We start from the raw sequence: 118611 nt of genomic DNA, 5'->3' as shown, positions 1-118611 counted from the left end.
TACTCTTTTTCAGGACTTACGGCATTTGGATTTTTAGTTGTAATTATATTTAAATTTAGATTACATTTTGCACTTAAGTACTAGTCACTGATACTCTTTTTCATTGATAACTTTTCCCATTCTTGAGAACTTATTTTAAATCATCATCCCATTGCCTGAGATGCAATATTTAGTAATTTGTATATGAGGCATAGAATTGTGTATTTAACATTATATTGCTGTTGTTTTCATATATAAATGACAATTTGACTGGGTGAAGCACTTTCTAGCCGCAGACCTTTTTTATTCTCAAAACTCTATAGATACATTTTTTTACTCCTTCCTTTTTTTTTTAATTATACTTTAAGTTCTAGGGTACATGTATACAACGTGCAGGTTTGTTACATAGGTATACATGTGCCATGTTGGTTTGCTGCACCCATCAACTCATCATTTACATTAGGTATTTCCTTATTTTTAATGATGTAAATTGACTGAGGATGATCTAGTATTTCTTCTTTTAATAAAACTGTTTTTTGCAGTATAGAGGGAGGGACCAGGGGGCTCAGTGCTCTTGAATGCTCATAAGTTGGGTTTTTTAAATAAAATAATAATTATTATTAATTACTAATAATAAATTATCATAATTATATAATTAACATGTAATCAATAACGTTTTATAATTAACAGTTATTGGCTATAATTATCATATAATTGATTAGATTAATTATAATAATTATTATTTAACATTATATATGTATGAGCCCTGCTTATTTAATTTTTCTGGGACTACTGCAAGGCATTTTAACTTTGCAAATTTATCTTCACATCAGAAAATCTTTCTTCCAATACATCTTAGATCATTTTCTTGTTCTCCTTTTGCTATATCTTCTTCATGACTCCTAATGTTGTATATATATATTGATGCCCTTTGCCATATATATATATAATCTCTTTTCATATTATTTTTACCTCTCTCAAATTTATATTCCACATCATTTCTGAAATTTTATTTGGTATAGGTTTTTCTTTATTCATGTGTATGTTATTTTTAAGTTATAATTAGTGCACCTTCCTTAACTACAGTCATCTTCCTTTTTATTTTATTGTCATTGGTATGAATTCTTTTTCAATCTTTTTTATTAGAGTTAATATTATATTCAGTTTTACAGTTTTATTGATTGCACAGAACAGGATCTATTTATTCTAGATTTTTTAGTTTTGTTTAGTTTTGCTGGGTGGTTGGTTGGCTTGTTGTAAAACCTTTCCAGAAGAACATATATGCACACTGAAGCTTTCCCCTTTTTCATTATAGTAATTTTTGAGAGACAATAAACTCCATGCTATACATTCCTTGCACTCATTCTTGCACAAAAACTCTAGGTAGGCCTTGCATTCATGGGAAAACTATGTAGATGGATTCTCTTCAGTCATACTCACTCTCCTCCTAAATGCTGCCAGGATTTTCTTGAAGCTTATGTGTGAGAGTTTGCCACTATAGCACAAAGTAGCCATACGACGGATTAAGCACCCTGTAGGAAGCGGGGTGTGTGTAGGGAGACAATGAAAGAACTTGTTTTTTATGCTTTCTCCTCTGCATATGATAAAGCTGTAGCCAAGAGGAAGTTTTCCCATCTCATTTACCCTAGTCCAGTTTCAGCTAAGGGAACAGCTTGAAGCTAAGCTCCCCCTTCCTCCCGGCTCTATTTCCTTTTTGCTTGGCTGAACTTCAGATGCCTACATGCATTTTCTTTTCTTTAATTTTTAATTTTTATGGGTACATAGTAGGTGTATACATGGGATAAATGAGATTTTTAAAGCAGGCATACAATGTGTAATAACACATCAAGGTAAATGGGGTATCCATCATTTTTAAATAACTAAAATAGTATATTTGGAATGTTTGTAACACAAAGAAATGATAAATGCTTGAGGTAATGGATACTCTATTTACCCTGATGTGATTATTACCTGCATTTTCTTCAAGTGACATTTCCTAACCCTGAGAGAACAAATACAGATGCTTCGGAACAATCAAAGAACTTTTCCGTAAAAGTGTTCCAGTAGCTCATTTGACTCACGAATCACCTTGGTCCTTAGACCTCACTCTGAAAAATGGAAAATGTTAATATGTGTTTGCTTAATTTATTCTACTTAAATCTGTGTCATTATCCAACATGCTTTCATAGAAAATAAATGTACCAAAATCATCTGTCATCCTTATATTTAATAAAGTAGTGCATTGTGAAGAGTGGAAGCCTCCTTTCAGAATTTCTCTTAGACATGGATATGTACTCTTTTGTAATAAAATGGAGCCCATGGTCAAATTATGAAGTATCAGGCTGGAGGCAGAATGCTTTATTTGAACCCAGGGGCAAATTTACAATAGGTATTTTGGTAGGTGTTAAATAGAAAAGCTTCAGCATGACGGCTGTCTGCTGTCACGGAACAGAGTCTAGTAGGAAATAAAGATAAATAACTAATTAATTAAAGTTCTATGTGATAAATGGTAAGGTAGGGAAAGTTTATTCAGTTATACTATTTAAAAGTTCCTGCTGTCTAAGGCTCAACATAGGTAGTGATAGATATCTTAATTAATTTGATTGTGGTAATCATTTAACCATTTATGTGTATATAACATCACTATATTGTACACCTTGAATAGATACAATCTTGTAAAAGTTTTTCTTTACATTTTTAACATAAGTAAATATTTTTTAAATGTAGGAAAAGTTTATAGTGCAATGACAGCATAGCATAGAAGTGTTAGAGAACATAGTATTCTGTGTGTTAGAGTGTAAGAGAACATAGAGCAGTTTATAGTGCATAGAGAATATATCATGTAATTCAGATTTGTGACATCAAAAGCAGTTTCACAATTTCAGATCTGATGAGTCAAAGGTAGTCAAGTTGAGTGGAGTAAAGGTGTTTTAGGATGTGACAAACAGGCCTTGCAAGGTCTTACCACAAGGTTCTGAGATTCTTTGTAGTAATTATCCCTTCATATGCAAATGTTGGACATAATAACATATTCTTATGAGTCTTGGGCCATTCCACCACAAGAGAAAATGTATGAAGCTCCTAAATTTTTTTTCCTTATATATATCTTTTTTATTATACTTTAAGTTCTAGGGTACATGTGCACAACGCGCAGGTTTGTTACATAAGTATACATGTGCCATTTTGGTGTGCTGCACCCAGTAACTTGTCATTTACATTAGGTATATCTCCTAATGCTATCCCTCCCCACTTCCCCCACCCCACAACAGGCCCCGGTGTGTGATGTTCACCTTCCTATGTCCAAGTGTTTTCATTGTTTAATTCCCACCTATGAGTGAGAACATGCGGTGTTTGGTTTTGTGTCCTTGTGATAGTTTGTTGAGAATGATGGTTTCCAGCTTCATCCATATCCCTACAAAGGACATGAACTCATCCTATTTTATGGCTGCATAGTATTCCATGGTGTATATGTGCCACATTTTCTTAATCCAGTCTATCATTGTTGGACATTTAGGTTGGTTCCAAGTCTTTGCTATTGTGAATAGTACCACAATAAACATACGTGTGCGTGTGTCTTTATAGCAGCATGATTTATAATCCTTTGGGTATATACCCAGTAATGGGATGGCTGGGTCAAATGGTATTTCTAGTTCTAGACCCCTGAAGAATCACCACACTGACTTCCACAATGGTTGAACTAGTTTACAGTCCCACCAACAGTGTGAAAGTGTTAGTATTTCTCCACATCCTCTCCAGCACCTGTTGTTTCCTGACTTTTTAATGGTCACCATTCTAACTGGTGTGAGATGGTATCTCATTGTGGTTTTGATTTGCATTTCTCTGATGGTCAGTGATGATGAGCATTTTTTCATGTGTCTTTTGGCTGCATAAATGTCTTCTTTTGAGAAGTGTCTGTTCATATCCTTTGCCCACTTGTTGATGGGGTTGTTTTTATCTTGTAAATTTGTTTGAGTTCTTTGTAGATTCTGGATATTAGCCCTTTGTCAGATGAGTAGGTTACAAAAATTTTCTCCCATTCTGTAGGTTGCCTGTTCACTCTGATGATAGTTTCTTTTGCTGTGCAGAAGCTCTTTAGTTTCATTAGATCCCGTTTGTCAATTTTGGCTTTTGTTGCCATTGCTTTTGGTGTTTTAGACATGAAGTCCTTGCCCATGCCTGTGTCCTGAATGGTATTGCCTAGGTTTTCTTCTAGGGTTTTTATTGTTTTAGGTCTAACATTTGAGTCTTTAATCCATCTTGAATTAATTTTTGTATAAGGTGTAAGGAAGGGATCCAGTTTCAGCTCTCTACATATGGCTAGCCAGTTTTCCCAGCACCATTTGTTAAATAGGGAATCCTTTCCCCATTGCTTGTTTTTGTCAGGTTTGTCAAAGTCAGATAGTTGTAGATGTGTGGTATTATTTCTGAGGGCTCTGTTCTGTTCCATTGGTCTGTATCTCTGTTTTGGTACCAGTACCATGCTGTTTTGGTTACTGTAGCCTTCTAGTATAGTTTGAAGTCAGGTAGCGTGATGCCTCCAGCTTTGTTCTTTTGGCTTAGGATTGACTTGGCGATGCGGGCTCTTTTTTGGTTCCATATGAACTTTAGTTTTTTCCAATTCTGTGAAGAAAGTCATTGGTAGCTTGATGGGGATGGCATTGAATCTATAAATTACCTTGGGCAGTCTGGCCATTTTCACGATATTGATTCTTCCTATCCATGAGCATGGAATGTTCTTCCATTTGTTTGTATCCTGTTTTATTTCGTTGAGCAGTGGTTTGTAGTTCTCCTTGAAGAGATCCTTCACATCCCTTATAAGTTGGATTCCTAGGTATTTTATTTTCTTTGAAGCAGTTGTGAATGGGAGTTCACTCATGATTTGGCTCTGTTTGTCTGTTATTGGTGTATAAGAATTCTTGTGATTTTTGCACATTGATTTTGTATCCTGAGACTTTGCTGAAGTTGCTTATCAGCTTAAGGAGATTTTGGGCTGAGATGATGGGGTTTTCTAGATATACAATCATGTCATCTGCAAACAGGGACAATTTGACTTCTTCTTTTCCTAATTGAATACCCTTTATTTCTTTCTCTTGCCAGATTGCCCTGGCCAGAACTTCCAACACTATGTTGAATAGGAGTGGTGAGAGAGGGCATCCCTGTCTTGTGCCAGTTTTCAAAGGGAATGCTTCCAGTTTTTGCCCATTCAGTATGATATTGGCTGTGGGTTTGTCATAAATAGCTCTTATTATTTTGAGATACGTCCCATCAATACCTAGTTTATTGAGAGTTTTTAGCATGAAGGGCTGTTGAATTTTGTCAAAGGCCTTTTCTGCATTTATTGAGATAATCATGTGGTTTTAGTCTTTGGTTCTGTTTTATATGCTGGATTATGTTTATTGATTTTCGTATGTTGAACCAGCCTTGCATCCCAGGGATGAAGCCCACTTGATCATGGTGGATAAGCGTTTTTGATGTGGTGCTGGATTCAGTTTGCCAGTATTTTATTGAGGATTTTTGCATCGATGTTCATCAAGGATATTGGTCTAAAATTCTGTTTTTTGTTGTGTCTCTGCCAGGCCTTGGTATCAGGATGATGTTGGCCTTGTAAAATGAGTTAGGGAAGATTCCCTCTTTTTCTATTGATTGAAATAGTTTCAGAAGGAATGATACCAGCTCCTCCTTGTACCTCTGGTAGAATTCAGCTGTGAATCCTTCTGGTCCTGGACTTTTTTTGGTTAGTAAGCTATTAGTTATTGCCTGAATTTCAGAGCCTGTTATTGGTCTATTCAGAGATTCAACTTCTTCCTGGTTTAGTCTTGGGAGGGTGTATCTGTCGAGGAATTTATCATTTCTTCTAGATTTTCTAGTTTATTTACGTAGAGGTGCTTATAGTATTCTGTGATGGTAGTTTGTATTTCTGTGGGATTGGTGGTGATCTCCCCTTTATCATTTTTTTATTGCATCTATTTGATTCTTCTCTCTTTTCTTCTTTATTAGTCTTGCTAGCGGTCTATCAATTTTGTTGATCGTTTCAAAAAACCAGCTCCTGGATTCATTGATTTTTTGAAGGGTTTTTTGTGTCTCTATCTCCTTCAGTTCTGCCCTGATCTTAGTTATTTCTTGCCTTCTGCTAGCTTTTGAATGTGTTTGCTCTTGCTTCTGTAGTTCTTTTAATTGTGATGTTAGGGTGTCAATTTTAGATCTTTCTGCTTTCTCTTGTGGGCATTTAGTGCTATAAATTTCCCTCTACACATTGCTTTAAATGTGTCCCAGAGATTCAGGTACGTTGTGTCTTTGTTCCTGTTGGTTTCAAAGAACATCTTTATTTCTGCCTTCATTTCGTTATGTACCCAGTAGTCATTCAGGAGCAGGTTGTTCAGTTTCCATGTAGTTGAGCAGTTTTGAGTGAGTTTCTTAATCCTGAGTTCTAGTTTGATTGCACTGTGGTCTGAGAGACAGTTTGTTATAATTTCTGTTCTTTTACATTTGCTGAGGAGTGCTTTACTTCCAACTATGTGGTCAGTTTTGGAATAAGTGTGATGTGGTGCTGAGAAGAATGTATATTCTGTTCATTTGGAGTGGAGAGTTCCGTAGATGTTTATTAGGTCTGCTTGGTGCAGAGCTGAGTTCAATTCCTGGATATCCTTGTTAACTTTTTGTCTCGTTCATCTGTCTAATTTTGACAGTGGGGTGTTAAAGTCTCCCATTATTATTATGTGGGAGTCTAAGTCTCTTTGTAGGTCTCTAAGGACTTACTTTATGAATCTGGGTGCTCCTGTATTGGGTGCATATATATTTAGGATAGTTAGCTCTTCTTGTTGAATTGATCCCTTTACCATTATGTAATGGCCTTCTTTGTCTCTTTTGATCTTTGTTGGTTTAAAGTCTGTTTTATCAGAGACTAGGATTGCAATCCCTGCCTTTTTTTGTTTTCCATTTGCTTGGTAGATCATCCTCCATTCCTTTATTTTGAGCCTATGTGTGTCTCTGCACATGAGATGGGTTTCCTGAATACAGCACACTGATGGGTCTTGAATCTTTATCCAGTTTGCCAGTCTTTGTCTTTTAATTGGGGCATTTAGGCATTTACATTTAAGGTTAATATTGTTATGTGTGAATTTGATCCTGTCATTACGATGTTAGCTGGTTATTTTAGTCGTTAGTTGATGCAGTTTTTCCTAGCATCGATGGTCTTTGCAATTTGGCATGTTTCTGCAGTGGCTGGTACCGGTTATTCCTTTCCATGTTTAGTGCTTCCTTCAGGAGCTCTTTTAGGGCAGGCCTGGTGGTGACAAAATCTCTCAGCATTTGTTTGTCTGTAAAGGATTTTATTTCTCCTTCACTTATGAAGCTTAATTTGGCTGGATATGAAATTCTGGGTTGAAAATTCTTTTCTTTAAGATTGTTGAATATTGGCCCCCACTGTCTTCTGGCTTGTAGAGTTTCTGCCGAGAGATCAGCTGTTAGTCTGATGGGCTTTCCTTTGTGGGGAATCCAACCTTTCTCTCTGGCCGCCCTTAACATTTTTTCCTTCATTTCAACTTTCGTGAATCTGACAGTTATGTGTCTTGGAGTTGCTCTTCTCGAGGAGTATCTTTGTGGCGTTTCCTATATTTCCTGGATTTGAATGTTGGCCTGCCTTGGTAGGTTGGGGAAGTTCTCCTGGATAATATCCTGCAGAGTGTTTTCCAGCTGGGTTCCATTCTCCCTGCCACTTTCAGGTACACCAATCAGACATAGATTTGGTCTTTTCACATAGTCCCATATTTCTTGGAGGCTTTGTTCGTTTCTTTTTATTCTTTTTTCTCTAAACTTCTCTTCTCACTTCATTTCATTCATTTGATCTTCAATCACTGATACCCTTTCTTCCAGATGATCGAATTGGCTACTGAAGCTTATACATTCATCACCTAGTTCTTGTGCCATGGTTTTCAGCTCCATCAGTTCATTTAAGGCCTTCTCTACATTGGTTATTCTAGTTAGCCATTTGTCTAATCTTTTTTCAAGGTTTTTAACTTCTTTGCCATGGGTTTGAACTTCCTCCTTTAGCTTGGAGAAGTTTGATCATCTGAAGCCTTCTTCTCTCAACTCGTTAAAGTAATTCTCCATCCAGCTTTGTTCTGTTGCTGGTGAGGAGCTGCGTTCCTTTGGAGGAGGAAAGGTGCTCTGATTTTTAGAATTTTCAGTTTTTCTGCTCTGTTTTTTCCCCATCTGTGTGGTTTTATCTACCTTTGGTCTTTGATGATGGTGACGTACAGATGGGATTTTGGTGTGGATGTCCTTTCTGTTTGTTGTTTCCTTCTAACAGTCAGGACCCTCAGCTGCAGGTCCCTTGGAGTTTGCTGGAGGTCCACTCCAGACCCTGTTTGCCTGGGTATCAGCAGCGGAGGCTGCGGAACAGCGAATATTGCTGAGCTGCAAATGTTACTGTCTAATCGTTCCTCTGAAAGTTTCGTCTCAGAGGGGTACCTGGCCATATGAGGTGTCAGTCTGCCCCTACTGGGGGGTGCCTGCCAGTTAGGCTACTTGAGGGTCAGGGACCCACTTGAGGAGGCAGTCTGTCTGTTCTCAGATCTCAAACTCCATGCTGGGAGAACCACTAGTCTCTTCAAAGCTGTCAGACAAGGACATTTAAGTCTGCAGAGGTTTCTGCTGCCTTTTTTTTGGCTATGCCCTGCCCCTAGAGGTGGAGTCTACAGAGGCAGGCAGGCCTCCTTAAGCTGCGGTGGACTCCACCCAGTTCGATCTTCCTGGCTGCTTTGTTTATCTACTCAAGCCTCTGCAATGGTGGGTGCCCCTCCCCCAGCCTCGCTGCCACCTTGGAGTTGGATCTCAAACTGCTGTGCTAGCAATGAGCGAGGCTCCATGGGCATGGGACCCTCTGAGCCAGGCGCGGGATATAATCTCCTGATGTGCCATTTGCTAAGACCATTGGAAAAGTGCAGTATTAGGGTGGGAGTGACCCGATTTTCCAGGTGTCATCTGCCACCACTTTGCTTGGCTAGGAAAGGGAATTCCCTGACCCCTTGCACTTTCTGGGTTAGGTGATGCCTCGCCCTGCTTTGGCTCATGCTCGGTGCGCTGCACCCACTGTCCTGCATCCACTGTCTGACAAGCCCCAGTGAGATGAACCCAGTACCTCAGTTGGAAATGCAGAAATCACCCGTCGTCCGTGTCACTCACACTGGGAGCTGTAGACTGGAGCTGTTCCTATTTGGCCATCTTGGAATCCAACTGAAGCTCTTAAATTTTTATTATTTTTTTCTCTTCTGGAACTTCCATTAAATTCTTTTTTTATGTGATTCAGGTATCTGATGAAATACTAAACTGGGTCATATAATTTCTTAGACATGCTAATTATGGTTATTTTAAAATCAATCAAAGTCTTCTGTGGATATGTTTCTATTTTCTCTTGGTTTTTTTCCCATTGTTCTTTTCTCCTGGCATGCCGGGTAATTTTCCAGTAAATGCTGAGCACTATAAATTTCAGAAAATTACAGAGATAATTTAAGCTGTGGGTGAGATCATCTTTGCTAGAGAAGATGTGTTTTGTTTCTATCAGGCAGTTAGCTAGTGGCAGGTAATCTTAATCCAGTCTGGGATTGAGCTGATTTAAGGCTTGGTTTCATTCTTGATGGGTGCTAGTCTATTTCTAGTTTATCTACATTCCTATGGATTCCCCTTTGTTTGCCTCAGCTGAAAGCCTGTGCTGTTTTCTATGGTTTCTTCTAGTTGGCCTTCCCAAAACTCCAATTTTTGCTTTCTCTGCTCTGTGAGATTGCCAACAGTTACTGCTCAGTGTCTTAGTGTCTAGATTACCACTTATAAATTGGCATATATTATAAAGGGAAAAACGTAGGTGAATATCAAGTTTAACTTAACACATGCTTTAAGCACTTTCAAACATGCAGATTGTAATATTCTCTATCCAACTTTTCTAGTGGGTTTTAGCAGTAGTGTAACTGGTGAAGGAAAAGTCACAGTCTCTTCCCCTTATGGTTTTTCAGTTAACATTGATTCAATTATGTATTAACTTATTGTTCTTTTTATATGGGGCATTGCATAGTGGAAGTCCAGGATCCCCTCATTCTGTTCACTTGAACTGTTGGTTTGGATTCTACTATGTCCTCATCCCCATATTCCTGATTAACACTATGAGCTATAATGCCAAAGAGTGAATAGATGGAGATATCCCTGTCTTAAATTTATTCTAGTATTTTGAGCTCAAATTGGGAGGGATGTACTACAGCATCACCCTGCTACTTTCTCTGCCTATATGAAGTGAGAACTGAACTCTTCAAAAATAATTTAAACTATCAGAAAATTTAAAAGTTTCAGGTGATTATGCACATATCCATTAAATGATATAGATTTTACTAAGTCTGTTTTTTCCACTGTGGTTTCCCCAGCATCTAGATACAGAAATCTATCAATAAGGAGGTGTTGAATGAATAAATGAGTAATAACAAAGCATAATAACCTATTGCTATAGTCATGTTGAATTAGTTACTGTGCTCATAAAGTATTCATTAGTTATTGTTTATAATGTTAGCTAACCCTACAGCGGAAAAGTGTGTCACTTTAAGAACTTTCCAGTTGGGTACACTATCAAAATAGGAATGCCTTTAAAACTCAGTTTGGTACACTCAAGCAGGGGCTTTATGTAAAACTTGCTCCACATTAAAGTGCTGATCATTTCTTAGCCTACCATGAATTCCTGTATTCAATTCCACAGGTAACGTCTTCTTCCTCTTGGAATTCTTCTTTATCAAGTGTCAAGTAATGGATGGTTCACTGGACAGGGAGTCAGGGGAGCTGGGTTTGACTCTTGGCTCTGCCACTTACAAGGCTGTGTGTCACAGGAGAACCTCACATAATTCTCTAAGCCTCTTTTGTTACTTCCACTCTGAACATCATAGAACAACAGGACTGATTCAAGAATTTTTGTCTCTTTTCCTCCTAGTGTGCGTCATGTTGTAGGCACTCATTAAACATTAGTTCCCTTTTTTAGTGCAAGTAACGGAATATTTTACTTTATTTTTCTTTATATGGCTTGAGCAAATTTATGTTAGGCTATGAAGAAAGTAAAGCTCTATAAATGTAAACAGGGATAGGCAGCTTTTATTATATTCATAATGAAAAAAGCATGTACTACCCAGTTCTTTAAGTACCAAGAAATGTGCTTGCCCTGTTGACAATATATTTTTATTGTAAATAGCTTACTTCTCATTCTCCCAATACAGACTGTTCTCTTATTTGTTCCAGAAATTCCATGATGTTGCCAGCATCAATAGACATGTCCCTATACCCTGTAACAGGTGTAAACTGCTCCCTACACCAAAACTAAAGATATTCATGAAAAGAAATAACTTGCAGCTACACATTATTGTTAGGTCCTGAGATAAGCAGTTGTTCTCAGACATCTCTGGACATTAAAGTAGATATAAATATTCCCAGCTCTAGAAAGGGCAGGAACATAGCCAATGGTACCTCCCTTCAGCAATCTGCAGGATCACCATTTCCATCTCCCTAATCTGCCCTATTGTCTACCTTGCTCTTTTTTTCTCTCTCTTTTTTTTTTTTTTTTTTTTTGAGGCGGAGTCTCACTGTGTCACCCAGGCTGGAGTGCAGTGGCCTCATCTCAGCTCACTGCAACCGCCTGCTGGGTTTAAGCGATTCTCCTGCCTCAGCCTCCTGAGTAGCTTGGATTACAGGTGTCTGCCAACACACCAGGCTAATTTTTGTATTTTTAGTAGAGATGGGGTTCTACCATGTTGGCCAGGATGGTCTTGAACTCCTGACCTCAAGTGATCTGCCTGCCTCAGCCTCCCAAAATGCTGGGATTTCAAGCGTGAGCCACCATGCCTGGCCTACCTTGTTCTTTTAAAGCAATGACTCTGCATCCAAAAATGAAGCATGGGAGGGTTTTTTTACTTTATCAATGTCTTTATTAAGTTGCACTAGGTTTTGAATAGCTTTCCCTTTATACCACACATCTTTTCTCTCTAATATTTACAAATCCTTGAATTGTTCATTCATATGTGTGGAACCTTGAAAAGGGATCTTGCTGGTATAATATTGACTGGTCAGGAGTGTTGGGATGAGTGTTTTGGGACAGTCTCCAGACTCTAAATGTGTGTTGATTTACAGCAGGTTATCAGGATATCAGGGTCATGGGGTACTAGCACCAAAACCAAGAACTACAAGGAGCTTCCCCTGTCAGGCATAAATTATTCGCTATTGAAAGTCAGGAAACATTTTAGATTACAAGGAAATTATTCTTAATATTTTTTGGCAAGGATTCCTTTGAAATTCTGAGGATATATGTGACTCCTTTCACAAAGAAAACATGCATATTCAATATTTCGTACTCCAAATCAAGAAGTAGAATTCTTGATCTGAGACATTTAAAGGGCCATGATTCCCGGGACAAAGGCTGTGGCAGACTTTTAATTGCCACCTCATAACTTTATTTTTGAAAATTTGGTGGACTGAGCACTGGCCTTGGAGTCAAACAGGCAAGTGTTTCATTTCTAGAACAGTAAGTTTTCAGTTGAGTGACTTACCTTAATCATTTTTACAAATGGGAAAACTAGACTGAAAGAATTTAAGTAATGTGTCAGAGTTTGTGAAGAGTAAATTATGAACCCATATCTGTCAGGCTGCAAATTTATATTCTTTCTAGTATGTTGTATTGATCAGCAAAACAGGAAAGCTAAAAATGACATTTTTTTCTTATTAGCTCTAAACCCATAAGTCTGTCATTTGCAAGCTTATGGCAGATGGAGAACATTGAGGCCAGGGGAAGCATTTAGAAGACTGCTTGATATTCAAGTAGAGTGAGTTCCGGACTCTGGCATAAGAAGCACCAGAAGTTTGGAACAAGTAATTCTTAAGCAGAAGAAAGAACATTAGGCTTACATTAAGTAGTGCTTGATGGGAATAAGTATTGTGATATTATTTCTTCAAATTTGTCTGTAGTAATACTGGTTGAGTATCCCTTATTTGAAATTTTTGGCACTAGAAGTGTTTTGAACTTTGGATTTTTTTTTTTTTTCAGATTTGGGGATATCTGCATTATATTCAGCAGCCCTAATCTGAAAATCCAAAATTGAAAATGCTCAAAACTCTGAAACCTTCTGATATGATGCTCAAAGAAAATGCTTATTTAAGCATTTCAGATTTTGGATTTTCCGATGAGGGATACTCAACCTATTCAAATCACTTTATTTTATATTAATGTTGATACATAGCTGTTTCAGCAATGCAGTCTGCCTTTAAAAAGTTATCTTAAAATGATCTAATAAAAAATAGGCAAGTGTATTTCTTATGTATAGACTACTACTTTAAAATGACCAAAGAAAAAATAGGTTTCTGTGTTTCTGAAGAATAATTGCTGGATTTATAATAACTGAGCTTAGCTCCTAGCTCTCTCAATTATTAGTTAGATGACCTTAGGCGTGTAACTGAACTGTGGTTCAACTTCCTTACATATCAAATAGAGATGATAATATTTCCCACACATAATGCTTATTTGGCAATTAGGTGAAATAATGTAGAAGGATTACTGATGAATTAGAACATGAAAATTATGCTAGAGGTTTCAACGTATAATAGAGGTTGATTCAGAATGTCAACTTGGAGCCCATTTTCTATGTCTTTGTAAAACAGCTTTTCTATCTTGATGTGCACAGTTCTGGACAGGGTATACCAATTTGCATTTGGAGCCCAGGGTCCTCCTGGAAGGGAAGAAACTGAGACACTAAGATTAAACTTAGGAAAAATGTATTGAGGCAGAACAGGGTGATGCTAACCAATGCTAAGCAGCAGGTAAGGACAACAGAGTCCCTGAACTAAAATTTTACTTGGTATCAGAAAATACTGTCTTGTAGACTGGCTTAGCACTAAATCTGAGAAGAGGCAGGAGTATCAGAAATAGAGAGGAAAAAGAGAGCCCACCCAACCCAGCTGTCTTGAAACAGGCTTCATTTTGGGGAGGTGGCCGTGTGAGTAACATACGAGCATTATCCTCCAGAGATCAGCCAACTTGGCATGGAATCTTCTCTGCTATGGAGTGGACCATCCTATCTCTGGAAGTTCCTGCAGCAGAGCAGGAACGTGCACTAGCACTTATGGAGAGGAAAAGCAGGAGCTCAGGTTCAAACATATGGCCTTGAGTATGACCCTGATCCTGGGGAACAATGCTTCCTTGCTTCCTCTTGGTAGGAGGAGCTCTGCCACAGAGATAATTATGCAGGCAACACTTTTCCATTGCAGAGAAAAGTTCCTCTCTGAGACCTCAGAAGATGATTTATAGATGTATAGCCTTTAAGGAAACCCAGGTAGCTTCAATCACAACAACAATCAATTGCAGCAGACCCAGGTAGCTTCAATCACAACAATCAATTGCAGCAGGAACATTTGTTGAGCACAGCATGCTGTGTTCATATTATCTTATTTAATCTTTAAAACAACCTTATGAAGCTGGCACTATCTTCCCATTTTACATATAAGAACACTGAGACTCAGCAAGGTTAAAAAATGTGCCTGGCTAATAAACAGTAGATCCTAGATCAGAAATCAGGTCTGTTTGATTCTAAGCCTCACACTAAACTCATATTCTACTTCCTTGAAATCACTTCTTGACACAGTTTTTGACTTTCTGACAGGCCAATATTTGCACTGCAGCTATTCTTGTGGAATAGTTCTGCAAGAAAAAACTGTTTACAACTGGCTATTGCAGAACTCGCATCCCTGGAGGCTTCAGCTTCAAATTATATTCCAGGTTTTCAAAGTCTATTAGGTTTAAAAACAGCCTGGGCTTTTTCTCCCATCCATGTTTAGGATAGCATACATTAACTGAATATTCTAACACATTTGCAAATGCAATCACCCAGGCGGTATATTACTGGAGCAGGATACCCAGACAGCTATGCAAATGAAAAATACCTCTACTTTTAAATGACCAGTAGACCTCTAATGACTTACTGTCAAATAAGCACTGTTGGTTTGTGGGCTTCTCTAAAAGGATCCCAGCACTCTAAATTTGTGAAACTAAACTTGACGTCTCCAGTGGTAATATGAGTATAGTATGGTGATTACAATTAGTTTAGATTTATTTAACTGCATAGGCACTCAACTTATGAATTTTTCCGCATGCTAAAGAGCAAAATGTGATGCTTCTTACAATGTCATTTTGATTCAACTTGGTTTAGCCCTGTCTTTTCAAGCCTAGCCTTCCCCTTTTCATCGGGGTACATGCTAATAAGTGCAGGCAAACTGTCTAAATATTTGTAACAAACCCTGGGAGCAACTACATTTTTAGTAAGTATGAATTCCACAACATCCATTGAAAGGATGCTGTCTCAATGAACTATACTCAAAAAGCTAAGAGACTTTTCACTTTATTTTAAACACAAGAATAGTAATTTTACTTTATCTGAACTTTACTTAAATTCCTGGAAGGTGATACTTTTTGAATTCTGTAGTTAAGAAGACTATTAAAAATTTTTGCTGACACTGAAAGAAAGTTATTTGCTATTTAAGATATCTGAGTGTAAGTAATGTGACATCTAAAGCTGAGCATATGCAGAAAGGAAACATCTGCAGAAGCAAGAATGAGTGTAGTATTCTGTACTTACTGTATTCACCTATATTCAGGAAGGTAACAACAGAAAGGTAAGAAGGCTGCTCTGGTCACCTTAATGGTATATAACAGGCTACCTTATATATATATGAGAACTTTTGCACCATGGATATGTTTGAATGCAATCATTTTTAACACAGCAGTCATTCTGACTCCATAGGATTCATATTAGCAAACCTAACAGTAGCAGCTTGGCGAGTCTGAAAAAAAATGAAGTAGGTCCATTGAGATGAAAACTTACTTGAGTAGAAACCTAACTTGAATAGAAACCTCTATAAGTAAAATGAAAAGAAAAACAATTCTGAGGTGAATAGAACAAGAGGGCAAGGCATTAAAGATTTCAGAAATCTCACGCAATTATCCCAGGGAATTGGGTATTCTTGCTTTATTGGGATATAAATCATTATATTTTATGTTAAGAGAGAAAAGCATCTTAATTAGTGCTATTTATCATCAATGAGAACATTTGTAATTCCATGGTATCTATGAGAGGCTAAGGTCTCCTTGTAAATTATTATCATTATCATTATTAAACATGTGTTCCTATGTAACCTAAAGAAGCAGAAGGTTTTACTGAGAAAATTGGACAGCATTTTCCTATGTGAGTCAACCATAGTCCTTCAACTTAGAACAGAATTTCTCAGGGAAAAGGCACCGAACTTGCCCATTTTGTATAAATCTCCAGGGTAGATACACTACCCTGGATAAAAGGTATGGTGCAATCTCTTATTTATACCTCTACCTTCTCTCTGTTTTTCTGGGAAGGCAAGGCTTTTAGAGATGAGTAAATTTTCGTATGAGTAAAATAGGAATGGGATAAAGATTGGGATCATTTCTTTTGGGAAATGTAATTTTATTATTACCCATTCTGATGGTTGGTCCATCACCAAATAAACAAGAGTGAAGGAGGGAGACTGGTTGGGAGACTACTGCAGTAGCTTAAGCAACAGATGATAGTGCTTTACACTATGCTTTTAGTAGTGGAGATAGTGAGACATGGTCTGATTTGGGATAGATTTTGTTCCAAGAACTAAGATTTACTGATAGAATGAATATGCACCATTGAATCTTTAGCACCTAGCACAGTATACATGACATAAATAGTCAATGGGTATGAAAGATGGTTCAAAATGAGGAAATCTATCAAGTCAAAGAGTAAAAAAATCCACACAATCATCTTGATCAATAAAACTGACAGTTTGCATATATGAAATGCAAAAGGACTATAAATAATTTAAAAGAGTGAAGCTTGACTAGCAGGTGAGATAAATTTAATTATCACCCATAAACTAGAAAACAACTGTGTTGCTTTTTGGATTTATTATCCAAAATGACAAAATGTTGGCTAGAATGTAGAGAAGTCTCTTCCTTATCTTTTATAAATCTGTCCTTGACCTTAATTTTTTCACAATAAACATATTAAATCTCTTTAATATAAATGAAGTTATTTTGTAAAAGGTGGACAAACAATATTAGTATTGAGATTTTGAAAAGTTACAAATATCTGAATATGTTTGATAAGTTTTTGTTTAAGAGTTTATAGGGATGGACAATCTAAATCAATGAAGTATTTAATGAGGTTATGAGATTCTAAAACACACATGTAATTTCTCCCTGTGTATCATTTTCTCTAATGTTACTACTTTCTTTTACCTTTACAGGTGTATTTCCTTAGAGTTCTTGGGAAACCATATGGCTAAAACCTTGATAAATACTCTGCATACTCGGAAATGTTGAATCTTTCTAACGGGAAAAAAGAGGTTGGGGGGCAGAATTTATAAACATTTCTTCTTCAGATTTATGATATAGTAAATATACAATTTTATTTTTCCTGTTAAAGACACAATTAGAGATCTGGAGTGGGCATCTGGCCAAGTCGTCTGGTTTTAGCTCTTTGTTTCAACTTCTCTCTTACCACATTTATCACCCTCCATGATTCCCCAGTGCAGATAGCATGGGACCTGAGAGGAGAGTGAATATCCCCAACTTCTGCAACGCCTTAGGCTGCTGCACCCACACTTTTGTGAGTAATCACATCACAGCCACAAAACTTCCATCTTCATGTTTACACATTGTTTTGTTTTGTTTCCTTGGAAATCTCCAGCCTTCTGTGAGTAGAACTTTCTCTGATAGGGCTCAAGCTTCAGAGTATTCCAGACTCAGTAAGTCTTACAGTAAACTCTCATATCTGTTATGCACCTTCCCCAGGAAAATGACCTTTAATTTTGAAGCCTCTGTACAAAAGACTTCTCTTATGTCCCAAAGAGAAAATGTGCAAACCCTTTTCAAGTCATTTGGATTGCCTCCTTATGCAACAGTAAAGCAGGAACTTCAACAATGAATGAAGTTACAAATGATACTTAGTGCTTGTGAAATGGTGAGCCCTCCTTAAATAGTTTGTAAGGTGAGTTAGTGAGTAAGTGAGTAAATACACAATGGTATGACCTTCATATACTGTGTATAACAAGATACAGCCATCTCTGTGAAGCACCCCTCAAAGATATTTCTATATGAAACCACAGGTTTAGAGCCTTGGCTCAGGAGGTAATATAAACCTGAGGTTAGATCTCGGCTCTGCTACTGGCCAACAAAATGACCTCAGTCAGTTGCCCAACTTTTCTAAGACTCAGTTCAGAGTCTTTTTGTAAAAGTTCAATAGGATAATATGTTAAACTCAGCATAGTACTACACTAATAGCACATATTCAATAAATTATAATAGTTATTACTGGGTTCACTTAAATCTTTTTTAAATTTTACTTTAAGTTCTGGGGTACATGTGCAGAATGTGCAGGTTTGTTACATAGGTATACACATGCCATGGTGGTTTGCTGCACCCACCGACCCGTCACCTACATTAGGTATTTCTCCTAATGTTATCCCTCTCCTACCTCCCCACCCCCTGACAGACCACCGTGTGTGATGTTCCCCCTCCCTGTGTCCATGTGTTCTCATTGTTCAACTCCCGCTTATGAGTGAGAACATGTGGTGTTTGGTTTTCTGTTCTTGTGATAGTTTGCTGAGAATGATGGTTTCCAGCTTCATCCGTGTCCCTGCAAAGGACATGAAGTCATCCTTTTTTATGGCTGCATAGTATTCCATGGTGTATATGTGCCACATTTTCTTAATCCAGTCTATCATTGTTGGACATTTAGGTTGGTTCCAAGTCTTTGCTATTGTGAATAGTGCCGCTATAAACATATGTGTGCATGTGTCTTTATAGCAGCATGATTTATAATCCTTTGGGTATATACCCAGTAATGGGATGGCGGGGTCAAATGGTATTTCTAGTTCTAGATCCCTGAGAAATCGCCACACTGACTTCCACAATGGTTGAACTAGTTTGCAGTCCCACCAACAGTGTAAGTGTTCCTATTTTTCCACATCCTTTCCAGCACCTCTTGTTTCCTGACTTTTTAATGATCGCCATTCTAACTGCTGTGAGATGGTATCTCATTGTGGTTTTGATTTGCATTTCTCTAATGACCACAGATGATGAGCATTCTTTCATGTGTCTGTTGGCTGCATAAATGTCTTCTTTTGAGAAGTGCCTGTTCATATCCTTTGCCCACTTTTTGATGGGGTGGTTTGGTTTTTTTCTTGTAAATTTGTTTTAAGTTCTTTGTAGATTCTGGATATTAGCCCTTTGTCAGATGAATAGATTGCAAACATTTTCTCCCATTCTGTAGGTTGCCTGTTCACTCTGATGATAATTTCTTTTGCTGTGCAGAAGCTTTTTGGTTTAATTAGATCCCATTTGTCAATTTTGGCTTTTGTTGTCATTGCTTTTGGTGTGTTAGACATGAAGTCTTTGCCCATGCCTGTGTCCTGAATGGTATTGCCCAAGTTTTTTTCTAGGATTTTTATGGTCCTAGGTCTTACATTTAAGTCTTTGATCCACCTTGAGTTGATTTTTGTATAAGGTGTAAGGAAGGGGTCCAGTTTCAGTTTTCTGCATATGGCTAGCCAGTTTTCCCAACAATGTTTATTAAATAGAGAATCTTTTCCCCATTGCTTGTTTGTGTCAGGTTTGTCAAAGATCAGATGATTGTAGATGTGGGTGTGATTTCTGAGGTTTCTGTTCTGTTCCATTGGTCTATATATCCGTTTTGGTACCAGTACCATGCTGTTTTGGTTACTGTAGACTTGTAGTATAGTTTGATTTGAAGTCAGGTAGCATAATGCCTCCAGCTTTGTTCTTCTTGCCCAGGATTGTCTTGGCTGTGCAGGCTCTTTTTCGGTTCCATATGAAGTTTAAAGTAGTTTTTTCCAATTCTGTGAAGGAAGTCAGAGGTAGCTTGATGGGGATGGCATTGAATCTATAAATTACTTTGGGCAGTATGGCCATTTTCATTATATTGATTCTTCCTATACATGAGCATGGAATGTTTTTTCATTTGTTTGTGTCCTCTCTTATTTCCTTGAGCAGTGATTTGTAGTTCTCCTTGAAGAGGTCCTTCACATCCCTCGTAAGTTGTATTCCTAGGTATTTCATTCTCTTAGTAGCAATTGTGAATGGAAGTTCACTCATGATTTGGCTCTCTGTTTGTCTGTTATTGGTATATAGGAATGCTTGTGATTTTTGCACATTGATTTTGTATCCTGAGACTTTGCTGAAGTTGCTTACCAGCTTAAGGAGATATTGGACTGAGATGATGGGGTTTTCTAAATATACAATCATGTCATCTGCAAACAGAGACAATTTGACTTCCTCTCTTCCTATATGAATACCCTTTATTTCTTTCTCTTGACTGATTGCCCTGGCTGGAACTTCCAGTACTATGTTTAATAGAAAAGTTTCTAATGGTGCCTTGATGGCCTATGAGTGATATAATCAATTAAATCAGGAAAAATACAGAATGACCTGAGAAAATTTTTTTTTCATAATTATAACTGTTACCTTTACCTACAGACTCATGGTCCAGAGTCAATATATTTTCTAAACTGCAATAAGATGAATAATGGGTGGGAGTGGATAAAAAGAGTTCATTTGAACTCTATATAGTGATATGCAAATTAGTTATTTTCGCAGGGTAGCTGCACTGAAGCTTCATCTAACTGAAAAATATTATGAAACATGATGTGTAATCATTGTTTTGGCCTCTGCTATAGAGTTGTCATGATTGTAATTAAAGTTAATCACCAGTTATACTGCAAAACAGGAAATATTGTGATGGAGATAGACTGTGATAGAAATGCTGGGATTTAATCACTGGATGCTGAGGCATTGATATGAGGGGATGGAGAAAGCTGGCTTAGAAAAAAAAATGAAAGTGAAGGGCTTGCACATGTCAAGTCCCTAGAAGATAAAGTGTACAATGAATTTTTTTTATTGCATAAGTGGAGATGTCAAGCTGAGAAGTATCAGAGTCACAATTAATGAAAAGTGACATTTCAAAATGGAAAATTTTTTTTTAATGTTCATGGAAATATTCATCTTGAGATTCATTGCACACCAGGATGACTACAGTTAATAATAATGTATTACGTATTTCAGAATAACTAAGAGAATACATTTCAAATATCTCATTATTAAAAATGATAGGTAAGCAGGATGATGGATATGTTAAGCAGCTTGATTTAATCAAACTGTATCATGTATGTATATCAAACCATCACATTTTGCCCCATAAATCCATACAACTATGATTTGTCAATTTAAACAGGTATCATGGTTGTAGGGGAAAATGGGCCATGATCTAAATACCTAAAAATAATGAAATTATTAATGAATTCCAATAAAAGCACATGTCAGAAATTATATAGCCATAGAGTGATGCTTATGGCGACTGTAGTACTATGAGAAAAGAGTCATGTTTAAATACTAAATGAAGAAAATCATTATTGATTTTGAAGATGTTATAATTATATAAATAAACAGTACAAATTTTAAATAAATTTTAAATATTTGGTTATTTTCTTTGAATCAAGACTCAAAATAATATATTTCCTTAACTTGTATCAATTGTTTTTAGTAAGCACATATTGATTTATTCATCACAATCTACAATGGAGAATGCAGGAAATGTTCTACATTGTGAAGTTCAATTGAATATTTCTCTCTAGAGCATCAGATAGAGTTCTTTAGGTGTGAAAGAATAATTTCAACTCAAAAAAGAATTTATAAAAAAGACTAATTTTGGCCACCTGGGTCATGAAAATTGAGTTAAACACTCACATGATATATCTAAAAGTTGTCTTAAATTATTTACAATAATGTTAAAATCTTTTTTAAATGTGCATTTCTGTATTCTTAAAATCATAGAGATTGACTCTAGATATATTTGAGATAAAAGCATGATTCATTGAGTGGGTAGTATTTTATTTGTAAATGAAATCAAATATGGGTAATAGAAAGTGAAACAATATTATCATATGAAAATCTTTAAAAACAACTGTTGAATTTTTATTGGACTCACATGATAACCTTTGACTGTCTTTTCTGTTTCTGAGCATTGTCATAACTCAATCAAATAACTATGCCTATAACCCATGTGATCAAATGGACAATTTAACAGCTGATTTGGTTAGTTTTAAGTGAACTCCACTCGGCTCTCTGCTGAAAAATTACATTTAAAGCAAAATATGAATTTTATGTGGTGTAAGAAGTAGGAAGTTGTTTCTTTTTAGTTAAATTGAAGGGTAAGGGGAACTTGGTGGGTGTATTTAACTATAAATAGTTAGGCTATCACCTAAATTAGCAATATTCCATGTAGGTAAAGCAAAATATGAAGCACCAAAGGACAAGTCTTTGACAACAATAAAGTACTACTACATAGAGAAGGCAACTCTCTTGACTCATTGTTCAGAAATCAAATATCAAGACTAGGTTAAGGTCATATTATATTAAATAAAACAGGGAGGAATCACAGAAAATTAACAATTTTAGTCTTTGGGGCTGATTTGCCTTCAGTGTATTACCAGGCAGTTCAGGTTAAAATGTGTTTCTTTGGGTCACTCCTTTGGTGTGACTTTCCCTAGATAGTTGGTATCCCTGCTAGCTATTCTGACAGACTGCTGAGAATAGTTTAATGAAAGCTGCTTGCACTTGCATGAACAGCCAAACACTTCTCAATCTGGGCTCTACCACTTATAGCCTATGGGACCTTAGACAAATCACATAAATTACTTGAGCCTCAGTTTACCACCTGCAAACTAGTTAAAAGGATCTGTCTCTTATGGAGTTGCTGTGCTAATTAAATCAAATTAAATGTCATGTGGAAAATACTTAGGATAATATCTGGCTACCAGATAGGTATCTGTATCATTATATATTGTTTTGTAATAAATTATGACATATTTCATGACTTATCATACCCCTTATTTATTAACTCATGTTCTTTAGGTGAGAAGTTCAGGGGGACTTACTTGGATTCTCTGCTTAGGGTTTCACAAGACTAAAATAAAAATGTCAGCCAACTACATTTTCATCTGAAGCTTGGAGTCCTTTTCCAGGCTCATTTCTCTTATAGGAGTCAGTTCCTTGTGGTTGTCCAGTTATCTTTTTGACTGTTGGCTGAAGATCACTCTAGGCTCCTAGACCTCCTTGCATGAGGTCTCTCTTCACATGCTTTGATTCTCTCTCACTTTCTCTTCTTCCACCAGACAGAAAAAGATATATATTATGGTATTAAATGGCTCATGTAATTAGATTAAGCTTGCCCTGATCCTTTTTAATTAACTCAAAGTAAACTGATTTGTAACGTTAATATATTTGCCAAATCCCTTTTGCCATGAAAGGTAGCATAATAACACTTGTGATTTCTCATCATATTCCCTTTTTTGGCACAATGCTTGCTTTTATTAATTTAATTTAATTTAATTTAATTTTTTATTTCCATAGGTTTTCGGGGAACAGGTATTTGGTTACATGAGTAAGTTCTTTTATGGTGATTTGTGAGATTTTGGTGCACCCATCACCTGAGCAGTATACACTGAACCCAATTTGTAGTATTTTATCCATCACCCCCCTCTCACCCTTTCTGCTGAGTCCCCAAAATCCATTGTATCATTCTTATGCCTTTGCATCCTCATAGCTTAGCTCCCACTTATGAGTGAGAACACACAATGTTTGGTTTTCCATTCCTAAGTTACTTCACTTAGAATCATAGTGTTCAATTTCATCCTGGTGGTTGTGAGTGTTACTAACTCGTTCCTTTTTATGACTGAGTAGTATTTTGTCATATATATATACACATGACAATTTTGGGGATAATTGGCAAGCCACTGTGGGAAAATTAAACTGGATCCTGATCTCTCACCTTACACAAATATCAACTTAAGATAGATCAACTTAAGATAGGTTAGATCAAATATCAACTTAAGATAGGTCTAAGACCTGAAATTATAAAAATTCTAGAAGATAACATCAGAAAAACCCTTCTAGACATTGGCTTAGGCAAAGACTTTATGACCAAGAACCCAAAAGCAAATGCAACAAAAACAAAGATAAATAAGTGGGACTTAATTAGGCTAAAGAGCTTCTGCACAACAAAAGGAACAGTCAGCAGAGTAAACAGACAACCTACAGAGTGGGAGAAAATTTTCACAAACTATACATCTGACAAAGGACTAATATCCAAAATCTAGAAGAAACTCAAACAAATTAGCAAGAAAAAAACAACAAACAATCCCATCAAAAAGTGGGCTAAGGACGTGAATAGACAGTTCTCAAAAGAAAATACACAAATGACCAACAAAAATATGAAAAAATGCTCAGCATCACTAATAATCAGGAAAATGAAAATCAAAGCCACCTTACTACTGCAAGAATGTCTATAATCAAAATATCAAAAAATAATAGATGTTGGCATGGATGTGGTGAACAGGCAACACTTCTACACTGCTGGTGGGAATGTAAACTAGTACAACCACTATGAAAAACAGTGTGAAGAGATTCCTTAAAGAAGTAAAAGTAGAACTACCATTGATCCGGCAATCCCACTATTGGGTATCTACCCAGAGGAAAAGAAGCCATTATACGAAAAAAATACTTCTACATGCATGTTTATAGCAGCACAATTCACAGTTGGAAAACTATGAAACCAGCCCAAATGCCCATCAATCAACGAGTGGATAAAGATATTTCCCATCATTTTCACAGTACCGGGTATTAAGTTGGGAAACCTTATAGGAACATTTTAGAACTCTGTCTACCAGACCCTCAATAAATGTTGTTAGTTTATCGTGCTATTTCCAAAAGAAGCTGAGCTTGTTCTGTGCTAATTTTTATGTACATACTACACCTTAATATTATTCATGAAAATATTCACTATCTACACAGTCCATGAAAGATCTGGGAAATCCAGAACTGGCATCTTAAAAGTCCAGGCCTCAAAGCCAACTGATGGATCTGCTAAATCAATAAGGAACACCCACAGAGTGACATCAGAAATTCTGAAAAATACATAAAACACCTGTGTATAGTCACGTCAATTAAATCCAGTAACAGGTGTTCACTTATGAGTTGAGAGCTAAGGATTGCATGAGTCTGGTCTGAGCAAGGAAAACATGAAATACAATGAAAACGAGGAAAAATAACGTAGACACTCCCTATAAACTGCATCCTTATTTCTATCATAGGTAGAATTTATGCTAAAGTAACAATTGTTTTAAAACTAGTTAAAGTGGCCAGGCACGGTGGCTAACACCCGTAATCCTAGAACTTTGGGAGGCCAAGGTGGGCGGATCACGAGGTCAGGAGTTTGAGACCAGCTTGACCAACACAGTGAAATTTGTCTCTACTAAAAAATACAAAAAATTAGCTGAGTGTGGTGGTGGACGCCTGTAATCCCAGCTACTTGGGAGGCTGAAGCAGGAGAATCACTTGAACCCGGGAGGCAGAGGTTGCAGTGAGCTGAGATTGCACCACTGCACTCCAGCCGGGGCAACGGTGCAAGACTCTGTCTCTAAATAAATAAATAAAACTAGTTAAAGTGTCGATTTAAGTGTCAGAGAGAACACTGAGTAGAATTAGAGATCAAATCTTGGGCTCTGGACCTTACTCTTCCACACGTAATTAAGGAGATCAAAAAAATTAGAATGTTCTCAGTAAGTATGAGAGGTCAAGAAAGAGAATAGAAAAACCCTTATCCTCCTCTGATCAAAGAGTCCTAACTTAGTGAGGTCAGAACCACTGACAGCCAACTTTCTGATACAGTTTGGCTGTTTGTCCCCTCCGAATCTCATGTTGGGATATGTTCCTAAATGTTGGAGGTGGGGTCTGGTGGGATGGTGTTTGGGTCAGCAGGGAAGATCGCTCATAAATGGCTTGGTGCCCTCCTCCTGGTAATGAGTGAGTTCCCACTCTGTTGGTTCACATGATACCTGGTTGTTGAAGAGTCTGGCACCTCTCTCTCATGCTTCCTTTCTCATCATGTGACATGCTGGTTCCCCTTGCCTTCCTCTATGAGTAAAAGCTTCCCAAAGCCCTCATCAGAAGCTGAGCAGATGCTGGCACCATGCTTCTTGTACACCCTGCAGATTTGTGAGCCAAATAAATGTCTTTGTTGTTGTTGTTTGTTTGTCATTGTTGTTTTTGAGATGAAGACCCAGGCTGGAGTACAGCAGTGTCATCACAGCTCACTGCAGCCTCAACCACCCAGGCTCAAGTCATTCTCCCACTTCAGCCTGTTGAGTGGATGGGACTACAGGAGCGACCCTCCACATCCAGATAATTTTTTTTCTTTTTTCTTTTTTTGTAGAAAGAGGGTCTACTAACCCAGTCTATTCTTTAACTTCTGTCCTCAAGCGATCCCCCACTAAGACCTCCTGAAGTGCTGAGATTATGAGTGTGACCCACTAAGCCTGGCCAAACCTCTTTATAAATTACTGTGCCTCAGATATTCCTTTATAGCAATGCAAACAGACTAATACTCTTTCCTAGTACATGGAAAAACCTGAAAGAAAAATGTCAAGGCATGCATCACATGTGCCTTCCTTGTTTATGCTATTCCTCTTCAAAATAACCCCTTAAAATCTTACAAATTAGAAAACAGAAGTTTGAGAAATTAAATAGTTATGTAAAATATTACAGTTGGTAAGGTGGCAGAGGCGGTTTTCAAGCCATATCCGTTGCACTATAAATACTTAAAAAATATTATGCCACCTCCTACATTGGTATCATAAAAATGAGTGTTTCTCTTGAATGAAATTTTATTTCTCTGCATATTCACTTACTGAACACACATAAACCTATGTATGTAAGTGTATACCCATCTTGCCCAAACTTAATAGTTGAAAAATGTTTAAACAGATTAGTCTATTTACTCAGTATCTAGAATCATGATAGCAGTCCCAGAATTATTACATGATTGGCAGGAAACTTAATCAACCTTAACTCGAAGTAATTGGCTAAACTTTCAACTCTTGACTTGAGACCAATTACTATTCAGCCAATGGCACTCCAAGTTGGCTCAAGTTTCACGTTTGTCTTGCAAACCAAAGTACTATGAATAAGTTGAATATGAATCGTTAGAGAACTTTATGCCTCTCATCTTGGTATCCATTATGGGCTAGAATTGAGAAAAAAAATCCCCAGTTATGAATTATAGTGATATTTGGTGAGCTAAAAACCAAAAATTGCCAAAAGTATCTCATAATGTTTTAAGAAAGTTTACCAATTTGTGTTATGCCACATTCAAAGCCATCCTGGGCCTCATGCAGCCTGCAGGCAACAGGTTGGATAAGCTTGTTTTAGGGTTTTCTATATATAAAATCATGTCATTAACAAAACAATTTCATTTCTTCCTTTCCTATTAAGGTGTCTTTTCCTGGCCTTAGAAAAATAGCTTTCTACTATTCATCATTAAGTATGATGCTAGCTGTGGGTTTGCCATATAGGGCCTTTATTGTGCTAAGGTATATTCCTTTTATACCTAATCTGAGAGTGTCTATCATGAAAGGATATTGAGTTTTGTCAAATGCTTTTTTGTGTGTTTATTGAGATAATATGGTTTTGTCTTACATTCTGTTAATGTGATATATCACATTTATTGATTTGTGTGTGTTAAAGCACCCTTGCATCCCAGGGATCAATCCTACTTGATTATGGTGAATGATTCTTTAAATATGTTGCTAAATTTGGTTTGCTAGTATTTTTCTGAGGATTGGGCATCAATGTTCATCAGGAATATTGGCCTATAGTTTGTTTGTTTTTCCTTATAGTGTCCTCATCTGGTTTTGGTATTGGGGTAATACTGGCCTCATAAAATATGTATGAAAATATTCCCTCTTTAACTTTTTGGAAGAGTTTGAGAAGAATTGGTATCTACTCTTCTTTAAATGTTGGGTAGAATTCACTTGTGAGTCCATCTAGCCCTGAGCTTTTCCATGATGGGCAAATTTTTATTATGAGTTCAATCTGCTTACTCATATGTGTGTGTGTGTGTGTGTGTGTGTGTATTTATATATATTTATATAACATATATATAATTTTTTTTCCAAATTACCCTTCCTTTCTTGTGTTCTTCTGGGACTCTGATGACATAAAGATTAGACCTTTTGGCATTGTACCACAATACCCTAGGGAGAGCTGTTGTTCATTTTTTCAGTGCTTTTGTCTCTTATTCAAATTGGATAGTTTCTGTTGATCTAGGTTCAAGTTCACTGATTCCTCTTTCAGTCATCTCACTCTCATTCTGCTATTGAGTCCATCAGGTGTTGCAGGCTGAGAGAGAGAGAGTCGTGATCAACTCAGTATACCACTGGAGGCTATATGAGTAAACAGCAAACTGTTCTCATAAAAGCAGGATGTTGGCAAACTGACAAACTGCCTCTGCTGCCCAGAAGGAATGCTGAGGGCAGTCACACCCCAAGCGCAGTGTTGCTTGTGATTAGGCACATCTGAAGCCTATTTGCAATAATGTGAACCTGTGATCAGTTAAGCAGCTGACCAATCATTACCTCCTCCTCCCCGTTCTTTCTACCCAATAAATACAAAGAGCTATAGAAGCTCAGGACTGCTGCCTTTGCTCACTAGAAGCAGGGAGCCCTCTTCTGCTTCCCCTGGCCCCTTCCTTTAAAATGGTTACTTTTGTTTTAAGTTTTCATTTCTCTTTTCCTCTCCCTTCAGTCAGTCCTGTAGTAACTGTGGCAAACTGCAGCAAGTGAAACCCACACAGGGACTACAGGGATAGATAGAGACTAGCAGAGACTAACAGAGACTAGTAGAGACTAGCAGAAACTTGCAGGGACAGATAGGGTCTTTTGGGACTTGAATGAGAAAGGTCTGCTGGAGCAGAGAAACTGAAACTTACCAGATGAATGAGAAACCCCATCACGAGTCTGCCAGCAGCAATATAAAGAGACGATCAAACCGTGTGGGTGCCCTCAAGGTGTGTGCAACCATGGAACAGGAGACTGGAGGGACCCCTGGATCCCAACCATGGGCCTGGATCCCCCCATACGAACCATGAGCCAGTTGAATCTGAATGCAAAGACGGAACAAGAACCAACCAGAATCACACTGACATCAACCCCCATGACATAGGGACAGATCTTATTTAATTAATGCAAAAACAAAAAGGGAGAGATGTTGCAGGCTGAGAGAATGAGAGTCGTAATCAACTCAGTATACTACTGGAGGCTATATGAGTAAACAGCAAACTGTTCTCATAAAAGCAGGATGTTGGCAAATTGACAAACTGCGTCTGCTGCTCAGAAGGAATACTGAGGGCAGTCACGCCCCAAGCGCAGTGTTGCTTGTGATTAGGCACATCTGAAGCCTGTTAGCAATAAGGTGAACCTGTGATCAATTAAGCAGCTGACCAATTGTTACCTCCTCCTCCCTGCTCTTTCTACCCAATAAATATGAAGGGCTGTAGAAGCTTAGGACTTCTGCCTTTGCTCACTAGAAGCAGGGAGCCCTCTTCTTCCCCTGGCCCTTTCCTTTAAAATAGTTACTTTTGTTTTAAGTTTTCATTTCTGCGTTCGTCCCCCTTTGTTCAGTCCCATAGTAACTGTGACAAACTGCGGCAATCAAGTATAATTCAGATTTTGGATATTGTGTTTTGAAGTTCTAAATTTCCATTATTTTCATTTATACCTTTTATTTCCCTGCTAAGATGTTCTGTCTTTCCATTTGTTTTGAGGATATTAGACCTTAGCTTGTAGATCACATTATCATAGCTGATTTGGAAGTCATTGTTTCATAATTTCAATATTTGAATTATCTGGCGATTGGCGTTCATCTTCAGACCATAGTTCCCATGGTCAGAGAGAAGGATTCACCTTCCTGAAAGTTTTAGGTATTTGTTATGCTCACCACACACTACTACTCAGCTGCTGTGAAGCTTCAAAACTGAGACACACCTGGAACCTGGGTAGAACAGAAAAACAAAATGAAACAAAAACCTGAGGATGCTGTCTCTGTCCCATAAAGGTTCCCATTCCTGCTTCTCTGGTGAAAAAAATCGAGAGAGAGAGAGACAGATATTCTTTTGGAGGTATTTCTGTCCATGCTTAGTATATAGTTTTAGGATTTGACTGCACTTGAGTTGAGACTGTATTATATAGAATAAAACAAAACAAAACAAAATGAAAACAGAAAATGTACTACTTGAGTTTTTAGTATTTTCAATTCTAATTTTCTTACCCAATCTACCTGCTACAATTTACTGTTGAGAGTCCTCAGATTGCTGTCTACTGCATTCGATCTAAGCTTCTATTTGTATTTCTTGGGAGAGGAGGGATAATGTGCTTATTCAATCTTATTTAAACCCAAAACTCTACTATTTATTTTTTAAAATTAGTTTGGCCCTTATATTTCCATTTTCAAAATTCTTTACTCTTTTCTAATGATTTATTTGCCATAGCATTCATTTTCCCTTTATGTATGTGATTTAGCTTTGTCTCACTAATGATTTCAATTAGAGGGTTATAGTTTGAGATTTTCAAATATGATATGCCTTGTTCTATTTGCTTTGACTCTTTTTTTGGAAAGCTTTCCTCAAATTTCTGGTTTCTTGATTTTCTACTTCTTATTTACTAAAATTTACTAACCAGGAATTTTGTGTTAGTGGAAAAAATTTCATTATAGGGTAATTAGAAAATGAGTTGATGGTTCATTGAGGGAACTCCAAAATATAAATATGTGAAAATATTTTAAATCTTTCAGTCTTCTTTTCAAGCGTGGAAGTGGAGTGGTGGTAAAATATGCTGATCTTCTGGGAGCTGGGTGGGAGAGTGACTCTCAACACACCAACATTCAGTGTGAAGACATCCTAGACTGTCACAGTCCCCTGGAATTCTCCCATGCATATATCCCCTCTGTTTTCAGACACTGGCCTTTATTCCTGCCTTTTTTTAATGTTGTTTGTCCAGACTTTCTTTAGGTCAGTTTCTCCAGAGAGTAAAAATTTGATCCCCTGCCCAGGAGTGGGACATGGATAAAGAAGAGTTAACAACTTGGCCTTTTAAAGTAAGAGAGAGTTCAGGGACTCTATCTGCTTTATATATTGTTTTCTAGCAATTCTTCTGTTTAATTATTGCCAACTTGAGTACCTTGTGTCTCCAAGTCCTAGGCACAATATCCATAAATGAATTTGCCCACTTGTCAATAGTATTCTTGTCAGGAGGTGCTTCAGGTTGGGCTCTCTTTACTGATAAGTCAGTTATATCTCCCCATGTACCCACTTCTCCCAAATAAAAGTTTTTATGCTGCAATCTTATTTTCTATATTTGTCTATATGTATTTCTATGGTTTGAACATGTCCCCCAAAAGTTCATGTGCTGGAAACTTGATCCCCATTGCAGCAGTGCTGAGAGGTGGGACCTTTGAAAGGCAGAGCCCTCATGAACAGATAAATCCATTCACAAATGAATGGATTAATGAATTAATGGGTTACTAAGGGGGAATGGGTTAATTATCACAAGAGCGAAACTGTTATAAAAGGCCAGTTTTGCCATGTCTTGGGAGTCCCCTCACCATGTGATGCCCTGTCACATGGGGTCTCTGCAGTGTTCCCACCAGCAAGAGGTCCTCACCAGATGTGAACCCAGCATCCAGACTACCCAGCATCCAGAACCATTGGACTACCCAGCATCCAGAACCATAAGAAATACATTTCTTTTCCTCATAAATTATCCTGTCTGTGATATTCTGTTATAGCAACAGAAAAAAGACTAAGATGTGAACTTAAAGCTTTATTGTCATTCCTGTAATAGCATTTAGTGTATTCCTAGGAGAAAGAGGTGAGAAACAAGATTTTTAATTTTTAAAATAGAAGTTTAATGTATTGTTTTACTTAAATAAATTAGAGATCACTAAGAGCTGATTAAAGCCAAAAAATGCCTTGATCCTTAGTGTTAAAATTTACCTTTCCAAGTTGGATCATGCACTTAAGACAATAATAACAAAACAGTGCTGCCACAGTTTTCTAAGTAGGTCCAATAAGTAAATGAGTAAAAGACAAGTCCTTATATCTGATGCATTATTTTGGGTGACATGGTCCTGCAGGGACCTGTTGTAATTGATGAAAAGAAATAAATATGTCTACAGAGAAGATTGCTGAAATTTGCATATCCTTTTTGTTTGAAGGGTACGTCAGTACTCAGCCTGACCCACTGGACTTTATTTGAATAAGAACCTTGGCAGAGGCCCAGCACAAGTAATTTATAGTCTAAGAGTGGTAATTTATATCACATCCAATATCTTCTACCTTATTCCATAAGAAGAATGACCTGGCCGTGAGAGAATCTGAACCAGGACCAAGGATGGAATAAAAAGGGAGAGGGACTGATGTGTAATACTCCAATAGTCATAATATATAAGTGGATTAGGTGAGACTGAAATAGGGCATTATTAATGCATTTAGCTATTTTAGGAAACATATACCACCTCAAGTAATGCAAACAGTATGAGAGACCTTAATGACAACTTCTGGTTAACTGTTCTGCTATTCTGTTAACATGTAAATAGAGTTGTTATGTGACTTGTGGTGGTTTGAAGAAACATTTTACTTTCAGTCACCAAAATGGTACTGTTTGAAAGCTGTTCTCCCAGATTGATGACAATGAAGGTCATGGGCTTCAGCAAGGGAATTAGCAAGTACAGCAATGATTATCTCAGGTTTTCAGAACATTTACCACTGAGATAAAACCTTGGTTTTTATTTTCAAGGATATCCTGCAGTAGGCAAAGGTAATGCAATTATTCTCAGAGGAAGTACACAGTGATAGAACAATGGGAACACTTAAAAGGTGCCCTTAACCGTTTTCACATAAAGGGAAGGCTGAAAAGCCTCTGTTCATTCATTTATGATGTCATTATAAAATGCCTTGGAAACCAAGGTTCATGAATGTAAATTGCTAGGGAAGCAATTGACATAATTAATGGAGGAGAAAATGTTCTTTTAAAAATGTTTTTACAATCAGAGCTTAGATATAGTGGTCTTTGAATCTGTGAATACTGGTATTCAAGTTTGGCTTGGAGATGTTTTTTTCTTTCTTGTGTATCCATTGGGCATAAAGGAGTATTAGACTTTGTACTCATCTTGTTATTTTAAAACAGTGCTATGTGTTTGACATCAGTGGTGCCTGAGCATTTATGAATTTTGATCATCACTTTTCTATGCACATTATATTCCAGACATTCCTTAATATTGTTAAAATAAATTTCCAAGCAAAATGACACAATTTAAGACATGTCAAACTTTTAAAAATAGTTGATTTATTTTATTTTGGACGTGCCCAGGCCTTTCTAATTTCATAGTTTATGGTGATTACAACAAAAATAACCACAGAGAAATACATCAAATTCTGTATGTCAATTCTAGAGAGGCTTGATGGGATTTTATAGCAATGACAATAAAAAATAATCAGTTATAATTTTATTTCTATCTTAAATAATATTGAAAGGCACAATCTTAAAAAGTAGTTTCCCATTGTGATTCAACATATAATTAAAACTAAATAGGCTTTATAATATACTTTCAGTTTTTTTATTTTAAAACATTATAATTGGAAGATGTAATGATAGTCCCTACCTTATAAGGTTGTTACATTTCAATGAATTAGAGTTCATGCAAAACGCTTAAAATTGTGCCTGAAACATAGTAAACATTCAATAAATTATATTTATTACACAATTAACAGAATTTACAGTTTGCCTGACAATTACAATTGAAGTTGAGTACGGTTTTATGCTCCACCATGAATCTTTTTGACAAATGTTCAACTTTCTTATATTTAGATTGAGTTCTTAATATTCATTTAAAACATCTAGGGTTGTGTCTTTCATTTTAGTAAATACTTCCTAAACCTTCACAAATGTAGTGACTAATCTATACCCCAAATATTCTCTATAACGATGATCTGGTAGCTAGGCCCCATAAATAAAACATAAAAATTACAGCAATTCACCAATTAAACATGCCATAACTATATCTTAATAGCAGATGCTTTTTTCAATAAAATGTGTATAGTGAATAATATTTTTAAATGGAGTTTCTCCTTAACATTTAAAAAATATTCCTCCCCAGGTAAATGTTACACCAAAGGCAAATTTTGTTAATGTTCGATCCTCACACAGGAAAGTTTATAACAAATATCAACTGGCACAAAAACTGATTTAATGATTTATTTCCTCAAAAATCCACACACAAAATTGAATGATTTATACTTCTCAGACTTCAGACTCCAAGGTTCTGTACAAGTAACCTATTCAGAGTCCAGGGTTCTGTACAAGTAACCATGTAACCTCAGTTATAAAAAAAAATTTATTTGATGCTGCCAATGGGAAGGAATATAGCTGGCACAATAACAGGGGCTAACAGACATTTGCAAAATTCAGAAACTCTTCTTTCAAGAAGTTACAGATCTAGGAGTCTCTTTGGGAAATAAAGTCCATTAGTATGGGGCAGGACACAAATAAAACTGAGACACATTGGGCCCATTCTCTAGAACGAGGGTTTTGGCATGTTCAATGGGTTGTCAAGTAAAGTTTGAGTCCCTAGCAGAGAATCAGCTGTAAATCAGGAATGGAAGAACCCGTATTTATAAAGACTGAGAATGCATAGAAAACACTATGAATACACGTAAGAGACTCACAGCAGATACACAGGATTTGTTCTTAGGTCAGTGAGCCTAACTCTGAGTTTTGCTAATTCAGCTGACATTATTTCTTTTTCTTTCTTTGCAACCTCCACCTCCCAGCTTCAAGCGATTCTCCTGCCTTGGCCTCCCCAGTAGCTGGGATTACAGGTGCCCACCACCATGTCCAGCTAATTTTTTTGTATTTTTAATAGAGATGGGGTTTCATCATGTTAGCCAGGCTGGTCTCGAACCATCCGCCAGCCTTGGCCTCCCAAACTGCTGGGATTATAGGTGTTATCTACCGCGCCCAGCCTTAGCTGACATTATTTCTACCACTACCTTAAATGAGGTTGGACTCCTAGTACATTACGTGACTCAGGCTCACCCAGTTCCCCAGCTAATCCAGGCCACACTGCAAGTGAAGGTCTCTAATTTTCCAGCTACCTGGGGAAGGGATTGGTGGGTAGTAGTCTTTTAGAAGCAAAGCCTGGCAAAGCCTAAAGATTCGGGAAGATGCCTCACCAGAAAATTTCCAGTTTGGTTCCATGACATTGAATCCAGCATAATCCCATCAAAAGCTTTTGTCTTTTTCTACTGATTCTGCAACAAGGAATTTCAATTAATAACTTCCTTTAAATGACTTCACATTATCTTGTGCTGTGACACTGGACTTTAGAGAACTTGATCTGATTCGCCAAATGGATCATGCTCTTTATAGTATCCTCACTGACTGCATAAGAATGTGACTAGTAGGCCAGGCACAGTGGCTCGTGCCTGTAAACCCAGCACTTTGGGAGGCCAAGTTGGGTGGATCACCTGAGGTCAGGAGTTCGAGACCAGCCTGACCAAGAGACATGGTGAAACCCCATCTCTACTAAAAATACAAAATTAGCTGGGCATGGTGGCAGGCACCTGTAATCCCAGTTACTCGGGAGGCTGAGGCAGGAGAATCGCTTGAACCCGGGAGGCGGAGGTTGCAGTGAGCCAAGATCACACCACTGCACTCCAGCCTGGGCAACAAGAGTGAAACTCCATCTCAAAAAAAAAAAAACGAATGTGACTAGTTCATTCATACGGGTTCAGCAATCTTTGAACTGCACTCTAGCTCCTTCAGAACTTTCATAATTGATTTATATTTAGTGAATGACAAGGTAAAAATATTTGACTGAGTGAGCTTAGGAATGCTCTAGTATAAGTTCACCACATTGGCCAAGCATTAATTTAGTTCCTCTTTCTTTATAGACTGTAGCCCCATCTTTTTTGGGAAAACAAGTTATGCTGCCAAAAGTCCAACTTTCACAGGTCCTAAAAACTCCTTCCTCAGTGTATTTTTCTCAGGAGTTAATGCTTGTTTCACTGTTTCTCTAATGATCAATAAGGTATGCCATAACCAACTGTAAAGATTCAGAAATTATGCATTGATGCCAGAGTCCTAAAATCACCTGACTTTTTTGATGGGTAAATCTGAGGTTACTGATTTTCTACCACATCCTGTGGCAACCTTTTTTTTTTTTTTTTTTTTTTTTAGGATTGCTTTCTATATTCCCGGTCTGGCTGCCTGGTTTATTCTATACTGAGCAGACGGGTCTCTTACCCTTATTCCCATAGAAGCCAACATTTGGACCAAAGGCAGATTTACCTAGAGGCTAATTGGTCTTAAAAACTTAAGTGGCTTCTCACCTAAAAGACCCCTGACAGAGGTGGGAGTTGTCAGGTGTTCTATATGGAGAAGGAACACTTGGCTATAATCAGGAAACATTTCCATGTAATCATGTCCAAAGAGATCTGAAGGGAAAGATCTGAATCTCCAAAGACCCCGTCATTTGTTGTGATTGCTTTCCCTATCTCAGTAAATATTCAAGTTTTTACCTAATTTTGTATTCTTATTCTTAAAGAACCCCCCTACCCCTGCAACCCGCCCCCAATAACAGCTTAAGCTTCAGTCCCTACAAAACTGGATCCATCTCTGCTTTTGGCATTGCCTGTTATTTTTGCAGCCTGCAGTGTTCCTGCCTTGTTAACTCACCAGGAGGTGGCAGGAGGATGCCTTTCTTCACGTTACTCAGTTCACACCTGGGGATACATTAGCTGTGCAAGAACTTGCTCTGGTTGTCCACACTTGACCTCCAATCAGTTTTGTTTGGGACATGCTGCTGCATCTCCTGCTCCTTAATTAGCTCAGTTGTGACTTACATTATCTTGTTGCTCACTTTCCTTTTTTTTTCAGTTTCTTGTCTCAGCTTCCTGGACTGTTTAGGTTTTATCTCTTCCCTATAGAACACTCTTTGATGAGAAATGTTACAAGGGAACCCTGGTGACTCTCTTAATCTGTGAAACAATTAATTGGAATTCTGTGGAGCATTCCCTATAGAAACACCTTTCTATGTAAGAAGCTAGTTAGTTCTCCTGCCTCAACAATGGTCATATCTTTGGAATACAATCTACTTAAATATGCAGAGGCAGTCCCCCTTCTGTGCTCTAGTTCATTCTGAAAACTGAATCCTCTTACTGAATATTCTATAAAAAGACAAAAGCTGTCAAATTAGATTAAAAAAAACAAAATCGAGCAATGTGCTGTTCACAAGAAACTTGCTTCAGACCAAGTGATAAAGAACGGTTGAAAATAAAGGGAAAAGCCAAGAGATACCAGGCAAATGCAAACATTAAGAAAGGTAAAAATGTCAATATTTCATCAGAAAATCTTAGATATAAGCTCAAAAGTAAAAAGCAGTGTAAAGAGAGACTTTTACAATCATAATAGGCACAATTCATGTTGATATAGCAATTATAACACAATATACATCCTAAATATTTGGAAAGAAATTATATTGAACATGTAAGGAGAGGTGAGAAAAATCAAACTATAGTATATAGTTAATAAAATTATTTCAAGATTAAAGGTCAAAATCAGACAAGGAAGGTGAGAAAGTGAATAACAGTAGATAAATTATAATATGCAAATGTATACATGAATATATGCATGTATGTATATATATAATCTCTGACACACACGTACATATATATATAATCAATCTTAGGTCCATTTATGAAAAAATCATACATTTGCTTGAAAGCTGTACATTTAAAAAGTAGAGATTACATGGATCATATACTCTAATATCAAATAAAAAAAGCAACAATATAAATATGTCACCAAAAAGATTAACATCCTTCAATATTTATAGATTAGAGGCAGTCACTATATATATATAAAATACTATATATATATAACTATATATATATATAAGCTACACTAAAAGGAAATGTATAGCTTTAAATACTAAAGAATAAAGACAAAAATATAGAGAAATGCATACCTCATTTTAAGAAGTTAATACAAAGAACAATAAAATAAACCAAAAGAAACCTAGAAGAAAGAATAGATTATGGTAAACATGAAGTAAATGGAAAGGAAAACAACATAGTAGAAATAACAAACTATGAAAGTCTGAAAAGACCAATAAAACAGAAAAGTTACCTTGAGCCTGATTAAGAAGAGAGGTCACTTCGGGAGGCCGAGGTGGGCAGATCACAATGTCAAGAGATGGAGACCATCCTGGCCAACGTGGTGAAACCCTGTCTCTACTAAATATACAAAAATTAGCCAGGCGTGGTGGCACATGCCTGTAGTCCCAGCTACTCTGGAGGCTAAGGCAGGAGAATCGCTTGAACCCGGGAGATGGAGGTTACAGTGAGCTGAGATCGCACCACTGCACTCCAGCCAGCCTGGCAACAGAGCGAGACTGAGACCCCGTCTCAAAAAAAAAAAAAAAAGAAAAAAGAAGAGAGATAAAAAACATACAAGATTAGGATTGAGAAAAGAAATAAAACTATAGATGTAAAAAAATAGTTAATAATAAGAAACATCGCATGCAATATTATGAAAACAAATTTGAAAATGTAGGAAAATTTAGTAAAATTGACCTACGAAGAAATGGAAAAAATATTAATAGATATGTCAAAAATTATGAGATATGAGATTTTTTAGATCTACCCTTTAAAAAGCACCAATACTGAATAAGCTCACAAAACAGATAATACAGAACAGATAATATCATAATATTTAAATTATTCCTGGCCAGAGAGACTAAAAGATCCTTACTTTATTCATGAAGCCAGTGTAATTCTGATGCCAGAACCTTGTAAACCAACCAATAAAAAAAGTAAAACATAGCTACTTTTAAAAAGACACAAAATTGCCTAATAAAATATTAGAAAGTGAACCTAGTAATAATCCAAAATAAAAATATGTAGGGCTTATGTAAGTTTATTCATCATCATAATATGAATCAAGTAAATAGATTAACAAAAATCTTATAATTTATAATTGTATCTATACATGGCTGAATATCATTTTATAAAATTTAGGAGGCATTCCCAATAAAAACTCTAAGTAACATGGTTCGTTCTCTAAAAGAGTTATTTAAACACAATATAGATCATTTTTACCACAAATGTGGTAAGCTACAAAACTATATTTAACAAATTTGGAGCTAGTCAAAGGTACATTCCAGAATTTCATTGCATTCTTTCCTTAGTAGTTTTGGTTTACTACGAAGGTTTACATAGCAGGAATAAGAGACCACAAATGTGCCTATTTCTCATCTCTTTTAAAGATTGTATTTTCTCACTAAAATTCTGAAATCGGTACTTTTACGTAGATTAAACTTCTTTCTCTTTGAGCTTTGAAGTGTGATGTGAAAAATCACTGAAATTCAATTATTCATATTTTTGTTGTTGTTGTTTGTTTGTTTTGAGGAAAGAGATGGGAGAATATCCTGGACTGTCCTTTTTTCCCACTAGCTATTTTTAACAGTTGCTTTACCCATTTCTGTTGGGCCTTCAGAGACCAACTGATTTAGAGGTAGAATTTCCTATCATTCAATTCTGTAATTGTTATCTCAGACCGACACTGTGGCCCTGTGGACAATTCAGTAAATAAATGAAAAGGGCCTAATAGTTGGGTGACACTGTGCCATACTTAACACAATCTTACAGAAATAAGTCTGGTACAGGCAACATTTCATGAGGAATCTGCTTACTTCTCTGGCCAAAAAATTTTTGCCCACATAGTTAAGTGTGATCCTTCGAATTCATTTTTCTTTGACAAAACTCCATGGAAGAATTTTTAGGATATCACACTTTATGGAGAATGTGAATCACTACATAATTATGATGTACTTAATAAGCATAATTAAAAACAACCTGCAAAAGACATATTAATTCTCACATGAAACATAAATTATTTGTCTTTAAGTTGGCAGTGAGGAGTTGGAGTTAGGGGTGGCTTTGAGAATGCTGGTCTTCAGCTTTGGCCTGAATTCCCTGCTTGTGTTTCCTCAATTCTGCTGATCCTCTCTGGGGCCCCTCATTGTTACTGCTGCACACCAGTCTGTGCCAGAAGGTCAATTTTGTGTCAGGTCCCTTATAACAAAGGTCCCCAGTGGGGTGGTGTGGCTCACACCTGTAATCCCAGCACTTTAGGAGGCTGAGGCCAGCAGATCACTTGAGGCCAGGAGTTCGAGACCAGCCTGAGCAACATGGTAAAATCCTGTCTGTACTAAAAAGTTAGCCAGGCATGGTGGTGCACAACCTGTAATCCCAGCTACTTGGGAGGCTGAGGCACAAGAATTGCTTGAACCCGGGAGGTGGAGGTTTCAGTGAGCCGAGATCGTGCCACTGCACTCCAGTCTGGGTGACAGAGTGAGACCCTGTCTCAAAACAAAAAAAAAAGTCCCCAACTCCTGGACCATGAACCAGTACTGGTCCATGGCCTGTTAGGAAGTGGGCTGCACAGCAGGAGGAGAGGTGAGCAGTGGCAGGCAGGTGAGTGAGCAGTACTGCCTGAGCTCCGCCTCCTGTCAGATCAAGAGCAGCATTAGATTCTCATAGGATCAGGAACCCTATGGTGAGCTGTGTATGCAACGGATCTAGGTTGTACACTCCTTATGAGAACCTAATGCCTGTCTCCCATCATCCCCAGATGGGACGGTCTAGTTGCAAGAAAACAAACTCAGGGCTCCCACTGAATCTACATTATTGTGAGTTGTATCATTATTTTATTATATATTACAATATAATAATAATAGAAATAAAGTGCACAATTAATGTTATGTGCTTGAATCATCCCAAAACTATCCCATCCCACTCCCAATCCCTGGTCCCTTGTGCCCAAAAGGTTGGGAACCATGCTCCTTAAGATATTTAAAAATTTTTCAGTCTTGACAATCTATAATTACTATGATAATATTTCTTTTCTTTTTTCTTTCTTTCTTTCTTTTTTGAGACAGTCTCACTCTGCCATCCAGGCTGGAGTACAGTGGTGTCATCACACCTCACTGCACCTCCACCTCCCGGGTTTAAGAGATTCTCATGCCTCAGCGACTTGAGTAGTTGGGAATACTGGCGTGTGCCACTATCCCTGGCTAATTTTTGTATCTTTGGTAGAGACGGGGTTTCACCATGTTGGCTAGGCTGGTCTCAAACTCCTGGTCTCAAGTGATCCTCCAGCTTCAGATTCCCAAAGTACAGGCCTGAACCACTGTGCCTGCCAAGATCTTACAGATACTATCTCTAAGGAGTATCTCCTCACCACCAAGTAGGTGCTGTAAATGCCACTTTCTAATTAATTAGTATTTGCTCCAATAATTCCTCATTGTTACCTGTTTCATTTGGACTTTGGCTAGCTGTAGCACCTCTGTTTTCTACTTTCTTCATTCTGCTTCTCTGTGTGTGCTGAGATGATTGCACATTGCCTGGTTGCATGCAGAAATTAATTGAAAATAAATTTCTCTTGAGGCAGAAACATGGGCATCATATATGATTTTGCTAGGAAAAAAAATTCTGACCTAGCTTCTGAGGATATAGCCTGTTAAACAGCTAGATGCTCAGACCCTTGTGATCCTTCTGGCCATTTCTCAGGTTACAAAGCTGTCTCTGGTGTTCTACTTTTGGTGAGGCCTAATGGCAAGGAGCACTGCATGCTGTCACTAAAGGTAAACACATAAGTGTAGTTAGGATTGCCTCTTTCAGCACCTTTAGACCTGGAAGATGGAGTAGAGGGGATATCTCTTTCAGTGGCTATCTCTCTGTAACCTTGCCCATGTGATAGATTTGGGGGCACACGAAAGAAAGCAAAGGATGGAAGGAATTTGTCATGGCATCTCATAGGTTCCCTAAAGTGCACCTCATTCTTCTCTAGGAGAGGAGAGGCTGCAATTTCTGTCACAGGACAGCACTCTAACAAAATATTCCCAATAGGAAGCATAGTTTTATGAAACCAACCATACGATATGCCCAGTTGGCTCACTCTATACTATATCTCAAACAAGCACAAAATCCGAATGTTAACCAACAGCTACATCACCATGGAAAGACTGTTTACAGTAGTAATTATAAAGGCTTCTACAGTTTAAATCAATAATCTGGTAACTATCTGGAGTGTAGTCCATAAAAGCCAACTAAAATCAGATCCTTGAAGATATTTCCAGGACATCCTGTGGTTACAGTCCTATTAGAGGATTAAATTCACCATAAAAAGAGCCAATGCAAAGTCATAATTCAAGGCTGCAGACAAGCAGGGGGAATTCCAACTTCTTCTTACCAGCTCACTGTCCATGGGATTTAATCCTTCAGAGGTGCATGTTGGTACTTGCATTAGGGGAGTTGAGAGGCCCCTGACAAGCCACCTAACAATCATACCATGGTATTGGACACTGCCATTGTGCCCTAACCTGGGCCACTGTGGGATATTCTCAGCCCTAACCTTCCTCACATCCATACCCAGACCTCCACAGTGGGTGAAGGCTGTTGGCGGAATGTGAGCCTCTTCTCACTAATGTGACCTGGAACAGCTACTGATGGAGGCTGGCAACAAACTGGGACAGAAATAAAAAAGGGAGGACGAGTAGACCCTGGGGCACCAGGGATGGGTGGCAGGTGGCCGATAATCACACATGGAAAGAACATGTGTGAGCTGACACTCCAAGCCCTCCCTTTCCACATGCTCCATTGTCCCATTGGACTTACAAAACACAGATTCAAAGATGAAATTATTATAAATTTCAAGACAGCAACCACAGAGCATTAGACCCTAAGCATGAGGTCCTTCTTAGCATGAAGCCCTGTGTAACTGTGCAGGTGGAACATCCTGACTGTAAAACAGAGAAGGTTCTCATGATATGGGAGGCATTGCTGTGTAGATAAAACAGCCTTGCACTGGAATTAGGAGGCTTTTGGTCTACTATTGATTTGACCACTGACCGTGATGTCACTATACCTCTTTGAACTTCAGTTTCCTCATCTATAAAATGAAAAAATTTTCAAGTTCTTTTGCACTGAGTTGGAATCTCTAGGAGTGGGGTTTCAGAATCTGTGAAAACCTACTTAGGTCTCTAGGTTTTTGCTACCCAAAGTATGATGCATAAACAAGCAGCATGAATATCACGTGGGAGTGTCTTAAAAATGCAGAATCCCAGGCCCCACACCCAGACCTACTGAGTCAGCATCTTCATTTTAACAAGATTGCCAGGTTATTTGAATGCACACTAAAGTTTGAGAATCACTGCCGTAGATGACTTTGATGATCCATGAAACCATCAATATAGAATATTTCTATAAACGTTTTAATCTTGTGCAATAGCTAAACGCCAATGGCAGTTAATGGTTAATGCCTACATTGGATTATTAGGTAAATTCGTCAAGGAGGGTCTTTGCTTTAAGTTATGTTTTGAGCCCTAAATGTGTATTTGTTTAAATTGTTTCATTCTCTTTTCATTACAGTCCTTAGTGACTCCTTGCTCATAAAAATTGATTTAATTTTTCACTGTTATTAGGAAAAAGAGGAAGGGATCTTACATCAATATTTTCACCAACTGTTCATGGCAATTTAAACATCGGTCTTCCCTTAAACTTAAATAGGTGCATTTATTAAAACAATGATGACTATAATGACCTATGACAATTTTTTTCCAACTACAGACTTTAGTTTCTCTTCAGTCTTTAGCTTTGATACATATATTATGTTCCTAAAAGCAAAGTGATTGCATTAGATAAAATTTATTCTGAAATTTTAGCCGATATCACCTTAGGTAAATATGGTAATTTCTCAGAACTAGTGATGAGTTTCAGACCTATTTTCCGCATTATAAATTTTTTACTCAGAACCAGTTCAGACTGCCAATGAAGACTGACTATAGAAACCTCTGTTCTCTATATGTTCTTCCTGGCAGAGCCTATGTTATGTATGTTTTCAGCACAAAAAATATCAGGAAGCCATTTAATTTTTTCCTTTCATCCAATTTATGTCCCTTTAAAGAAAAAAAACACATTTTGTAAGTAACATTGGCAAAAGGTATGAGATGATGTGTTTTCAGGCAGTGAGGTCTTGGAGTCTTAATTCTTAATTCTTCAATTTTGACACTGATTGGAGCCTGAGATATTTCTCAAGATGGATGTAAGAGGAAGGACATGGAACAATTTGGTAAGTAGCATCACTCTGCATGAATTTTTGGCTGATTCCAGGGAGTATGTTGGCAGGCTGGCTTACAATGGAATGGGCTTTTTTCTTTTTCCCTGGCTCATTTCTAAGCATCTGCTGGGAGGATTTTTAGATCTGCCATGTAGCAAACACAGCTCGGAATTCTTCAAAAATTTTAGAGTAAATTTCGTGGGTTGAACTGACACTTTTTTTTAAACTGCTCTCTCTCTCTCCCTTTACCTCAAATGTAGCTTACCATGTGTAGACCCAAAATAAGGGAAGGGTTAAAGAGAGGGTGAAAAAGTCCCTCAACTACCGCCTTCCATGTGAAGCAAGAGGACATTGACGTGAGTAGGTAATTATCGATTATTGCACAGGTGTGGCAGCTGTTCCTCTCCAGGGACTCTGCCCCTCCCTGAGCCTTCTCTGGCTGTGCCCACTCTTCATGGAATGAGGAACCCACAAGACAAAGTGGACATGGTCCATACAGAGTCCAAATCCCAGGTCCTCTTCTAGATCAGACTTTGGATACCTAGGAACCTAAAATTCCCACCCAGACTATCCCAAGCCCACCTCCAGAGTCTGTGTTTACCTGTGTTTTAAGGTAGACTGTGATGTTGGTGTGTGTATCTCTAGGCAAGAGGGAGGCCAGGGGGCACTGGGGAGAGGTTGGATGGAGTACGGCTTTGTGGACTGCAGTGTCTACCCAGTTATGTGTAAGACTCCTCAGGGTGCAAGACAGAGGCAGGGGTGAGAAGAGAATCTATGTGTGTGCCCTAAGATGCACAAATGTTAAAACTAGACTGATGATGAGACATGTCAGCAAGCAGGCACGTATTCTCATAAGCCAGGCTTAAGTAGTGGCTTGTAGCAGAGGGAAAATGGAAGCATGAAACTGGTGGTTGAATCTCAGCTCTGCAACTTATTAGCTGAATGACGTCTTTCCTGTTCTTTAATCTCTCTGAATCTAGTTTACTCATTTCTAAAATGAGAATAATACCTACCACAACAGTTTTGTTTTAAGTAAGGATTAAATCAATAAAAGGTTTTTATATACATATATACAGGATATTATGTGATGGAATCTATCTATCTATCTATCTATCTATCTATCTATCATCTATCTATCGAGATAGGGAGAGGGAGAGAGAGAAGAGATCCTGAAGAATAAGCTGTAGATAATATTAGGCATATTTTTTGAGTCAGCAGCTAATCTTTTCCTTTAAGAATTTTCTTGTGGAGTTTATCTACCCAGAGGCACAAAGATTTTCCTGACTAAATGCATATTAATTATTTGTTAAATTTCAGCTTTAGAACATTAAGTAATCCTCCCATTTTAGTAACCCACGAAAATCTATCTTTCCTCTCTCAAGCATGAGAATGTTCTGCTATAAATTTTCCATCCCAGTTTACCTGCTTATCACTGCTTCATTTACAGAGATATTCCAAATAAAATTTACACAGATTGTCACACTCTTAACTTCAATCATAACATTTTTTTCTTCAGTACAAATAGAAAATCATAGATTGCTCATAAATATATTGAACCATCAACTAACAATTGTACTAGACACTTTCCATCACATGGTAGAGCATGACTTTTAATTATTCACATTATTTACCTGCGTTCACCCTCCTTTCTCTTTATTACGCAAAGTACCTATATTTTCAGAAGCTTGATTTGAAATACAGCACGTCTTTGAATAACATTGTTTCTTTCAACATTGTTTTGTTATAATGTTGATGAAGAAAATCAGTTTTCTGCTTGGGCCACTGTCTGTGTGGAGTTTGCACATTCACCTCATGTCTGCCTGGGTTTTCTCTGGGTACTCAAGATTCAAGGTTTTTCCACATCCCAAAGATGTGCATGTTGGGTTAATCATCGTGTCTAAGTTGTCCTCATATGAGTGAGTATGGATATGTGAGTAAGCGTGCCCTGCAATGGAATGGTATCCTGTACAGGGTTGGTTCCTGCCTTGTACCTGAGCTGCAGGCATAGACTCTGGACACTTCCCTGAACTGAAATAATTGGGTAAATAATTATCTTACTTATTTTTATCAATATTTCTTAAATGTATACATCACTCATGTTTATATCAACATTTAATATTAAAGTGATTTGATCATTACGCATTGTATGCTTGCATCAAAATATCACATGACCCCCATAAATATGTATAATTATGATGTATTCATAAGAAATAATTGTTTTAAAAAAATTAAATGGTGCTAATTTAAAGTGGAAAAAACAAAGAAGTGTTTTGGTCTTTACTTAGAAGGCTGGTGATACTTTCATGACCAGAAATATGCTGTGGGAACTTAACCTTTGTTTATATCAATTAGCCTATGGTAAATTTGGTCTGCTTCTATGTAGTTTTGCTTAAAGTTAGTTTCCAAGAACCTATCAACAATGTTAAGTGATGACATACTGTGCTGCGTATAGCCCACCTATTTCTATTGCACACACTTAAAAAACTAAACAAATTCTATTCCCCCTTCCTCCTCAGTTACCCATTTGAATCATTGGTCTTAAGATGCATGCATCCCTCTATCCCTCCATTATTTCATAGACTTCATTCTGTTCACCCTTTGGATTAGCTGTGGTGGATTGTGCTGTGTCAACTTAGTAACTAACCCTGAGAACTGCATTTTCGGAGCCTCTCAGTGCATGGTTTGGTCAGAATTAGCCCAGTGAGGAACCTGTCTGAGATTTAGAAGGTGGGATGGATATGTTAATTGAATATAAGAAAGATGATTCAATATCTTTCATGATTTATTCTTATTACTACTGATACAGATATTTATACTTTATATACTTTATTGCAAGTACTTTACAAATATTTTACTACTTATACGGATACTTAACATATGATTATTTTTAAGAATTAACAAAGATATAAATGATACTAGCATAAGAGCTTTACTATATAGGATACTCAAAAAACATGGGTTTTCAATTTTTTCTATGGAACCTCGTGGTTTACATAACCATAATCTATTTAATTTTCTAGATGATCCAGTGGACTTAATAGGGTAGTTAATTATACCTACAATATCTACATTTTATGTAAAAGGAAATCAGGGTTTTTGGTGTATATTATTTTTCTAGTCATATGTTTGACAAGTAGCACTTCCTGGTTATTGTACAGTCTCTACTAGCCAGGATTATATAGAAAGGGGTAGCATATTAAGGATCCACTTAGGGAAATAGTAGAAAAGATTGATGTAGAACATATACTGAAGTCAGTTATAGAATTTCTTCTATAAGAACAAATGGTGATCCAGTGAAAGGCAGATAATAGAGATTTTGGTATAGGTTTATGCCTCTAAGATATGGGTTGAAATTATAAAGATTATCATGAATACTTAAACAATTATAGTTGAGAGAGTTACCAACTATTTTAATGCTAATTAAAGTAAAATCAAAGAACTTCATAGGAAATTAAATTTACTGAGTATCAATGTGATCTTTGCCTGACCTGAGTCCCACTGTTTACATAGATGAAAATGAGGACACTTCCATATTAAAGTCTGGTTATTAAAACAACCTGTTAAAATAATAAAACTTTCCACATTAATAAATACCATCATTTTATGCTATAAACATACAATTGTCTGTAGAGACCCCAATAGCAAATTAATTAAATCTCTTTTCCATTATGGTGTCAGCTAATTTGGAAGCTCATTATTTATTTGGCACTAATTTAGCCTGGCAAATTAATTAGAAAGGGCATGGGAAAATAAATGATTCAACATGAAAGTCTAAATCAAGACAAAGAGGTAAAATTAAAGAACTTATTTAGAGGAGAACTTATTTAGGGCTTCCTGAAGACAGACAAAACAGTGCAGAGAAGCTGACCAGAAGTTGAATTAGAAAACCAGAATTAGTAATTGTCTTTAAGAAAAACAATTCCTCCTATACAAGGTTGTCTACAGAGGACCGCAACCCACAATGTGTCCACGCAGCTCTTCCTGACTTCATTCTTCTCCATAATGCAGTCCTTGGACCCATGGTAAAATTGGTCACTGGTCAGTAATCTCTACCCCCAGCCATGTTAGGGTATTCGAAATTTGGCTTCCGCAAGGATTTGAAAAGAAAGAACCCGTTTGTGCCTGGGGGGACATTAATCTTCTGGATACAAAAAAAAAGTGGTTCAGAGTAGCTGGTGGCTACCTAGATTTTCAGGTGATAAGTGACAAAAATAGTGCTTCAGGCAACGACTTTTTCTGTTTTTGTCTAGGGTTCAGAGAAATCCAGGAAAATGAACATGAAAAAATTTTCAATTCATCCCTTTGGTCCATGTTCCTGGTAGCAGTATCTGCTGAAAATATAGTATCTACTGAAATTTGGAAAGTTTTCTTTATTTAAAATTTGCCAATTCTTATCTTGTTTATGGACCTTCATTAGAAAAATAAGTTAAACACTACTAACGTGCACTGTGATCATCTGGAAGTCTATTAATTAGTCTTATTCAATTAACAAGGACATGTTGAGGACTTGCTATGTGTCAGTCATTGAGCTGCATGCGCCTCTCTCTACGTGGGGAATCAAGTAGACGTGTTCATTTTCTTCAAGCAGCTTTCATTACAGTGGAGAAACACATTTAAATGCATGACTAAATATATAATTACAGATTTTGATAAATAATAAAAAAGAATATGTAAGGGTATTATGAAACAGACTAACTTGGGTGACCTAATTTAAATTAGGAGTCAGGGAATCTTTTCTCTCAGGAAATTGCATTTAAGCCTAGACTTGAAGAGCAAATGGGAATTATTCCAGATGTAGAAGATCAAGAGGAGACTTCTAAAAGAGAAAAGGATTGTGCACTTCATGGCTTTGAGGCAGTTTTGAGGACATTTTTTCAAAGGCCAAGGAATGAGATGAGAAATAGAATTTGCACCACGGGCAGTTTGGATCAAGGAAAGTATGCAAGCCATGTTAACATTTTGTATTTATCTTCAGAGGTACAGAAAAGGATCAATGTTTTTAAAGAGGAGAATAACATGGTCAAATTCACTGGCCTAAAAGGTCACACTGGCTGCTGGGTGGAGAAAAATAGAGAAAACACCACAAATGGAAGTTTTCAATTCAATAACCACCTCTGACCACAGGAAATCGTGACCAGCTGCTTTACCCAGGAGCATTTCTGGTGTCAATACTTTACTTTTCCTCATAGTTTAACATTTGTTTTTTTCTTTATTTGAGGTAGATGGTGCTTTAACAAATAATCTCTAAGAACTATTCAACTGTTACAACCTACACTTAGGTCTTCGCAGTTCCATAAGCACCATTTTGATGTGAAGAGGTATTTCAGGGAAGAAGTGTGTGTCTTTTCTCTCTGGGGGCACAAAGACCTATTGACAATATGTTATAAAATCCAACTTCAGAGGAATAAAAGTGTCAAACTACTTGTGAACAACTATGTGTTAAATGAATTAATGATGAATCATTTTTACATTCTGCATGTCAGAGGCTTACTTTTGGGTGGTCTAAAGCTGTTATGTACAAAAATACTTGTCTCTCTTAATTAATACCATCCTTATACTTGAGAATATTCACTTTTTAAAAGAGAGATTTGGACATATTTTCTTCTTTACAAACTTTTCACATGTCTCAAATACTGCAGTATTGAAAACAAAACAGACAGAAACGAAAGGACATCCAGTTTGATTTTCCAGTTTCATGTGCTTCCATTTCCCTCATGCCCTGTAAATGTCAGCCCTGAGAATGCCATGAACTTCTTTTTAACCTCCATTTCTTTCCTCAGGCTATTAACATCTAGGCATTATGTAACTTTCTCCTTTTCTGCAACAGGGTCTGCTTGTTTGTTTTTCTTAACATTGCAAGTATTGTAGGCTCTACCTGTCCTTCCTCTATAATATAACACTGCAGCAAACACATAAGCCAGATATTAGCATATTGGATTTATGTCAAGAAAATAGCTTTTTTTTTGAAGTTCTTTTTTTTATTATTATACTTTAAGTTCTAGGATACATGTGCAGAACGTGCAGGTTTGTTACATAGTTATACACGTGCCATGGTGGTTTGCTGCACCCATCAACCCATCATCTACATTAGGTATTTCTCCTAATGTTATCCCTCCCCAAGCCTTATCCAATTGAAAAAAATGCATCAAAGAGCTGGAGTCCAAGAAACAATTCCCTATAGTGATGGACTACCTTTTACTAGTCACTGTAATCCTAAGATATACTCAGATACTCAGTTGCTGGTATATGATTGAAGAAATTAATTAGAACTGTTATGGAAAACACAAACTTAATAAACTCAGAATTCTCAAATGAATTTTCTCTCACTAGGAGTTTGATTTTGTTTGTTTGTTTTCCATCTAAAAAATAGATTCGGGTCATAAAAACAAAGAATTTCAACATATTCATTAAATAAAGGAGGGGATAAATTTAATTTCTTTTGTAAGATGACATGTCAACACTTTGAACTGTCTCTCAGCATTTATTGATGCCCTTAATTTTTCATTTACATATGTCCATAACCCCCCATGAAGGGGTCCTTAATGACCTGTAGTTAACAGGAACTTAAGTTCTCATTAAGAATATGCATATAGAAGATAAAATATTATATGTGATTGCAAGTAGTCAAGATTTCCTTTTCCCCTTTTCTGTCCTCATATCTCTCTCATATATGAAGGTAGAAAATATATCTTCATATATATGTATCTTCATATATATATATCTTATATATATATAATTTTTATAGAAATTATAGATTCCTTAGATATTGGCTGGCTTCCCAGAGACCCAGGCCCTTGTGCTTTTTCTTCTGATTAATTTGAGAAATGAATCTGGTGCTAGTACAATTCAGAATTTCTTATTTTTAAGAAGAGAAATGTGACAGAAGAACCAGTGTGATGTGCATTCCATCCTGAATCAGCATGTGGTGATGAAATATAGGGAAGATGAATGACTAAATACCTAATATTAGTGGTCCTGCCAATGCATATTTTCATGTGTCTATTGTCATGTGTTCATTGGGCTGGCTAGTATTTATTTAGTGCTAAAACTGTGGTAGACACATGGGGGAATGCAAAAGGAAATTAGACATAGATTTGCCCTTATGAAGTTTACATTCTAATAGGAAATGTAATCGATGGGCGTTATAAGCCATAATAAGTTGTAGCAAGTAATATTGTACGAATAAAATGGTATGGGAGTACTTCCTGAAGTTACTCTAGGCAAGGCACAGTGGCTCACACCTGTAATCCCAGCACTGTGGGAGGTCAAGGCAGGAGGATCGCTTGAGCCCAGGAATTTGAGACCAGCCTGGGCAACATGGTAAAACTCCATCTCTACCAAAAATACAAAAACTAGCCAAGCATGGGTGACATGCACCTGTAGTCCTCGCTACTTGGAACACTGAGGTAGGAGGATCGTTTGAGCCTGGGAGGTTGTGGCTGCAGTGAGCTGTGATAGTGCCACTGCACTCCAGCCCAGGTGACAGAGTGAGACTCTGTCTCAAATAAATTAATAAATTAATTAGTTAAAGTAACTCTAAAGTGCTACTTAAAAGTAGAAAGATACTTGCTTTGGCTTAGGAAGCTGGGGAACAATAGAAACACATTTATATCAGAAGTGAAATTTGAATCAAATATAGAATTTCAAGATGTAGCTGTTCTGGCACAGTGATTTTTAAGTTTTTGTTGTTGTTCTCAACAATCTTTACACTCTTAAAAATTATTGAGGACCCCGAAAAACATTTGTTGATGTTTAGGCGGTATCTAGTAGTGTTATCTGTATTGGAAATTAAAGCAATTTTTGGATAATACTTATTTACTATTTTATTTGAAAAATAGACCCATTCCATGCTAACATAATGATTTGTATTAAAATGTATTTTCTAAAGCAAAGAATTTCAGCCAAAAATGATATTATTTTACATTTTCTTGCACACCTCTTTAATATCTAACTTGATAGAAGACAGCTGAATTGCCATATATGCTTCTGCATTAAATCTGTTGTGGTATATCGGTTTTGGGTAAAGTAGATGAAAAGAAATCCAGTTTCAAACATACATGTAGTTAGAAAAAGAGGAATATTTTCTAACCTTTTCAGACAATTTTACATAATATTCTTTTTTTTTTTTCTTTTATTATTATTATTATTATTATTATTATACTTTAGGTTTTATGGTACATGTGCGCAATGTGCAGGTAAGTTACATATGTATACATGTGCCATGCTGGTGCGCTGCACCCACGAACTCGTCATCTAGCATTAGGTATATCTCCCAATGCTATCCCTCCCCCCTCCCCCCACCCCACAACAGTCCCCAGAGTGTGATGTTCCCCTTCCTGTGTCCATGTGTTCTCCTTGTTCAATTCCCACCTATGAGTGAGAATATGCCGTGTTTGGTTTTTTGTTCTTGCGATAGTTTACTGAGAATGATGATTTCCAATTTCATCCATGTCCCTACAAAGGACGTGAACTCATCATTTTTTATGGCTGCGTAGTATTCCATGGTGTATATGTGCCACATTTTCTTAATCCAGTCTATCATTGTTGGACATTTGGGTTGGTTCCAAGTCTTTGCTATTGTGAATAATGCCGCAATAAACATACGTGTGCATGTGTCTTTATAGCAGCATGATTTATAGTCCTTTGGGTATATACCCAGTAATGGGATGGCTGGGTCGAATGGAATTTCTAGTTCTAGATCCCTGAGGAATCGCCACACTGACTTCCACAAGGGTTGAACTAGTTTACAGTCCCACCAACAGTGTAAAAGTGTTCCTATTTCTCCACATCCTCTCCAGCACCTGTTGTTTCCTGACTTTTTAATGATTGCCATTCTAACTGGTGTGAGATGGTATCTCATTGTGGTTTTGATTTGCATTTCTCTGATGGCCAGTGATGATGAGCATTTTTTCATGTGTTTTTTGGCTGCATAAATGTCTTCTTTTGAGAAGTGTCTGTTCATGTCCTTCGCCCACTTTTTGATGGGGTTGTTTGTTTTTTTCTTGTAAATTTGTTGGAGTTCATTGTAGATTCTGGATATTAGCCCTTTGTCAGATGAGTAGGTTGCGAAAATTTTCTCCCATTTTGTAGGTTGCCTGTTCACTCTGATGGTAGTTTCTTTTGCTGTGCAGAAGCTCTTGAGTTTAATTAGATCCCATTTGTCAATTTTGGCTTTTGTTGCCATTGCTTTTGGTGTTTTAGACATGAAGTCCTTGCCCATGCCTATGTCCTGAATGGTAATGCCTAGGTTTTCTTCTAGGGTTTTTATGGTTTTAGGTCTAACATTTAAGTCTTTAATCCATCTTGAATTGATTTTTGTATAAGGTGTAAGGAAGGGATCCAGTTTCAGCTTTCTACATATGGCTAGCCAGTTTTCCCAGCACCATTTATTAAATAGGGAATCCTTTCCCCATTTCTTGTTTTTCTCAGGTTTGTCAAAGATCAGATACTTGTAGATATGTGGCATTATTTCTGACGGCTCTGTTCTGTTCCATTGATCTATATCTCTGTTTTGGTACCAGTACCATGCTGTTTTGGTTACTGTAGCCTTGTAGTATAGTTTGAAGTCAGGTAGTGTGATGCCTCCAGCTTTGTTCTTTTGGCTTAGGATTGACTTGGCGATGCGGGCTCTTTTTTGGTTCCATATGAACTTTAAAGTAGTTTTTTCCAATTCTGTGAAGAAAGTCATTGGTAGCTTGATGGGGATGGCATTGAATCTGTAAATTACCTTGGGAAGGATGGCCATTTTCATGATATTGATTCTTCCTACCCATGAGCATGGAATGTTCTTCCATTTGTTTGTATCCTCTTTTATTTCCTTGAGCAGTGGTTTGTAGTTCTCCTTGAAGAGGTCTTTCACATCCCTTGTAAGTTGGATTCCTAGGTATTTTATTCTCTTTGAAGCAATTGTGAATGGGAGTTCACTCATGATTTGGCTCTCTGTTTGTCTGCTATTGATGTATAAGAATGCTTGTGATTTTTGCACATTGATTTTGTATCCTGAGACTTTGCTGAAGTTGCTTATCAGCTTAAGGAGATTTTGGGCTGAGACAATGGGGTTTTCTAGATATACTATCATGTCATCTGCAAACAGGGACAATTTGACTTCCTCTTTTCCTAATTGAATACCCTTGATTTCCTTCTCCTGCCTAATTGCCCTGGCCAGAACTTCCAACACTATGTTGAATAGAAGTGGTGAGAGAGGGCATCCCTGTCTTGTGCCAGTTTTCAAAGGGAATGCTTCCAGTTTTTGCCCATTCAGTATGATATTGGCTGTGGGTTTGTCATAAATAGCTCTTATTATTTTGAGATATGTCCCATCAATTCCTAATTTATTGAGAGTTTTTAGCATGAAGGGTTGTTGAATTTTGTCAAAGGCCTTTTCTGCATCTATTGAGATAATCATGTGGTTTTTGACTTTCGTTCTGTTTATATGCTGGATTACATTTATTGATTTGCGTATATTGAACCAGCCTTGCATCCCAGGGATGAAGCCCACTTGATCATGGTGGATAAGCTTTTTGATGTGCTGCTGGATTCTGTTTGCCAGTATTTTATTGAGGATTTTTGCATCAATGTTCATCAAGGATATTGGTCTAAAATTCTCTTTTTTTGTTGTGTCTCTGCCAGGCTTTGGTATCAGGATGATGCTGGCCTCATAAAATGAGTTAGGGAGGATTCCCTCTTTTTCTATTGATTGGAATAGTTTCAGAAGGAATGGTACCAGCTCCTCCTTGTACCTCTGGTAGAATTCGGCTGTGAATCCATCTGGACCTGGACTTTTTTTGGTTGGTAAGCTATTGATTATTGCCACAATTTCAGCTCCTGTTATTGGTCTATTCAGAGATTCAACTTCTTCCTGGTTTAGTCTTGGGAGGGTGTATGTGTTGAGGAATTTATCCATTTCTTCTAGATTTTCTAGTTTATTTGCATAGAGGTGTTTGTAATATTCTCTGATGGTAGTTTGTATTTCTGTGGGATCGGTGGTGATATCCCCTTTATCATTTTTTATTGCATCTATTTGATTCTTCTCTCTTTTTTTCTTTATTAATCTTGCTAGCGGTCTATCAATTTTGTTGATCCTTTCAAAAAACCAGCTCCTGGATTCATTTATTTTTTGAAGGGTTTTTTGTGTCTCTATTTCCTTCAGTTCTGCTCTGATTTTAGTTATTTCTTGCCTTCTGCTAGCTTTTGAATGTGTTTGCTCTTGCTTTTCTAGTTCTTTTAATCGTGATGTTAGGGTGTCAATTTTGGATCTTTCCTGCTTTCTCTTGTGGGCATTTAGTGCTATAAATTTCCCTCTACACACTGCTTTGAATGCATCCCAGAGATTCTGGTATGTTGTGTCTTGGTTCTCGTTGGTTTCAAAGAACATCTTTATTTCTGCCTTCGTTTCGTTATGTACCCAGTAGTCATTCAGGAGCAGGTTGTTCAGTTTCCATGTAGTTGAGCGGTTTTGAGTGAGATTCTTAATCCTGAGTTCTAGCTTGATTGCACTGTGATCTGAGAGATAGTTTGTTACAATTTCTGTTCTTTTACATTTATTGAGGAGAGCTTTACTTCCAAGTATATGGTCAATTTTGGAATAGGTGTGGTGTGGTGCTGAAAAAAATGTATATTCTGTTGATTTGGGGTGGAGAGTTCTGTAGATGTCTATTAGGTCCGCTTGGTGCAGAGCTGAGTTCAATTCCTGGGTATCCTTGTTGACTTTCTGTCTCGTTGATCTGTCTAATGTTGATAGTGGGGTGTTAAAGTCTCCCATTATTAATGTGTGGGAGTCTAAGTCTCTTTGTAGGTCACTCAGGACTTGCTTTATGAATCTGGGTGCTCCTGTATTGGGTGCATATATATTTAGGATAGTTAGCTCTTCTTGTTGAATTAATCCCTTTACCATTATGTAATGGCCTTCTTTGTCTCTTTTGATCTTTGTTGGTTTAAAGTCTGTTTTATCAGAGACTAGGATTGCAACCCCTGCCTTTTTTGGTTTTCCATTTGCTTGGTAGATCTTCCTCCATCCTTTTATTTTGAGCCTATGTGTGTCTCTGCACGTGAGATGGGTTTCCTGAATACAGCACACTGATGGGTCTTGAGTCTTTATCCAGTTTGCCAGTCTGTGTCTTTTAATTGGAGCATTTAGTCCATTTACATTTAAAGTTAATATTGTTATGTGTGAATTTGATCCTGTCATTATGATGTTAGCTGGATATTTTGCTCGTTAGTTGATGCAGTCTCTTCCTAGTCTCGATGTTCTTTACATTTCGGTATGATTTTGCAGTGGCTGGTACCGGTTGTGCCTTTCCATGTTTAGCGCTTCCTTCAGGAGCTCTTTTAGGGCAGGCCTGGTGGTGATAAAATCTCTCAGCATTTGCTTGTCTGTAAAGTATTTTATTTCTCCTTCACTTATGAAGCTTAGTTTGGCAGGATATGAAATTCTGGGTTGAAAATTCTTTTCTTTAAGAATGTTGAATATTGGCCCCCACTCTCTTCTGGCTTGTAGGGTTTCTGCCGAGAGATCCGCTGTTAGTCTGATGGGCTTCCCTTTGATGGTAACCCGACCTTTCTCTCTGGCTGCCCTTAACATTTTTTCCTTCATTTCAACTTTGGTGAATCTGACAATTATGTGTCTTGGAGTTGCTCTTCTCGAGGAGTATCTTTGTGGCGTTCTCTGTATTTCCTGAATCTGAAAGTTGGCCTGCCTTGCTAGATTGGGGAAGTTCTCCTGGATAATATCCTGCAGAGTGTTTTCCAACTTGTTTCCATTCTCCCCGTCACTTTCAGGTACACCAATCAGACGTAGATTTGGTCTTTTCACATAGTCCCACATTTCTTGGAGGCTTTGCTCGTTTCTTTTTATTCTTTTTTCTCTAAACTTCCCTTCTCACTTCATTTCATTCATTTCATCTTCCAGGGCTGATACCCTTTCTTCCATTTGATCGCATCGGCTCCTGAGGCTTCTGCATTCTTCATGTAGTTCTCGAGCCTTGGTTTTCAGCTCCATCAGCTCCTTTAAGCACTTCTCTGTATTGGTTATTCTAGTTATACATTCTTCTAAATTTTTTTCAAAGTTTTCAACTTCTTTGCCTTTGGTTTGAATATCCTCCCGTAGCTCGGAGTAATTTGATCGTCTGAAGCCTTCTTCTCTCAGCTCGTCAAAGTCATTCTCCGTCCAGCTTTGTTCCGTTGCTGGTGAGGAACTGCGTTCCTTTGGAGGAGGAGAGGTACTCTGGTTTTTAGAGTTTCCAGTTTTTCTGCTCTGTTTTTTCCCCATCTTTGTGGTTTTATCTACTTTTGGTCTTTGATGATGGTGATGTACAGATGGGTTTTTGGTGTGGATGTCCTTTCTGTTAGTTTTCCTTCTAACAGACAGAACCCTCAGCTGCAGGTCTGTTGGAGTACCTGGCCGGCCGTGTGAGGTGTCAGTCTGCCCCTGCTGGGGGGGTGCCTCCCAGTTAGGCTGCTCGGGGGTCAGGGGTCAGGGACCCACTTGAGGAGGCAGTCAGCCTGTTCTCAGATCTCCAGCTGCGTGCTGGGAGAACCACTGCTCTCCTCACAGCTGTCAGACAGGGACATTTAAGTCTGCAGAGGTTACTGCTGTCTTTTTGTTTCTGTGCCCTGCCCCCAGAGGTGGAGCCTACAGAGGCAGGCAGGCCTCCTTGAGCTGTGGTGGGCTCCACCCAGTTCAAGCTTCCAGGCTGCTTTGTTTACCTAAGCGAGCCTGGGCAATGGCGGGCGCCCCTCCCCCAGCCTCGCTGCCGACTTGCTGTTTGATCTCAGACTGCTGTGCTAGCAATCAGCGAGACTCCGTGGGCGTAGGACCCTCTGAGCCAGGTGCGGGCTATACTCTCCTGGGGCACCGTTTCCTAAGCCCGTCGGAAAAGCACAGTATTCGGGTGGGAGTGGCCCGATTTTCCAGGTGCCGTCTGTCACCCCTGGAAGGGGAACTCCCTGACCCCTTGCGCTTCCCGATTGAGGCAATGCCTCGCCCCTGCTTCGGCTGGCGCACGGTGCGCTCACCCACTGACCTGCGCCCACTGTCTGGCACTCCCTAGTGAGATGAACACGGTACCTCAGATGGAAATGCAGAAGTCACCCGTCTTCTGCGTCGCTCGCGCTGGGAGCTGTAGACCGGAGCTGTTCCTATTCGGCCATCTTCCATAATATTCTTTAATACTACACAAAACTTCACAAGTGATAATTACTTAAAATTTATTTGCAGTGTGGAACCTGAAACTATATCAATGGATTTTTTATTTCTGTTATATTAAAATCCTTGGCCTATCTGCATTTTTAAAGGATCCTTTACTCATGCATGATTTTGTAACATCATACATTGGTCATTTGGAAAAAAAATCCCTTCAGTGAGTCAGTGAGTTATGTAAATCTTCCAAATGACAATACGTTTTCTTACGTGACATCAAAAACTCACATTTATTAATATCGTCACTTATCTTATTGGAAAACATTTTAATATTGGAGGCTGTCAAGCTTTTGGTCATACATACAAGTTTTTCACAATTCTGATTTTTGCTTGACAGCTTAAATATAATTATTGACAACAAATACTGTGAATTATTTTCTTTAGTTTACTTTGTTAACTTTTGAGAAAACGTCAACCAAATAACAAAGTCTGAATAAGCATAGTTCATCTCTCAATTAAAATGGCATTCTGTGGAAAAAGTATATAGGTTAACCTACAACTCAGACAAACATACAAAAGCTTTTCCGTGAGGCCATTATTATATATTTGTATGCAGTACAAGCAATTTATACATCTTATTTTATAATACAGATATTAAAAAGTTGCATACTTAAGGGTCAAATTTGAATAAGAGCAATGATTTTTTACCACTTCTTCAAAGACATTCTGAAGTGAAACTGGCATTATTATTATTATTACTGCAGGTGCAGGGCGATGATAATTACAAAGACTACCAGTACCTTTTGTTGCCACTATCTTGATTCATGCTAAGGCACTTTAAATCTTAATGTCAGTTTTTGTAAAACTGGCAAACAATTTCCACCTAGTGAACCCATTGAAAGGTCTTGGAGCTTTCCTGAAATGTAAATTACACCATGAGAATTTTTCTTTTTAAGTTACAATATGCATCCTTGATGTATCAAACATCTATTTTGAAATAAGATGACACCACTTTTTATCTAAGAAAATTGCAATGGTTTAATTTTATTCATTTCTCTTTTCCTTTATACATTATTGCTGTATTTTACTTATACTTACATTATAAGCTCCATAATACATTGTCATTTTTTTTTGCTTTTAGCAGTCAATTGTCCTTTGAAGAAATTATGAAAAGGTCATCTTTTATTTTTACCCACATATTTACTACTTCTGACACTGTTGTTTTTTTGTTTGTTTGTTTGTTGGGGTTTTGTATATAGGTCCTGATTTCTATCTGGACCTATATACAAATTTTCTGACAAATTTTCTCAGCATTTGTTTATCTATAAGGATCTCTATTTCACTTAACTAAGGTTATTTTTATTGGGTATGTATTCTAGGTTGACTGTTTCTTTAAGCACATTCAAGATACTTAAAAGATGGAATTCTATTGTCTTCTGGCTTCCGTAGTTTTTCATGAACTGTCAAATATCTTCTTATCATTGTCAAATATCTTCTTATGACATTTAGTATGTCTTTTCTCTCTGGCTATTCTTATGATGTTATCTTTATCTTTGATTCTTACCAGATTGATTATGATGTTTCTTGGTGATATGGCTTGGCTGTGTCCCAACCCACATCTCATTTGAATTCTCATGTGTTGTGGGAGGGACCTGGTGGGAGGTAATTGAATCATGTGGGCAGGTCTTTCCCATGCTGTTCTCATGATAGTGAATAAGTCTCATGAGATCTGTTTAAAAGATGAGAGTTGCCCTGCACAAGCTCTCTCTCATTGCCTGCTGCCATCCATGTAAGACGTGACTTGCTCCTCCTTACTTTCCACTATGCTTGTGAGGCCTCCCCAGCCATGTGGAACTGTGAGTCAATTAAACCTTTTCTTTTGTAAATCGCCCAGTGTCAGGTATGTCTTGTTGGCAGCATTAAAATGGACTAATACAGTAAATTAGTACCAGTAGAGTTGGGCACTCTGAAATGATACCTGAAAATATGGAAGTGACTTCAGAACTGGGTAACAGGCAGAGGTTGGAACAGTTTAGAGGGCTCAGAAGAAGACAGAAAAATGTGGGAAAGTTTGTAACTCCCTAGAAACTAGTTGAATGGCTTTGACCAAAATGCTGATAATGATATGGACAATGAAATCCAGGCTGAGGTGGTCTCAGATGGAGATGAAAAACTTGTTGGGAACTGGAGCAAAGGTGACTCGTTATGTTTTAGCAAAGAGACTGGCAGCATTTTGTACCCTGCCCTAGAGATACATGGAACTTCCAACTATAGAGAGATTGTTTAAGGTATCCTTAGAACTTTCTAAGCAGCAAAGCATTCAAGAGGTGACTTGGGTGCTGTTAAAGGCATTCAGTTTTAAAAGGGAAACAGAGCATTAAAGTTTGGAAAATTTGCAGCCCGACAATGCAATAGAAAAGAAAAACTCATTTTCTGAGGAGAAATTCAAGTCAATTGCAGAAATTTTCATAAGTAATGAGGAGCTGAATGTTAATCCCCAAGACAATAGGGAAAATGTCCCCAGGACATGTCAGAGACCTTTGCAGCAGACTCTGTCATCACAGGCCCAGAGGTTTAGGAGGAAAATATGGCTTCATGGGCCAGGCCCAGGGTTCCTCTGCTGTGTACAGTCCCTCTGCTGTGTACAGCTCTGCATCCCAGCTGCTCTAGTTGTGACTAAAAGGGTCCAAGGTACAGCTCAGGCTATTGCTTCAGAGAGTGGAAGCCCCAAGCCTTGGCAGCTTCCACATGGTATTGAGACTGCAGTGCATAGAAGTCAAGAATTGAGGTTTGGGAACCTCTGCCTACATTTCAGAGGATGTATGGAAATGCATGGATGCCCAGGCAGAAGTTTGCTGCAGGGGCGGGGCCCTCATGGAGAACCTCTGCTAGGGCAGTGCAGAAGGGAAATGTGGGGTTGGAGCCCCGACACAGAGTCCCTGCTGGGGCACTGCCTAGTGGAGCTATGAGAAGAGGGCCACCATCCTCCAGATCCCAGAATGATAGATCCACTGGCAGCTTCCACCATGTACCTGGAAAAGCTGCAGACACTTAACACCAGCCCATGAAAGCAGTTGGGAGGGAGGCTTTACCCAGCAAAGCCACAGGGGTGGAGCTGCCCAAGACCATGGGAACCCACCTCTGTCATCAGCATGACCTGGATGTGAGAAATGGAGTCAAGGAGATGATTTTGGAGCTTTAAGATTTGACTGCCCCACTGGATTTTGGACTTGCAGGGGGCCTATAGCCCCTTCATTTTGGCCAATTTTTCCTCTTTCGAATGGGTGTATTTACCCAATACCTGTACACCTATTATATCTAGGAAGTAACTAACTTGCTTTTGATATTATAGGCTCATAGGCAGAAGGGACTTACCTTATCTTGGATGAGACTTTGGGCTGTGGACTTCTGAGTTAATGCTGAAATAAGTTAAGACTTTGGTGGACTGTTGAGAAGGCATGATTGGTTTTGAAATGTGAGGACATGAGATTTGGGAGTGGCGAGGGGCAGAATGATATGGTTTGGCTGTGTCTCCACCCAAATCTAATCTTGAATTCCCACATGTTGTGAGAAGGACCTGGTGGGAGGTAACTGAATCATGGGAGCAGGTCTTTTCCATGCTGTTCTCATGATAGTGAATAAGTCTCACAAGATCTGATGGTTTAAGAAATGGGAATTACCCCACACAAGCTCTCTCTCTTTGCCTGCTGCCATCCATGTAAGCTGTGACTCACTCCTCCTTGCTTTCCACCATGACTGTGAGGCCTCCCCAGCCATGTGGAACTGTAAGTCCATTAAACCTCATTCTTTTGTAAATTGCCCAGTCTCAGGTATATCTTTATTGGCAGTGTGAAAATGGACTAATACACTTGGGTTGGGTTTTGAGTTTTTTGTTTGTTTCTTCTTCTATAAAATTGTTTTTAAATTGCTGGGATTAGCTTAGCTTGTTGGGTAACTGCCTTGGTGTTTTCCATAAAAGCTGAGAATTTTCTGCCATTATTAGTTTTTTCAGTTTCATTCTTGGTCTCTTCTCCTCTGGGACCCTAACTACATGTGTTATCACATTTGATATTGCCACATGGGTCAGTGATGCTCTGTTTATCTTCTATCTTTCTTTTTCTTTCTGATTTTTTTCTTTACATACTTCAGTTTGGATAATTTCTGTTGTCCTGTATTCAACCTCATGAATTTTTGAATGTTTTCTACTATGACCAACCAGCCATTAGGCTCAATATGAAACATTTTGTTTCTCATATTACATTTTCATTACAGACTTTCAATCTGGTTGTTTTGTTGGAGTGTTATTTATTTTTATTTATTTAAATTTTTTAGATGGAGTTTGCTCTTGTTACCCAGGCTGGAATGCAATGGCATGATCTCCGCTCACTGCAACCTCTGCCTCCCAGATTCAAATGATGCTCTGCCTCAGCCTCCTGAGTAGCTGGGATTACAGGCATGCACTGCCACGCCTGGCTAATTTTTGAATTATTAGTAGAGATGGGGTTTCACCATGTTGGTCACGCTGGTCTTGAACTCCCTACCTCAGGTGATCTACCCACTTCAGCCTCCCAAAGTTCTGGGATTACAGGCATGAGCCACCATGTGTGGCCTAGAGTGTCCACTTTCTTTGCAGAAATTTCTGAGTTCATTGATTCAACTTATTTTTTAAAATATAAAAAAATCTTTATTATATTTATAATAGTCATTTAAAACACTTGCCTGCAAATTTCAATGGTTAGGTCTTCTGTGTTTCTCCTTGTATTTATTATTTCTCTTTACTATATTTCACGTCTTCTTTCTTCTGCCATGTCTCATATTTAATGTATGCCGGATTTTGCAAAAATAACAGTAGAGACTAATGTTAAACCTTCTTTCTGTTAAGTTTTGTTTTGTTTCCCAAATTAGACTGACTCTATTTCTACTTTCAAATGAGTTCTGCCCTATCCAGATTTTCCCATGCTCTACAGAGGGTTGAATCTCTTAGATCTGTCAGAAGTTCAGCTGAGAGGGAAATAGATTACAGTTCTGCCTAGTTTTGACTCACTTTTGAATTCAACTTCAGTAGAGCCATAGGTACAAATATCACAAGTGTGTGCAAGATTGAACACTTTTCACTTTCGAACCCTACTTCTACTGTTTTCTTATAAACATCCATGAACAGAGAGAGAAAAATGCTTAAAATGAATGATTTATTTCTGTATTTGTGACTTTTCTAGATTCCATTATTTTATGCTGCCACGTTTTAGTTAAAAGCCTGGCTGGTAATATCTGAACTACACAAAAAATTCAGGAAAAAAAATTAAATCAAGTAAAAAGCATTGTTCTTTATATATTATAAAGAACAAGGTAATATAAACCTTGTTTATATTACCTTTATATTACATGTAAACGTGTAATATAAACATGCCTCACATTTAGGCATGTGAGGTACCTCTACTGTTTGACAACTCTTCCTTCCTATATGTGACATTTCCCTCATCACTTTTCTATATAGGTAAGAGTTTATTTTTTAAAATATGAATTTGATTAAGCCCCATACAAGCATCCCTCACATGGTATGCTATGCATAGCTTTCAGTCTTCATGATTTAGTTGAATAACCCCAGTCTCTCAACAGCACAGATCAAATATCAGTTATTATGGCATATTAATTATTAGTAATTATATAAATTTTGCCGCTAGATATCCAGTCTACAGATCACTACATAAGTAACAGATGTGTATGATGATCAGTGACCAAGTTTGTCACTTCTTTTAAAGTCTGTCAGTGGTTAGTCACTCCTCATGTGTTATCCAATTCATTCACAGACAGCAAAGTGTGTAGTTGCCTCCTTGTCGCCCAGTGATAAACCCATGTAAAATTTTACCAAAAAGAAAATGGATAACTGAAAGAAGAAACTGTGAAACAAAGATAAAAGTACACCAATGAATAAAAAAGTGACAATGCTGGAAATGAAATTGGAAGTGAATATAAATGTGAGTTATAGAATAAATAGCTAACCTTGGTCTCCATACTGTTTTCCACATTTGGTGCATCATTTTACATTCCCACCAACAGTGTACAGGGTTCTCATTTCTTCACATCTTTCCCAACTTGTGATACAGTTTGGATATTTGTCTCCTCCAAATCTTATATTGAAATTTTATCCCTAATGTTTGGATTATGGGCATGAATCCCTCATGAATGTCTTAATCCCATTCATTGGTGCCATACCAATGGCTTGGTAATGAATGAGTTCTCACTTGATTAGTTCCTGTGAGAACTAAAAAGACTAAAACAAAGAAGACTTCCTTTTCTCTCTCTTTCCTCCTCTCTTGTCATGTGAAGCCTGCTCCCTAAACACCACCACCACTTTCTGCTATGAGTGGAAACTTCCTGAGACCCTCACCAGAAGCAGATGTTGATGCCATGCTTCTTGTACAGCCTGCAGAATTATGAGCCAAATCAACCTTTTTAAAAATGAATTGCCTACTCTCTGATATTTCTTTATAGCAACACAAATGGACTAAGACAACTACTTATCTTTTTAAAAATAATAGCTATCCTAACAGATATGAGGTGATATCTCATTGTAGTTTTGATTAGCACTTCCCTAATAACAAATTGTGTTGAGTTTTCATATCCCCAGTGGCTATTTGTATGTCTTCTTTGGAAAATGAATCTGGAGGACATTATGCTAAGTGAAATAAGCTGGTCACACAAGGACAAGTACTGCATGATTCCACTTATATTATATATCTAAAATAGTCAAAAACATAAAAGTGCAGAATACAACAGTGGTTACTAGAGGCTGGGAGGTGTGGAAAGTGGGGAGCTATTGTTCAATGTGTATAAAGTTTCAGTTATGCTAGATGAATAAGTTCTAGAGATTTTCTGTACATTATAATGCTTATTGTTAACAGCATGCTATTGTGAACTTTAAAATTTAAGAAGGTAAATCTCATGTTAAGTGTTCTTACCACAAAAAAATGACACAAGAAAACTTCAGGAGGTGTTGAATATGTCTATTACTTTGATTGTGGAGATGGTAGTATGGGTGTTTGCACACACCCAAATTCATCAAATTGTACAAATTAAATATGTGCAATTCTTTGTATACAAATTATACCTCAACAAAGCTGTTAAAAACATTTAAAAATAGTACTATCCCTGTGGGGATGTAAACAAACAGAAAAAAAGGAAAATAAGGGGTATGACAATTCACCAAGCTTTTAAAAATTGCATGTTCCATATCATAATTTATAGGGTGAGCAAAAAAACAGGCAAGTACAATACAAGTTACATTTAAGCTGTTTACAAAGAAATAAAACACTTTAATTCAAAATATCCCTAGTGTTCTAAATTATAATGTACTAAATAAATATTAGTTTTACTATGTTTTTATTTCCTAAACATTTATAACTGACAGCAAGTAAGATTTTATGGTTTTGAAACAAATTGTAAAGGTCACAAAGCAATTGTAATTTTCCCCATAGATTATTAAGATTATTTTGTAAGATTTTAGTTTTCGTGTTTTAGTTTAGTTTTTTGTAGGATTTTAGTTGTCATTTTGATGGTCCCACACTATCATGTAAAGTCAACACTGCCTTTGTGTGTCTCCTACCTGTGCAAAATCTTTACTTATTCCAGTTAGTCAAATGTGAACTTTTGTGATATTTGAATCTGATCCTAACAGAGCTAAGATCTCATAATTGAATATTAATTTGGTTTCTAATAATTTAGTTTTTAAATGACTGGGGCCTTATTAATTCTCTAGCCACACAAATCATGCTACTCCTTCCTTCACTTACCATGCCCCAAAGAGTCTTTTATTGTTTGGACACATTAGTCCTGTCATATCTGAGGCCTTTACATTGGGAGTGCTTCCTTCTGCCTGGTATGCTTCTGAAATCTCTTTTAACCTCATTAATCTTATTCAACTTTCAGGTCTTAGGTTAAATATCATGTTCCCAAATCTTCCAATATTAGGTCTTCCTCTTGCAATATCTCTCAGTATATATTATAATTTCTTCTATGTGCTTATCAAAATTTGTGTTTATATGTGTGGTTATTTATTTAATTTATCTCCACTAAATTATGAGTTCCGTACGTGAATAGATGAATACCATCTGTTTCGTTGACTTTTACATCTCCAATGCCAAACACAGTGTCTGGTAAAAACTAAATGCTAAGTAAATATGTGGTCAATTAATGGGTTAATAAATACTTGCTAAAGAAATATACAAATTGGAAAAACTAGAAATATGCTAGGATAAAGTGATACTTATCCCAGCAAATAAAAGCATGGTTTGTTGGGGAAAATACTAGGTTAGGATTTTGAGATCCTGGTTTTGATTCCAGTATAATCCTTTGACTTCCATTGTCCAGCTGCTCTTCCTGCTCTATGGGCCTTTGACCAATCTCATCACTCTCATAATTCAACTATGTTTTCCATGTTGATCACTTCAAAATCTTTGTCTCCAGCCACAGTTATCTCCTATCTATAGACCTATATATGCAGTTGGTCTTCTGGACATCTCCACATCAGTAGCCCATAAACACCTTACATGCAACAAATCCTAAATGAAACATTTCTATCCAAATCCTCCTTCTTCTCCTGAAATTCCTGACTCTTTTATTGCAAACGTTATTTAGTTTGTCAATAAGTTATGAATCTGGAAGTCATTTTATTACTCTACAAATCTAGTCAGTCACCAAGACCCACCAAGTTCACCCCCTAAAATCTCACAAACCCGCTCCTTATTCCCCAGCCCTATCATCAATTACCTAGCTCAACCCTCTTCATTTTTGCCTGGACTGATTTTGTCCCTTCTATTCCTATGTCTTTTATGCCTATTCTCCTCACAGATATTGCAGTGATTTTAATATGCTACTTCTATGTATTTTTTTTTCTCCTATCCTTCCTTTGTTGCCTAAGAATCTTAGGAAAGTTGAAGAACCTTAGGATATTTTTGCTTCGTTCTCACAATGCCTATATGTACTATGAATGGAGGAAATATGAGCCCAGGTTACATACTATAATTGTTATAAATACTTATATATAAGTTACTTCTTTTCCACATTTCACAATTTCCCCTCACTTATCCCCGTCTGAGGCCATTACAACTTGTTTCTTTTTTTTTTTTAATTTGAGTTCTAGGGTACATGTGCACAACGTGCAGGTTTGTTACATATGTATACATGTGCCATGTTGTTGTGCTGCACCCATTAACTCGTCATTTACATTAGGTATATCTCCTAATGCTATCCCTCCCCCATCCCCCCACAACCCCATGACAGGCCCCGGTGTGTGATGTTCCCCTTCCTGTGTCCATGTGTTCTCATTGTTCAATTCCCACCTATGAGTGAGAACATGCGGTGTTTGGTTTTCTGTGCTTGCGATAGTTCGCTGAGAATGTTGGTTTCCAGCTTCATCCATATCCCTACAAAGAACATGAACTCATCATTTTTTATGGCTGCATAGTATTCCATGGTGTATATGTGCCACATTTTCTTCATCCAGTCTATCATTGTTGGACAGTTGGGTTGGTTCCAAGTCTTTGCTATTGTGAATAGTGCTGCAATAAACATATGTGTGCATGTGTCTTTATAGCAGCATGATTTATAATCTTTTGGGTATATACCCAGTAATGGGATGGCTGGGTCAAATGGTATTTCTAGTTCTAGATCCCTGAGGAATCGCCACACTGTCTTCCACAATGCTTGAACTAGTTTACATTCCCACCAACAGTGTAAAAGTGTTCCTATTTCTCCACATCCTCTCCAGCACCTGTTGTTTCCTGACTTTTTAATGATCACCATTCTAACTGGTGTGAGATGGTATCTCATTGTGGTTTTGATTTGCATTTCTCTGATGGCCAGTGATGATGAGCATTTTTTCATGTGTCTTTTGGTTGCATAAATATCTTCTTTTGAGAAGTGTCTGTTCATATCCTTCGCCCACTTTTTGATGGGGTTGTTTGTTTTTTGCCTGTAAATTTGAAATAATTTTGAAGCCAAAGAACACAATGACTGAATTAAATGCAACAGGGAACTTCAACAGCAGACTAGAACAAGAAGAATAAAACATAAATAAACCCAGAGATAGACAGAGATAGATAGAACAAGAAGAATAAAAAATAAATAAACCCAGTCAGAGGACGATTTATAATTATTTTTCTTTTCAGAAAAAAAGAATGAAGAAAGCCTATTTAATCTATGGGCACCATCAAAAGAATTAAATTTGTATTACAGAAGTTCTACAAGGAGAAGAGAAACAAAATGACAGAAAGCTTATTTAAAATATAGAGGCTGAAAACTTCCCAAATCTGGGGAACAATGTAAACATCCAGGTATATAAAGCTCAAAAGTCTTCAATTCATTCACCCCAAAGAAGACCTCACCAAAACATAGTATGATTGACCTGTCAAAAATCAAAGACACTCAGAAATAAAGCCACAAACCTACAACTGTCTGATCTTTGACAAGACCAACAAAAACAAGCAATGAGGAAAGGACTCCCTATTGAATAAATGGGGCTGGGATAACCAGATAGCCATATAGGAAAGACTGAAGCTGGACCCCTACCTTTCATCATATAAAAAATTAACTCAAAATTAAAGAGAGGCTGAGCATGGTGGCTCACACCTGTAATCTCAGCACTTTGGGAGGCCACGGTTGGCAGATTGCCTGAGGTCAGGAGTTCAAGACCAGCCTGGCCAACATGGCAAAACCCCATCTCTACTAAAAATACAAAAATTAGCTGGGCATGGTAATCCATGCCTGTTATCCCAGCTACACAGGAGGCTGAGGCAGGAGAATTGCTTGAACCCAGGAGATGGAAGTTGCTGTGAGCCAAGATTGCGCCACTCCACTCCATCCTGGGCATCAAAGGGAGACTCCATCTGAAAAAAAAATGAAAAAAAATAAAAATTAAAGATTTAAATGTAAGATCTCAAACTATAAAAATTCAAGAACACAACCTTAGAAATACTCTCAACGTCAGCCTTGGCAAAGAATTTTTGGCCAAGTCTCCAAAAGCAATTTCAATAAAAACAAATTGACAAGTGGGACTGTATTGGTCCCTTCTTGCACTGCTATAAAGAAATGCCTGAGACTGGGTAATTTGTAAAGAAAAGAAGTTTAATTGGCTCACAGTTTGGCAGGCTGTACAGGAAGCATGATGCTGGCATGTGTTTCTGGGGAGGTCTCAGGAAACTCTGAATCATGGTGGAAAGCAAAGGGGAAGCAGGCAAGTCTTACATGCATGGCCAGAGCAGAAGAAAGAGAGAGAGAGGGAAGAAGTGCTACACACTTTTAAACAATCAAATCTCCTGAGCACTCTATCAAAAGAACAGTACTAAAGGAATAGTGCTAAACCATTCATGAAGGATTCACTTTTGTGATCCAATCACCTTCCATCAGGCCCTGCCTCTAACACTGGTATTACAACTAACCATGAGATGTCGGTGTGGACACAGATCCTAACCATATCATTCTGCCCTTGGCCCCTCCAAAATCTCCTGTCTTTCTTCCGTTTCCAGATACAATCATGCCTTCCCTATCATCCCCCAAAGTGTTAATTCATTCTAGCATTAACTCAAAAGTCCAAGGTCCACAGTCTCTTCTGAGACAAGACTAGTCCCTTCTGCCTATGAGCTTGTAAAATAAAAAACAAGTTAGTTACTTCCACAATACAATGGGGGTATAGGCATTGGATAAATACTACCATTCCAAAAGGGAGAAATTAGCTATAAGAAAGGGACTACAGTCCCCATGCAAGTCCAAAACACAGCAGGGCAGTCATTAAATCTTAAAGCTCCAAAATAATCTCCTTTGACTCTCTGTCTCACATCCAGAGCATACTGGTGCAAGAAGTGGGTTCCCAGGTTTTGAGCAGCTCTCTGACTGTGGCTGCTCTCATGAGCTGGTATTCAGTGCTTGTGTCTTGTGGTGTTGGTGCAAGTTGTCAGTGGCTCTACCATTCAAAGGTCTGGAGGACGGTGGCCCTCTTCTAACAGTTCCACTAGGCAGTGCCCCAGTGAGGACGCTGTACTGGGGCTTCAGTTCCACATTTCCCATCTTCACTACCCTAGTAGAGGTTCTCTATGAGGGCTCCACTCCTGTAGCAGGCTTCTGCCTGGTCATCCAGGCTTTTCCATACATCTTCTGAAATTTAGGCAGAGACTTTCAAGCCTCAGCTCTTGCACTCTCAACACCTGCAGACTTAGCACCATGTGGAAGCTGCCAAGGCTTATAGCTTGCACCCTCTGAAGCAGCAGCCTGAGCTGTACCTGGGTCCCTTTGGGCCATGGCTGGAGCTGAAGCAGCTTGGATGCAGGGACCACTGTCCCAACGCTGTTCAGAGTGGCAGGGTCCAGGGCTGGCCCATGAAACCATTCTTCCCTTCCAGACCTCCAGGCCTGTGATGGGAGGGTCTGCCACAAAGGTCTCTGAAATGCCTTGGAGGCCTTTTCCCCATTGTTTTGGTTATCAGCATTTGGCTTCCTTTTAGTTATGCAAATTTCTGCAGCCTGCTTGAATTCCTCCTCTGAAAATGGGTTTTTCTTTTCTACCACATGGCCAAGCTGCAACTTTTCCAAACTTTTATGCTTTGCTTCCCTTTTAAATATAAGTTCCAGTTTCAGGCCATTTATTTGCTCATGCATATGAGCATAGGTGGTTGGAAGCAACCAGGCTACATCTTGAACATGCTGCTAAGAAATTCCACCAAATGCCCTAAATTATCTCTCCCAAGTTCAAAGTTCCACAGATCCCCAGGGCAGGGGCAAAATGCAGACAAAAAGAAAAAAGAAAAGAAAAGAAAACTGTCAACAGAGTAAATGGACAACCTACAGAATGAGAGAAAATATTCACAAACTATCCATCTGACAAAGGCCGGATATCAAGAATCTATGCAGAACTTAAGTCAAAAAGCAAAGAGCAAGTAATCTCATTAAAAATGAGCAAAGGACATGAACAGACACTTCTCAAAAGAAGACATATAAGCGGTCAACAAACCTATAAAAAATGTTCAGTATCACTAATCATTAGAAAAATGCAAATCAAACCCACAATGAGATACCATCTCATGCCAGTCAGAATGGCTATTCAAAAGTCAGAAAACAACAGATGTTGGTGAAACTGCTGAAAAAAAGGGAATGCTTATACACTGTTGGTGAGAATGTAAAGTAGTCCAGCCACTGTGGAAAACAGTCTTGAGATTTCTCAAAGTACTTAAAACAGTTACCATCAACCCAGCAGTCCCATTAATGGGTATATATCCTAAGTAAAATAAATCATTCTACCAAAAGGATATATGCACTCATAAATTTATTGCTGCATTATTCACAATAGCAAAGACCTGGAATCAACCTAGATGCCCATCAATGGTAGATTGGATAAGGACAATGTGGCACATATATAACATGGCATACTACACAGCCATAAAACAAAAACAAAATAATCCTTTACAGCAGCATAAATGCAGCAGGAGGCCATAATCCTAAGCAAATTAATGTAAGAACAGAAAACCAAACACCACATGTTCTCACTTATAAGTGGGAGCTAAACATTGGGCACACATGTACATAAATATGGGATCAATAGGCACTGTAGACTTTTGGGGATGTAGGTTAAAAATGGGGCTTAAAAAACTACCTATCAAGGTACTATGCTCACACCCCAAACCTCAGCATCATTCATTATCCCCATGTAATTAACTTGTATCCCCTGTAACTTAAGTAAAAGTTGAAATTTTTTTTTAAATCAGAGATAAAGAATTCTGTAAGCAGCAAGAAAAAATAAGCACATGATGTACGCAGAAACCTTAGTAAGGCAATTAGTGAATTTCTCAGCAGAAAATTTGCAGACCAGGGTAGAGTGAGATAATACATTCAAACTGTTGAAAGCAAAAACTGCCAATCAAGAATACTTTACCTGGCAAAGCTGTCCTTCACATATGAGGGAAAAAGTATTTTCCAGATTTACAAAAAAAAGCTGAGATAGTTAATTATCACTAGACCTGCCTTACAAGAAGTGCTAAAGGGAGTTCTTCAATCATAAATGAAAGGTTGCTAATTATTATCATAAAAACATATAAATGTAGAAAACTCCTTGGTAAAAGTAAGTACACAGTCAAATTCAGAATACTTCTTTTTTTTTTTTTTTTGACAAAGTCTTGCTCTTGTTGCCCAGGCTGGAGTACAATGGCACAATCTTGGCTTGCCACAACCTCCACCTCCTGGGTTCAAGCGAATCTCCTGCCTCAGCCTCTCGAGTGGCTGGGATTACAGGTATGCACCACCACACCCAGCTAATTTTGTACTTTTAGTAGAACCGGGGTTTCTCCATGTTGGTCAGGCTGGTCTCAAACTCCTCACCTCAGGTGATCCACCCGCCTTGGCCTCCCAAAGTGCTGGGATTACAGGCATGAGCCACCGCACCTGGTCCAGAATACTTAAATATTTTTAATATTTTAATAATGGTATGTAAATTACTTATAACTAATATAAAGGTTAAAAGACAGAAGTATTATTACAAAAACCTCAGCTACAATAACTTGTTAATTTTTATACAAAGATGTACAGTATGACATCTAAAACAAAACATTTGGGAAAGTAAAACTAGATTTTATGTACACAATTGAAGTTAAGTTGCAATCAGCTTAAAATAGTCTGGTATAAGTATAGGAGGTTTTATGTCAGCTTAATTATAACCACAAAGCAAAAGCATATAGCAGACACACCGAGAAAAAGAGAAAATAATCAAAGCATACCACTCCAAAATAATACACGTTATTTCACAACGAAAATGAGCAAGAAAGAGAAAAAAAACAAAGGATCTACAGTACACACAGAAAACAATTTTCTTTTTTTTGAGACGAAGTCTCACTCTGTGACCCAGGCTGGGGTGCAGTGGCGTGATCTCAGCTCACTGCAAGCTCTGCCTCCCAGGTTCACGCCATTCTCCTGCCTCAGCCTCCAGAGTAGCTGGGACTACAGGCACCCACCACCATGCCCGGCTAATTTTTTGTATTTTATCAGAGACAGAGTTTCACCATGTTAGCCTGAATGGTCTCAATCTCCTGACCTCATGATCCACCCGCCTCGGCCTCCCAAAGTGCTGGGATTACAGGTGTGAGCCACCACTCCCGGCCCCAGAAAACAATTTTTAAAATGGCAATAGTAAATCCCTACCTATTAATAATTACTTTAAATGTAAATAGACTAACCTGTATCAAAAAACATAAAGTGGATGAATGGACGTTTTTTTAAAAAGACCCAACTCTCTGTTACCTAAAAGAGACTTATTTCACATACAGAACATTCCATCTAAGTGCAGCACATAACACATTTCTTTTCAAGCAAACATGGAACATTCTCCAGAATAGATTATAGGTTAGACCATAAAACAAGCTTTAACAAATTTTAAAGGATTAAAATACTGTCAAGTATCTTTTCTGACTATAATGGTATAAAACTAAAAATCAATAATAGAAGGAATTTCAGAAAATACATAAATATATGAAAGTTAAACAATATACTCTTTAACAACAAGTGGGTCAAAGAATAAATCAAAGAAGACATTTAAAAATATTTTTAGACAAATGAAAGTGAAAATACAATGTACCAAAACCTATGGGATTATACAAAAACAGTTCTAAGAGGGATATCTATAATAAATGCTTACATAAAAAAGAAGAAAGGTCTCCAAAAAACACAACAACTTAGCATTAAACCTGATAGAATCAGGAAAAGAGGAACATACTAAGGCTAAATTTCATAGAATGAAGGAAATAAAGATCAGAGCATAAATAAATAGAGACTAGAAAAGCAATAGAAAAGATTACAAAACTAACTTGGAGCTTGAAAAGATAAACAAAATTGACAAACCTTTAGCTAGACTGAAAAAGGAGCAAAGATTCATATATTTCTAATGAACATTAATATTTCTAATGAAATGTTTCTCATGAACATTAATGCAAAAATCCTCAACAAAATAGTAGCAAACCATTATTCAACAACATATCAAAAAATGATACATTATGATCAAGTAGGATTTATCCCTGGGATGGAAGTTTGGCTTCAAATATACAAATCAATCAATGTAATACACCACAGCAACAGAACGAAAAGCCACATGATCATCTCAATACATCAAGAAAATACATATCAAAAAGTTCAGCACCCTTTCTTGATATAAACTCTCAAAAATTTAGATATAGAAGAAATTTTTTCTCAAATTATCACAGCCATTTATAAAAAATCCAAAGCTGACATAATAATCAGTGGAGACAACATGAAAGCTTTTTTATAAGATCCAATACAAGGTAAGAATGCCTTCTATTTCCTTTTCTATTCAACATACACTGAAAGTACTAGTAAGAACAATCAGATAAGAAAAAATAAGAGTATCCAAATCTGAAAAGAAGAAATAAATATCTTTATTTGTAGATGACATGACCTTATATGTAGAAAACCTTAAAGACACCACCAAAAAACTGTTAGCCCTACAAAATTAATTCAATAAAGTTACAAGATACAAAATTAACATTAAAAAACTCAGTTGCATTTTTTACTCCAATAATGACTTACGTCAAAATGAAAGTTTTTAAAGTCTCAGTTATAATAAAAACAAAAAGACTAAAAAATTTTGAAATAAATCTAAATAAGGAAATGAAAGACCTGTACACTGAAAACTGTAAAACATGAATCAAAAAATTGAACATGATATAAATAAATGAAAAGATATTTCATGATAATAGATTTGGAATAATTAATATTGTAAAAATGCTCATACTACTCAAAACAATCTACATATGCAAAGCATACTTCATCATCATTCCAATAATATTTTCCACAGAAATGAAAAAAAATTCTAACATTTATATGGAACCACAAAATACTCTACAAAATATATACAGAACCGCAAAATACTGCACAAGAGCCAAATAAATGTTAAGGAAAAAAATGTTGGAAGCATTACATTGCTTAATTTCAAATTATACTACAAAGCTATAGTATTCAAAGAGTATGGTACTGGCATAAAAACAGACACATAGACTAATGGAACAGATTTAAGAGCCCCAAAGTAAACCCAAGCATATATGGTCAACTAATTTTTAACAGGGATGCCAGGAATACAAAATTGAAATTAGATTAGTCTCTTCAATAAATGGTGTTAGGAAAACTGAATATATATATGAAAAAATTGAAACTATATGTTTATCTTACATCATACACAAAAATCAACTTAAAATAAATTGAAGACTTATAAATAAGATCTGACACTAACATTTCTAAAGGACATTGGAAAAAGCTCTTGACATTGGCCTAGGCAGTAATATTTTTGGATATCACACCAAATGCTTAGACAACAAAAGCAAAAGTGAACTATATCAAACTAAAAAGCTTCTACATAGGAAACAATCAACAAAATGCAAAGGCAACCTATGAACTAATAGAATATTTTCAAACTATATATCTGAAAAGGGACTAACACTCAAAAATATGTAAGTAATTCACATGACTTGATAGAAAATAGTAATAATAACCTGATTTTAAAATGGACAAATGACTGGAATAGACAGTTTTCCAAAGAAGACGTTAAAAATGGTCAACAGGCCTATGAAAATGTACTCAACATCACTAATTATTAGGGTAATGCAAATTATAACTACAGTGAGGTATCACCTCACACCTTTTAGAATGACTATTGTCAAGAAGACATGATAACAAATATTGGCAAGTATGTGGAAAAAAGAGAGTCCTTATACTCTATTGGTAGTAATGTAAATTGGTGCAGCCATTAGGGAGAACACTAAAGAAGTTCTTCAGGAAAAGTGAAACAGAACTATCATAAGACTCAGAAATCCCTCTTCTAAATATATACACAAAGGAAATGAAATCAGCACCTTTTGGAGATATTTGCACTCTCTTGGTCATCACAGCATTATTCACAATAGCCAAGATATAGAAACAACCTAAGTGTGCATGGATAGATAAAAGGCTTAAGAAAATTATCATATATATGAACAATGAAATATTAGCCAGCCTTTAAAAAGAAGGATATTCTGTGTTTTGTGAACACATAAATGAATCTGGGGTGAGTTATGCTAAGTGAAATAAGCCAGGCACTGAAAGAAAAAGACAGCATGATCTCATTTATATGTAGAATCTAAAAAAAACTTAAATACATAGAAACAGAGTGGAAAGGTGGTTATCAGATATAGAGACAGTAGGGGAAATAAGGAAATATAGGTTGAAGAGTAAAAAGTTGCAGTTATGTCAAATGAATATGTAGAGATCTAATGTATAGCATGAGGAGGACAATAGTTAATAATATTGTGTACTTTACATTTGCTATGAGAGTAGATTTTACATGCTCTTAACTGCAAAAAAGACCTATGTGACATAATGAATATGTTCATTTGCTTGGTTGCAGTAACCATTTCACTGTTTATAAGTGTATCAAAACATCATGTGGTACACCTTAAATATACACCATTTAGAAAGGGGAAAAGTTATCAAAAAAAAAAAAAAGACATACCACGTGGCCAATACATTCATGGAAAAAGGCCCAATATCACTAATCATTAGAGAAATAAATTAAAATCACAATGAAACAGATGGATAGTATAAGACCAAAGATTAAACTCTTGAAAGAATCAAAAGGAAATGCCAGATATAAAAAACATGTAACCAAAATGGAGAATGCTTTTGATGAACTCATTGCATTAGACTGGGCATGGCCAAGAAAAATAATCAGTGAGCTAGAGGACAATGCAATAGAAACTTCCGTAATGAAAATGGGCAAATAAATAAATAACAGAGAGAGAGAGAAAATAATGAAAATCGAAAAGAGAGAACATTCGACATATAAAGAAAAAAATTAAAAGGTACAACATACTTACAATTGGTATCCTGTAAGGAGAAAAGAGACAACAGAATTAGGAGAAATATATAAATAATGGCTAAGAACTTTTCGAAATTAATGACAGACACCAAACCACAAATATAGTAAACTCAGAGAATAACAAACATGATTAAATACCAAAACAAATGAGAACAAACAAAACCCTAGAAAAATCATTACCAAACTGAAGAAAACTAGAGACAAAATATTGAGGTCAGAGTTATATACACATATACATAAACACTCACACACACACACAAATACACACACTTCATTACCCAAAGAGGAACAATAATTTAATTACAGTATACTTCTCACCAGAAACCGTATAACTGAGACAAGAATAATATAAAATTTCCAAAATGTTGTAGAAAAGTAACATCAACCAAGAATTTTAAACCCAATAAAATAATCTTTTTAAAGTGAAAAAAAAAAAGATTTTTCAGAGAAACAAAGCTGAGTAAGTTAAATACCAGTAGCCTACTCCATCAAGAAATGTTAAAAAGAAGTTCTAAAGGGAATAGAAGACAGTGTAGATTATAAAATGCAGAAATTGAAAGCTCTATAAATAAAGAAGGTTGTCGATGGAAGAAATGATGATTTTTTTAAAAAACCAAACAAAATTATAATGAGTCATCATCTTAACACCTGCTAAAATGGCTATGATCAACAAGATAAGTGATAAATTTGAGCAAAAATGTAGAGAAAAAGAAACCCTTGTCTACTGTGGTTGGAAATGTAAATTACTACAGACATGGGAAACAGTAGGGAGGTTTCTTAAAAATTTTTAAATAGAATTACTGTATGATCCAACAGTCCCACTTCTGAACATATATCCAAAGTAAATGAATTTAGGATCTTAAAGAGATAGCTTCACTCCCATGTTCATTGCAGCAGTATTCACAATAACCAAGATATGGAATTAATGTAAGTGTCCATCAATGAATTAATGGGTAAAGAAATGTGATTATATATATATATATATATATATATATACAGCCTTTCAAAAGAAGAAAATTCTGTCAATACAGATAAACCTGGAGGATATTAATGTTAAGTGAAAAATATGAGGCACAGAAAAACAAATACTGCATGATTGCACTTACAGCTGGAATCTAAAAAAGTCAATCTCATAGAAGCAGAGTTCAGAATATGGTTGCCAGGGGCTGGGCAATGGGGAAGTGAGAATGGGGAGATATTGGTTAGAGAGTATAAATTTTTGGTTAGGATGAATAAGTTCTAGATATCTATTGTACAGCATGATGGCTATAATTAATAATGACATTGTATAGTTGAAAATTGCTAAGACAGCACATCTTAAATATTTTCACCACAAAAAGTTAAGTATGTGAAGTGATGAATATAATGCTTGATGTGATTTAATCATTTCATAATGTATACACATATCAAAACATCACATTTGGCTACTTGTGGCCAAGATGGCCAACTAGAAGCAGCTAGTCTGTGTGGCTCACAGAAAGGAACAAAAGGGGAGAGTGAATACAGCATATTCAACTGAAACATCCAGGTACTGTCATTGAGACTAATCAAGGAAACAACTTGACCTACAGAGAATGAAGAAAATCAAGACAGAACAACAGCCCACTTGGTAACAACACAGAGCCAGAGGAACATCCCCCACCCAGGGAAGTGGTGAGTGAACATGCAACCCCAGGAAACCATGCTTCTCCCACAGATCTTTGCAATCCTGAGGTTAGGAGATCTCCTTGTGAACCTGCTTTACCAGGGCCTTCAGTCTGACAGACAGAGCTATGTGAAGTCTCAGCAGATCAGCTGCTCAGGAATGCATGGAGACCCTGGAGCCTTAGATACTCAGGCTTTCTAGCCTGCAGGTCCCACTTCTGCAGCACCTTACAAGATAAGACCCACTAGCTTGGAATTCCAGCCAGCTACCAGTAGCAGCATTGCACCTCCCTAAGAAGGAGCTCCCTATGGGAGGGACAGGCCAACATGTTTGCTCTTTGGGCACCTCAGCCATTCCAGCCTTTAGTCTTTGAGAGTCCGAGCTGACCAGGGGTGGAAGGGATTCTTCAGCATAAAACAGCTGCTGTACCGAAATGTGGCCAGACTACTGCTTTAATTGGGTGCCCAATCCCATTCCTCCTCCTTACTGAGAAGTACATCTCAACCAGGTACTCTAGCTACCCACCTCTCATGTTCTCCAGCCAACAGAGATTTAGATTCTCCCTGGGACAGCACCCTCAGAGGGAGGGGTGGACTATCATCTTTGCTACTGGGGCAACTTAGCCAATCTAGCCTTCAGACTTTCGAGAGTCTGAGCTAACCAGGGATGGAAGGGATCTACCATCACAGCACAGCTGTCCTACCAAAACGTGGCCAGACTGCTCCTTTAAGTGGGCTTCTGATTCCACCCCTCCTCACTGGGTGGGAGCTCCTAACCAGGGCCCTCAGCCACCACTGTCAGTGTTTTCTGGCCAACAGAGAATTATAATCTCCCTGGGATGGAGATCCCAGAGGGAGGGGTGAGCCGCCATCTTTGCTGTTTGGGTGATTTCGCCATTCCAGCCTTTGGGCTTCAGAATGTCTGAGGTGACTGGGGGCTGAAGTGGATCCCCAGCACAGCACAGTCACTCTACCAAAATGTGGCCAGAGTGCTTTTTTAAGTGGGGCCCCAATCCCATTCTGCCTCACTGGGTGGGAACCTCCCAACTGATGTCTCCTACAGGTGTCTTTGGGCCAGCAACAGGCTCATGCCTCTCTAGAACAGGCCTACCAGAGGGAGGGACAGGCTGCTATTTTTGCTATTTTACAGCCTTCACTGGTGATACCTACATGTACTGGAAAATCCAAGGTGACTAGGAACTAGCATGGGCCCCAAGCATACCACAGCAGCCCTGTGGAAAAGAATCCAGACTGCTACATGGGTGCCAATGCCCATATCTCCTCGCAGGCAGGTCCTTCAGACCTGGGCCTCCAGCCACACAACATCAGAGCTGTTGCACCAGTAGCAACTTGGCAACTCCATGGACAAAGCCTCCAGGTCAGCTGAAAGCCTCTTTGCCACTGCCTCTGCAGTGGAACTGCCTTTGCCACCCTTGGACTAATGAAAGAGCAAAGACCCTAAGTGCCTTATCCACACCTCCAACATCCCCCCCACATCCCCCCTAAAACTGCTTGTCACAAGAAAGGGAACCCCTGGCTTAGGCCCACAGCACAAACCCTCTGTTGTGGGCTGATTGCACTGAGTGATTGCTGACTGACTTGCATCTCTCTGGGGTGAAGCCTCCAGAAGATAAGCAAATGACCCTCAAAAACAGCCACTACTGAGTTCTCTTCCTCTGCTGCCTTCAAGTTGGGGAACAAACATAAAGACTAAAATCACCCCAGAGTTGCAGGGAGCAGCCTAGGAGTGCCACGTCACAGTCTACAACCAGCACTCATGGGGGAGAGGAACCCACACTTTCAGAGCACAAGGAGGGAACATAGCTGCAACTGTGAGGAAATATAGGGGAGCCACACACCAAGCAAGAGTCTACAAACTGACCAATAAGCTTGCCACCTGCTGGATCACACCCCAAAGCTTCAACACCAAAAATGCCTCACTAACATGCCCCCCTCTGAAACCAGAGACAAGAAGGTAGCATCAAATAAAGACCCTGCAAAAAAGACTCAGCCCAGTGAAAACATCCAGAAAAGAAGTCTATTGACTATACTTAATCTATACTGCAGTTAAAGAAACGCCCATACTCAGAAATTAGAAAAAAACAGTGCAAGAAATCTGGCAACTCAAATGGCCAGAGTATTATATGTCCTCCAAATGACCACACCAGTTCTCCAACAAGAGTTCTTAATAAGGCTGAACTGGCTGGAATGACAGAAATAGAATTCAGAATATGGATAGGAACAAAGATCATCGAGATTTAGGAGGATGGCAAACCCAATCCAAGGAAAATACGAATAACAATAAAGTGATACAGGAGCTGAGGGATAAAATAACCAATACAAAAAAGAATCTAGTGGGTCTGACAGAGCTGAATAACAAAATACAGGAATTTCACAATGCATTCACAAGTATTATTAAATAACAGCAAAATAAACGAAGCTGAGGAAAGAATCTCAGAACTTGAAGACTGGCCCTCTGAAATAAGATGGTCAGACAAAATGAAAGTAAAAAGAATAAAAAGGAATGAACAAAATCTCTGAGAAGTATGGGATTATGTAAAGAGGCCAAATCTATACATCATTGGCATCCCTGAAAGGGGGAGGGAGAAAGTAAACAACTTGGAAAACATATTTCAGGATATCTCCCATGAAAACTTCCCCAACCTTGCTAGAGAGGCCAACAGTAAAATTCAGGAAATACAGAGAATTCCTGCAAGATTCTCCACAAGAAGATCATCCTCAAGTCACATAATTGTCAAGTTTTCCAAGGTCAAAGTGAAGGAAAGAATGTTAAAGGCAGCTAGATAGAAAGCTCAGGTCACCTACAAATGAAACCTCATTAGGCTAATAGGGCACTTCTCAGCTGAAATCTTACAAGCCAGAAGAAATTTGAGGCCTATATTCAGTATTCTTAAAGAAAGAAATCTTCAACTAAGAATTCCTAAGGCAAACTAAGCTTCCTAAGTGACGGGGAAATAGAGTCTTTTTATATAAGCAAATGTTGAGGAAATTAATTACCACTAGACCTGCCTTACAGGAGATCTTGAAAAGAGCACTAAATAAAAGAGGAAAGATTGGAAACAGCTAACACAAAAACACACTTAAATGTACAGACTAGTGTCATGGTAAAGCAACTACACAAACCAACATAATAACCAGCTAACAACACAACAACAAGATCAAATCCACACATATCAATAAAACCATTAATGTAAACAAGATAAATGCCTCACTTAAAAAAAAGAATGGCAAGCTGGATAAAAAAGCAAGACTCAATGGTATGCTGTCTTCAAGAGACTCATCTCACACATAATGACACTCGTAGGCTCAAAATAAAAGGATGGAGAAAAATCTATCAAGCAAATAGAAAACAGAAAAAAGTAGGGGTTGCAATCCTAATTTTAGACAAAACAGGTTTTAAATGAACAAAGATCAAAAAAGAAAAAGAAGGGTGTTACATAATAGTAAAGCATTCAATACAACAAGAAGACCTAACTATCCTAAATATATACGCACCCAGTATAGGAGAACCTAAATTTATAAATCAAGTTCTTAGAGACCTACAAAGAGTCGTAGACTACCACACAAAAATAGTGGGGGACTTCAACACTCCACTGAGAATATCAGACACACCATCAAGGCAGAAAATTAACAAAGGTATTCAGGACCTAAACTCAACATTGAGCCAAATGGATCTGACAGACCTTTACAAAACTCTTTACCCAAAAACAAAAGAATATACATTCTTCTTTTCACTGCATGTCATGTATTCTAAAGTTGACCGTATCATTGGACATAAAACAATCCTCCACAAATGTAAAAGAATGAAAATCATACCAAATACACCTTAGGACCACAGTGCAATAAAAATAGAATTCAAGACAATGAAAACCATGGAATTACATGGAAATTAAACAATATGTTCCTGAATGACTTTTAGGTAAATAATGAGATTAAGGCAGAAATCAAGAAGTTCTTTGAAAATAATAAGAACAAAGATAAAACACACCGGAAACCCTGGGACACAGCTAAGGAAATGTTAAGCAGGAAATTCATAGCACTAAATGCCCACATAAAAAAGTTAGAGAGATCTCAAATTAGCAACCTAACTTCACAACTGAAAGAATTAGAGAAGCAAGAACAAATTAACTCCAAAGCTAGTAGAAGATGAGAAATAACAATAATCAGAGCTTAACTGAAGAAAATTGAGACTCAAAAAACCATGCAAATAATCAACAAATCCAGGAGTTTGTATTTTGAAAAAATTAATAAAATGCACAGGCCACTAGTTAGACTAATAAAGAGGAAAAGAGAGAAGATTCAAATAAACACAATTAGAAATGACAAAGGGACTGTAACTACTGAACCCACAGAAATAAAAACAACCATTAAAAACTATTACAAACACCTCTACACACACAAACTAGAAAACCTAGAAGAAATTGATAGATTCCTGGACACATAAACCCACCCAAGACTAAACAAGAAAGAAGTTGAATCCCTGAATAGACCAATAACGAGTTCTGAAATTGAAACAGTAATTAATAGCCTACCAACCAAAAAAAGCCCAGGACCAGATGGATTCACAGCCGAATTCTATCAGAGGTACAAAGAGGAGCTCATACCATTTCTTCTGAAACTATTCTAAACGATAGAAAAAGAGAGACTCCTCCCTAACTCATTCTATGAGGCCATCATCATTTTGATACCAAAACCTAGCAGAGACACAACAAAACAAGAAAACTTGAGGCCAATATCATTGATGAATATCAACGCAAAAATCCTCAATAAAATACTGGCAAACCAAACCCAGCAGCACATCAAAAATCTTATCCACCACAATCAAATTAGCTTCAATCCTGGGATGCAAATTTGGTTCGACATATGCAAATCAATAAATGTAATTCATCACATAAACAGTACTAAATACATAACCACTTGATTATCTCAGTAGACTCAGAAGAGGCCCTCAATAAAATCCAACATCCCTTCATGTTAAAAACTCTCAATAACTAGGTATTGAAAGAACATAACTCAAAATAATAAGCATCATATATTACAAACCCAAAGCCCATATCATATTGAATGGTCAAAAGCTGCAAGCATTCCCCTTGAAAATCAGTCTAAGACAAGGATGCCCTCTCTCACCACTCCTATTCAACACAGTATTGGAAGTTCTGGACACAGCAATCAGGCAAGAGAAGGAAATAAAGTGTATTCAAACAGGAAGAGAGGAAGTCAAACTATCTTTGATTCTATATCTAGAAAACCCTATTGTCTCAGCCCAAAAGCTTATTAAGCTGATAAGTAACTTCAGCAAAGTCTCAGGATACAAAATCAATGTGCAAAAATTACTAGCATTCCTATACACCAACAACAGGCAAGCTGAGAGCCCAATCATAAATGATCTTCCATTCACATTTGCCACAAAAAGCATAAAATACCTAGGAATACAGCTAACAAGGGAAGTGAAGGACTTCTTCAAGGAGAACTACAACCACTGCTCAAACAAATCAGAGAGGACACAAACAAATGAAGAAACATTCCATTCTCATGGATAAGAAGAATCAATATTGTTGAAAATGGCCATACTGCCTAAAGTATTTTATGGTTTCAATGCTATTCTCATTAAACTACCATTGGCATTCTTTATAAAATTACAAAAAGTATTTAAAAATTCTTATGGAGCCAAAAAGCCTGAATAGCCAAGACAATCCTAAGCAAAAAGAACAAAGCTGGAGGCTTATGCTACCCAACTTCAAACTATACTACAAGGCTACAGTAATCAAAATAGCATGGTACTGGTACAAAAACTGACCATATGCCAATAGAACATAATAGAGAACTCAGAAATAAGACCACACACCTACAACCATCTGATCTTTGACAAACTTGACAAAACAAGCAATGGGAAAAGGACTTCCCTATTTAATAAATGGTGCTGAGAGTGCTGGCTAGCCATATGCAGAAAATTGAAACTGGACTCATTCCTTATACTATATACAAAAGTTATCCCAAGATGGATTAAAGACGTAAATGTAAAACCCAAAACTATAAAAATGCTAGAGGAATATCTAGGCAATACCATTCAGGACATAGGCACAGGCAAAGGTTTTATGATGAAAATGCAAAAAGCAATTGCAGCTAAAACAAAAATTGACAAATGTGATCTAATTAAACTAAAGTGCTTCTGCACAGCAAAAGAAGCTATCATCAGAGCAAAGAGACAACTTACGAAGTGGAATAAAGTTTTTGCAACCTCTCTATCTGACAAAGATCTAATATCCAGAGTCTACAAGGAACTTAAATATATTTACAAGAAAAAAACTAATAGCCCTATTAAAAAGTGGGCAAAGGACATGAATGAACACTTCTCAAAAGAAGACATACATGTGGCCAGCAAACATGAAAAAAAGCTCAATATCCCTGATGATTCAAGAACTGCAAATCAAAACCACAATGAGATACCATCTCACGCCAGCCAGAATGATTTTTTATTAAAAAGTCAAAACACAGCATATCCTGGTGAGGTTGCAGAGAAAAAGGAACACCTTTACACTTTTGGTGGAAGCATAAATTAGTTCGAACATTGTGGAAGATGGTGTGGCAATTCCTCAAAGACCTAGAGGCAGAAATACCATTTCACAAAGCAATACCATTGCTGTCTGTTACCCAAAGAAATATAAATCATCCTATTATAAAGACACATGCACATGTATGATCATTGCAGCACTACTCACAATAGCAAAGACATGGAATTAACCTAAATGTCCATCAATAAAAGAATGGATAAAGAAAACATGGTAAAGATATACCATGGAATACTATGCCATCATAAAAAGGAATGAGATAATGTCTTTTGCAGGTACGTGAATGGAGTTGGAAGCCATTATCCTCAGCAAACTAATGCAGGAACAGAAAACCAAACACCATGTGTCCTCACTTATAAATGGGAGCAGAATGATGAGAACACACGGACATGTGAGGAGGAACAACACACAATGGGGCCTGTCAGTTGGGGGGCAGTGGGAGAAGGGAGAGCATCAGGAAGAATAGCTAATGAATGCTGGCTAGGCTTAATATGTAGGTGATAGGATGATCTGTGCAGGAAACCACCATGGCACACACTTACCTTTGTAACAAACCTGCACATCCTACACATGTACCCCTGAACTTAAAAGTTGAAGAGAAAAATAAAAGAAAGCTACTTTAATTATTAAAAAAAAAGAAAGAATAAACACTGGCACAGACAAGGATGCTCTCTCACCACTTCTATTCAACGTAGTATTGGAAGTCCTAGCCAGAGCAATCAGGTAAGAAAAAGAAATAAAGGGCATCCATTTAGGAAGAGAGGAAGTAAAACTATCTCTATTTGCAGATAACATGATTCTACATCTAGAAAAACCCATTGTCTTAGCCCCAAAGCTCCTCCAGCTGATAAACAACTTCAGCAAACTTCAGCAAAGTTGAGGATACAAAATCAACATATAAAAATCACTAGCATTTCTATACACCAATAACAGCCATACCTAGGAATACAGCTAACCAGGGAGGTGAAAGATCTTTACAATGATAACTACAAAACATTACTCAAAGAAATCAGAGAAGACACAAACAAATGGAAAAACATCCCATAGTCATGGATAGGAAGAAATAATATCATTAAAATAGCTATACTGTCCAAAGCAATTTACAGATTCAATGTGATGCCTATCAAACTACCAAGGACATTTTTCACAGAACTGTCAAAAAATATTTTAAAATTTGTATGGAGCCAAAAAAGTGCCTGAATAGCCAAGGCAATCCTAAGCAAAAAGAACAAAGCTGAAGGCTTCATGTTACCTGACTTACAATTTTACTACAAGGCTACAGTAACCAACACAGCATGGTGCTAGTATATAAACAGGCACATAGACCAATGAAACAGAATGGGGAGCCCAGGAATAAGGCTGCACATCTACAAGTATCTGATCTTCAACAAAGCTGACAACAATACAAGCAATGAGAACAGACTCTCTGTTTAATGAATGCTACTAGGAGAACTGGCTAGCCATATATAGAAGATTGAAGCTGGACCCCTTCCTTACACCATATACAAAAATCAACTCAACATGGATTAAAGACTTAAATGTAAAACGCAAAACTATAAAAACCCTGAAAGACAACCTAGGCAACATTATCTTGGACATAGGAACAGGCAAAGATTTCATGACAAAGATACAAAAAGCAATTGCAACAAAAGCAAAAATTAACAAGTGGGATCTAATTATACTTAAAGAGTTTCTGCACAGCAAAAGACACTATCAACAAAGTAAACAGACAGTCTATAGAATGGGAGAAAATATTTGCAAACTACCCATCTGACATAGGTCTAATATCCAGCATCTATAAGGAACTTAAACAAATTCACAAGAGAAAAACAACCCCATTAGAAAGTGGGCAAAGAACATGAACAGACACTTCTCAAAAGAAGACATACATGTGGCCAGCAAGCATATAAAAAGCTCAATATCACTGGCCATTAGAAAAATCCAAATCAAAAAGCCAGTGAGATACCATCTTATGCCAGTCAGAATGGCTATTAATAAAAAGTCAAAAAACAACAGATGCTGGTGGAGTGGTGGAGAAAAAGGAACACTTATACACTGTTGATGGAAGTGTAAGTTAGTTCAACCATTGTGGAAAGCACTACCATTCGACCTAGCAATCCCATTACTGGGTGTATACCCAGAGGAATATAAATCATTCCGCCATAAAGGCCTGCATGCCGATGTTCATTGCAGCACTATTTACAATAGCAAAAACATGGAATCTACCTAAATGCCCATCAATGACTGACTGGATGAAGAAAATGTGGTACATATACACCATGAAATACTATGCAGCCATAAAAAGAATAAGATCATATCTTTTGCAGGAACGCAGATGGAGCTAGAAGCTATTATTCTTAGCAAACTAATGCAGGAACAGAAAACCAAATACCATATGTTCTCACCTATAAGTGGGAGCTAAATGATAAGAACTTATGAACACAAAGAAAGAAACAACAGACACTAGGGTCTACTTGAGGTCTTAGGGTGGGAGGAGGGAGAGGAACAGAAAAGACATTTATTGGGCACTGGGCCTAATACCTGGGTGATGAAATAATATGTACAAAAAAACCCATGACACGTGTTTACCTGTGTAACATACCTTCACATGTACCCCCAAACCTAAAATGTTTTTTCAAAAACTTTAAAAACCTTGTACACTGTAAATATATATAATTTTAGTTGTCAATTGTATCTTAATAAAACTGAAAAAAACGCAAGGGATACCATTACACCACGACTCTTCAAGACTATGTAAAGATTCACTCCTCTGAGCTCTCATAATATCCAAACTGTCATCTGTCATTAAATTTACTATTTACCATATTGCTTTGTCTGCCACGGTAACATAAATGTCTTCACAGGGAATGTGTGATACGAATGTTGTACTCCAAAACCTAGTACAAAGTTTGGTACATAGTGGACACAAGAAAATGTTGGTTGAAATAATGCATAATTCTTTGTAAAATTTGTTTTCAGTGCTCACATTTGACTGACTTTGTACACTGCCTTTCTAATATAACAAGTGTTATTCCCAAACAGGAACCAAATGATTCCAGAGACAAATCACCTAATACGAATAGCTGCAAATATAAAGCAGTTGTCAGTAAATCCCATAGTCTCATCCTGGTTTTCTTTCAGAAATGATTTTCCGACACAAAATAATCAGCACCTAGTTTGCAGCTTCTTGCAGTCTAGAAGCAAATGATTCATGCTTCTTGTTATTGTATTAATGCAAGGGAAAAGCAATAAAAAATCCAAGAGGCCATAATATATTCACAACATTGTAACTTTCTCTCATTACCCAGAAGGAAATGGATCATTGCTTCTGATATGTATTGATTCACGCTAACAGCATTGGAATTTGCATTCACTGTCACTCATAGTTTTTAGGTCAAGTAACTGTCATAATCACCTTAGTGCATTTACCTATGGAACCACACTAGACTTTGTGCAAATGCTGTACATTTTGCATCATGGTGATCGTACACTTGCTTGGTCCAAGGTGTTGAGGATGGAAAGAGTCGAGACTCTTGTCTAAAGCTAGCAATTTTCCACACACTGTGCTAAGCATATTACAATTACTGTGTCATTTAATCTTCATTGAAAAAACCTGTGAAAAAATTGGTATTATTACCATCATTTTATAGATAAGAAACACAGGCTCTACATGGTTGATTCTAAACACCACTGCTATGATGCATTAGATAGAAATGTCCTTAAGCACCTGCCTGGGTCTCTCACTCAACTGCCCCTGCTGGTGCCTTGGAGGCCATTCCTAACCCTCTGCCACCTGCTAATCCCTCTGCAGAGCTCCCCAGTGTCACTGCTATGCTACTAGAGATGCTACACATGCATAAATATAAAACCACCTCCTGACTTAAGGCATTACTCCTGAGGTAGGGGCCACAGAAGGAGCTAAAACTTAGCCTTCTCTCCCTTTTCTGTGGAAGATACTGTCCTGCTTGCTAATGCTGATTCACACTCTTGCACTCATGGTCCTCATTCTCAGCCACCTTACCGCATTATTCTTTGCTAACCCACTGCAACATAAACCTCTCCCTTGCTACTGTCTTCGTTTCCATGTGTCTGAGCCTCTCTCAGGCTTTTGGAATAATTTGTTTTATGGAAAATAAAACAAATTATTCTCTGACTCTTTTAGCCATTTTTATTCCTCATTTCTTTTCCAGTCTTGCTTGCAAGATTTGTCTGCACTCAGTGTCCCCACATCCGCAACCCACATTCATCTTGAAAATCGCAGAAGACTGCTCCTGCCACACCCTGTCCTGACTCTGCTCTTCAGGTCTCCAATCACCATGTTGTAGCTAAATAAAAAAGGACTTCTTCTAGGTCCTTATTTTTCTTGCATCCTGTGCAGCGTTGGCACTACTAACCCCTTTTTTTCAATTGAAGCACTGTCTTCCCCTGGCTCCTCATCCATTCTCAGGCTGCTGCCGGTGTGTTTTTTGGTCTTGCCATTTGCCATGGGAACTGTACAGTTCAGCATTTTGAACATGATGTGCTATTATGTCCTGCCTATCCTCCAGCCTCTTCTCCCAAGTCTCTGTGAGGCTGACTGTCTTCCCACTCTTCAGCCTCCGGACATTCATTTTCCCTGGAACATTTCTTTAGTCTGCCTTTACCCAGTTCTCTCACTCATCTCTGAATGTTCTTCTCAGCTGTTACATGCCTGGCATTTCCTCTCTTCTCTGTAATTGCTCAACAGCGAGTTATCTTCCCCAAGGAACCTTTTCCTAGTAACTGATGAGAGGTGAATTTTTATGATGCCTTCAATATTTGCCATTTTTGAATCTTCTCTACTTAACTTTTCTACTCAGTATATGTTCACTCTTTGGCTTATACTGATTATTATCCTAATATTATGCCGTGTGTACCTGTGTTATGTGCTGTCTGGGTTAGGCCATGTACATAGTGGCTTTCAGAATTTGGCGTGGCTTAAGCATTTAGTAAAGATGTGTCAGTTAGAAATTAGAGGTATTTTATGATAATAATGGTAGTAATTTATGGTGAGTAACAAGTATTCTACTAAGAGACAAGAAGGCTGTTTATATAAAATTCTCATATGAATATGAGCCCAATTTTTGAGGCATGGTCATGCTAAAAATAAAGATGCTTTTACTTAAAGTGGAATAGGGACATTGATATAATTTTACAACTTCCTTTCCTAATTCAGTAGCAGGAGTTCCGTGACGAAAATAGCAGAGTGGGCCCATAGTTGCTAGCCTTAGAAGCACTCATGAAGAAAATTTTACATTTCTTACTTCTTAATGTGCTCTCTCACTCTCTCTCTCTCTCTCTCTCTAGTTCTTTTTGAGTTTTAAATTTTGCTTTATTTATTTCCTTTTAAAATTTTAAGTGATGGCCAGGCACAGTGGCTATAATCCCAGCACTTTGGGAGGCTAAGGCAGGCAGATCATTTGAGGTCAGGTGTTCGAGACCAGCCTGGCCAATATGGTGAAACCCAGTCTCTACTAAAAATATAAAAAATTAGCCGGATGTGGTGGTGCATGCCTGTAGTTCCAGCTACTAGAGAGGCTCAGGTGGGAGAATCACTTGAACTTGGGAGGCGGAGGTTACAGCGACCCAAGATCATTCCACCACACTCCAGCCTGGGCTCAAATAATAATAATAATAATAATAATAATAGTAGTACTAATAACATATAATTTTAAGTGATACTACTTTTTCCTTTGTTATGGTCCTATAGCTCAGAATTTTAAAAAATACAAAAGAGAGCACTGTGAAAATTCTCCCTCCCCCTCCAGCCCAAAGCCACTGTCACTTACTCCCCCTCCTCAGAGACAACCAATCTTCCTAATTTCTAGGTGTCTTCCTAGATATTTTATGCACATGCAAATGATTGAACTCTCTAAGGTCTTTACAGAAGCCAGGATCTCTTTGTAAGCCACTAATTAATTTTCTCTTTATATATTTATGTGTTCTTTGTTCTTCTTAGCCTCTCCCTCCCACTACTGCCAGAGGCACACATGGAGTCATACTGCAGCTGTTCAGGAACTCCTATGAGGCTCTGCCTCTTAAACATCTCTTCTACACCTACTTGCTCAGCTTTGGTGACTTCAATTTTCCTTCTTCTCAGAATAACCCCTTTGGAGTATTCTTTCTTTGGATTTGGGGGTTGGCTCTTGATTTTGCCCTTCGTCCCTAGTTGCCTTTTGCATCTCTCTTGGCTCCAGGCTCTGCAGATAACAGGCAGCCCTGACCCTCCTCCATGCCCAGCTCTGATCCTGAATCTCCTTTCTGCATCCAGCACCCTACATAATCACTTCACCAAGAAAGGACTTCAGGCCTTAAATGCTGTTATGAACTCAATCATGTCCTCCCCATAATGCATATGTTAAAGCTCTAATTTCTGGTATGATGATATTTGAAGATAGGACTTTTGGGAGAAAATTTGGGTTAGATTAGGTCATGGGGAGTGAAGCTCTCATGATAAAATTAGTGGCTTTATTAGAAGAAGAAGGAAAAGAAATCTCCTTTTAAGAGGTCACATACTGAGGAAAGATCATATGAAGATATAGCAAGAGTGGCTTCTGCAAGCCAGGAGGAGAACCCTCACCAGGAACTGAAGCTGCTGGAACCTTGATCTTGGACTTCCAGCCCCAGAACTTTGAGAAGTAAATATATATTGTTGAGGCCACCAGTCTATTGTATTTTGTTATGGTAGCCAAGCAGAACAAATGCCAAGGTCAGCTGGTCTTGAAAATACCATCAAGCATACTACCTTTCTTTCTTCCCTTTTGGAAAACATGGGCTTCCCCCTCCTCCCACCCCATGCCCTTGGATATCCTGTTTCCTTTTATTTTCTTACTTGTTTATGCCTAGTCATCATCAGAAATTTCAACCCAGCTGAGCTAATGAATTGATGCTCCTTTTGCATGTACAGAGCTAATGAGGCACAGGCAACAGGTAGTCATGTTAGTTTCTTTCCTCTGTGTAAAGAAGCCTCTATATTCTTATCCAATTATTGACTAGCAAACCCCTGTTACCTCTATCAGAAACAGAAGCTCCCCTGGTCACATAAACAGTGTGACATGTCAGCAGCACTGAGCTATGTCTCAAGATTCTTTTCCTGCCAGCATTTAGGAGAAGACACCCCAAAGACCATGCTACTCCAAATAGCTGATGAAATGTGCAGTGCTGCACTAGCAGAAATCTGATTTTGTGAAGAATAAACTCTTGTTGTATGCTTTCAGGTTGAACTCTTTTGTGTCAACTAAAAGAACATGTGAACACAGCAGGGCTGTCAAGATAAGGCCACAAGCTTGCCGAGCTGGGGACCTTTGAAATACAAGTAAGTTGGTGATAGTAAATCAGTGCTTTCCAGGCAAATAATAATTTTAAGTAAGTAGTAGGAAAGTAAAACTGCTTATGTCTTCCATGCAGTGAATTAAGCTGACTACTGTTAAAATACTCTTGTAATACAGTCATACATTATTGGCTATTTCTCACTATAAAAATTATAATTCATTTTGATATATCATTATTAAAATGCCTCTCTTTTGTTTTTCTGTTTGTTACAATGGATGCATGGTTGCTTTGAATTTTCCAATTCTTACTGCCATAGAACATGAAGATGCCTGGGAATTACAATATCCAACCATTTAATTATGTGATGTCATAAGAAAATGGCTTTATTTTTATTTGTATGACTGTGGAATCAGTACCTTGTATTTATGGGTTTTTAAATCTAAAGGCTTATTAGAAAGCTAACAATGGACCAGTTAACTTACTCATTATCAGTTGCACATGATAGCTATACTGACTGACTTTGAAGAAAGCTTGTGTTTTCAACAGAATACACTCTACTGTAAAAATTCTGTCTGTAAATGACACTTGCCAAGATAATTGCTAATTGTAACTCATCAAAATATGTGTCTGGTTCAAAAGCAACATGTTTATTACTCTGTATATATTTATTATTTCTGTTGAAGCCATCCTAGAGAGGCCCTCAACATTATTGCTTCTGCGTACAATAGAATTTGACATGTAAAATTAATCCCTTAAAGATATATATAAATGAATAACTAAAGCTGCATATAGGTGGATTGGGACTGGTAATTGAAATGTATCTGTTATGATTTAGTCACTATCTTAAGGATAACGTGTTTGGCCATGAGTAAAACAAGGTAATGTGAAATAAAACAGTAGGTCAGACTTGTTTCCTCCTTTCTTTCTACCCATTCTCACATTTGTCTCATCTTATATTTAACTAATTTTCCAGAACAAATATAAAGGGTATGAATGACTGTAACTCTGAAGAGAGAGAAAAGCCAGAGCAATGATTACACCTGCCCTTCTCACTTTTAGCTCTTAGCACATTTATCTTGTATTGGACACATTTTCAAAAACTTATATGTTGGGCTGGGCATGGTGGCTCATGCCTGTAATCCCAGCACTTTGGAAGGCCAAGGTGGACAGAATTGCTTTAGCTCAAGAATTTGAAACTAACTTGGGCAGCATGGTGAAATCCCATCTCTATGAAAAAAATTTAAAAATTAGCTGAGCATGGTGGTATGCACCTATAGTCACAGCTACTGGGGAGACTGAGGTGGGAGGATCGCTTGAGCCTGAGAGGTCGAGGCTGCAGTGAGCCATGATCACACCACTGCACTGCAGCCTGAGTGATGTGAGTGAGACCCTGTCTCAAAAAAATTTTTAAAAATTAAAAAAAAAATTTTTTTTAATTTAAAAAAAATTTTTGAAAGCGCATGTTCACCATTATCAAAGTAAAATTAAAGGTCAAACTTAGGTACTTATTTGTTTACCTAGTACCCACTAATAAAAACCAATAATAAAAGTGTAAACTAAATTGGGCCATGAACCATCAGATCCTTTTGGACTTCAGTGGGGAAAACACCAGGATCAGATCCAGTGATAGTTTAGGTGTGAATGTAGCTAACTCCTCCAAATTTGAAAATTAAGGTAGTAAGGTTCTTTTTACTGGTTAGTATCAAAATTAGTTGCTATGAAATGTTCAGCCATGATCAAGGTTTGTATAACAATAAAATATACAAATATTTTGATGATTCTATCAACTTCCTGACACATATAATCAAACATTGTCTATGTTATATTATTGCCTGAAAAAGTGGAAACAAAGGTCTGGTTGCTAAGAGTTTGGTCGTAGTTACTTTAAATCATGAGCTGGATATTAGTGAGACATAATAATCTTAATCAGCAAATATCTACTGGGTACCTTCAATGTACAAGTCACTCTAGTAGACATTATAGGGGAAAGGCACATGAAGCACCGCTTGCACTAAAAGGTTTGGTATCCAGATGGAGATATCAGATGTGATGTGCCCATTGCTTCTGATAACTCACAATATCCTCAAAGTAAAGATCAACCAAAAACATAAAAAACTATTTGCTGAATCATTCTGAGAGCCCAATTGAGGTGGAAAACCTGAAAGTGGTACAATGGCATTCTATTTTGTAATTTTATTCAAAATTACTTAGCAGTCCAAGTATTAATATATAGAAAGATTAGGAAAACAGGGAAAAGTCAAAGGACCAGATATGTAGGAATATATACATATATTTTTTCCAATGGGTATGTGTACATATATACAGACATAGGTATACATATACATAATACATACACACATATACATATCATAATGAAAGTAAAGGAATAACAGACCTATAGATTAAATAAAGTACCTTAATTTCTTCATTTATCCATAAAAAAAGAAAAAGGAATTTGCTACATAACTAGTCAGATTTTATAAAGATATCTTTATTACTAACTTTTTAAAATTTCTATAGGTATAAAAACATAATAATCCCCTACTAAAGAACCAGGTAATTTTGGAAAGAATGTGGAAATAAGGGTTTTTCTCCTTTCCTTTCTCATTTGCCTGATGCAAGATTTAAGCCAGGTTTCTCAGAGTAGTCCATTTTCTTATCTGTGAAATGGGAAAAATTGGACCTTTGCTTCCTCATTCAGAGCAATTTCTGAGAATATTTGAGGTAACTGTTTGAAAACATCTTGTATCTTATCTAAATGTAAGACATTTCTCTTTCTGCTCTAATTTTCCATGCAGCAGAAATCTCTTTGTGTTTACTCATTTACAAAAATAATTCAATAATTATCTAACACATGTTTAAAATGCATATAAATTCTACTCGTAGGTATCCAGGAGAAATTAAAACATATCCACGCACACACAAAAAAATTGTACACAAATTACCATAGCAGCGTTGTTTATAATAGCCAAACAGTAGAAACAACTCTAATTTCCATCTGAGGAACAAACAAAAGGTGTTATATCCATATAGTAGATTGTTATTCATTGATAACAAGGAATGAAGCACAACATGGATTAACCTTGAAAACAATATATATTAAGATAAATAATTCAGTCAAAAAGACCCTATGTTGTATGATTTTATTTATATAAAATGTCTACTAGAATAGACAAATCCTTAGAGACAGAAATTAGGTTAGTGATTGCATAGGATTGGGGTGTAATGGAGAAGAATGGAGAATGACTGCTAATAGGTATGGAGTTTCTTTTTGGGGTGATGAAATTAGGGGTGATAGTTGCATGAGTCTGTTAAAAATACTAAAATCCATTTAATTGCACACTCTGTAAATGGGTGAATTTTATGGTATGTGAATTATTTCTCTTAATAAGAATGTACAAATCACCACTTCAAAAATGTTACAAAAACAGTGCTATTTATTAGCCTGAAGGATAATACATCCAGCAATGTATCAAAAAGTACTTTACCTGAGCAGATTTAGCTGTTATGTTTGCATTTGAATTTCAAAACCCATTATCTTAAATGCAGAGAGAAGCCAGAGAACTCAGATAGGTTTGCTCTATCATTAGGCAATATTGGAAATAACCATTCCTGCACTATTGAGTCTATATTTTCTTACTCTTTCTCAATAATTTTAAGAATTAATTACTTTGGTTTCCAATCTCTAAGTAGCCTTTAAAGGCTCACATTTCTCAGGTTTTCATGCTCCCAAAGGTTGATTTTGATAGGGTCTTTGTTACTGTGGATGCTTCGTTATAAAGATCAAAGCAGTTTAAACCATGTTAATAGGATCAATCTAAAATGTGGACTAAGATGTTAATATTAACAGAGCTAGTCCTAGTGAATGGGATAACTAGAATAATAATAGTACTAAAGCATGCCAGGCACTTATTATTTTATGTCCATTTAAAAAATAAGAACAAAGAGACCTAGGCAAAGAGAGGATACCTGCTTTGCCCAAAGACCAAATTGGGTTTCAAGTTCAGGCCCTCAAAATCTGAGCTTTTAGTCATTACACTAAACACATAAGAAGCAGTTCCTTCCCCAAAATAACTCCTTTGTAGATGGGGATAGATAATGTTCCTATCTAGTAGAAGAAAGGAGAAAAATTCAATGAAGAGCCATATTAGATGTTGAAATAACCAACATTTTAAAATCATTTTTACAATTTTTGAGGGACTTTCAATTATGACCTCACTTGATTTTTTGACATCTGTTCTGCACATTCCAAAAGCACTTAAGGCTTATTCACTGCCACAAAATAGCTTACCTCTGTAATACTAAGTAACATGATCAGCATCTTCATCTTAACAGCATTCTCCTTGGGAACATAAACACAACACTACTGAAAGTAACACAAGTGAATTGTACTCCAGCTTACATTTTAGTTCTTAGATCTCTGAGCTCTCCACTTACGTTCTATTATCTACTGCTTTTCTCTGTGACCCACAGTGTGGATTTGAAGATGACTGGCCAATGCATTGGGAATGAGACATGTCAGAGTCAAGTAAATAAAATAACAGAAGAGAACAAAAGTAGGAAGACAGTATGCCCAGTAAGTTAAAAAGTCAAAGATTTTGCAATGAACATAAACAGAGCCCTCAGGGGATGTGGCTTAGCAAAGAGAAAACAAATAAGGCACAGCCCATGGGGGACTGGACCAACATCTAGACATGACCCTGTGGACACAGAATGTAGGCTTCTGACTGGATTTAGAATTCTTTACCAATTGTGTGATCATTCAATTTATTTGTCAGTTTTGCTGGGCTAGGATACCCTGTTGTTTAGTCAAACACTAGTCTAGATGTTGCTGGGGAAAATATTTTTAGATGTGATTTGCATTTAAGTCAGTAGACCTGGAGTAAAGCAGATTACTCTTTATAATGTGGATGGATCCTATCCAATCAGTTGAAGGCCTTAAAAGCAAAGACTGAAATTTCCCAGAAAAAAAAAAAAAAATCTCCTCAAGATTGAACATAGAAACTCTGCCTGAGTTTCCAGCCTACAACCCTGAAGAATTAGACTCAAGGCCTCAACATCAACTCTTAACTAAATTTCCAGGCTGTCAATCTGCCTATGGATTTTAGACTTGCCAGCCCCCATAATCACAGAAGCCAATTTCTTAAAGCAATCTGAGTGTGTCTCTGTCTCATTATTTCTCTCAATATAGAGATGGATATAGATATATAAATATATCCTATTGGTTTCATTTCTCTGGAAAACCTTGATTAATACAGTTTATCAACCTCATAATTTCATGTATGTTATTTAACTTTCCTGAGCCTTACTTTCCTCATTTTACAATAGGCAAATAATAGTTAACTTACATAGGGTTGTGACAAGCCCCCTTCTTGTGCCTAGCACAAGTAATAATAAATAAATAATAGCTGTTATTACTTTTTTATTGTGTTTATTTAAGTTATATAACATGATGTTATGGGATACATATAGATATCTGTTACTTGGCATTCTTTGACCTTAATCTCCCCATTTTTCTCCATTCTTCACCCTGCCTCTGGTAACAAATATTTTGTTCTCTATCTCTGTATATTTCAAGTTTGTTTTAGATTCCATATGTAAATGAGATCATGCAATAAAGATAGTCCCTCCCTTACAGTGTTTTGATTTGCAATTGTTTTACTTTACAGTGATACGAAAGTAATATGCATTCAGTATAAACCACACATAAAATTTTGAATTTTGATGTTTTCCTCGGATACCAATATGGTGCATGATATTCTCTGGCAATTCTGGGCACTGGCAATGAACTTCAGCCCCCAGTCAGGCACATAATCATGAGTAGCAGTACACTGATACTCTACAATATACTGTGTTACCAGGTTAGTATTTTTGATATTGTGCTTTGTGTTTTCACATCCCATCATGTCTACAAAATGCTTATCTGTGTCTAGGTTTATGTAAGTGTTCTGAGCACATTTAAGATGTGGCTAGGCTAAACTATGATGTTCTGTAGGATATGTGTACAAAATGCATTTTTGACTTATGACATTTTCAACTTAAAATAAGTTTATTGAAATGTAACACCATTGTAAGTCAAGATTCATCTGTATAATCATCCCGCTCTCTTTTGATTACCATTTTCATGGTTTCTTTTGATTACCATTTTCATCTTTTTACAACCCTTCACTTTCAGCCTAGTTGTGTCCTAAAGCTTAAGTGAGTCTCTTGTAGACAGAATATGATTGAATCTTTTTCTTTATACATTCAGCCATTGTCTTGGTTGGATAATTTAATCTAATTACATTCAAGTTTATTATTGTTAGGTAAGGACTTACTACTGCCATTTTATTATTTCTTTTCTGGTTATTTTGTATCTCCTTTATTTCTTTCTTCCTCTTTTGTCTACCTTTGTGATTTGAAAATTTTCTGTAGTGCCAAGTTTTGATTCCTTTCTTTTTATACTTTGTATATTGGCTGTAGTTTTTTGTTTTGTGGTTGCCATAAGACTTATATAAAACATCCTATAGTTACAATCAACAATTTTAAGTTGATAATTAACCTCTATCATATGCAAAACTGTAAACATTTTACCCTTCCTTCACAATTTATGTTTTTGATGTCACAATTACATCATTTTACATTGTGCATTCCTTCACAACTTATTGTAGCTTTAATTATGTATGACCATTTTAACTTTCAACCTTCATGCTAGAGATACGTATGATTTATACACAACCATTATAGTATTGGAGTATTCTGGATTTGACTATGGATTTACCTCTACTAGTGAGTTTTACACTTTCATATGTGTTCATGAGAGTAATTACCATCCTTTCATTTCTACCTGAAGGACTCCCTAAAGTGTTTCTTGTAGGGCAGGTCTACTGGCATTAAATTCCTTTAGCTTTTGTTTGTCTGGGGAAGACTTTATTATCCATTTTAGACGGAAAACTTTGCTGATATAGTATTCTTGACTGATGGGTTTTTTTGTTTGTTTGTTTGTTTGTTTGGCACTTTGAACATATCATCTTATTCTCTTCTAGCCTGCAAGGTTTCTACTGAGCAATCTGCTGATAGTCTAATGTGGATTCCTTCATATGTGACTTGCTGCTTTTAAAATTATCTCTTTGTCTTTGCCTTTTCAAGTTTAATTATAATGTTCTTTGGAGAGTACCTCTATGAGTCATATCTTTTGGGGAACCTTTGAGATTAATGGATCTGGATGTCCATATCTCTCCAAAAACTTAGGAAGTTTACAGCAATTATTTTATTAAATAAGCTTTTTGTTCCTTTCTCTGTCTTTTCTTCTTCTTAAATTTTAATAATGAAAATGTTCTCTTAAAGCTGCCCACACTACTCATAAGCCATCTTCACTCTTTTTCATTTTTTTTCTCATTGAGTCATGTCAAAAGACCTATCTTTGAATTCGCAGATTATTTCTATGGTCTAGTCTGATCTAGTCTGCTGTCGAAGCTCTCTACAATATTTTTCATTTCATTGATTGAATTCTTCATCTCCAAGATTTCTGTTTGGTTCTCTTGTATGGTTTCTATCTCTTCATTGAATAACTCATTCAGATAGCAAATTATTTTCCTAGTTTCATCAAATTATCTATCTGTGTTTTCTTGTATCTCACTGAATTCCCTTAAGAATTACATTAAATTGTTGGGGTGGGAGGGCAATTTATAAATTTCCATTTCTTTGTGGTCAGTTACTGAAGAGCTATCGTGTACCTTTAGTGATGTCATGTTTCCTTACTTTTTCATGTTTTTTATGTTTTGCATGGGTATCTCACAGTGTTGGCACTTCTTCCAAATTTTATAAAGTGGCTTTCGTAGAGGAAGACTTCCACCTGCAGATGAGCCTGTGGGCCTGAGGGTGCCAATTGGTCAGGGTACAGTGGCTCTGGTTCTGTGTGGGCACAATGGTATAGTCTCCATGTAGCTTCTTCAGTTATAATCAATGTCAATGAATTATGAGTGTCTCAGTTGTCTAGGCTGCAAGAATTTATGGCAGTGATATTAGCTGTGTAGGTTATCAAAGCAAGGGATTTAGGAATCCTCCTGTTCTTGCCTTCCCTATAGCAAAGTATCTTAACTGAGGGAATTTTTCTTGGTGTCATGTCTGACACAACCCAAAAACAGCTGCATTGGCAAAAGGATTCAGGTCATAGGTGCTCTGAGCAGCTGTAGAGTTGGGTTCCTGGGCTCAGGGTCTTGTGAAACTATTACAGCACCTAGGACTTAAGGTACAGGTTCACTTTCCAAGACAGAAATAGATGTAGTTCTCCCACTAAGCTGTGGTCTATTGCACTGAGCAAACCCAAGCAGTTAGACCCCAGGGGTCTAAGATGTAGGTGTGGTTCTGACCCTGGAAGGCAGGGCAAAGCCTTGGCCCAGCTCTGAGGAAGAAGGTATGTTCTAGAGGCTCAGGCTTTGAGGAGGAGGGCTCAGCTGCTATTTAGAACCCAAACCAGGGCATAGCAGCTAGTGCTCCAGGTGATGACATATTGCACAATGGTAACTATGGATCTTGGGGTGGTAGGATATGGCAGTGGCCCAGGGTCTATGAGGCCAGGTGCAGTAGCAGCAAGGACCCAGGAATGTCAAGGCACCACTGTGGCTTGATCCCTGGTGGGAGGGAAGCAGCACACTAATGACTACCTTCTCCAGGGAAGAAAGGCATCTCAGCAGCTCAGAATGCAAGGGGCTAGCCCAGTTGTAAATAAGCAGGATACTATGGCTATTCAGCCTGGAGGATCTGGTGGCACAGCACAGCCAAGGCTCTGATTCCCTGGGATGCAAGGCACTATGTCTGATCAGCCCCACAGAGTGTGGCTACATGAGTCAGCATATCCTCCAGACCCTTGGGATATGGTATACCTTATCAGCTGTGGCACTAAGGGGTACAGCTACTCTAGTGTGCCAGGGGCTTGAAGCCGCCAGAGGACAAGATGCTGCCTCATCCATGGTGCTGGGAGAAGAGGTTTTACTACTCTGGTATGCTGGAAGCCTGGGAACCCCAAGAAGGAGGGCACTGTCTTGACTGTAGTACGAGGTGCACAACTTCTCTGGTATACAGGTGGCCTGAGGATCCTAGGGGCAGGACACAACTTCAGCTCATCTCTAAGGAGAGGGCTACATCAGCAACTAGAATGGGGGGGATGGAGCAGCTCTGTGATAGCTTGGCCCTAGTGGGGCAGGAAAAAGCAATGGCTCTGCTAGGGGATGGCAAGCTACAGGGTGGGCATGTCACAATGGCAGCAAAGCCTCAGGGATGGAGATGGACAATGGCTACTCCTGAAGCAGGATGTTCTAGTTCCAAGATGGCACATCACAGTCGTGGCACAGGCCTTGGAGGGACAGAGCAGTACATTGGCTTCTTCTCTGGGGTATCTCAATGTGTGGATTCTGGGGAGCTTCCTTAGCTGGGCTTAGAGCCTGTGAGGACTGCGGGAATTTTTGCTAGCAAAAACTAAAGTTGTCCACAGTGGTGATGGGGGCTGTTGGGATTCTCTTGCTTACCTTTTTATGTAGGAAAGAGTCCCTCCTGCTTCCAAGCTGATCCCAGCTGGGCAGATGGGGTGGCAGAGACAAAGTGTTTTCTTCCCTTTCCTATGTGGCCAGCCTGGGGCTAGGCTCCAGTAGATTTTTGCTACTTTTTTGCTGTTCTTTGGAGCTCTCCTTTAGTTATGTTGATCAAAATGTAGGTTTTTATTTGTTATTTTGGTTTTTTTGTGGGAGGAAAAGGTACTAGAAGCTTCTAGTCAATCACTTTGCTGATGCCCTCTAATTTTGCCTGTGAAGGATCATTTGAAACTATCACAGTGGTTTTAAGGATAAAGTAATTATTTAAGAAGCACTTACTCCATACCTATAACAGACTTGAATCTTGGTCAATCACTGTTATTATTGTAATGTAACTAAATCAGTGCTTTGGTGATTTATTCAGGTGAGGTTTTTTCTCACCTTCTAGTGAAAACTAGAAGGACATTTTCAGTATTTTAAAACTCCATGTATTTTAGTTCACTTTAATTTTCATTTCACTTTATTATTTTAGTTCACTTTAATTCTGCCTCCACATCTGTAGATTCCACATTTGCACATTTGACCAAGCATGAGTCAAAAATATTTTTAAAAACAATAAAAAATAACACTAATAAAAGAATATAGTATAACAGCCATTTATATAGCATTTACATTAATTAGCTATTATAAGTGATCTAGATATGATTTAAAGTATACAGGAAGTTGTTCATAGGTTATATGCAAATACTATGCCATTTTGTAGAAGGGACTTCGGCATCTGCAAATTTTGGTATCCACAGGGTGTCCTGGAATGAATATTTTGTGGATACTGAGGGACAACTGTACGTATGTCTTCACAGACTAAAAGATAAGGCAGAAATAGATCCAAGCTAATAAATCTGTTAGTTATACATATAATTCTTTGAGAAGAAAAAAGGGAGTAATTCATTCTTTGAGAATTCAGAAGGTAGAGTAGAGGTAAAGAAGTGTTAGAAAAAGCTGCAGAAAAGAGGCAAAATTTGATCTGAATTTTAAAAGAAGAGCTAGAGAGGACAGGGCAAACTGCAGGGCAGAAGGCGGGCATAATGGTGGCGTGCATGAGTAGGAGGGTTTTCTTGGTAGAAAACAGTATTCTCCGATCACTGTTAACAGGCCCAGTGACAGGGTAGCTTCATCCTCTTGCTAATTAAAAGTGCATCTCGTGCTCACGTTCCAGACCCATCAACAGGAAGAAAACAAGAGGCTTAGGTGAGGGCCTAAGTGTCCATGGAATTCATAAGAGGAGGGCAGCTAATATTTTACCTTTCATTTGGTCCAAGTTGTCAGACTGAAGTACCTGGAAGATTAGACATGTTAGGGATATTTAGGCAAACAAGAGCCTAGGGCTTCAGCAATCATCAAATTCTCTTCTGTGGACTTGGGGAGTGACAGCAGGTACCCAGGTTGATAAAGACCACAAAAAAATGCTGGAGGTATTATTAAGCTTCCCCAGAAGGCAGTTTGAAACAGTCAAATGCATTTCAGAGCTTCTAGAACAGAATAAAAATAAAGAGTGCTGTAATTTAAATGTTAATATCTCATGAAGTTTTATGTATGTGAGGAAAAAGAGAGGGCAGCTCCATAGTCTCTTTTCCGGAAGCTGATAAGTAGCAGTAAACAGCTGGCTGCCCTCAACTCAAATATTTTATGCTGCCTTTGTGATCCATCTTCTCTGCCATGTGGTAACATCAAATTAGAAGAGGCAGGCTTGGGAGCTTTTTATTCTGAAGCCAGATCACAGCATGTGGAGAAACAGTTCTGTAAAAGAATAGTGCTTCTCCAGCACCCAGGGCTGCTGATCTGGTGAGACAGGATGAGGTTATCTTGGTGTTTCCTGGCAACACGTGATGCAATGAAGCTGTTACTCAGGATAGAACCACCCCATCAGTGTATATTAACTAAATGCTCAGGTAACTATGGAGGCATGTCAACATGCTTCTCAAAGAGCATTTTAAGAGCAACAATTATTGTAGAGCAATTAGAATGCTATTGTGTGGGCAGCAAGAAAGCACTAAAGCCCATGTTAAAATTTGATCACATCATATTAGAACCACAGGTAGAATGTCAATGAATGTTTTGAAGAGTGTATTGGGGGTGGGGGATTACTACTGTTAATCATGCTGTGTGTGTGAACAATATGTGTGAACTAGCATTACTAGTGATATCACTAGGATTACTATTACTTCTTTGTAGGGGATTAGTTTCTGCCAAGAACAGTTCTAGGCATTTTACTTCATTGAACCTTCACAGGACTGAGATGTAAACTATATTGCCAATACTGTTATTTACTACATTTTTCAGATGAGGAAACTCAGATATTAAGATGTTAAGAATATCCAAGATCACGCAGCTAATTAATGGTGGAGTTAGAATTTGAACCTAGGCCATTTGGCCTAAGAGTCTAAACTGTTACTACTAAGCCCTGTGTCTTCTTTCCCAGGCAGGAGAGGAAGAGGCCATTTACCATGTGCATAAGGAGAGAAATATCTATTCTTTTACCTCCTCTAAATATTCCCCAAAACGTATCTGCTACCTAATTTCTGATGTTAATGCTGCTTTAATAAAAGACAAAATATCTTATTTCATAAGCAAAACTAAACCTCAGGGAGTATTTGCATAGTGACTAAATATAGACTAACATGTAAACAACCAATGGAGAATTGGATATCTGAGAGGATTTTCTTGGACACTAAACACCAGTATTGACAAAGTAGCAGGTAACAGGGCTGGAATTAGCAAAGACACACTTATTGCTTAATTTTCAATATTGTCTGGGTCAGTGAGGCATGCTCTTAAAATGTTCTGCTCTATTTTTGCATTGTTTATATTATGCTACAAGGCTTCCTGTATGCATGTACAGCAATGCTTTGTAGGCATAAAGTGCAACACCTTTTCCCACCAGTGGATTATTAGGGTAGGCAATATGAATGTTTTGACTCTTATGGAGAAGTGTCAAATGATGCAGCCCAAATCACCTTTTCATGTATAATCATCTCTGTTTCTGAGCTCCTATTACATGTATGTTTTATGTGAATCATACTGGCACTTAATCATTTATTATTTTGAATTATAATGTTATTATTTTATATTTATGTGTCTTCTTCTCCAAGTCTAAGAGGCTAGAGTGTGTATTACAGTTTTTCATATTCTTTTCTACGTTTAGAGAAGCTTTTTATTCAATGCAGTGATTCAATGAATATTTGTTAAGATAATATTACAAAATTTCTTATTCAATCTATTGAGGATTTTTACTTTCACGTTTCCATATGTTGAACTCTTCTTGAATTCTCAAAGTCATGTTTTCTGCAAAAGCTTGTAGAAAAAGGGTATTATTTGGTTTTGCCAATGTTTAAAAGAAAGCAACACTAAATCTGCCCATTTTAGGTATTTTGAAGGTAAAGGGAACAGACTTTATAGAATATTTTCATTTTTCTACTAAATGATTAATCTACTGAGATTGTCTACTTCTTCACTCAATGTTGATGCTTTATATTCTTTTATTAAGACTTTTTAGTTTATAAAACTATGTTTGAAATTGAGAGAGACATACTGATATTTTGGTTGACTTTCTATATATTATTATGTTTATTATTTTTAATTTTATGTTTGTGCTTTTCCTTTTATATATTTAATGATTTTGTATTATTTACATTGATTAAAAGTATTAAAACTTATGTTTATTAATTCAACTGTTCTATAATTTCTTATCTTCAATTATGTTTTATTTCCCCTCCTGTTCTCTTTTTATTATTGTTTTTGTTGTATGTGTTTTGTATGTTTGGGCTTGGGGTGGTAGATCAGAGTTCCTTTTCCTACATGTTAAATTTTGGTGTATTAGTGGAAATCTCCCCAATTGTTCAGGACTCCCTGAAGTTACCAGGGTAAATAGGATGTTTTTGAAAAGAAAATATTTATTAGAATTAAAAGGGCATTTTTGCTAAAAATCCATGCTGTAGCTGCTCCCCACATTCCATTACATTACCCAAAGATGCAGTAAAATGTGAAAATGTGATTATTTTACTTTCCACCATGATCTTACTCGGTCCATTATGTGCTTTTCTTTTGTAAAATTTTTCTTTTGTTCTTTTTTTAATGCCAGTTTTTTCTTATTTGATATAGCTTAGATATTATTTAGTATCACAAAATATAGATAATACATGTTGTTGAAACAAAAATTACACTAGCCAATATTAAATAGGGAAGGAGACTTAATTCAAGGCTATTTTAAAGAGCTAGGATCAGGGAAATTGTAGGCCATCTGTGTTTGCTAATTGGCCTTATTCAAAGGAAAAGTGAACTTTCTCGTATCTTCATAACTGGAGGTAATTTTGCAAATTGGAGCAAGAAATCCACTGAATTTAGGCTCCTACCTTCTCACAAAGACTGGGACATAGGGGAATTATCTTTCTTGATGATTAAATTTTAGAGGTCTTTGAGATATTCACCAAGGGCTTTGAGAAAGATAGTACTGGTCACAAAAGTGGCAAGAGGCTTTTTGAATGATTTACATGTCAAAGAGTAAAGAAAGAATTTACAAGTTTTCTAAATAAAATACTCCAAGAAAAGGGAGGCCAGGAACCTAGCTTCTTAAAGAAGCGTAATGTTTAGTCAAGCTGAAGGGAACTTCAAGGTTGTCTTGGTCACTGTTTTCTAAAAATTATTGTTTTTTAATTGAGAGATGCTTCAAGTGTTACATTTTCTTTTGTTTTTAACTGCTTTGCTCTTTTTTTATATTGCGAATATTTTTAATTTTGCTCCAGATTACTTTTCTGTTTGCTAATTGGTTCTTTTAGAAAGAATTATACATGTGCTTTCTAAAAGATGATGTTATTTTAATAAGACATAGGAAAAGGAAATACTCTTAACTAAGCCACCATCCCAGAAAGAACCGTGTTTATGTTTTTAAGTATACTCTACAACTGGGTCATAAACTTCTGAATATCTGTATGCCTACCTTAATTTTTAATGTAATTATTTATTTTAAGTCTTTCTCAATATCTGGCAATAAGCCTGGTATACAGCAGGTACGAAATATATTTTAATGGAATCAATAAATTCTAAAATCCAAGAGAAGAGATAAAAATCGGGCAAATGGGATGGAGATCTTTTTCCTTATCCTTTATTTATTGAGGCATGTGAAATGGCCATTATCCTTATTTCTGATAAACTGGCAAATTCTGTGACTCCCAATTTTCCTTTAAAGAAAAAGTGACAGAAAATCAAATGATTTCACTGGTATTAGCATATCTGGGTGTATTAGTCCATTTTAATGCTGCTGATAAAGACATACCCAAGACTGGGTAATTTATAAAGAGAAAGGTTTAATGGACTCACACAGTTCCATGTGGCTGGGGATGCTCACCATCATGGTAGAAGTCAAAATGCACATCTTACATGACAGCAGGCAAGATAGAATGAGAGCCAAGCAAAAGGGGAAATGTCCTATAAAACCATGAGCTCTTGTGAGACTTATTCACTACCATGAGAACAGTATGGAGGAAATCATCCACATGATTCAATTACTGCCCACAGAGTTCCTCCTACAACACATGGGAATTACGGAAGCTACAATTCAAGATGAAATTTGGGTAGGCACACAGCCAAATCATATCATTCTGCCCCTGGCCCCTCCAAAATCTCATGTCCTCACATATAAAAACCAACCATGCCTTCCCAACAGTCCCCCAAAGTCTTAACTCATTTCAGGGTTAACTCAAAAGTCCACAGTCCAAAGTGTCATATGAGACAAGGCAAGTCCCTTCTGCCTATAAGCCTGTAAAATCAAAAGCAAGTTTGTTACTACCTAGATACAATAAGGATACAGGCATTAGATAAATACCCCCACTCCAAATGGGAGAAACTGGCCAAAACAAAAGAGCTAAAGACCCCATGCAAATCCAAAATCCAGCAGGGAAGTGAAATCTTAAAGTTTCAAAATGATCTCCTTTGACTCCATGTCTCACATCCAGGCCATGCTGATGCAAGAGGTGGGTTCCCATGGTCTTGGGCAGCTCCACTCCTGTGGCTTTGCAGGTACAGCCTCCCTCCTGGCTGCTTTCATGAGCTGGCGTTGAGTGACTGCGGCTTTTCCAGGCACACGGTGCAAGCTGTCAGTGGATCTGCCATTCTGGGGTCTGGAGGACAGTGGCCGTCTTCTCACAGCTCCACTAGGCAGTACCCCAGTAGAGACTCTGTTGGGGCTCTGACCCCACATTTCCCTTCTGCACTGCCCTAGCACAGGTTCTCAATGAGGGCTCAGCCCCTGCAGCAAACTTCTGCCTGGACATCCAGGCATTTCCATACATCCTCTGAAATCGAGGCAGAGGTTCCCAAACCTTAATTCTTGACTTCTGTGCACCCACAGGCTCAACACCATGTGGAAGCTGCCAAGACTTGGGGCTTGCACACTCTGAAGCATGACCAGAGCTGTACCTTGGCTCCATTTAGCCATGGTTAGAGCAGCTGGGACACAGGGCACCAAGTCACTATGATGCACACAGCAGGAAGGCCCTGGGCCCAGCCCACAAAACCATTTTTTCCTGCCAGGCTTCCGGGCCTGTGATGGGAGGGGCTGTCACAAAGGTCTTTCACATGCTCTGGAGACATTTCCCCCATTGTCTTGGTGATTAACATTTGGCTCGTAGTTACTTATACAAATATATGTAGCTATCTTGAATTTTTCCTCAGAAAATGGGTTTTTCTTTTCTATCACATGATCAGGTGCAAATTTTCTGACTTTTTTGCTCTGTTTCCCTTTTAAAACTGAATGCTTTTAACAGCACCCAAGTCACTTCTTGAATGCTTTGCTGCTTAGAAATTTCTTGCACCAGATACCCTAAATCATCTCCCTCAAGTTCAGGGTTCCACAAATATCTAGGGCAGGGGCAAAATGTCAGTAGTCTTGTCTCTGAAACATAACAAGAGTCACCTTTACTACAGTTCCCAACAAGTCCCTCATCTCCATCTGAGACCACCTCAGCCTGGATTTCATTGTCCAAATCATTATTAGCATTTTGGTCAAAGCCATTCAACAAGTCTCTATGCAGTACCAAACTTTCCCACATTTTCCTGTCTTCTTCAGAGCCCTCCAAATTCTTCCAACCTCTCCTTGTTACTCAGTTCTAAAGTTGCTTCCACATTTTCAGGTATCTTTACAGCAGTGCCCCACCCTACTGGTACCAATTTTTTCTATTAGTCCGTTTTTGTTCTACTGAAATAGACATACCTGAGACTGAGTAATTTATAAAGAGAAGGAAGTTTAATGGACTCAGCTCCACGTGGTTGGGGAGGCGAAAGTCCCCCATCACATCATGGGGGATGGTGAATGTCACATCTTACATGGTGGCAGGCAAGAGAGAATGAGAGCCAAGTGAAAGGGGTTTCCCCTTATAAAATCATCAGATCTTGAGTTTACATAGCAAGATGGCCGAACAGGAACAGCTCCAGTCTGCAGCTCCCAGCATGATCGATGCAGAAGATGGGTGATTTCTGCATTTCCAACTGAAGTACCTGGTTCATCTCACTGGGACTGGTTGGACAGTGGGTGCAGCCCATGAAGGGCAAGCCAAAGCAGGGCGGGCATCACGTCACCCGGGAAGCAAAAGGGGTCAGGCGATTTCTCTTTCCTAGTCAAGGGAAGCCATGACAGACTGCACCTGGAAAAACGAGACACTTCCACCCAAATACTGCATTTTTCACAAGGTCTTAACAACTAACAGACAAGGAGATTCTCTCCCGTGCCTGGCTCGGCTGGTCCCACACCCACGGTGACTTGCTCACTGCTAGCGCAGTAGTCTGAGATCGAACTACGAGACAGCAGCCTGGCTAAGGGAGGGGCATCTGCCATTGCTGAGGCTTGAGTAGGTAAACAAAGTGGCCAGGAAGCTCGAACTGGGTGGAGCCCACTGCAGCTTAGCAGGGCTTACTGACACTACAGACCACCTCTGTGGGCAGGGTATAGCTGAACAAAAGGCAGCAGACAACTTCTGCAGACTTAAATGTCCCTGTCTGACAGCTCTGAAGAGAGCAGTGGTACTCCCAGCATGACATTTGAGCTCTGAGAACAGACAGACTGCCTCCTCAAGTGGGACCCTGACCCCCGTGTAGCCTAACTGGGAGACACCTCCCAGTAGAGGCCGACAGACACCTCATAAAGGCGGGTGCCGCTCTATGATGAAGCTTCTACAGGAAGGATCAGGCAACAATATTTGCTCTTCTGCAATATTTGCTGTTCTGCAGCCTCCACTGGTGATACCCAGGCAAACAGGGTCTTGAGTGGACCTCAAGTGAACTCCAACAGACCTGCAGCTGAGGGACCTGACTCTTAGGAGGAAAACAAACAAACAGAAAGGAATAGCATCAACATCAACAAAAAGGACATCTACACCAAAACCCCATCTGTAGGTCACCAACATCCAAGATGAAAGGTAGATAAAACCACAAAGATGGGAAGAAACCAGAGCAGGAAAGCTGAAAATTCTAAAAACCAGAGCACCTCTTCTACACCAAAGTATCACAGCTCCTTGCCAGCAACAGAAAAAAGCTGGATGGAGAATGACTTTGACAAGTTGACAGAAGGAGGTTTCAGAAGGTCGGTAATAACAAACTTTTCCGAGCTAAAGGAGTATCTTCTAACCCATCGCAAGGAAGCTAAAAACCTTGAAAAAAGGTTAGATGAAGGGCTAGATAGAATAAACAGTTTAAAGAATACCTTAAATGACCGGATGGAGCTGAAAACCATGGCACAAGAACTTCGTGATGCATGCAAAGGTTCAATAGCCAATTGAATCAAGTGGAAGAAAGGGTATCAGTGATTGAAGATCAAATTAATGAAATAAAGCAAGAACCCAAGTTTAGAGAAAAAAGAGTAAAAAGAAATGAACAAAGCCTCCAAGAAATATGGGACTATGTGAAAAGACCAAATCTATGTTTGATTGGTGTACCTGAAAGTGATGGGGAGAGTGGAACCAAGTTGGAAAACACTCTTCACGATATTATCCAGGAGAACTTCTCCAACCTAGCAAGGCAGATCAACATTCAAATTCAGGAAATACAGAGAACGCCACAAAGATACTCCTCGAGAAAAACAACTCCAAGACACATAATTGTCAGATTCACCAAGGTTGAAATGAAGGAAAAAATATTAAGGGCCTCCAGAGAGAAAGGTCGGATTACCCACAAAGGGAAGCCCACCAGACTAACAGCAGATCTTTTGGCAGAAACTCTACAAGCCAGAAGAGAGTGGGGGCCAATATTCAACATTCTTAAAGAAAAGAATTTTCAACCCAGAATTTCATATCCAGCCAAACTAAGCTTCGTAAGTGAAGGAGAAATAAAATCCTTTACAGACAAGCAAATGCTGAGAGATTTTGTCACCACCATGCCTGCCTTACAAGAGCTCCTGACGGAAACACTAAACATGGAAAGAAACAACCAGTACCAGCCACTGCAAAAACATGCCAAATTGTAAAGACCATTGATGCTGTGAAGAAACTGCATCAATTAATGGACAGAATAACCAGCAAACATTATAATGACGAGATCAAATTCACACATAACCATATTAACCTTAAATGTAAATGGGCTAAATGCCCCAATTAAAAAACACAGACTGGCAAATTGGATAAAGAGGCAAGACCCATCAGTATACTGTATTGAGGAGACCCATCTCACATGCAGAGACACACATAGGCTGAAATAAAGGGATGGAGGAAGATCTACCAAGCAAATGGAAAGCAAAAAAAAGCAGGGGTTGCAATCCTAGCTTCTGATAAAACAGACTTTAAACCAACAAAGATCAAAAGAGACAAAGAAGGCCCTTACATAATGGTAAAGGGATCAATTCAACAAGAAGAGCTAACTATCCTAAATATATATGCACCCAATACAGGAGCACTCAGATTCATAAATCAAGTCCTTGGAGACCTACAAAGACACTTAGACTCCCACACAATAATAATGGGAGACTTTAACACCCCACTGTCAACATTAGACAGATCAATGAGTCAGAAAGTTAACAAGGTTATCCAGGAATTGAACTCAGCTCTGCACCAAGCAGACCTAATAGACATCTACAGAGCTCTCCACCCCAAATCAACAGAATATTCATTCTTCTCAGCAACACATTGCACTTATTCTAAAATTGACCACACAATTGGAAGTAAAGCACTCCTCAACAATGTAAAAGAACAGAAATTATAACAAACTGTCTCTCAGACCACAGTGCAATCAAATTAGAACTCAGGATTAAGAAACTCACTCAAAACCACACAACTGCATGGAAACTGAACAACCTACTCCTGAGTGACTACTGGGTACATAAGGAAATGAAGGCAGACATAAAGATCTTCTTTGAAACCAATGAAAACAAAGACACAATGTACCAGAATCTCTGGGACACATTTAAAGCAGTATGTAGAGGAAATTTATAGCACTAAATGCCCACAAGAGAAAGCAGGAAAGATCTAAAATCGACACCTTAACATCACAATTAAAAGAACTAGAGAAGCAAGAGCAAACACATTCAAAAGCTAGCAGAAGGCAAGAAACAACTAAGATCAGAGCAGAACTAAAGGAGATAGACACAAAAAACCCTTCAAAAAATCAATGAATCCAGGAGCTGGTTTTTTGAAAAGATCAACAAAATTGATAGACCACTAGCAAGACTAATAAAGAAGAAAAGAGAGAAGAATCAAATAGACGCTATAAAAAATGAAAAGAGGATATCACCACTGATCCCACAGAAATACAAACTACAATGAGAGAATACTATAAACACCTCTATGCAAATAAACTAGAAAATCTATAAGAAATGGATAAATTCCTGGACATATAAACCAATGGAACAGAACAGAGGCCTCAGAAATAACGCCACACATCTACTACCATCTGATCTTTGACAAACCTGACAAAAATAAGCAATGGGGAAAGGATTCCCTATTTAATAAATGGTGCTAGGACACACCCTCCCAAGACTAAAGAAGGAAAAAATTGAATCTCTGAATAGACCAATAACAGGTTCTGAAATTTAGGCAATAATTAATACCTTACCAACCAAGAAAGTCCAGGACCAGACGGATTCACAGCCGAAGTCTACCAAAGGTACAAAGAGGAGCTGGTACCGTTCCTTCTGAAACTATTTCAATCAATAAAGAGGGAGTCCTCCTTAACTCATTTTATGAGGCCAGCATCATCCTGATACCAAGCCTGGCAGATATACAACAAAAAAAGAGAATTTTAGACCAATATCCCTGATGAACATCGATGCAAAAATCCTCAATAAAATACTGGCAAACTAAATCCAGCAGCACATCAAAAAGCTTATCCACTATGATCAAGTCGGCTTCATCACTGGGATGCAAGGCTGGTTTAACATATTCAAATCAATAAACGGAATCCATCACATAAGTAGAACCAACAACAAAAACGACATGATTATCTCAATAGATGCAGAAAAGGCCTTCAACAAAATTCAGCAGCACTTCATGTTAAAAACTCTGAATAAACTAGATATTGATGGAAAGTATCTCAAAATAATAAGAGCTATTTAGGACAGACTGACAGCCAATATCATACTGAATGGACAAAAACTGTAAACATTCCCTTTGAAAATTGGCACAAGACAAGACAAGGTTGCCCTCTCTCACCAATCCTATTCAACATAGTTGTGGCCAGGGCAATCAGGCAAGAGAAAGAAATAAAGGGTATTCACTTAGGAAACGAGGAAGTCAAATTGTCCCTGCTTGCAGAGATGACATAGTTGTATATTTAGAAAACCCCATCATCTCAACCCAAAATCTCCTTAAGCTGATAAGCAACTTCAGCAAAGTCTCAGGATGGAAAATCAATGTGCAAAAATCACAAGCATTCCTATATACCAATAACAGAGAGCCAAATCATGAGTGAACTCCCATTCACAATTGCTACAAAGAGAATAAAATACCTAGGAATCCAATTTACAAGGGATGTGAAGGACCTCTTCAAGGAGAGCTACAAACCACTTCTCATGGAAATAAAAGAGGACACAAACAAATGGAAGAACATTCCATGCTCATGGATAGAAAGAATCAATATTGTGAAAATGGCCATACTGCCCAAGGTAATTTATAGATTCAATGCCATCCCCATCAAGCTACCAATGACTTTCTTCACAGAATTGGAAAAAACTACTTTAAAGTTCATATGGAACCAAGAAAGAGCATGCATTGCCAAGACAATCCTAAGCCAAAAGAACAAAGCTGGAGGCATCACGCTACCTGACTTCAAACTATACTACAATGCTACAGCAACCAAAACAGCATGATACTGGTACCAAAACAGAGATATAGACCAGTGGAACAAAACAGAGTCCTCAGAAATAGCACCACACATCTACAACCATCTGATCTTTGACAAACCTAAGAAAAACAAGCAATGGGGAAAGGATTCCCTATTTAATAAATGGTGCTGGGAAAACTGGCTAGCCATATGTAGAAAGCTGAAACTGGATCCCTTCCTTATATTTCATACAAAAATTAATTCAAGATGGGTTTAATACTTAAATGTTAGACTTAAAACCATAAAAACTCTAGAAGAAAACCTAGGCAATACCATTCGGGACATAGGCATGGGCAAGGACTTAATGACTAAAACACCAAAAGCAATGGCAACAAAAGCCAAAATAGACAAATAGGATCTAATTAAACTAAAGAGCTTCTGCATGGCAAAAGAAACTACCATCAGAGTGAACAGGCAACCTACAGAATGAGAGAAAATTTTTGCAATGTATCCCTCTGACAAAGGGCTAATATCCAGAATCTACAAAGAACTCAAAGAAATTTACAAGAAGAAAACAAACAACCCCATCAAAAAGTGGGCAAAGCGTATGAACACTCCTAAAAGAAGACATTTATGCAGCCAACAGACACATGAAAAAATGCTCATCATCAGTGCTTTTCAGAGAAATGCAAATCAAAACCACAATGAGATACCATCTCATGCTATTTAGAATGGCAATCATTAAAAAGTCAGGAAACAACAGGTGCTGGAGAGGATGTGGAGAAATAGGAACACTTTTACACTGTTGGTGGGAGTGTGTATTAGTGCAACTCTTGTGGAAGACAATGTGGCAATTCCTCAAGGATCTAGAACTAGAAATACCATTTGAACCAGCCATCCCATTACTGGGTATATACCCAAAGGATTATAAATCATGCTACTATAAAGACGCATGCACATGTATGTTTATAGTGGCACTACTCACAATAGCAAAGACTTGGAACCAACCCATATGTCCATCAATGATAGAGTGGATAAAGAAAATGTGGCACATATACACCATGGAATACTATGCAGCCATAAAAAAGGATGAGTTCATGTCCTTTTCAGGGACATGGATGAAGCTGGAAACCATCATTCTCAGCAAACTCTCAAAAGGACAGAAAACCAAACACCACATGTTCTCACTCATAGGTGGGAATTGAACAATGAGAACACTTGGACATAGGGCAGGGAACATCACACACCGGGACCTGTTGGGGAGTGGGGGGCTGGGACAGGGATAGCATTAGGAGAAATACCTAATGTAAATGAGGAGTTGATGGGTGCAACAAACCAACATGACACATGTGTACCTATTTATCAAATCTGCACATTGTGCACATGTACCCTAGAAGCTAAAGTATAAAAAAAAAAAAAGTTAACAGAAACTTTCCCAAGGTCACAGAGCTGATAAATGATGGAATCTGAAGATAAACAAAAAAAGTTAAAAAAAAAAATCAGATCTGAAGACATTTATTCACTACCATGAGAATATGGGGTAAACCGCTCCCATGATTCAATTTTCTCCCACTGGGTCCCTCTCATAACATGTGGGAATTATGGAAGTTACAATTCAAGATGAGATGTGAGTGGGGACATAGCCAAACCATATTGCTGGGCTAGTGCAATAGTGTGATTCCTGGGAAATGCGGCCAACCACCTGTGAGATAGAAGAAAATCAAAAAGCAAACAAAGAAAAGAAAGCAAAAAAAAAGAAAAAAGCTTTTCATACAGTAGGGAGTGGGGTTGGCTAATTTTGATAAACAATTACCATTTTTAATAATAGTAATAATAAGTATTATAATAATATTTTTTCTTGGTATGGAATTATCTCCTGGAAAATAACAGAAGCATATATGCAAGCTATTTTTCCTTGAAAGGGACTTAATGAATGAAGAGACCAGACCACAGTGCCTCCTGGTGGGAAACTAATTGCAGCTTGAAGCCTCTTCCTCAATTATTTATTTACCCAATCTCTTAAATCTGCAAGTGAGGAGACAAAGAAAACAGTTACATGCATCTGACTCAAACCTGAGCTGGGCTTAAATGTGCAATAAGGAAAATGAAACCTAAGGGACCAATGCCTTATCCTTTGGGAAACTGCAGTTTGGGATCGCCAGACTGAGACTTGAAATGAATGGAGAGAATATGGGAGAAGAAAGACAAGTCAGAATGCAGAAAGCATCATGGAGGATACTCCTGTGAAGGTCTAAACCTGAAACAAAGACAAGTAAGTGAGAAAAAAGAGCAAGTTTTGTTTTTCGTTTTTTGTTTGTTTGTTTTGTTTGTTGAGAGAGTCTCTCTCTGTCGCCCAGGCTGGAGTGCAGTGGTGCGATCTCTGCTCACTGCAACCTCTGGCTCCCGGGTTCAAGTGATTCTCCTGCCTCAGCCTCCCGAGTAGCTGGGATTACAGGCGCCCACCACCACACTCAGCTAATTTTTTAATTTGTTTTTTATACATTGTAACACTGCAATGTCCTGTGATTTGTCCAATTTTTTTAATGAAAAACTACATAACTAACATGGTGGTCCAGAGGCTGAAAAGACAAGGTAAATATGAAACTAGACCCTAGCAACCTGAAGTGTGAGGCACCTAAGCAATGCTCTGACTGGGAAATCAATCTTTGCTTCACTCACATTCATGGGAGCATTCAGGAACATTCCAGGCTGTTTGGCAGTAGCTAGATGCACCCAGTGCACAGATAAGCACCCATTCATTATCTCTATAATGGTGGAGGATGAATACCAGTAATTGCCTCAGAAGGGCAAAAGCAAGCCTCTTGTACCTGGTGGAGTCCTCATTCTGTGTAAGTCATGGAGCAGCAGCAGTAATGGGGCTGGAGAAAAACTCTAGAAATATAGAATCCTAGAAGAATAATTCATTGTGTCATATTCTTTATAGAACTTGCTCTGCCAGTTTCCATATCCTATGCTTTCATGGAAACTTTATACTTTTTTTTTTTTGAGATGTAGTCTGGCTCTGTCACCCAGGCTGTAGTGCACTGGCACGATCTCAGCTCACAGCAGCCTCCACCTCCAGGGGTCAAGCAATTCTATGCCTCAGCCTCCCGAGTAGCTGGAATTACAGGTGCCTGCCACTAGGCCTGGCTAATTTTTTTTGCATTTTTAGTAGAGACAAGGTTTCACCATCTTGGCCAGGCTGATCTTGAACTCCTGACCACCCACCTCAGCCTCCCAAAGTGCTGGAATTACAGGCATGAGCCACTGCGACCAACCCAGAGACTTTATACTTTTTAACTGTATCTATTGTCAATCAAATTACAGTTCTATGGAGCTGCCTCTTCAGCGTTCCAGTCACTCATTCATGTGCATTCTCTCTCTCTCCCGTTCTTTCCCTCTGTATCTTCCACTTTCTTTCTCTCTCTCTCTCTCTCACACACACACACACACATTCGTGCACACACACAAATTGCCTTGGTATGTTATGGTGTGAAATCACCTTTGGTAACCAGCCAGGGCAGAGATACCTGCAAAGCCCAGGTGTCCAAAGAGTACATTTCAATTTAATCTCCCTGTACAAGTTATCAAAGATTTTCTTTGAGACTGGAAAGAGATGTATGCTGAAATGCCTAGATAACAAAACTTTTATGAATCATCTACTTACTTTTAAAGATGGTTTCTGCATGTTGCAATGACCCATGCCCCTATGAAAGTATTCTTAGGAGAATATGGACTTTTCAGTATAATCTGTTACTACCTCATATAGCTACTTTGGGTCTTAATTTGTATCATCTGTTCCTTAGGAATTATTTTTATAACAATAATTATTATGCTTACAAACAGCCTATGCTGAATACATTGTCTTGACCTTTTTTTCAGGGGTTTTGGGCCAAAATAACACAATTTTATCATGACATTGATTAATTAAAATGAGAGGATTATGAGGTTTAATGTCTTTCAAGATTTTCACTTAATAAATTTCCAGTGTGGAATTACAAGAATGTATGCCCAAAGAATCAACATCTGAGAACAGAATGTGACAAACGTGCTACTATAAAGACACATGTACATGTATGTTTATTGCGGCACTATTCACAATAGCAAAGACTTGGAACCAACCGAAATG

The 118611-nt window shown here is 37.7% G+C and overlaps 2 long non-coding RNA genes across 3 annotated transcripts; one reads left to right on the top strand and one right to left on the bottom strand.

Annotated features, from left to right (window-relative positions):
• Window positions 1-17753: 17753 nt before the first annotated feature.
• On the top strand, window positions 17754-98298 carry LOC134759765 (uncharacterized). Of its 2 annotated transcripts, XR_010136493.1 has the most exons (4): window positions 17767-18029; window positions 64069-64236; window positions 92625-92722; window positions 97153-98298. It is a non-coding gene; the product is annotated as an uncharacterized LOC134759765 (long non-coding RNA). The 2 variants fall into 2 exon arrangements; XR_010136492.1 differs by lacking the exon at window positions 64069-64236 and having other exon boundaries at window positions 17754-18029.
• LOC129047803 (uncharacterized) lies at window positions 22930-37114 on the bottom strand. Its single transcript, XR_008509560.2, has 6 exons — window positions 36682-37114; window positions 35178-35255; window positions 33608-33666; window positions 29669-29941; window positions 28881-29050; window positions 22930-23219 (listed from the first exon to the last, which is right to left on the bottom strand). It is a non-coding gene; the product is annotated as an uncharacterized LOC129047803 (long non-coding RNA).
• Window positions 98299-118611: the final 20313 nt, after the last annotated feature.

The sequence above is a fragment of the Pongo abelii genome, chromosome 13 (assembly GCF_028885655.2).
Source record: "Pongo abelii isolate AG06213 chromosome 13, NHGRI_mPonAbe1-v2.0_pri, whole genome shotgun sequence".
In the NCBI taxonomy this organism is placed as follows: Eukaryota; Metazoa; Chordata; class Mammalia; order Primates; family Hominidae; genus Pongo; species Pongo abelii.
The sequence above is the reverse complement of the archived record's forward strand: the minus strand, read 5'-3'. Positions and strand labels throughout refer to the sequence as shown.